We start from the raw sequence: 144,179 nt of genomic DNA, 5'->3' as shown, positions 1-144,179 counted from the left end.
AATGTATGGTGTAACTAGATCTGACTCCTGTCACTCTCACCAGTAATAATGTTACTTATACATTTCCCCTTCTGTATATGTAACGTATGGTGTAACTAGATCTGACTCCTGTCACTCTCACCAGTAATAATGTTACTTATACATTTCCCCTTCTGTATATGTAACATATGGTATAACTAGATCTGATTCATGTCATTCTCACCAATAATAATGTTACTTATACATTTCCCTTCTGTATATGTAACGTATGGTGTAACTAGATCTGACTTCTGTCATTCTCACCAGTAATAATGTTATTTATACATTTCCCCTTCTGTATATGTAACATATGGTGTAACTAGATCTGACTCCTGTCACTCTCACCAGTAATAATGTTAATTATACATTTCCCCTTCTGTATATGTAACGTATGGTGTAACTAGATCTGACTCCTGTTATTCTCACCAGTAATAATGTTACTTATACATTTCCCCTTCTGTATATGTAACGTATGGTGTAACTAGATCTGACTCCTGTCATTCTCACCAGTAGTAATGATACTTATACATTTCCCCTTCTGTATATGGAACGTATGGTGTAACTAGATCTGACTCCTGTCATTCTCACCAGTAATAATGTTACTTATACATTTCCACTTCTGTATATGGAAAGTATGGTGTAACTAGATCTGACTCCTATCATTCTCACCAGTAATGTTACTTATACATTTCCCTTTCTGTATATGTAACGTATGGTGTAACTAGATCTGAATCCTGTCATTCTCACCAGTAATGATGTTACTTATACATTTCCCCTTCTGTATATGTAATGTATGGTGTAACTAGATCTGACTCCTGTCACTCTCACCAGTAATAATGTTACTTATACATTTCCCCTTCTGTATATGTAACGTATGGTGTAACTAGATCTGACTCCTGTCAATCTCACCAGTAATAATGTTACTTAAACATTTCCCCTTCTGTATATGTAACGTATGGTGTAACTAGATCTGACTCCTGTCATTCTCACCAGTAATAATGTTACTTATACATTTCCCCTTCTGTATATGTAACGTATGGTGTAACTAGATCTGACTCCTGTCATTCTCACCAGTAATAATGTTACTTATACATTTCCCCTTCTGTATATGTAACGTATGGTGTAACTAGATCTGACTCCTGTCATTCTCACCAGTAATAATGTTACTTATACATTTCCCCTTCTGTATATGTAACGTATGGTGTAACTAGATCTGACTCCTGTCATTCTCAACAGTAATAATGTTACTTATACATTTCCCCTTCTGTATATGTAATGTATGGTGTAACTAGATCTGACTCCTGTCATTCTCACCAGTAATAATGTTACTTGTACATTTCCCCTTCTGTATATGTAACGTCTGGTGAAACTAGATCTGACTTCTGTCATTCTCACCAGTAATAATGTTACTTATACATTTCCCCTTCTGTATATGTAATGTATGGTGTAACTAGATCTGACTCCTGTCATTCTCACCAGTAATAATGTTACTTATACATTTCCCCTTCTGTATATGTAACATATGGTGTAACTAGATCTGACTCCTGTCATTCTCACCGGTAATAATGTTACTTATACATTTCCCCTTCTGTATATGTAACGTATGGTGTAACTAGATCTGACTCCTGTCATTCTCACCAGTAATAATGTTACTTATACATTTCCCCTTCTGTATATGTAACGTATGGTGTAACTAGGTCTGACTCCTGTCATTCTCACCAGTAATAATGTTACTTATACATTTCCCCTTCTGTATATGTAATGTATGGTGTAACTAGATCTGACTCCTGTCACTCTCACCAGTAATAATGTTACTTATATATTTCCCCTTCTGTATATGTAACATATGGTGTAACTAGATCTGACTCCTGTCACTCTCACCAGTAATAATGTTACTTATACATTTCCACTTCTGTATATGGAACATATGGTGTAACTATATCTGACTCCTGTCATTCTCACCAGTAATGATACTTATATAATTGCCCTTCTGTATATGTAATGTATGGTGTAACTAGATCTGACTCCTGTCATTCTCACCAGTAATAATGTTACTTATACATTTCCCCTTCTGTATATGTAACGTATGGTGTAACTAGATCTGACTCCTGTCATTCTCACCAGTAGTAATGATACTTATACATTTCCCCTTCTGTATATGTAACGTATGGTGTAACTAGATCTGACTCCTGTCATTCTCACCAGTAATAATGTTACTTATACATTTCCACTTCTGTATATGGAACGTATGGTGTAACTAGATCTGACTCCTATCATTCTCACCAGTAATGTTACTTATACATTTCCCTTTCTGTATATGTAACGTATGGTGTAACTAGATCTGACTCCTGTCATTCTCACCAGTAATGATGTTACTTATACATTTCCCCTTCTGTATATGTAATGTATGGTGTAACTAGATCTGACTCCTGTCACTCTCACCAGTAATAATGTTACTTATACATTTCCCCTTCTGTATATGTAACGTATGGTGTAACTAGATCTGACTCCTGTCAATCTCACCAGTAATAATGTTACTTAAACATTTCCCCTTCTGTATATGTAACGTATGGTGTAACTAGATCTGACTCCTGTCATTCTCACCAGTAATAATGTTACTTATACATTTCCCCTTCTGTATATGTAACGTATGGTGTAACTAGATCTGACTCCTGTCATTCTCACCAGTAATAATGTTACTTATACATTTCCCCTTCTGTATATGTAACGTATGGTGTAACTAGATCTGACTCCTGTCATTCTCACCAGTAATAATGTTACTTATACATTTCCCCTTCTGTATATGTAACGTCTGGTGAAACTAGATCTGACTTCTGTCATTCTCACCAGTAATAATGTTACTTATACATTTCCCCTTCTGTATATGTAACGTATGGTGTAACTAGATCTGACTCCTGTCATTCTCACCAGTAATAATGTTACTTATACATTTCCCCTTCTGTATATGTAACGTATGGTGTAACTAGATCTGACTACTGTCACTCTTACCAGTAATAATGTTACTTATACATTTCCTCTTCTGTATATGTAACGTATGGTGTAACTAGATCTGACTCCTGTCATTCTCACCAGTAATAATGTTACTTGTACATTTCTCCTTCTGTATATGTAACGTATGGTGTAACTAGATCTGACTCCTGTCATTCTCACCAGTAATAATGTTACTTGTACATTTCCCCTTCTATATATGTAACGTATGGTGTAACTAGATCTGACTCCTGTCATTCTCACCAGTAATAATGTTACTTATACATTTCCCCTTCTGTATATGTAACGTATGGTGTAACTAGATCTGACTCCTGTCATTCTCACCAGTAATAATGTTACTTATACATTTCCCCTTCTGTATATGTAATGTATGGTGTAACTAGATCCGACTCCTGTCATTCTCACCAGTAATAATGTTACTTATACATTTCCCCTTCTGTATATGTAATGTATGGTGTAACTAGATCTGACTCCTGTCATTCTCACCAGTAATAATGTTACTTATACATTTCCCCTTCTGTATATGTAACATATGGTGTAACTAGATCTGACTCCTGTCATTCTCACCGGTAATAATGTTACTTATACATTTCCCCTTCTGTATATGTAACGTATGGTGTAACTAGATCTGACTCCTGTCATTCTCACCAGTAATAATGTTACTTATACATTTCCCCTTCTGTATATGTAACGTATGGTGTAACTAGGTCTGACTCCTGTCATTCTCACCAGTAATAATGTTACTTATACATTTCCCCTTCTGTATATGTAATGTATGGTGTAACTAGATCTGACTCCTGTCACTCTCACCAGTAATAATGTTACTTATATATTTCCCCTTCTGTATATGTAACATATGGTGTAACTAGATCTGACTCCTGTCACTCTCACCAGTAATAATGTTACTTATACATTTCCACTTCTGTATATGGAACATATGGTGTAACTATATCTGACTCCTGTCATTCTCACCAGTAATGATACTTATATAATTGCCCTTCTGTATATGTAATGTATGGTGTAACTAGATCTGACTCCTGTCATTCTCACCAGTAATAATGTTACTTATACATTTCCCCTTCTGTATATGTAACGTATGGTGTAACTAGATCTGACTCCTGTCATTCTCACCAGTAGTAATGATACTTATACATTTCCCCTTCTGTATATGTAACGTATGGTGTAACTAGATCTGACTCCTGTCATTCTCACCAGTAATAATGTTACTTATACATTTCCACTTCTGTATATGGAACGTATGGTGTAACTAGATCTGACTCCTATCATTCTCACCAGTAATGTTACTTATACATTTCCCTTTCTGTATATGTAACGTATGGTGTAACTAGATCTGACTCCTGTCATTCTCACCAGTAATGATGTTACTTATACATTTCCCCTTCTGTATATGTAATGTATGGTGTAACTAGATCTGACTCCTGTCACTCTCACCAGTAATAATGTTACTTATACATTTCCCCTTCTGTATATGTAACGTATGGTGTAACTAGATCTGACTCCTGTCAATCTCACCAGTAATAATGTTACTTAAACATTTCCCCTTCTGTATATGTAACGTATGGTGTAACTAGATCTGACTCCTGTCATTCTCACCAGTAATAATGTTACTTATACATTTCCCCTTCTGTATATGTAACGTATGGTGTAACTAGATCTGACTCCTGTCATTCTCACCAGTAATAATGTTACTTATATATTCCCCCTTCTGTATATGTAATGTATGGTGTAACTAGATCTGACTACTGTCACTCTTACCAGTAATAATGTTACTTATACATTTCCTCTTCTGTATATGTAACGTATGGTGTAACTAGATCTGACTCCTGTCATTCTCACCAGTAATAATGTTACTTATACATTTCCCCTTCTGTATATGTAATGTATGGTGTAACTAGATCTGACTACTGTCACTCTTACCAGTAATAATGTTACTTATACATTTCCTCTTCTGTATATGTAACGTATGGTGTAACTAGATCTGACTCCTGTCATTCTCACCAGTAATAATGTTACTTGTACATTTCTCCTTCTGTATATGTAACGTATGGTGTAACTAGATCTGACTCCTGTCATTCTCACCAGTAATAATGTTACTTGTACATTTCCCCTTCTGTATATGTAATGTATGGTGTAACTAGATCTGACTCCTGTCATTCTCACCAGTAATAATGTTACTTATACATTTACCCTTCTGTATATGTAACGTATGGTGTAACTAGATCTGACTCCTGTCATTCTCACCGGTAATAATCTTACTTATACATTTCCCCTTCTGTATATGTAACGTATGGTGTAACTGGATCTGACTCCTGTCATTCTCACCGGTAATAATGTTACTTATACATTTCCCCTTCTGTATATGTAACGTATGGTGTAACTAGATCTGACTCCTGTCATTCTCACCGGTATTAATGTTACTTATACATTTCCCCTTCTGTATATGTAACGTATGGTGTAACTAGATCTGACTCCTGTCATTCTCACCAGTAATATTGTTACTTATACATTTCCCCTTCTGTATATGGAACGTATAGGGTGTAACTAGATCTGACTCCTGTTATTCTCACCAGTAATAACGTTACTTATACATTTCCTCTTCTGTATATGTAACGTATGGTGTAACTAGATCTGACTCCTGTCATTCTCACCGGTAATAATGTTACTTATACATTTCCCCTTCTGTATATGTAACGTATGGTGTAACTAGATCTGACTCCTGTCATTCTCACCATTAATAATGTTACTTATACATTTCCTCTTCTGTATATGGAACGTATGGTGTAACTAGATCTGACTCCTGTCATTCTCACCAGTAATAATGTTACTTATACATTTCCCCTTCTGTATATGTAACGTATGGTGTAACTAGATCTGACTCCTGTTATTCTGACCAGTAATAATGTTACTTATACATTTCCCCTTCTGTATATGTAACGTATGGTGTAACTAGATCTGACTCCTGTCACTCTCACCAGTAATAATGTTACTTATACATTTCCTTTTCTGTATATGTAATGTATGGTGTAACTAGATCTGACTTCTGTCATTCTCACCAGTAATAATGTTACTTATACATTTCCCCTTCTGTATATGGAACGTATGGTGTAACTAGATCTGACTCCTGTCATTCTCACCAGTAATAATGTTACTTGTACATTTCCCCTTCTATATATGTAACGTATGGTGTAACTAGATCTGACTCCTGTCATTCTCACCAGTAATAATGTTACTTATACATTTACCCTTCTGTATATGTAACGTATGGTGTAACTAGATCTGACTCCTGTCATTCTCACCGGTAATAATCTTACTTATACATTTCCCCTTCTGTATATGTAACGTATGGTGTAACTGGATCTGACTCCTGTCATTCTCACCGGTAATAATGTTACTTATACATTTCCCCTTCTGTATATGTAACGTATGGTGTAACTAGATCTGACTCCTGTCATTCTCACCGGTATTAATGTTACTTATACATTTCCCCTTCTGTATATGTAACGTATGGTGTAACTAGATCTGACTCCTGTCATTCTCACCAGTAATATTGTTACTTATACATTTCCCCTTCTGTATATGGAACGTATAGGGTGTAACTAGATCTGACTCCTGTTATTCTCACCAGTAATAACGTTACTTATACATTTCCTCTTCTGTATATGTAACGTATGGTGTAACTAGATCTGACTCCTGTCATTCTCACCGGTAATAATGTTACTTATACATTTCCCCTTCTGTATATGTAACGTACGGTGTAACTAGATCTGACTCCTGTCATTCTCACCAGTAATAATGTTACTTATACATTTCCTCTTCTGTATATGGAACGTATGGTGTAACTAGATCTGACTCCTGTCATTCTCACCAGTAATAATGTTACTTATACATTTCCCCTTCTGTATATGTAACGTATGGTGTAACTAGATCTGACTCCTGTTATTCTGACCAGTAATAATGTTACTTATACATTTCCCCTTCTGTATATGTAACGTATGGTGTAACTAGATCTGACTCCTGTCACTCTCACCAGTAATAATGTTACTTATACATTTCCTTTTCTGTATATGTAATGTATGGTGTAACTAGATCTGACTTCTGTCATTCTCACCAGTAATAATGTTACTTATACATTTCCCCTTCTGTATATGGAACGTATGGTGTAACTAGATCTGACTCCTGTCATTCTCACCAGTAATAATGTTACTTATACATTTCCCCTTCTGTATATGTAACGTATGGTGTAACTAGATCTGACTCCTGTTATTCTGACCAGTAATAATGTTACTTATACATTTCCGCTTCTGTATATGTAACGTATGGTGTAACTAGATCTGACTCCTGTCACTCTCACCAGTAATAATGTTACTTATACATTTCTCCTTCTGTATATGTAACGTATGGTGTAACTAGATCTGACTCCTGTCATTCTCACCAGTAATAATGTTACTTATACATTTCCCCTTCTGTATATGTAACGTATGGTGTAACTAGATCTGACTTCTGCCATTCTCACAGGTAATAATGTTACTTATACATTTCCCCTTCTGTATATGTAACGTATGGTGTAACTGGATCTGACTCCTGTCATTCTCACCAGTAATAATGTTACTTATACATTGCCCCTTCTGTATATGTAACGTATGGTGTAACTAGATCTGACTCCTGGCATTCTCACCAGTAATAATGTAATTTATACATTTTCCCTTCTGTATATGTAACGTATGGTGTAACTAGATCTGACTCCTGTCATTCTCACCAGTAATAATGTTACTTATACATTTCCCCTTCTGTATATGGAACGTATGGTGTAACTAGATCTGACTCCTGTCATTCTCACTGGTAATAATGTTACTTATACATTTCCCTTTCTGTATATGGAACGTATGGTGTAACTAGATATGACTCCTGTCATTCTCACCAGTAATAATGTTACTTATACATTTCCCCTTCTGTATATGTAACGTATGGTGTAACTAGATCTGACTCCTGTCATTCTCACCAGTAATAATGTTACTTAAACATTTCCCCTTCTGTATATGTAACATATGGTGTAACTAGATCTGACTCCTGTCATTCTCACCGGTAATAATGTTACTTATACATTTCCCCTTCTGTATATGTAACGTATGGTGTAACTAGATCTGACTCCTGTCATTCTCACCAGTAATAATGTTACTTATACATTTCCCCTTCTGTATATGTAACGTATGGTGTAACTAGGTCTGACTCCTGTCATTCTCACCAGTAATAATGTTACTTATACATTTCCCCTTCTGTATATGTAATGTATGGTGTAACTAGATCTGACTCCTGTCACTCTCACCAGTAATAATGTTACTTATATATTTCCCCTTCTGTATATGTAACATATGGTGTAACTAGATCTGACTCCTGTCACTCTCACCAGTAATAATGTTACTTATACATTTCCACTTCTGTATATGGAACATATGGTGTAACTATATCTGACTCCTGTCATTCTCACCAGTAATGATACTTATATAATTGCCCTTCTGTATATGTAATGTATGGTGTAACTAGATCTGACTCCTGTCATTCTCACCAGTAATAATGTTACTTATACATTTCCCCTTCTGTATATGTAACGTATGGTGTAACTAGATCTGACTTCTGCCATTCTCACAGGTAATAATGTTACTTATACATTTCCCCTTCTGTATATGTAACGTATGGTGTAACTGGATCTGACTCCTGTCATTCTCACCAGTAATAATGTTACTTATACATTTCCCCTTCTGTATATGTAACGTATGGTGTAACTAGATCTGACTCCTGGCATTCTCACCAGTAATAATGTAATTTATACATTTTCCCTTCTGTATATGTAACGTATGGTGTAACTAGATCTGACTCCTGTCATTCTCACCAGTAGTAATGATACTTATACATTTCCCCTTCTGTATATGTAACGTATGGTGTAACTAGATCTGACTCCTGTCATTCTCACCAGTAATAATGTTACTTATACATTTCCACTTCTGTATATGGAACGTATGGTGTAACTAGATCTGACTCCTATCATTCTCACCAGTAATGTTACTTATACATTTCCCCTTCTGTATATGTAACGTATGGTGTAACTAGATCTGACTCCTGTCATTCTCACCAGTAATGATGTTACTTATACATTTCCCCTTCTGTATATGTAATGTATGGTGTAACTAGATCTGACTCCTGTCACTCTCACCAGTAATAATGTTACTTATACATTTCCCCTTCTGTATATGTAACGTATGGTGTAACTAGATCTGACTCCTGTCAATCTCACCAGTAATAATGTTACTTAAACATTTCCCCTTCTGTATATGTAACGTATGGTGTAACTAGATCTGACTCCTGTCATTCTCACCAGTAATAATGTTACTTATACATTTCCCCTTCTGTATATGTAACGTATGGTGTAACTAGATCTGACTCCTGTCATTCTCACCAGTAATAATGTTACTTATACATTTCCCCTTCTGTATATGTAACGTATGGTGTAACTAGATCTGACTCCTGTCATTCTCACCAGTAATAATGTTACTTATACATTTCCCCTTCTGTATATGTAACGTCTGCTGAAACTAGATCTGACTCCTGTCATTCTCACCAGTAATAATGTTACTTATATATTCCCCCTTCTGTATATGTAATGTATGGTGTAACTAGATCTGACTACTGTCACTCTTACCAGTAATAATGTTACTTATACATTTCCTCTTCTGTATATGTAACGTATGGTGTAACTAGATCTGACTCCTGTCATTCTCACCAGTAATAATGTTACTTATACATTTCCCCTTCTGTATATGTAATGTATGGTGTAACTAGATCTGACTACTGTCACTCTTACCAGTAATAATGTTACTTATACATTTCCTCTTCTGTATATGTAACGTATGGTGTAACTAGATCTGACTCCTGTCATTCTCACCAGTAATAATGTTACTTGTACATTTCTCCTTCTGTATATGTAACGTATGGTGTAACTAGATCTGACTCCTGTCATTCTCACCAGTAATAATGTTACTTGTACATTTCCCCTTCTATATATGTAACGTATGGTGTAACTAGATCTGACTCCTGTCATTCTCACCAGTAATAATGTTACTTATACATTTACCCTTCTGTATATGTAACGTATGGTGTAACTAGATCTGACTCCTGTCATTCTCACCGGTAATAATCTTACTTATACATTTCCCCTTCTGTATATGTAACGTATGGTGTAACTGGATCTGACTCCTGTCATTCTCACCGGTAATAATGTTACTTATACATTTCCCCTTCTGTATATGTAACGTATGGTGTAACTAGATCTGACTCCTGTCATTCTCACCGGTATTAATGTTACTTATACATTTCCCCTTCTGTATATGTAACGTATGGTGTAACTAGATCTGACTCCTGTCATTCTCACCAGTAATATTGTTACTTATACATTTCCCCTTCTGTATATGGAACGTATAGGGTGTAACTAGATCTGACTCCTGTTATTCTCACCAGTAATAACGTTACTTATACATTTCCTCTTCTGTATATGTAACGTATGGTGTAACTAGATCTGACTCCTGTCATTCTCACCGGTAATAATGTTACTTATACATTTCCCCTTCTGTATATGTAACGTATGGTGTAACTAGATCTGACTCCTGTCATTCTCACCATTAATAATGTTACTTATACATTTCCTCTTCTGTATATGGAACGTATGGTGTAACTAGATCTGACTCCTGTCATTCTCACCAGTAATAATGTTACTTATACATTTCCCCTTCTGTATATGTAACGTATGGTGTAACTAGATCTGACTCCTGTTATTCTGACCAGTAATAATGTTACTTATACATTTCCCCTTCTGTATATGTAACGTATGGTGTAACTAGATCTGACTCCTGTCACTCTCACCAGTAATAATGTTACTTATACATTTCCTTTTCTGTATATGTAATGTATGGTGTAACTAGATCTGACTTCTGTCATTCTCACCAGTAATAATGTTACTTATACATTTCCCCTTCTGTATATGGAACGTATGGTGTAACTAGATCTGACTCCTGTCATTCTCACCAGTAATAATGTTACTTGTACATTTCCCCTTCTATATATGTAACGTATGGTGTAACTAGATCTGACTCCTGTCATTCTCACCAGTAATAATGTTACTTATACATTTACCCTTCTGTATATGTAACGTATGGTGTAACTAGATCTGACTCCTGTCATTCTCACCGGTAATAATCTTACTTATACATTTCCCCTTCTGTATATGTAACGTATGGTGTAACTGGATCTGACTCCTGTCATTCTCACCGGTAATAATGTTACTTATACATTTCCCCTTCTGTATATGTAACGTATGGTGTAACTAGATCTGACTCCTGTCATTCTCACCGGTATTAATGTTACTTATACATTTCCCCTTCTGTATATGTAACGTATGGTGTAACTAGATCTGACTCCTGTCATTCTCACCAGTAATATTGTTACTTATACATTTCCCCTTCTGTATATGGAACGTATAGGGTGTAACTAGATCTGACTCCTGTTATTCTCACCAGTAATAACGTTACTTATACATTTCCTCTTCTGTATATGTAACGTATGGTGTAACTAGATCTGACTCCTGTCATTCTCACCGGTAATAATGTTACTTATACATTTCCCCTTCTGTATATGTAACGTATGGTGTAACTAGATCTGACTCCTGTCATTCTCACCAGTAATAATGTTACTTATACATTTCCTCTTCTGTATATGGAACGTATGGTGTAACTAGATCTGACTCCTGTCATTCTCACCAGTAATAATGTTACTTATACATTTCCCCTTCTGTATATGTAACGTATGGTGTAACTAGATCTGACTCCTGTTATTCTGACCAGTAATAATGTTACTTATACATTTCCCCTTCTGTATATGTAACGTATGGTGTAACTAGATCTGACTCCTGTCACTCTCACCAGTAATAATGTTACTTATACATTTCCTTTTCTGTATATGTAATGTATGGTGTAACTAGATCTGACTTCTGTCATTCTCACCAGTAATAATGTTACTTATACATTTCCCCTTCTGTATATGGAACGTATGGTGTAACTAGATCTGACTCCTGTCATTCTCACCAGTAATAATGTTACTTATACATTTCCCCTTCTGTATATGTAACGTATGGTGTAACTAGATCTGACTCCTGTTATTCTGACCAGTAATAATGTTACTTATACATTTCCCCTTCTGTATATGTAACGTATGGTGTAACTAGATCTGACTCCTGTCACTCTCACCAGTAATAATGTTACTTATACATTTCCTTTTCTGTATATGTAACGTATGGTGTAACTAGATCTGACTCCTGTCACTCTCACCAGTAATAATGTTACTTATACATTTCCTTTTCTGTATATGTAATGTATGGTGTAACTAGATCTGACTTCTGCCATTCTCACAGGTAATAATGTTACTTATACATTTCCCCTTCTGTATATGTAACGTATGGTGTAACTGGATCTGACTCCTGTCATTCTCACCAGTAATAATGTTACTTATACATTGCCCCTTCTGTATATGTAACGTATGGTGTAACTAGATCTGACTCCTGGCATTCTCACCAGTAATAATGTAATTTATACATTTCCCCTTCTGTATATGTAACGTATGGTGTAACTAGATCTGACTCCTGTCACTCTCACCAGTAATAATGTTACTTATACATTTCCTTTTCTGTATATGTAATGTATGGTGTAACTAGATCTGACTTCTGTCATTCTCACCAGTAATAATGTTACTTATACATTTCCCCTTCTGTATATGGAACGTATGGTGTAACTAGATCTGACTCCTGTCATTCTCACCAGTAATAATGTTACTTATACATTTCCCCTTCTGTATATGTAACGTATGGTGTAACTAGATCTGACTCCTGTTATTCTGACCAGTAATAATGTTACTTATACATTTCCCCTTCTGTATATGTAACGTATGGTGTAACTAGATCTGACTCCTGTCACTCTCACCAGTAATAATGTTACTTATACATTTCTCCTTCTGTATATGTAACGTATGGTGTAACTAGATCTGACTCCTGTCATTCTCACCAGTAATAATGTTACTTATACATTTCCCCTTCTGTATATGTAACGTATGGTGTAACTAGATCTGACTTCTGCCATTCTCACAGGTAATAATGTTACTTATACATTTCCCCTTCTGTATATGTAACGTATGGTGTAACTGGATCTGACTCCTGTCATTCTCACCAGTAATAATGTTACTTATACATTGCCCCTTCTGTATATGTAACGTATGGTGTAACTAGATCTGACTCCTGGCATTCTCACCAGTAATAATGTAATTTATACATTTTCCCTTCTGTATATGTAACGTATGGTGTAACTAGATCTGACTCCTGTCATTCTCACCAGTAATAATGTTACTTATACATTTCCCCTTCTGTATATGGAACGTATGGTGTAACTAGATCTGACTCCTGTCATTCTCACTGGTAATAATGTTACTTATACATTTCCCTTTCTGTATATGGAACGTATGGTGTAACTAGATATGACTCCTGTCATTCTCACCAGTAATAATGTTACTTATACATTTCCCCTTCTGTATATGTAACGTATGGTGTAACTAGATCTGACTCCTGTCATTCTCACCAGTAATAATGTTACTTAAACATTTCCCCTTCTGTATATGTAACATATGGTGTAACTAGATCTGACTCCTGTCATTCTCACCAGTAATAATGTTACTTATACATTGCCCCTTCTGTATATGTAACGTATGGTGTAACTAGATCTGACTCCTGGCATTCTCACCAGTAATAATGTAATTTATACATTTCCCCTTCTGTATATGTAACGTATGGTGTAACTAGATCTGACTCCTGTCACTCTCACCAGTAATAATGTTACTTATACATTTCCTTTTCTGTATATGTAATGTATGGTGTAACTAGATCTGACTTCTGTCATTCTCACCAGTAATAATGTTACTTATACATTTCCCCTTCTGTATATGGAACGTATGGTGTAACTAGATCTGACTCCTGTCATTCTCACCAGTAATAATGTTACTTATACATTTCCCCTTCTGTATATGTAACGTATGGTGTAACTAGATCTGACTCCTGTTATTCTGACCAGTAATAATGTTACTTATACATTTCCCCTTCTGTATATGTAACGTATGGTGTAACTAGATCTGACTCCTGTCACTCTCACCAGTAATAATGTTACTTATACATTTCTCCTTCTGTATATGTAACGTATGGTGTAACTAGATCTGACTCCTGTCATTCTCACCAGTAATAATGTTACTTATACATTTCCCCTTCTGTATATGTAACGTATGGTGTAACTAGATCTGACTTCTGCCATTCTCACAGGTAATAATGTTACTTATACATTTCCCCTTCTGTATATGTAACGTATGGTGTAACTGGATCTGACTCCTGTCATTCTCACCAGTAATAATGTTACTTATACATTGCCCCTTCTGTATATGTAACGTATGGTGTAACTAGATCTGACTCCTGGCATTCTCACCAGTAATAATGTAATTTATACATTTTCCCTTCTGTATATGTAACGTATGGTGTAACTAGATCTGACTCCTGTCATTCTCACCAGTAATAATGTTACTTATACATTTCCCCTTCTGTATATGGAACGTATGGTGTAACTAGATCTGACTCCTGTCATTCTCACTGGTAATAATGTTACTTATACATTTCCCTTTCTGTATATGGAACGTATGGTGTAACTAGATATGACTCCTGTCATTCTCACCAGTAATAATGTTACTTATACATTTCCCCTTCTGTATATGTAACGTATGGTGTAACTAGATCTGACTCCTGTCATTCTCACCAGTAATAATGTTACTTAAACATTTCCCCTTCTGTATATGTAACATATGGTGTAACTAGATCTGACTCCTGTCATTCTCACCGGTAATAATGTTACTTATACATTTCCCCTTCTGTATATGTAACGTATGGTGTAACTAGATCTGACTCCTGTCATTCTCACCAGTAATAATGTTACTTATACATTTCCCCTTCTGTATATGTAACGTATGGTGTAACTAGGTCTGACTCCTGTCATTCTCACCAGTAATAATGTTACTTATACATTTCCCCTTCTGTATATGTAATGTATGGTGTAACTAGATCTGACTCCTGTCACTCTCACCAGTAATAATGTTACTTATATATTTCCCCTTCTGTATATGTAACATATGGTGTAACTAGATCTGACTCCTGTCACTCTCACCAGTAATAATGTTACTTATACATTTCCACTTCTGTATATGGAACATATGGTGTAACTATATCTGACTCCTGTCATTCTCACCAGTAATGATACTTATATAATTGCCCTTCTGTATATGTAATGTATGGTGTAACTAGATCTGACTCCTGTCATTCTCACCAGTAATAATGTTACTTATACATTTCCCCTTCTGTATATGTAACGTATGGTGTAACTAGATCTGACTCCTGTCATTCTCACCAGTAGTAATGATACTTATACATTTCCCCTTCTGTATATGTAACGTATGGTGTAACTAGATCTGACTCCTGTCATTCTCACCAGTAATAATGTTACTTATACATTTCCACTTCTGTATATGGAACGTATGGTGTAACTAGATCTGACTCCTATCATTCTCACCAGTAATGTTACTTATACATTTCCCTTTCTGTATATGTAACGTATGGTGTAACTAGATCTGACTCCTGTCATTCTCACCAGTAATGATGTTACTTATACATTTCCCCTTCTGTATATGTAATGTATGGTGTAACTAGATCTGACTCCTGTCACTCTCACCAGTAATAATGTTACTTATACATTTCCCCTTCTGTATATGTAACGTATGGTGTAACTAGATCTGACTCCTGTCAATCTCACCAGTAATAATGTTACTTAAACATTTCCCCTTCTGTATATGTAACGTATGGTGTAACTAGATCTGACTCCTGTCATTCTCACCAGTAATAATGTTACTTATACATTTCCCCTTCTGTATATGTAACGTATGGTGTAACTAGATCTGACTCCTGTCATTCTCACCAGTAATAATGTTACTTATACATTTCCCCTTCTGTATATGTAACGTATGGTGTAACTAGATCTGACTCCTGTCATTCTCACCAGTAATAATGTTACTTATACATTTCCCCTTCTGTATATGTAACGTCTGCTGAAACTAGATCTGACTCCTGTCATTCTCACCAGTAATAATGTTACTTATATATTCCCCCTTCTGTATATGTAATGTATGGTGTAACTAGATCTGACTACTGTCACTCTTACCAGTAATAATGTTACTTATACATTTCCTCTTCTGTATATGTAACGTATGGTGTAACTAGATCTGACTCCTGTCATTCTCACCAGTAATAATGTTACTTATACATTTCCCCTTCTGTATATGTAATGTATGGTGTAACTAGATCTGACTACTGTCACTCTTACCAGTAATAATGTTACTTATACATTTCCTCTTCTGTATATGTAACGTATGGTGTAACTAGATCTGACTCCTGTCATTCTCACCAGTAATAATGTTACTTGTACATTTCTCCTTCTGTATATGTAACGTATGGTGTAACTAGATCTGACTCCTGTCATTCTCACCAGTAATAATGTTACTTGTACATTTCCCCTTCTATATATGTAACGTATGGTGTAACTAGATCTGACTCCTGTCATTCTCACCAGTAATAATGTTACTTATACATTTACCCTTCTGTATATGTAACGTATGGTGTAACTAGATCTGACTCCTGTCATTCTCACCGGTAATAATCTTACTTATACATTTCCCCTTCTGTATATGTAACGTATGGTGTAACTGGATCTGACTCCTGTCATTCTCACCGGTAATAATGTTACTTATACATTTCCCCTTCTGTATATGTAACGTATGGTGTAACTAGATCTGACTCCTGTCATTCTCACCGGTATTAATGTTACTTATACATTTCCCCTTCTGTATATGTAACGTATGGTGTAACTAGATCTGACTCCTGTCATTCTCACCAGTAATATTGTTACTTATACATTTCCCCTTCTGTATATGGAACGTATAGGGTGTAACTAGATCTGACTCCTGTTATTCTCACCAGTAATAACGTTACTTATACATTTCCTCTTCTGTATATGTAACGTATGGTGTAACTAGATCTGACTCCTGTCATTCTCACCGGTAATAATGTTACTTATACATTTCCCCTTCTGTATATGTAACGTATGGTGTAACTAGATCTGACTCCTGTCATTCTCACCATTAATAATGTTACTTATACATTTCCTCTTCTGTATATGGAACGTATGGTGTAACTAGATCTGACTCCTGTCATTCTCACCAGTAATAATGTTACTTATACATTTCCCCTTCTGTATATGTAACGTATGGTGTAACTAGATCTGACTCCTGTTATTCTGACCAGTAATAATGTTACTTATACATTTCCCCTTCTGTATATGTAACGTATGGTGTAACTAGATCTGACTCCTGTCACTCTCACCAGTAATAATGTTACTTATACATTTCCTTTTCTGTATATGTAATGTATGGTGTAACTAGATCTGACTTCTGTCATTCTCACCAGTAATAATGTTACTTATACATTTCCCCTTCTGTATATGGAACGTATGGTGTAACTAGATCTGACTCCTGTCATTCTCACCAGTAATAATGTTACTTGTACATTTCCCCTTCTATATATGTAACGTATGGTGTAACTAGATCTGACTCCTGTCATTCTCACCAGTAATAATGTTACTTATACATTTACCCTTCTGTATATGTAACGTATGGTGTAACTAGATCTGACTCCTGTCATTCTCACCGGTAATAATCTTACTTATACATTTCCCCTTCTGTATATGTAACGTATGGTGTAACTGGATCTGACTCCTGTCATTCTCACCGGTAATAATGTTACTTATACATTTCCCCTTCTGTATATGTAACGTATGGTGTAACTAGATCTGACTCCTGTCATTCTCACCGGTATTAATGTTACTTATACATTTCCCCTTCTGTATATGTAACGTATGGTGTAACTAGATCTGACTCCTGTCATTCTCACCAGTAATATTGTTACTTATACATTTCCCCTTCTGTATATGGAACGTATAGGGTGTAACTAGATCTGACTCCTGTTATTCTCACCAGTAATAACGTTACTTATACATTTCCTCTTCTGTATATGTAACGTATGGTGTAACTAGATCTGACTCCTGTCATTCTCACCGGTAATAATGTTACTTATACATTTCCCCTTCTGTATATGTAACGTATGGTGTAACTAGATCTGACTCCTGTCATTCTCACCAGTAATAATGTTACTTATACATTTCCTCTTCTGTATATGGAACGTATGGTGTAACTAGATCTGACTCCTGTCATTCTCACCAGTAATAATGTTACTTATACATTTCCCCTTCTGTATATGTAACGTATGGTGTAACTAGATCTGACTCCTGTTATTCTGACCAGTAATAATGTTACTTATACATTTCCCCTTCTGTATATGTAACGTATGGTGTAACTAGATCTGACTCCTGTCACTCTCACCAGTAATAATGTTACTTATACATTTCCTTTTCTGTATATGTAATGTATGGTGTAACTAGATCTGACTTCTGTCATTCTCACCAGTAATAATGTTACTTATACATTTCCCCTTCTGTATATGGAACGTATGGTGTAACTAGATCTGACTCCTGTCATTCTCACCAGTAATAATGTTACTTATACATTTCCCCTTCTGTATATGTAACGTATGGTGTAACTAGATCTGACTCCTGTTATTCTGACCAGTAATAATGTTACTTATACATTTCCCCTTCTGTATATGTAACGTATGGTGTAACTAGATCTGACTCCTGTCACTCTCACCAGTAATAATGTTACTTATACATTTCCTTTTCTGTATATGTAATGTATGGTGTAACTAGATCTGACTTCTGCCATTCTCACAGGTAATAATGTTACTTATACATTTCCCCTTCTGTATATGTAACGTATGGTGTAACTGGATCTGACTCCTGTCATTCTCACCAGTAATAATGTTACTTATACATTGCCCCTTCTGTATATGTAACGTATGGTGTAACTAGATCTGACTCCTGGCATTCTCACCAGTAATAATGTAATTTATACATTTTCCCTTCTGTATATGTAACGTATGGTGTAACTAGATCTGACTCCTGTCATTCTCACCAGTAATAATGTTACTTATACATTTCCCCTTCTGTATATGGAACGTATGGTGTAACTAGATCTGACTCCTGTCATTCTCACTGGTAATAATGTTACTTATACATTTCCCTTTCTGTATATGGAACGTATGGTGTAACTAGATATGACTCCTGTCATTCTCACCAGTAATAATGTTACTTATACATTTCCCCTTCTGTATATGTAACGTATGGTGTAACTAGATCTGACTCCTGTCATTCTCACCAGTAATAATGTTACTTAAACATTTCCCCTTCTGTATATGTAACGTATGGTGTAACTAGATCTGATTCCTGTCATTCTCACCAGTAATAATGTTACTTATACATTTCCCCTTCTGTATATGTAACGTATGGTGTAACTAGATCTGACTCCTGTCATTCTCACCAGTAATGTTACTTATACATTTCCCCTTCTGTATATGTAACATATGGTATAACTAGATCTGATTCATGTCATTCTCACCAATAATAATGTTACTTATACATTTCCCTTCTGTATATGTAACGTATGGTGTAACTAGATCTGACTTCTGTCATTCTCACCAGTAATAATGTTATTTATACATTTCCCCTTCTGTATATGTAACATATGGTGTAACTAGATCTGACTCCTGTCACTCTCACCAGTAATAATGTTAATTATACATTTCCCCTTCTGTATATGTAACGTATGGTGTAACTAGATCTGACTCCTGTTATTCTCACCAGTAATAATGTTACTTATACATTTCCCCTTCTGTATATGTAACGTATGGTGTAACTAGATCTGACTCCTGTCATTCTCACCAGTAGTAATGATACTTATACATTTTCCCTTCTGTATATGGAACGTATGGTGTAACTAGATCTGACTCCTGTCATTCTCACCAGTAATGATGTTACTTATACATTTCCCCTTCTGTATATGTAATGTATGGTGTAACTAGATCTGACTCCTGTCACTCTCACCAGTAATAATGTTACTTATACATTTCCCCTTCTGTATATGTAACGTATGGTGTAACTAGATCTGACTCCTGTCAATCTCACCAGTAATAATGTTACTTAAACATTTCCCCTTCTGTATATGTAACGTATGGTGTAACTAGATCTGACTCCTGTCATTCTCACCAGTAATAATGTTACTTATACATTTCCCCTTCTGTATATGTAACGTATGGTGTAACTAGATCTGACTCCTGTCATTCTCACCAGTAATAATGTTACTTATACATTTCCCCTTCTGTATATGTAACGTATGGTGTAACTAGATCTGACTCCTGTCATTCTCACCAGTAATAATGTTACTTATATATTTCCCCTTCTGTATATGTAACGTCTGGTGAAACTAGATCTGACTTCTGTCATTCTCACCAGTAATAATGTTACTTATACATTTCCCCTTCTGTATATGTAACGTATGGTGTAACTAGATCTGACTCCTGTCATTCTCACCAGTAATAATGTTACTTATACATTTCCCCTTCTGTATATGTAACGTATGGTGTAACTAGATCTGACTACTGTCACTCTTACCAGTAATAATGTTACTTATACATTTCCTCTTCTGTATATGTAACGTATGGTGTAACTAGATCTGACTCCTGTCATTCTCACCAGTAATAATGTTACTTGTACATTTCTCCTTCTGTATATGTAACGTATGGTGTAACTAGATCTGACTCCTGTCATTCTCACCAGTAATAATGTTACTTGTACATTTCCCCTTCTATATATGTAACGTATGGTGTAACTAGATCTGACTCCTGTCATTCTCACCAGTAATAATGTTACTTATACATTTACCCTTCTGTATATGTAACGTATGGTGTAACTAGATCTGACTCCTGTCATTCTCACCGGTAATAATCTTACTTATACATTTCCCCTTCTGTATATGTAACGTATGGTGTAACTGGATCTGACTCCTGTCATTCTCACCGGTAATAATGTTACTTATACATTTCCCCTTCTGTATATGTAACGTATGGTGTAACTAGATCTGACTCCTGTCATTCTCACCGGTATTAATGTTACTTATACATTTCCCCTTCTGTATATGTAACGTATGGTGTAACTAGATCTGACTCCTGTCATTCTCACCAGTAATATTGTTACTTATACATTTCCCCTTCTGTATATGGAACGTATAGGGTGTAACTAGATCTGACTCCTGTTATTCTCACCAGTAATAACGTTACTTATACATTTCCTCTTCTGTATATGTAACGTATGGTGTAACTAGATCTGACTCCTGTCATTCTCACCGGTAATAATGTTACTTATACATTTCCCCTTCTGTATATGTAACGTATGGTGTAACTAGATCTGACTCCTGTCATTCTCACCAGTAATAATGTTACTTATACATTTCCTCTTCTGTATATGGAACGTATGGTGTAACTAGATCTGACTCCTGTCATTCTCACCAGTAATAATGTTACTTATACATTTCCCCTTCTGTATATGTAACGTATGGTGTAACTAGATCCGACTCCTGTTATTCTGACCAGTAATAATGTTACTTATACATTTCCCCTTCTGTATATGTAACGTATGGTGTAACTAGATCTGACTCCTGTCACTCTCACCAGTAATAATGTTACTTATACATTTCCTTTTCTGTATATGTAATGTATGGTGTAACTAGATCTGACTTCTGTCATTCTCACCAGTAATAATGTTACTTATACATTTCCCCTTCTGTATATGGAACGTATGGTGTAACTAGATCTGACTCCTGTCATTCTCACCAGTAATAATGTTACTTGTACATTTCCCCTTCTATATATGTAACGTATGGTGTAACTAGATCTGACTCCTGTCATTCTCACCAGTAATAATGTTACTTATACATTTACCCTTCTGTATATGTAACGTATGGTGTAACTAGATCTGACTCCTGTCATTCTCACCGGTAATAATCTTACTTATACATTTCCCCTTCTGTATATGTAACGTATAGTGTAACTGGATCTGACTCCTGTCATTCTCACCGGTAATAATGTTACTTATACATTTCCCCTTCTGTATATGTAACGTATGGTGTAACTAGATCTGACTCCTGTCATTCTCACCGGTATTAATGTTACTTATACATTTCCCCTTCTGTATATGTAACGTATGGTGTAACTAGATCTGACTCCTGTCATTCTCACCAGTAATATTGTTACTTATACATTTCCCCTTCTGTATATGGAACGTATAGGGTGTAACTAGATCTGACTCCTGTTATTCTCACCAGTAATAACGTTACTTATACATTTCCTCTTCTGTATATGTAACGTATGGTGTAACTAGATCTGACTCCTGTCATTCTCACCGGTAATAATGTTACTTATACATTTCCCCTTCTGTATATGTAACGTATGGTGTAACTAGATCTGACTCCTGTCATTCTCACCAGTAATAATGTTACTTATACATTTCCTCTTCTGTATATGGAACGTATGGTGTAACTAGATCTGACTCCTGTCATTCTCACCAGTAATAATGTTACTTATACATTTCCCCTTCTGTATATGTAACGTATGGTGTAACTAGATCTGACTCCTGTTATTCTGACCAGTAATAATGTTACTTATACATTTCCCCTTCTGTATATGTAACGTATGGTGTAACTAGATCTGACTCCTGTCACTCTCACCAGTAATAATGTTACTTATACATTTCCTTTTCTGTATATGTAATGTATGGTGTAACTAGATCTGACTTCTGTCATTCTCACCAGTAATAATGTTACTTATACATTTCCCCTTCTGTATATGTAATGTATGGTGTAACTAGATCTGACTCCTGTCATTCTCACCAGTAATAATGTTACTTATACATTTCCCCTTCTGTATATGTAACGTATGGTGTAACTAGATCTGACTCCTGTCACTCTCACCAGTAATAATGTTACTTATACATTTCCTTTTCTGTATATGTAACGTATGGTGTAACTAGATCTGACTCCTGTCACTCTCACCAGTAATAATGTTACTTATACATTTCCTTTTCTGTATATGTAATGTATGGTGTAACTAGATCTGACTTCTGCCATTCTCACAGGTAATAATGTTACTTATACATTTCCCCTTCTGTATATGTAACGTATGGTGTAACTGGATCTGACTCCTGTCATTCTCACCAGTAATAATGTTACTTATACATTGCCCCTTCTGTATATGTAACGTATGGTGTAACTAGATCTGACTCCTAGCATTCTCACCAGTAATAATGTAATTTATACATTTTCCCTTCTGTTTATGTAACGTATGGTGTAACTAGATCTGACTCCTGTCATTCTCACCAGTAATAATGTTACTTATACATTTCCCCTTCTGTATATGGAACGTATGGTGTAACTAGATCTGACTCCTGTCATTCTCACTGGTAATAATGTTACTTATACATTTCCCTTTCTGTATATGGAACGTATGGTGTAACTAGATATGACTCCTGTCATTCTCACCAGTAATAATGTTACTTATACATTTCCCCTTCTGTATATGTAACGTATGGTGTAACTAGATCTGACTCCTGTCATTCTCACCAGTAATAATGTTACTTAAACATTTCCCCTTCTGTATATGTAACGTATGGTGTAACTAGATCTGATTCCTGTCATTCTCACCAGTAATAATGTTACTTATACATTTCCCCTTCTGTATATGTAACGTATGGTGTAACTAGATCTGACTCCTGTCATTCTCACCAGTAATGTTACTTATACATTTCCCCTTCTGTATATGTAACATATGGTATAACTAGATCTGATTCATGTCATTCTCACCAATAATAATGTTACTTATACATTTCCCTTCTGTATATGTAACGTATGGTGTAACTAGATCTGACTTCTGTCATTCTCACCAGTAATAATGTTATTTATACATTTCCCCTTCTGTATATGTAACATATGGTGTAACTAGATCTGACTCCTGTCATTCTCACCAGTAATGATGTTACTTATACATTTCCCCTTCTGTATATGTAACGTATGGTGTAACTAGATCTGATTCCTGTCATTCTCACCAGTAATAATGTTACTTATACATTTCCCCTTCTGTATATGTAACGTATGGTGTAACTAGATCTGACTCCTGTCATTCTCACCAGTAATAATGTTAATTATACATTTCCCCTTCTGTATATGTAACGTATGGTGTAACTAGATCTGACTCCTGTTATTCTCACCAGTAATAATGTTACTTATACATTTCCCCTTCTGTATATGTAACGTATGGTGTAACTAGATCTGACTCCTGTCATTCTCACCAGTAGTAATGATACTTATACATTTTCCCTTCTGTATATGGAACGTATGGTGTAACTAGATCTGACTCCTGTCATTCTCACCAGTAATGATGTTACTTATACATTTCCCCTTCTGTATATGTAATGTATGGTGTAACTAGATCTGACTCCTGTCACTCTCACCAGTAATAATGTTACTTATACATTTCCCCTTCTGTATATGTAACGTATGGTGTAACTAGATCTGACTCCTGTCAATCTCACCAGTAATAATGTTACTTAAACATTTCCCCTTCTGTATATGTAACGTATGGTGTAACTAGATCTGACTCCTGTCATTCTCACCAGTAATAATGTTACTTATACATTTCCCCTTCTGTATATGTAACGTATGGTGTAACTAGATCTGACTCCTGTCATTCTCACCAGTAATAATGTTACTTATACATTTCCCCTTCTGTATATGTAACGTCTGGTGAAACTAGATCTGACTTCTGTCATTCTCACCAGTAATAATGTTACTTATACATTTCCCCTTCTGTATATGTAACGTATGGTGTAACTAGATCTGACTCCTGTCATTCTCACCAGTAATAATGTTACTTATACATTTCCCCTTCTGTATATGTAACGTATGGTGTAACTAGATCTGACTACTGTCACTCTTACCAGTAATAATGTTACTTATACATTTCCTCTTCTGTATATGTAACGTATGGTGTAACTAGATCTGACTCCTGTCATTCTCACCAGTAATAATGTTACTTGTACATTTCTCCTTCTGTATATGTAACGTATGGTGTAACTAGATCTGACTCCTGTCATTCTCACCAGTAATAATGTTACTTGTACATTTCCCCTTCTATATATGTAACGTATGGTGTAACTAGATCTGACTCCTGTCATTCTCACCAGTAATAATGTTTCTTATACATTTACCCTTCTGTATATGTAACGTATGGTGTAACTAGATCTGACTCCTGTCATTCTCACCGGTAATAATCTTACTTATACATTTCCCCTTCTGTATATGTAACGTATGGTGTAACTGGATCTGACTCCTGTCATTCTCACCGGTAATAATGTTACTTATACATTTCCCCTTCTGTATATGTAACGTATGGTGTAACTAGATCTGACTCCTGTCATTCTCACCGGTATTAATGTTACTTATACATTTCCCCTTCTGTATATGTAACGTATGGTGTAACTAGATCTGACTCCTGTCATTCCCACCAGTAATATTGTTACTTATACATTTCCCCTTCTGTATATGGAACGTATAGGGTGTAACTAGATCTGACTCCTGTTATTCTCACCAGTAATAACGTTACTTATACATTTCCTCTTCTGTATATGTAACGTATGGTGTAACTAGATCTGACTCCTGTCATTCTCACCGGTAATAATGTTACTTATACATTTCCCCTTCTGTATATGTAACGTATGGTGTAACTAGATCTGACTCCTGTCATTCTCACCAGTAATAATGTTACTTATACATTTCCTCTTCTGTATATGGAACGTATGGTGTAACTAGATCTGACTCCTGTCATTCTCACCAGTAATAATGTTACTTATACATTTCCCCTTCTGTATATGTAACGTATGGTGTAACTAGATCCGACTCCTGTTATTCTGACCAGTAATAATGTTACTTATACATTTCCCCTTCTGTATATGTAACGTATGGTGTAACTAGATCTGACTCCTGTCACTCTCACCAGTAATAATGTTACTTATACATTTCCTTTTCTGTATATGTAATGTATGGTGTAACTAGATCTGACTTCTGTCATTCTCACCAGTAATAATGTTACTTATACATTTCCCCTTCTGTATATGGAACGTATGGTGTAACTAGATTTGACTCCTGTCATTCTCACCAGTAATAATGTTACTTGTACATTTCCCCTTCTATATATGTAACGTATGGTGTAACTAGATCTGACTCCTGTCATTCTCACCAGTAATAATGTTACTTATACATTTACCCTTCTGTATATGTAACGTATGGTGTAACTAGATCTGACTCCTGTCATTCTCACCGGTAATAATCTTACTTATACATTTCCCCTTCTGTATATGTAACGTATGGTGTAACTGGATCTGACTCCTGTCATTCTCACCGGTAATAATGTTACTTATACATTTCCCCTTCTGTATATGTAACGTATGGTGTAACTAGATCTGACTCCTGTCATTCTCACCGGTATTAATGTTACTTATACATTTCCCCTTCTGTAAATGTAACGTATGGTGTAACTAGATCTGACTCCTGTCATTCTCACCAGTAATATTGTTACTTATACATTTCCCCTTCTGTATATGGAACGTATAGGGTGTAACTAGATCTGACTCCTGTTATTCTCACCAGTAATAACGTTACTTATACATTTCCTCTTCTGTATATGTAACGTATGGTGTAACTAGATCTGACTCCTGTCATTCTCACCGGTAATAATGTTACTTATACATTTCCCCTTCTGTATATGTAACGTATGGTGTAACTAGATCTGACTCCTGTCATTCTCACCAGTAATAATGTTACTTATACATTTCCTCTTCTGTATATGGAACGTATGGTGTAACTAGATCTGACTCCTGTCATTCTCACCAGTAATAATGTTACTTATACATTTCCCCTTCTGTATATGTAACGTATGGTGTAACTAGATCTGACTCCTGTTATTCTGACCAGTAATAATGTTACTTATACATTTCCCCTTCTGTATATGTAACGTATGGTGTAACTAGATCTGACTCCTGTCACTCTCACCAGTAATAATGTTACTTATACATTTCCTTTTCTGTATATGTAATGTATGGTGTAACTAGATCTGACTTCTGTCATTCTCACCAGTAATAATGTTACTTATACATTTCCCCTTCTGTATATGGAACGTATGGTGTAACTAGATCTGACTCCTGTCATTCTCACCAGTAATAATGTTACTTATACATTTCCCCTTCTGTATATGTAACGTATGGTGTAACTAGATCTGACTCCTGTTATTCTGACCAGTAATAATGTTACTTATACATTTCCCCTTCTGTATATGTAACGTATGGTGTAACTAGATCTGACTCCTGTCACTCTCACCAGTAATAATGTTACTTATACATTTCCTTTTCTGTATATGTAACGTATGGTGTAACTAGATCTGACTCCTGTCACTCTCACCAGTAATAATGTTACTTATACATTTCCTTTTCTGTATATGTAATGTATGGTGTAACTAGATCTGACTTCTGCCATTCTCACAGGTAATAATGTTACTTATACATTTCCCCTTCTGTATATGTAACGTATGGTGTAACTGGATCTGACTCCTGTCATTCTCACCAGTAATAATGTTACTTATACATTGCCCCTTCTGTATATGTAACGTATGGTGTAACTAGATCTGACTCCTGGCATTCTCACCAGTAATAATGTAATTTATACATTTTCCCTTCTGTATATGTAACGTATGGTGTAACTAGATCTGACTCCTGTCATTCTCACCAGTAATAATGTTACTTATACATTTCCCCTTCTGTATATGGAACGTATGGTGTAACTAGATCTGACTCCTGTCATTCTCACTGGTAATAATGTTACTTATACATTTCCCTTTCTGTATATGGAACGTATGGTGTAACTAGATATGACTCCTGTCATTCTCACCAGTAATAATGTTACTTATACATTTCCCCTTCTGTATATGTAACGTATGGTGTAACTAGATCTGACTCCTGTCATTCTCACCAGTAATAATGTTTCTTAAACATTTCCCCTTCTGTATATGTAACGTATGGTGTAACTAGATCTGATTCCTGTCATTCTCACCAGTAATAATGTTACTTATACATTTCCCCTTCTGTATATGTAACGTATGGTGTAACTAGATCTGACTCCTGTCATTCTCACCAGTAATGTTACTTATACATTTCCCCTTCTGTATATGTAACATATGGTATAACTAGATCTGACTTCTGTCATTCTCACCAGTAATAATGTTATTTATACATTTCCCCTTCTGTATATGTAACATATGGTGTAACTAGATCTGACTCCTGTCACTCTCACCAGTAATAATGTTAATTATACATTTCCCCTTCTGTATATGTAACGTATGGTGTAACTAGATCTGACTCCTGTTATTCTCACCAGTAATAATGTTACTTATACATTTCCCCTTCTGTATATGTAACGTATGGTGTAACTAGATCTGACTCCTGTCATTCTCACCAGTAGTAATGATACTTATACATTTTCCCTTCTGTATATGGAACGTATGGTGTAACTAGATCTGACTCCTGTCATTCTCACCAGTAATAATGTTACTTATACATTTCCACTTCTGTATATGGAACGTATGGTGTAACTAGATCTGACTCCTATCATTCTCACCAGTAATGTTACTTATACATTTCCCTTTCTGTATATGTAACGTATGGTGTAACTAGATCTGACTCCTGTCATTCTCACCAGTAATGATGTTACTTATACATTTCCCCTTCTGTATATGTAATGTATGGTGTAACTAGATCTGACTCCTGTCACTCTCACCAGTAATAATGTTACTTATACATTTCCCCTTCTGTATATGTAACGTATGGTGTAACTAGATCTGACTCCTGTCAATCTCACCAGTAATAATGTTACTTAAACATTTCCCCTTCTGTATATGTAACGTATGGTGTAACTAGATCTGACTCCTGTCATTCTCACCAGTAATAATGTTACTTATACATTTCCCCTTCTGTATATGTAACGTATGGTGTAACTAGATCTGACTCCTGTCATTCTCACCAGTAATAATGTTACTTATACATTTCCCATTCTGTATATGTAACGTATGGTGTAACTAGATCTGACTCCTGTCATTCTCACCAGTAATAATGTTACTTATACATTTCCCCTTCTGTATATGTAACGTATGGTGTAACTAGATCTGACTCCTGTCATTCTCACCAGTAATAATGTTACTTATACATTTCCCCTTCTGTATATGTAACGTATGGTGTAACTAGATCTGACTCCTGTCATTCTCAACAGTAATAATGTTACTTATACATTTCCCCTTCTGTATATGTAATGTATGGTGTAACTAGATCTGATTCCTGTCATTCTCACCAGTAATAATGTTACTTATACATTTCCCCTTCTGTATATGTAATGTATGGTGTAACTAGATCTGATTCCTGTCATTCTCACCAGTAATAATGTTACTTATACATTTCCCCTTCTGTATATGTAACGTATGGTGTAACTAGATCTGACTCCTGTCATTCTCACCAGTAATGTTACTTATACATTTCCCCTTCTGTATATGTAACATATGGTATAACTAGATCTGACTTCTGTCATTCTCACCAGTAATAATGTTATTTATACATTTCCCCTTCTGTATATGTAACATATGGTGTAACTAGATCTGACTCCTGTCACTCTCACCAGTAATAATGTTAATTATACATTTCCCCTTCTGTATATGTAACGTATGGTGTAACTAGATCTGACTCCTGTTATTCTCACCAGTAATAATGTTACTTATACATTTCCCCTTCTGTATATGTAACGTATGGTGTAACTAGATCTGACTTCTGTCATTCTCACCAGTAATAATGTTATTTATACATTTCCCCTTCTGTATATGTAACATATGGTGTAACTAGATCTGACTCCTGTCACTCTCACCAGTAATAATGTTAATTATACATTTCCCCTTCTGTATATGTAACGTATGGTGTAACTAGATCTGACTCCTGTTATTCTCACCAGTAATAATGTTACTTATACATTTCCCCTTCTGTATATGTAACGTATGGTGTAACTAGATCTGACTCCTGTCATTCTCACCAGTAGTAATGATACTTATACATTTTCCCTTCTGTATATGGAACGTATGGTGTAACTAGATCTGACTCCTGTCATTCTCACCAGTAATAATGTTACTTATACATTTCCACTTCTGTATATGGAACGTATGGTGTAACTAGATCTGACTCCTATCATTCTCACCAGTAATGTTACTTATACATTTCCCTTTCTGTATATGTAACGTATGGTGTAACTAGATCTGACTCCTGTCATTCTCACCAGTAATGATGTTACTTATACATTTCCCCTTCTGTATATGTAATGTATGGTGTAACTAGATCTGACTCCTGTCACTCTCACCAGTAATAATGTTACTTATACATTTCCCCTTCTGTATATGTAACGTATGGTGTAACTAGATCTGACTCCTGTCAATCTCACCAGTAATAATGTTACTTAAACATTTCCCCTTCTGTATATGTAACGTATGGTGTAACTAGATCTGACTCCTGTCATTCTCACCAGTAATAATGTTACTTATACATTTCCCCTTCTGTATATGTAACGTATGGTGTAACTAGATCTGACTCCTGTCATTCTCACCAGTAATAATGTTACTTATACATTTCCCCTTCTGTATATGTAACGTATGGTGTAACTAGATCTGACTCCTGTCATTCTCACCAGTAATAATGTTACTTATACATTTCCCCTTCTGTATATGTAACGTATGGTGTAACTAGATCTGACTCCTGTCATTCTCAACAGTAATAATGTTACTTATACATTTCCCCTTCTGTATATGTAATGTATGGTGTAACTAGATCTGACTCCTGTCATTCTCACCAGTAATAATGTTACTTGTACATTTCCCCTTCTGTATATGTAACGTATGGTGTAACTAGATCTGACTCCTGTCATTCTCACCAGTAATAATGTTACTTATACATTTCCCCTTCTGTATATGTAACGTATGGTGTAACTAGATCTGACTCCTGTCATTCTCACCAGTAATAATGTTACTTATACATTTCCCCTTCTGTATATGTAATGTATGGTGTAACTAGATCTGACTACTGTCACTCTTACCAGTAATAATGTTACTTATACATTTCCTCTTCTGTATATGTAACGTATGGTGTAACTAGATCTGACTCCTGTCATTCTCACCAGTAATAATGTTACTTGTACATTTCTCCTTCTGTATATGTAACGTATGGTGTAACTAGATCTGACTCCTGTCATTCTCACCAGTAATAATGTTACTTGTACATTTCCCCTTCTATATATGTAACGTATGGTGTAACTAGATCTGACTCCTGTCATTCTCACCAGTAATAATGTTACTTATACATTTACCCTTCTGTATATGTAACGTATGGTGTAACTAGATCTGACTCCTGTCATTCTTCTACTTAAGTCCAATGGTGTAGGCTGTGCAAAGCCGTTTGGCTGTGCATCTATGATCTAAGCGTGCATCTTATCAAAGCGTGATAAAATTGACAAATAACAGCAGCGTTCAATCAGCGTTATCTTCAGCTGATATCGATTGTGAATTGACGTTTCTTCTCTTCTTGTCACCTACAGGTAATTACAATTGACTACAGCTACCATCATATTCTGCTGCCCTATATCTATACATGCAAAGCTAATTCTGCTGGGTAATTACAATTGACTACAGCTACCATCATATTCTGCTGCCCTATATCTATACATGCAAAGCTAATTCTGCTGGGTAATTACAATTGACTACAGCTACCATCATATTCTGCTGCCCTATATCTATACATGCAAAGCTAATTCTGCTGGGTAATTACAATTGACTACAGCTACCATCATATTCTGCTGCCCTATATCTATACATGCAAAGCTAATTCTGCTGGGTAATTACAATTGAAACATTATTGCATAGTATGTGATTTTGAAGTACTTTGTAAAGTTTTGAATGATATAGACCCAGTTTTATCTTTGTGGAATGCCTGGTTGTTGTTTTTAAGGTAATTTATTGCCTGGCATTTGAGGGGGTGGGGTGTGGTTGCAGATTTCAATTATTGGTTTCACTTGTAATAGTCTTCTACTTAAGTCCAATGGTGTAGGCTGTGCAAAGCCGTTTGGCTGTGCATCTATGATCTAAGCGTGCATCTTATCAAAGCGTGATAAAATTGACAAATAACAGCAGCGTTCAATCAGCGTTATCTTCAGCTGATATCGATTGTGAATTGACGTTTCTTCTCTTCTTGTCACCTACAGGTAATTACAATTGACTACAGCTACCATCATATTCTGCTGCCCTATATCTATACATGCAAAGCTAATTCTGCTGGGTAATTACAATTGACTACAGCTACCATCATATTCTGCTGCCCTATATCTATACATGCAAAGCTAATTCTGCTGGGTAATTACAATTGACTACAGCTACCATCATATTCTGCTGCCCTATATCTATACATGCAAAGCTAATTCTGCTGGGTAATTACAATTGACTACAGCTACCATCATATTCTGCTGCCCTATATCTATACATGCAAAGCTAATTCTGCTGGGTAATTACAATTGAAACATTATTGCATAGTATGTGATTTTGAAGTACTTTGTAAAGTTTTGAATGATATAGACCCAGTTTTATCTTTGTGGAATGCCTGGTTGTTGTTTTTAAGGTAATTTATTGCCTGGCATTTGAGGGGGTGGGGTGTGGTTGCAGATTTCAATTATTGGTTTCACTTGTAATAGTCTTCTACTTAAGTCCAATGGTGTAGGCTGTGCAAAGCCGTTTGGCTGTGCATCTATGATCTAAGCGTGCATCTTATCAAAGCGTGATAAAATTGACAAATAACAGCAGCGTTCAATCAGCGTTATCTTCAGCTGATATCGATTGTGAATTGACGTTTCTTCTCTTCTTGTCACCTACAGGTAATTACAATTGACTACAGCTACCATCATATTCTGCTGCCCTATATCTATACATGCAAAGCTAATTCTGCTGGGTAATTACAATTGACTACAGCTACCATCATATTCTGCTGCCCTATATCTATACATGCAAAGCTAATTCTGCTGGGTAATTACAATTGACTACAGCTACCATCATATTCTGCTGCCCTATATCTATACATGCAAAGCTAATTCTGCTGGGTAATTACAATTGACTACAGCTACCATCATATTCTGCTGCCCTATATCTATACATGCAAAGCTAATTCTGCTGGGTAATTACAATTGAAACATTATTGCATAGTATGTGATTTTGAAGTACTTTGTAAAGTTTTGAATGATATAGACCCAGTTTTATCTTTGTGGAATGCCTGGTTGTTGTTTTTAAGGTAATTTATTGCCTGGCATTTGAGGGGGTGGGGTGTGGTTGCAGATTTCAATTATTGGTTTCACTTGTAATAGTCTTCTACTTAAGTCCAATGGTGTAGGCTGTGCAAAGCCGTTTGGCTGTGCATCTATGATCTAAGCGTGCATCTTATCAAAGCGTGATAAAATTGACAAATAACAGCAGCGTTCAATCAGCGTTATCTTCAGCTGATATCGATTGTGAATTGACGTTTCTTCTCTTCTTGTCACCTACAGGTAATTACAATTGACTACAGCTACCATCATATTCTGCTGCCCTATATCTATACATGCAAAGCTAATTCTGCTGGGTAATTACAATTGACTACAGCTACCATCATATTCTGCTGCCCTATATCTATACATGCAAAGCTAATTCTGCTGGGTAATTACAATTGAAACATTATTGCATAGTATGTGATTTTGAAGTACTTTGTAAAGTTTTGAATGATATAGACCCAGTTTTATCTTTGTGGAATGCCTGGTTGTTGTTTTTAAGGTAATTTATTGCCTGGCATTTGAGGGGGTGGGGTGTGGTTGCAGATTTCAATTATTGGTTTCACTTGTAATAGTCTTCTACTTAAGTCCAATGGTGTAGGCTGTGCAAAGCCGTTTGGCTGTGCATCTATGATCTAAGCGTGCATCTTATCAAAGCGTGATAAAATTGACAAATAACAGCAGCGTTCAATCAGCGTTATCTTCAGCTGATATCGATTGTGAATTGACGTTTCTTCTCTTCTTGTCACCTACAGGTAATTACAATTGACTACAGCTACCATCATATTCTGCTGCCCTATATCTATACATGCAAAGCTAATTCTGCTGGGTAATTACAATTGACTACAGCTACCATCATATTCTGCTGCCCTATATCTATACATGCAAAGCTAATTCTGCTGGGTAATTACAATTGAAACATTATTGCATAGTATGTGATTTTGAAGTACTTTGTAAAGTTTTGAATGATATAGACCCAGTTTTATCTTTGTGGAATGCCTGGTTGTTGTTTTTAAGGTAATTTATTGCCTGGCATTTGAGGGGGTGGGGTGTGGTTGCAGATTTCAATTATTGGTTTCACTTGTAATAGTCTTCTACTTAAGTCCAATGGTGTAGGCTGTGCAAAGCCGTTTGGCTGTGCATCTATGATCTAAGCGTGCATCTTATCAAAGCGTGATAAAATTGACAAATAACAGCAGCGTTCAATCAGCGTTATCTTCAGCTGATATCGATTGTGAATTGACGTTTCTTCTCTTCTTGTCACCTACAGGTAATTACAATTGACTACAGCTACCATCATATTCTGCTGCCCTATATCTATACATGCAAAGCTAATTCTGCTGGGTAATTACAATTGACTACAGCTACCATCATATTCTGCTGCCCTATATCTATACATGCAAAGCTAATTCTGCTGGGTAATTACAATTGAAACATTATTGCATAGTATGTGATTTTGAAGTACTTTGTAAAGTTTTGAATGATATAGACCCAGTTTTATCTTTGTGGAATGCCTGGTTGTTGTTTTTAAGGTAATTTATTGCCTGGCATTTGAGGGGGTGGGGTGTGGTTGCAGATTTCAATTATTGGTTTCACTTGTAATAGTCTTCTACTTAAGTCCAATGGTGTAGGCTGTGCAAAGCCGTTTGGCTGTGCATCTATGATCTAAGCGTGCATCTTATCAAAGCGTGATAAAATTGACAAATAACAGCAGCGTTCAATCAGCGTTCAATCGAAGTGAACAAGAAGGAAAACAGAAGCACATCAATCAAACAAAACAAAAAAACTGAAGAACTAAAAACAAATGTGAGTAACTTACTCCTCAGATCACTCACCACCTGAATGTTGCATCTGATGAAATAGCACGGAACTACCATACTTGGACAATTCAAAAACCATCCATTTCACCTACAAATGCTTGTATCTGTACTATTGTAATTTTGATTTTTAAGCACAGCTGCACCAATGCAATTTTACCTGCAAACAGTTAAAAAATCTAACATAAGTACCATTGCTACTTAAACCTCTCACAATCCTTTCATTTCTTACACTCCAAATACATTTCTGCACCCACTTTATCTACACTTTTGACTCATTTCATACTAAATCTACACCCCGTGAGCCTACACTGCTTTTCTCACCTGCATTTCTGCAATTCTTCTGCTCGGATTCCCTTACAGTCTCCTCTCCTACTTCCACTTTCCCTCAACCTATTTACCTACTTAACACTATGTCAAGGTTTTCTTATACTCCCCACATCACTCAGTGTCTACCTAATAATGTATCTTTATCCTTCCCCCCTAGTCTCCTACACCTCCTCCTCTCTCCACTCCTCTGTCTCCCCTCCATCCCTCTAGTTCCTTCCCCCACCTTTCGTGTTACCCCACTTTCCTTCACCTCTGCCCCTTGGTCCTGCTACCCCACAACTCAGCCCTGCTCCCTCTCTCCCTTCCCTGTCACCTGCCCACACCCCCATCCACATCACACTGACCTCCCTCCCTGCCCACCTCCTGCAGTTTCCCCTGCTAGCTCAGTCACCCGTACCATCACTACTCTCTCATCATCCCTGCCCTCAAAGTTAATTCCACCTCATCGCTACAGCAACCCTGATAATCTCATTCACATCTCTCCCACAAACTCATACCCCCTATCCTGTGCACTCTGGAATGCCAGATCTGTTTGTAACAAACTGGTACCCACTCATGACCTTTTCATTTCCAAATCCCTACACCTACTAGCCATTACTGAAACTTGGATTACGCCCTCTGACACTACTTCTGCTGCTGCTCTCTCTGCTGGGGGCCTCACATTCACACACACACCCCGACCTGGGGGTCGCCATGGGGGTGGTGTCGGGGTCCTTTTACCTTCTAGTTACTCCTACCAACTCATACCACCAGAACCATCCCTTATATTCTCTACATTTGAGGTCCACGCCATACGCCTCTTCCAACCAGTCCATCTTAGAGTAGCTGTCATTTACCGCCCCCCTGGCACTGCTTCCAAATTCATCGACAACTTTGCTTCCTGGCTTCCTCACTTCCTCTCTTCTGACATTCCCACCATTATCCTAGGTGATTTCAACATCCCTATTGACATCCCCACACAATCCCCTGCCTCTAAACTCCTTAACCTCACCTCCTCACTTGGTCTCTCCCAGTGGACCTCCTCACCCTCCCATGTGAATGGGAGCTCACTGGATCTGGTCTTCACCCACCGCTGTGATATCTCTGATTTTTCCAACTCCCCATTTCCCCTCTCTGACCACCACCTGCTCTCCTTTAACCTATCTCTCTCGACTTCCCCATCTCTACCTCCTAAGGCTACCATCACTAAGCGTAACATTGAAGCTATTGACACCACATTCCTTTCCTCCCTGTTTGACTCACTTCTCTCTCCTATTCTCTCTCTCTCATGCCCTGAACAAGCCACTTCCACATACAATGCTTCTCTTACTTCTGCTCTTGACTCTGTTGCTCCACCAACCACTATTCACCCTCGCAAATTAACACCTCAACCCTGGCACACCAAATGCACCAGATATCTGCAAAAATGCTCACGTACTGCTGAGCGACACTGGAGGAAATCACGCTCTAAGGCAGATTTCCTCCATTTCAAACTTATGCTCTCATCCTTCAGTGCTGCCCTTTCTCTTGCTAAACAGTCATACTTCAAGAACCTCATCTCCTCCCAGTCTTCCAACCCCCGGCGCCTCTTTGCCACTCTCAACTCACTCCTCTGCCCACCTCCACCTCGTCTCCCTTCCTCACTCTCTGCTCTTGACTTTGCCACTTACTTCACATCCAAAATTGACTCCATACGTCAGGACATCACATCACACCAAACCATCAGTAACCAGCCTTCTCCCATCCCTTACCAAACCTCCCCATCCCTCACACCAACTCTGTCATCTTTCTCCCATGCATCTGGAGAGGAAGTCATGGCCCTCATTCGTTCCTGTCCCCTCACCACCTCCCCACTTGACCCTATCCCCTCCCGCCTCCTCCGCTGCCTCTCTTCTTCTGCTTGTTCCCATCTTTCCCACCTTCTCAATCTCTCCCTCTCATCAGGCACTGTCCCCTCTGCCTTCAAGCACGCACTCATCTCTCCTATTCTTAAAAAACCTACCCTTGATCCAAACACTCTCTCCAACTACCGACCCATCTCTCTCCTCCCTTTTGCCTCCAAACTCCTTGAGCGTATTGTCTACAACCGCCTTACTTCCTTTCTTTCCTCACACTCACTACTTGACACATTCCAATCTGGCTTCCGTCCTCTCCACTCCACTGAAACTGCCCTTACAAAAGTATGCAATGACCTCCATGCTGCTAAATCTAAGGGACACTACTCTCTACTTATTCTACTTGATCTCTCTGCTGCTTTTGACACTGTGGACCATCCTCTCCTACTGCAAATCCTTCACTCCATTGGTCTGCGTGACACTGCCCTCTCTTGGTTGTCGTCCTACCTTTCTGACCGTTCATTCTCTGTCTCCTCTCATGACTCCACCTCCCCCTCACTTCCACTAACTGTAGGGGTACCCCAAGGTTCTGTCCTTGGTCCTCTTCTCTTCTCTCTCTATACGTCCTCACTAGGTAAGCTCATTAGTTCTTTTGGTTTCCAATATCATCTCTATGCTGATGACACTCAAATCTATCTTTCCTCTCCAGACCTCTCCCCTACTCTCCTCACTCGTATCTCCAACTGTCTCTCTGCTATCTCTTCCTGGATGTCCCAGCGCTTTCTTAAACTTAACATGTCTAAGACCGAGCTGATCATCTTCCCTCCCTCCCGTATAACCTCACCTCCTACAATCTCATTATCTATTGATGGCACTACTATCTCCTCTACCCCCCAAGTGCGCTGTCTTGGAGTAATCCTTGACTTCTCCCTCTCCTTCAAACCACACATTCAGCACCTCTCACAAACCTGCCGTTTTCATCTAAAAAATATTTCCAGGATCAGACCCTTTCTGACCCAGGATGCTACTAAGACTCTTATCCACTCACTGGTCATCTCCAGACTGGACTACTGTAATCTCCTCCTGACTGGCATTCCTGACAAATACCTCTCTCCACTCCAATCTATCCTCAATGCTGCTGCCCGGCTCATTTTCCTCACCAAACGCACTACATCCACCTCTCCTCTCTTACTAGACCTTCACTGGCTCCCCTTCCCTTTCAGAATCCATTTCAAGCTTCTCACACTTGCTTACAAAGCCCTCACACACTCCTCTCCCATCTACATCTCTGATCTTATCTCGCTTTACACTCCCACCCGTCCTCTTCGCTCTGCTAATGCTCGCCGACTCTCCTGCCTACGGATTACTTCCTCCCACTCCTACCTCCAAGATTTTTCACGTGCTGCACCACTTCTCTGGAATTCCCTACCTCTCCCTCTCAGACTCTCCACCTCTCTACAAAACTTCAAACGGGCTCTCAAGACCCACTTCTTCACCAAACCCAGCCAAATCTCATCCTAACCCTCTGTTCTACACTCTCTATGTACCCCAATTGTGTCACCCCTGTCTGTCTACCCCTCCCCTTTAGAATGTAAGCTCTCACGAGCAGGGCCCTCCTCCCTCATGTGCTTACCCTTTTCTTACTTTAATAATCTTCAGATGCACCAAATCCAGCAGCCTTCTGCCACCTGATACTTATTCCAGTGTCATCTGCTGATGTAGCTATGTTTATTTACCCTGTACTTGTCCTATATTGTAGCCAACTGTAAGTTGCTGTTTTCCTAGTTGATAATTTGTTTATGTACTCTGTAATTGGGCGCTGCGGAACCCTTGTGGCGCCATATAAATAAAGGATAATAATAATAAAAATAATAAATTCTCACCGGTAATAATCTTACTTATACATTTCCCCTTCTGTATATGTAACGTATGGTGTAACTGGATCTGACTCCTGTCATTCTCACCGGTAATAATGTTACTTATACATTTCCCCTTCTGTATATGTAACGTATGGTGTAACTAGATCTGACTCCTGTCATTCTCACCGGTATTAATGTTACTTATACATTTCCCCTTCTGTATATGTAACGTATGGTGTAACTAGATCTGACTCCTGTCATTCTCACCAGTAATATTGTTACTTATACATTTCCCCTTCTGTATATGGAACGTATAGGGTGTAACTAGATCTGACTCCTGTTATTCTCACCAGTAATAACGTTACTTATACATTTCCTCTTCTGTATATGTAACGTATGGTGTAACTAGATCTGACTCCTGTCATTCTCACCGGTAATAATGTTACTTATACATTTCCCCTTCTGTATATGTAACGTATGGTGTAACTAGATCTGACTCCTGTCATTCTCACCAGTAATAATGTTACTTATACATTTCCTCTTCTGTATATGGAACGTATGGTGTAACTAGATCTGACTCCTGTCATTCTCACCAGTAATAATGTTACTTATACATTTCCCCTTCTGTATATGTAACGTATGGTGTAACTAGATCTGACTCCTGTTATTCTGACCAGTAATAATGTTACTTATACATTTCCCCTTCTGTATATGTAACGTATGGTGTAACTAGATCTGACTCCTGTCACTCTCACCAGTAATAATGTTACTTATACATTTCCTTTTCTGTATATGTAATGTATGGTGTAACTAGATCTGACTTCTGTCATACTCACCAGTAATAATGTTACTTATACATTTCCCCTTCTGTATATGGAACGTATGGTGTAACTAGATCTGACTCCTGTCATTCTCACCAGTAATAATGTTACTTATACATTTCCCCTTCTGTATATGTAACGTATGGTGTAACTAGATCTGACTCCTGTTATTCTGACCAGTAATAATGTTACTTATACATTTCCCCTTCTGTATATGTAACGTATGGTGTAACTAGATCTGACTCCTGTCACTCTCACCAGTAATAATGTTACTTATACATTTCCTTTTCTGTATATGTAACGTATGGTGTAACTAGATCTGACTCCTGTCACTCTCACCAGTAATAATGTTACTTATACATTTCCTTTTCTGTATATGTAATGTATGGTGTAACTAGATCTGACTTCTGCCATTCTCACAGGTAATAATGTTACTTATACATTTCCCCTTCTGTATATGTAACGTATGGTGTAACTGGATCTGACTCCTGTCATTCTCACCAGTAATAATGTTACTTATACATTGCCCCTTCTGTATATGTAACGTATGGTGTAACTAGATCTGACTCCTGGCATTCTCACCAGTAATAATGTAATTTATACATTTTCCCTTCTGTATATGTAACGTATGGTGTAACTAGATCTGACTCCTGTCATTCTCACCAGTAATAATGTTACTTATACATTTCCCCTTCTGTATATGGAACGTATGGTGTAACTAGATCTGACTCCTGTCATTCTCACTGGTAATAATGTTACTTATACATTTCCCTTTCTGTATATGGAACGTATGGTGTAACTAGATATGACTCCTGTCATTCTCACCAGTAATAATGTTACTTATACATTTCCCCTTCTGTATATGTAACGTATGGTGTAACTAGATCTGACTCCTGTCATTCTCACCAGTAATAATGTTACTTAAACATTTCCCCTTCTGTATATGTAACGTATGGTGTAACTAGATCTGATTCCTGTCATTCTCACCAGTAATAATGTTACTTATACATTTCCCCTTCTGTATATGTAACGTATGGTGTAACTAGATCTGACTCCTGTCATTCTCACCAGTAATGTTACTTATACATTTCCCCTTCTGTATATGTAACGTATGGTGTAACTAGATCTGACTCCTGTCATTCTCACCAGTAATAATGTTACTTATACATTTCCCCTTCTGTATATGTAACGTATGGTGTAACTAGATCTGACTCCTGTCATTCTCACCAGTAATAATGTTACTTATACATTTCCCCTTCTGTATATGTAACGTATGGTGTAACTAGATCTGACTCCTGTCATTCTCACCAGTAATAATGTTACTTATACATTTCCCCTTCTGTATATGGAACGTATGGTGTAACTAGATCTGACTCCTGTCATTCTCACTGGTAATAATGTTACTTATACATTTCCCTTTCTGTATATGGAACGTATGGTGTAACTAGATATGACTCCTGTCATTCTCCTCAGTAATAATGTTACTTATACAGCACTTTCCTACAAATAGCACTCACAGAACTTTATATTCACATTTACACAGAGCACAAGATACACAATAAGTAGAACAGAATAAAGACCTCAGCATGTGGGATGTATTATTTTAGAAATTAAGGAACATTAATGAAACGCGTGAGTCACAATCATCAGTCTGCTTGTGGTCTCCAGAGTGGAGCTCTCTTGGACTATGCGAGGCAGCAAGTTCCATGGTCAGGGCTACAATGCTAAAAGATCATCCTCAAGTGAATTAATGGAGATTCTTGGTGCTGCTGGTTAGGTCCTTTATCTGTAGATGGAAGTAACCAGGGCAGTAAGGAGGCAGAAGTTGCTTCTGGTACCATGGACCCTGCTCATGTAGGGCTGGGAGAGTCAGTAAGATTATGTAATACAGTCCCCATGTTACAGGCAGCCGGTGGAAGGAGCAGAGAAAGGGTGTTATGTGGCGGAACGGGATGGTTAGGTACAAGCTACAAGCGGTGCAATTCTTTTGCTGGGAGACCCAGGTAGAGGGTATGGCAGTAGTCTATGCGTGATGATACAAGTGCATGTATGACTTCAGGTAGATCTTCGAATAGAATCAGGTATTTGATTTTGGATATGGTCCACTGATGAAAGAGCGAGGATTCGAATATGGCTGATACCTGTTGTTTGTGTCAGACACAATCCAAGACAATGCCAAGACTCCGCCCATGACCAGCATTTTGTAACTGAACCCCAAAAGCGTAACTTCAGTTGGTTGGTGAAGTTGTAGTCTTGACCTTTGTTTGTGAGCTTCTACCATAAAGACCTCTGTTACTCAAGGACTGAGTCACAGGGGCAGATGTATTAAGCCTGGAGAAGTGATAAACCAGTGATAAAAGTAATGTGATAACACACCAGCCAATCAGCTCCAAAATTTAAATTTACGGTTAGGAGCTGATTGGCTGGTGCGTTATCACCTTGCATTTATCACTTCTCCAGGCTTAATACATCTGCCCCACAGACAACTACCATCACCCAAACCTGTAGCTCAGCTAGACAGACACTTAGGATTAGTATAGGGTTTCCGAGTACACAGAGAAAAAGACAGGTCATCTGCACAGCAGTGGTAGACAAGAGCATGACGTCTTATTGTTTCACCCAGTGGCAGCAAAAAGCATAGGACATAGAATAAGAACCTTGAGGAACATTGCATGGCAATGGTGATGAGAATAAACAGGATCCTCACCTGTGTGATGTCTATTGTGTGAAACAGAGCTGATTTACTTCTCAAACTCAGAGCATGGATATGACCTCTCACTTGTGTGACTTCTCTGATGTGTAACAAGATTTGATTTCAGTGTAAAACATTTTCCACACTCAGAACATGGAAATGGTTTCTCACCTGTGTGACTTCTCTGATGTGTAATCAGATTTGATTGCTGTGTAAAACATTTCCGACACTCAGAACATGAAAATGGTTTCTCACCTGTGTGACTTCTCTGATGTGTAACAAGTTTTGATTTATGTGCAAAACATTTCCCACACTCAGAACATGGAAATGGTTTCTCACCTGTGTGACTTCTCTGATGTGTAACATGTTCTGATTTCAGTGTAAAACATTTCCCACATTCAGAACATGAAAATGGTTTCTCACTTGTGTGACTTTTCTGATGTATAACAAGATTTGATTTCAGTGTAAAACATTTCCCACACTCAGAACATGGAAATGGTTTCTCACCTGTGTGACTTCTCTGATGTGTAATCAGATTTGATTGCTGTGTAAAACATTTTCCACAATCAGAACATGAAAATGGTTTCTCACCTGTGTGACTTCTCTGATGTGTAACAAGATGTGATTTATGTGCAAAACATTTCCCACATTCAGAACATGAAAATGGCTTCTCACCTGTGTGACTTCTCCGATGTGCAACAAGATCTGATTTATGTGCATAACATTTCGCACACTCAGAACATGAAAATGGTTTTTCACCTGTGTGACTTCTCCGATGTGTAACAAGATCTGATTTATGTGCAAAACATTTTGCACACTCAGAACATGGAAATGGTTTCTCACCTGTGTGACATCTCTGATGTTTAACAAGATGTGATTTCAGTGTAAAACATTTCCCACACTCAGAACATGGAAATGGTTTCTCACCTGAGTGACTTATCCGATGTGTAACAAGATCTGATTTATGTGCAAAACATTTCCCACACTCAGAACATGGAAATGGCCTCTCACCTGTGTGACTTCGCTGATGTATAACAAGAGCTGATTTGTATGTAAAACATTTCCCACACTCAGAACATGAAAATGGTTTCTCACCTGTGTGACATCTCTGATGTGTAACAAGATCTGATTTATGTGCAAAACATTTCCCACACTCAGAACATGGAAATGGCCTCTCACCTGTGTGGCTGCTCTGATGTCTAAGAAGATACGATTTGTATGTAAAACATTTCCCACACTCGGAACATAGAAATGGACTCTCACCTGCCTTACCTGTCTGTGGGTTAAGAGCCTTTGTGTTCTGTGTAAAACATTTGGCATCTATAGAACAGGGAAACGCTGTGTCTACTGTCAGAGCTGTAACAGATGCACCAATATCAGAGTGATCAGGAGAACATTTCCCAGGATCAGGGGGATCAGCTGATAGAGCTGGATGTATAATTGGGGTAATGGGATTAGTTCCTGGAGAATCCTGTCTACTGTCATTATCTTTTATTTCACAATCCGGGGATAACATTAGATGTCCTTCTGAGATGTTCCTGCTTGTGTGTCCATCTGCTGGAAGTAAAATACATTATGCACAAATAAACTTGAATTAAACAAATTAAATATTGTAGTTTATGTTCAAAAATGGCAAATTACTATAAATGAGTAGAGAAGACCCAGGATATTACATGGTACATTATATAATTCTGTAACTGACATTAACTAGTACTATAGTTCTGGCATTGCTTTTATGTTTAATTAAAAATACTAGGAAGCTTGGACTGGAGTATAATAAACACTCAAAGACTGTGGGGAGGAGACTGGTCAAATTTCTGGGCGGGTGACACACAGTGACATGATGTGAGGGGGAGAGCAGGAGTATAATAGTGGCTGATGGCTCCTGATGTATGAGATACACCAGAGAGTGTGGGGAGGAGACTGGTCGGATCTCTGGGCTGGTACCACACAGTGACATGATGCGAGAGGAGAGCAGGAGTATAATAGGGGCTGATGGCTCCTGATGTATGAGATACACCAGAGAGTGGGTGGAGGAGACTGGTCAGATCTCTGGGCTGGTAACACACAGTGACATGATGTGAGGGAGGAGCAGGAGTATAATAGGGGCTGATGGCTCCTGATGTATGAGATACACCATAGAGTGTGGGGAGGAGACTGGTCAGATCTCTGGGCTGGTAACACACAGTGACATGATGAGGGTAGAGCAGGAGTATAATAGGGGCTGATGGCTCCTGATGTATGAGATACACCAGAGAGTGTGGGGAGGAGACTGGTCAGATCTCTGGGCTGGTAACACACAGTGACATGATGTGAGGGGGAGAGCAGGAGTATAATAGGGGCTGATGGCTCCTGATGTATGAGATACACCAGAGAGTGTGGGGAGGAGACTGGTCAGATCTCTGGGCTGGTAACACACAGTGACGTGATGTGAGGGGGAGAGCAGGAGTATAATAGTGGCTGATGGCTCCTGGTGTATGAGATACACCAGAGAGTGTGGGGAGGAGACTGGTCAGATCTCTGGGCTGGTAACACACAGTGACATGATGTGAGGGGGAGACCAGGAGTATAATAGGGGCTTATGGCTCCTGGTGTATGAGATACACCAGAGAGTGTGGGGAGGAGACTGGTCAGATCTCTGGGCTGGTAACACGCAGTGACATGATGTGAGGAGAAGAGCAGGAGTATAATAGGGGCTGATGGTTACTGATGTATGAGATACACCAGAGAGTGTGGGGAGGAGACTGGCCAGATATCTGGGCTGGTAACACACAGTGACATGATGTGAGGGGGAGAGCAGGAGTATAATAGGGGCTGATGGCTCCGGATGTATGAGATACACCAGAGAGTGTGGAGAGGAGACTGGTCAGATATCTGGGCTGGTAACACACAGTGACATGATGTGAGGGGAGAGCAGGAGTATAATAGGGGCTGATGTCTCCAGATGTATGAGATACACTAGAGAGTGTGGGGAGGAGACTGGTCAAATCTCTGGGCGGGTGACACAAAGTGACATGATGAGGGTAGAGCAGGAGTATAGTGGGGGCTGATGGATCCTGATGTATGAGATACACCATAGAGTGTGGGGAGGAGACTGGTCAGATCTCTGGGCTGGTAACACACAGTGACATGATGAGGGTAGAGCAGGAGTATAATGGGGGCTGATGGATCCTGATATATGAGATACACCAGAGAGTGTGGGGAGGAGATTGGTCAGATCTCTGGGCTGGTAACACACAGTGACATGATGAGGGTAGAGCAGGAGTATAATGGGGGCTGATGGATCCTGATGTATGAGATACACCATAGAGTGTGGGGAGGAGACTGGTCAGATCTCTGGGCTGGTAACACAGTGATATGATGTGAGGGGGAGAGGAGTATAATAGGGGCTGATGGGCAGATACATTTTTCTCATTAGTATGTACTGACAGAGGGTGTAGGATAAGAGATTGCTGTAGTGACTGAGAAAGGAGACTATGTGACTCTTTTCTGTAATAAGTGTTTATTACTCACCTGTGCTGATATCTGTAGGGATTTCCTCCTCCTTACACTGCTGATCACCCCTCACATACGTCTCTTCTTCTCCCTCTTTATCTTCTGCCTTCATATCAGTCACATACGTCTCTACTTCTCCCTCAATATCTTCTGTCTTTATATCAGTCACATACGTCTCTTCTTCTCCCTCTATATCTTCTGCCTTTATATCAGTCACATACGTCTCTTCTTCTTTCTCTATATCTTCTGCCTTTATATCAGTCACATACGTCTCTTCTTCTCCCTCTGTATCTTCTGCCTTTATATCAGTCACATACGTCTCTTCTTCTCCCTCTGTATCTTCTGTCTTTATATCAGTCACATACGTCTCTTCTTCTCCCTCTGTATCTTCTGCCTTTATATCAGTCACATACGTCTCTTCTTCTCTCCTTTTATCTTCTGCCTTTAGATCAGTCACATACGTCTCTTCTTCTCCCTCTATATCTTCTGCCTTCATATCAGTCACATATGTCTCTTCTTCTCTCTTTATATCTTCTGCCTTTATATCAGTCACATACATCTCTTCTTCTCCCTCTATATCTTCTGCCTTTATATCAGTCACATACGTCTCTTCTTCTTCCCCTATATCTTCTGCCTTTATATCAGTCACATACGTCTCTTCTTCTTCCTCTATATCTTCTGCCTTTATATCAGTCACATACATTTCTTCTTCTCCCTCTATATCTTCTGCCTTCATATATGACAGATCTTCTACCTATATAACCCCAAAAAACAATATATAATGACACTTACATAGAGTCAAATGAAGCGGAGGTGAAATAGTATAACACACACATAGCTTTTTCACAGATCTTATAGCAGGGATGGGAAACCTTTTGCCCTTCAGCTGTTAATGAACTACACATACCATCATGCCCTGCATCAGTTTTGCAATTTGGTTATGCTAAAACTGTTGCAGAGCATGCTGGGATGTTCTCCATCCCTGTCATACAGAGACAGTCACTTTGGTATATGGATGAGACCCTAAATCCCACCTACCTGATCCTCCTGTGGGGCCCTGTGAGTCTCCTCTGTACAATACTGGGAATACAGAGGACGGGGACATCTCTCTGGGGTATCTCTGTTACTGGGTCCATCTGTAGGAGACACACAGTGACTGAGTACAGTGTATATATGTGATTATCAGATGATGTGTGTATATAGGGGCCCCCCATACCTGCTCTCCCCTGTACAATATATGACAGTCTCCTCTTACCCAGTGATGTGAGGGGCCGGTGATTCTCCATCATCACGTCCTTGTACAGACCACTGTGTTCCTCTATATACTCCCCCCTCCTGCATGGAGACATAGACAGTGACATCCTGACACCTTATAGGAACCAGACACACACAGTGATACAGTCATCACCCAGTCACATCCCCTGGTATTACTGTATAATGTCCCATACCCAGCAGTCACCTCTCCAGTCATCACTCAGACACATCCCCCGGAGTTACTGTATAATGTCCCAATCCCAGCAGTCACCTTTCCAGTCGTCACTCAGACACATCCCCTGATGTTACTGTATAATGGCACATTCCCGGCAGCCACCTCTCCAGTCATCACCCAGACACGTCCCCCGGGGTTACTGTATAATGTCCCATTCCCGGCATCCACCTCTCCAGTCATCACCCAGACACGTCCCCCGGTGTTACTGTATAATGTCCCATTCCCGGCAGCCACCTCTCCAGTCATCACCCAGACACATCCCCTGGTGTTACTGTATAATGTACCATTCCCAGCAGTCACCTCTCCAGTCATCACCCAGACACATTCCCTGGTGTTACTGTATAATGCCCCATTCTCACCAGTCACCTTTCCAGTCATCACCCAGACACATCCCCTGGTGTTACTGTATAATGTCCCATTCCCAGCAGTCACCTCTCCAGTCATCACCCAGACACGTCCCCTGGTGTTACTGTATAATGTCGCATTCCCAGCAGTCACCTCTCCAGTCATCACCCAGACACATTCCTGGTGTTACTGTATAATGTCCCATTCCTGGCAGTCACCTCTCCAGTCACCACCCAGACACGTCCCCTGGTGTTACTGTATAATGTCCCATTCCCAGCAGTCACCTCTCCAGTCATCACACAGACACATCCCCTGGTGTTACTGTATAATACCCCATTCCCAGCAGTCACCTCTCCAGTCATCACCCAGACACGTCCCCTGGTGTTACTGTATAACGCCCCATTCTCAGCAGTCACCTCTCCAGTCATCACCCAGACACATCCCTGATGTTACTGTATAATTTCCCATTCCCAGCAGTCACCTCTCCAGTCATCACCGACACATCCCCTGGTGTTACTGTATAATGTCCCATTCCCAGCAGTCACCTCTCCAGTCATCACCCAGACACGTCCCCTGGTGTTATTGTATAATACCCCATTCCCAGCAGTCACCTCTCCAGTCAGCAGCTGAATGATCTTGTTGGTGATTTCCAGGATCTTCTGGTCATTGTGTCTCTCATGCATCTGCGAGTAAGGAGGAGGCACTGTGATGGGGCTCTGAGTCCTGCTCAGTCCTCCTGACACAAGTGGACAGCTGCTGGATGTCTTACACTCACTGGATGTCTTCACTACTGTGTAATCCTGTGTAATGAGGGAAACATCAAATACCAATGTATATACTCCCAGATCCCCCTCACCTCCCCAGTCATGTCCCAGTATTATTACTATAGATATAAGTGACATCACTGTTACACTCCCAGACCCCGTCACCTCCACAGTCATGTCCTTGTATTATTTCTAAATATATATGTGACATCACTGTGCCGCTCTCAGATCCCCTCAGCTCCCCAGTCATGTCCCTGTGTTATTACTATAGATATAAGTGGTCACTGTTACACTCCCAGACCCCCTCACCTCCCCAGTCATGTCCCAGTATTATTACTATAGATATAAGTGATGGATGTCACTGTGACGCTCCTAGATCCCCTCACCTCCCAGTCATGTCCCTCTATTATTACTATAGATATAAGTGGTCACTGTTACACTCCCAGACCCCCTCACCTCCCCAGTCATGTCCCAGTATTATTACTATAGATATAAGTGATGTCACTGTGACGCTCGCAGATCCCCTTACCTCTCCAGTCATGTCCCGGTATTATTACTATAGATATAAGTGATGTCACTTTGATGCTCCCAGATCCCCTTACCTCTCCAGTCATGTCCCTGTATTATTACTATAGATATGTGACGTTACTATCACACTTCGAGATCCCCTCACTTCCTCAGTCATTTCCCTGTATAATTCAAAAAAAGGGAAAATTACCCAAGGGTAACTGTCTCCAGGCGCTGATTGGGTAGGTTCACCACAGCAGCTAAACCAAAGAGATGGTAAGTATCTGTTTGTCTCTCTCTATCTATCTATCTATTCTGTCTGTTGCAATGTGTAAAAAGGGGACGCTGTCTGCTATAATGTGTAAAAAGGGGGACGCTGTCGGCTGTAATGTGTAAAAAGAGGTACGCTGTCTGATGTAATGTGTAAAAAGAGGGACACTGTCTGCCGTAATGTGTAAAAAGGGCTCTACATGGTGTAGTGGCGCTAATGTGCAGCGTAATTTGAATAATGGAGACTACTGTGCACCGTAGTATGAATTGGTATTATTTTGTGGCCATGCCCCTTCCCCATGAAGCCACGCCTGTATATATTTTCCCCCCGCACCTACTGTGCGTACTGCCCCTATCTTGTATTGGGGGGAGGGGGGCGCCAGTGCTCTTTCTTGTACTCAGTACTAAAAGGCCTAGTTACGGCACTGTGAAGAGGGAGCATACAAAGTAACGGTACAGTACTTTTTATTCCAGTTATGCAACGTATACAAATAGAAGAAAAAAACATATTGGAAATTATGTGGTAAAATCACACACAAAACTAAAAATAACAACACAAATTGCAGTTAATGTTATTTCATTTTTAGAGGGCAACACTACAAAACAACACTAACTAGAGGAGTCACCTTAAAGTGTTCTATACACACACTAACTGCATTCTATATAACAGACACATACTGTAGCTACAGGCCCCACCTAGGCCACTCCCACTAATCACACACAGTAGAAATGTGCAGAGTATGCTACATGCAGTACTGTACACACCAGATGACAGTCAGTGCAGCTCCTGATGTGCCAGTGGCAATTCGAGGGCATTGATTTATCACTTTGTCCAACACTTATTTGCAGTAATCCATTTAATTTATCAAAACAACAAGTATGATATGCCTATGGGAGGGCCACACACAATTGCAGATTAGTAGTGTGCAGCATTAATAGACCTAGAGCAGCAGGAATGGTGCACTGCAGTGCAGAGCCAAATTCCTGCGGTTCCCCTGTGCAGAGGTCCCAGCCAGCAGTATCACACAGAGACTGCTGCATGCTGTGCACAGGGGTGTGCTGCCAGTGCCGATGAGCCTTGTCCTCTGCACCAGTGTACGGCGGCAGGCAGGCTCAGGTTACCCATGAGAGAAGGGTAGATCAGCTGTGTGATAACAGTGCAGATCATACTCACTGTATACAGTATAGAGTATATAGAGCTGAGGCACAGAAAAGGGATGTTACAGGACCTTACCGAGCCAGAGCACTGGAGGATTAGGAGCATGAAGGCAGCGGCAGTGCTGAGTGCTCTGTCGGAAGTGAGCTGTCTGAACTTCCTGGTCAGGTCCTGGATAGGTCAGCTGATCATCATTGAGGCAGATGTAGTAGCCGTCTCCCGTGGTCTGTTTTCTCTGTGAGATTATTGGCCACGGCAGAGCCCCGCCCCCCTGCACTAGGCAGTCCTTACTATCACAGGGAAGGCTGATGCTGCCTCACGCCTCTCTGTGTCTTCCTGGAGCACCGCAACACACGTGAGTCTAGATTATAAAAATTATTTGACGAATACAAAGATTATACTTACAAGTTAGAAATATTTACTTTGTACTGTCCAGATGATTTTTATAATAAAAACTTTGTATCTGTTGTATGACAGAAGAGGCACTGCCTCCCCTGACAGCACGTCCCTGGAACTTGGATGTGCAGAACACCTTTCAAGAACATCTGGACTTCAAGGAGAGAAGCCAATTGTTTCTGAAAGAAAATAGACAAGGCCCAAATCTGGACTCTTATGGAGCCTAGGCGTAGGCCCACATCCACTTCCAATTGCAGAAAAAGCAGGAAATGTCCCAGATGAAATTCCCCCGTAGAATATTGTCTGCTCTCCTCCAGAAACGTTGGTAATGTTTACACGTTAACCCCTTTCTAGCTTGGATCATAGTCGGAATAACCTTGTCAGGAATCCCTCTCCTGGCTAGAATCAGCCGTTCAACTTCCATGCCCTTAAATGTAGCCGTGGTAAGTCTTGATAGACGAACGGGCCCTGTTGTAGAAGATCCTCGCGAAGAGGTAAAGGCCACGGATCTTCGAGGAGCATCTCGAGATGATCCACATACCAGGCCCTTCATGGACAGTCAGGAGCAATGAGGATTGCTTGAACCTTTTCCCTTTTTATTCTGTTTAGAATGGTTGGGATCAGAGGAAGTGGAGGAAACACGTACACTAGATGGTAGACCCACGGAGTTCCCAGAGCGTCTACCGCCACTGCTTGTGGATCTCTCAACCTGGAACAATTCCGCTTGAGTTTATTGTTGAGTCGAGTTATCGGTGAATATCCCCACCGACGTGTCAACCACTGGAACAACTCCAGGCGAAGGCCCCATTCCCCCGGGTCCATATCGTATCTGCTGAGGAAGTCTGTTTCCCAGTTGTCCACTCCCAGGATAAAGACCGCCGACAATACCATTGCATGTTTTTCCGCCCAGAGGAGAATTATTGACACCTCTGACATTGCGGCTCTGCCCTGTTGGTTTATGTACGTCAATGCCGTCACATTGTCCGACTGGACCTGAATAGCCTGATTCTGAAAAAGAAATGCAGCTTGCTGAAGAGCGTTGTATATATCCCTGAGTTCCAGGATGTTTATTGGAAGGATGACTTCCTGACTTGACCACCTTCCCTGAAACTGTACCTCCTGGGTGACTGCGCCCCAACCTTTAAGGCTTGCTTTTGTGGTTAGCAGTATCCAATTCTGAATCCCAAACCTGCGGCTCTCAACAAGGTGAGCAGTCTGTAGCCACCACAGGAGGGAGATCCTGGCTTTTGGGGACAGAAGAATCCCCATGTGCATGTGAAGATGTGATCCGAACCATTTGTCCAACAAATCCAGCTGGAAGGGTCTCACATGAAACCTCCCATACTGAATTGCTTCGTAAGAAGCCACCATTTTCCCCAGAAGGCGTATGCAGAGATGCACTGCGATTCAAGTCAGCTTCAAGACAGTCCGAACCATCGACTGGATTACAATTGCCTTTTCCAAGGGGAGGAATACTTTCTGAGATTCTGTGTCCAGTATCATTCTAGGAACTGAAGCCTCTGCATTGGTTCTAGGTGAGATTTTGGAAAATTCAGAATCCACCCATTAGCCAGAAGTAGTCTGGTCGAGAGGGCAATGCTCTCCAACAGTTGTTCCCTGGACACTGCCTTTGTCAGAAGATCGTCCAGGTACGGAATTATGTTCCCTCCTTGTTTGCGGAGTAGTAACATCATCTATGCAATCACTTTGGTGAACACCCTTGGTGCCGTGGAGAGAACTGATAGTGACAGTCCTGCAGTGCAAATCGAAGATAAAGTCTGGTGAATCGGCCAGATCGGAATGTGAAAGTACGCATCCTTGATATCCAGAGCCACTAGGAATTCCCCCTCCTCCAGACCTGAGATCACCGATCTCAGAGACTCCATCTTGAATTTGAGCACCCATAAGTATGGGTTCAATGACTTGAGATTCAGAATCAGTGTTACTGAACTGTCCGGCTTCGAAACTACAAACAAGCTGGAATAGTAACCCTTGTTTTGTAGATGAGGTAGAAATGGAACAATGACTTGGGTCTGTAACAGTTTTTGAATGGCGTCCTGTAAGGTTATTCTTGCACCTTGTGAATCTGGTAAACCTGATTTGAAGAATCTGTGAAGTGGGAGCTCCTGGAACTCCAGTCTGTAGCCCTGGGATATAAGGTCTAAGACCCAGGGATCCTGGCACTATCTTGTCCTGATGTGGCTGAAGAATTTTAGCCGTGCTCCCACCAGACAGACTTCCAGGCATTGCGGTTCACAGTCATGCGGAAGGTTTTGAGGAAGCAGAGCCTGAACTCTGTTCCTGCGACCCTGAAGTAGCAAGTTTCCGTGGTTTACCTCTAGCACGTCTGGCGGCGGCAAAAGAATCTCTGGCCTTGCCCCTATACTTAGCCGTCCGAAAGGACTGTAGGTTGGGTGTAGGGTGGCCAATCCCGGGATCGGCATCGGCGGGATCCCGGGATTTGAGGCCAAAAATGCTGGGATTTGAATCCCGGGATTGGAGCCTTCAATCCCGGGATTCACTTGCGCATGCGCACTACTAATTCCTGACCGGGCAGCGCCGCTGAGCACTAGCGCTCGGCTCAGCCTCAGCCTCACTTTACATCACTTTATTCCCTGAAGCAGAGTGCCAGGCTGTATGTACCATAAGATATATATATATTTATCATACATACACAGTACAATCCCGGGATCCCGGGAATCCCGGGATTGAGCATTTTTCAATCCCGATCCCCGGGATTGGAAAAACGGCCCGGGATTGGCCTCCCTAGTTGGGTGCTGAAGAGGTCTTCCTAGCTGGGGGAGCTGCAGAAGGAAGGTATATGTACTTACCCACAGTAGCTTTGGAGATCCATTTCATCTCCAAATAAGGACTTGCCTGTGAAAGGTAGGCCTTCCACGCCTTTCCTGGAGTCCACTGGCGTAGCCATAAACCCCTGTGTACCGACACTGCCATAGCTGTAGTGCATGCATTAAGCAGGTCTATCTCTTTTATAGCTTCCACCATAAAGTTTGCAGAGTCCTGTATATGTTGCAGGAGCAAAATAATCTCCCCTTGAGGCAAGGTATCTAACCCATCAATTATGTTACCTGACCATTTAGCAATGGCTTGCGTAATCCACCCACATGCTATAGTGGGTCTCTGGGCCACCACTGCAGCTGTATACAAAGATTTAAGTGTAGTCTCAAATTTGCAATCAGCCGTTTCTTAGGGAGGCTGCACCCAGGACAGGCAATACAATTTTTCACGAGAGCTTGGAGACCGATGCATCTACTATTGGTGGATTTTCCCATTTTTTCCTATCCTCAGGAGGAAAAGGAAAAGATGATAACAACCGTTTAGGGATTTACCCATGGTTCTTCAAACAGGGTATTTGACACAGGAAAAGTGGCTGAGGATTTCTTCTTTATATTAAAATGAGATTCCTCAATCTCATCCGTCACCTTATCAGGGATATTCAGAACTTCTCTGATAGCTTCTATGAGAGCCTCTATTCCCTGCGACAGAGTACCCTCCACCACCTCTGAGTCCACCATACCCTCCTCCATGTCCGATCCCTCATCATCAGAGGCAGACTGCAGGATATGGACCAAACTACGTTTTTGCGGAAAATGGCAGGGGACTGAGACGCTGATTTGAGTACTGAGTCTCTTTTCATAAACTCAGACATGGATTGTCTTAATTGTAACATTTGATTGTCTTAAGTATTGTGTCTCTTTCTCGTTCCGAGCGGGTGATTCAGACCTGATCGTAGATGTGCTAAATTTTAAGCACAACTACGACCAGCTTCTCTGACATGCGAGGGAATGCCCAGCACAGGGCTAGTCCGCCCAGCATGTCAGGCCCGACCCTGTCGTACAAGTACAAAAGCATCGCACATCGGCAATACTTCTGTACTGTAGGAGTAGCTCTCAGCCAGCGCAGTTCCCGCGCACTGGCTGGGAGTTACTCATCGCTGCTCAGGTCACAGCGGTTGCGTGTGACATCACACAGCCGCCATTGCCCGCCCACGGCACGATCCGGGCACGCCTGCGTTGCACGGACCGCACCCCCTAAATGGCGGCTAAATGCCGCTGGCCCGCACAGCGACCGCCTCTGCCTGTCAGTCGCTGGGCAGTTCAGGCCTGATCGCTGCTGTGCTGTGATCAAAATGCACATCACCGATCAGGTCTGAATTAGCCCCCGAGATTTACTTAGTATAAATGGAAGAAATCATTTCCCTAATGGAGTCCAGCCATGCGGGTTCAGCCCCACTAGCCTGGGAAGGGATACTACACTGAGTGCACACTAGTGACCCCCTGGGGAAGAGGAACGCTGTTCCTTACATGAAACACACTCTTTGTCTGACATACTGTATAGTGACAGCATACACACACACACACACACACACACACACACACACACACACACACAAACAGGAAAAGGTTAAATGCACAATTAACCCACAAAGAGCCCTTCCAGGGAGACACAGAGATTATGGAACCAGGACATTATGGAACCTAGATTAAGGACTTCGTACACTAATAATCGCTCTCCCCTGCTATGACCCCCGGGTACTGCTGAAGTAATCTGGAGTCTCTCCAGAGGAGCTGCGCTTCCCTATCAGTCAGCGTCTGTATAGCTGCAGTAGGGAAAATGGTGCCTGTGAGCTGCTGGATCCGCTCATGCTGAAGCCCTGACCCTTCAATGGCACGCAGTCTTCCCGTTCTTCTTTATACTGGCTGTATGTCTTATGTGCATAAAATGGATACCAACTCCTTTTATGTCTTTGTTGCCAGTCTAGGCACTGTGTCCGCTGCTCAGCCATTATGGCTGGCGAATCACTAACTAGGACGCAGGCTTAGTACTCACCACTCTTCATTCTTCTGGCTCTGTTAGGGGTGGCGTCATGCAGCGGGAATGTACGCTCATCGTGGTGGGGCTTGCAAATAGTTCCCTCAGGAGCTAGTGTCCTGTCAGCGGGGAACGGGACCATTAACCCTGAGAGAGGTTGGGCCATTAACCCCCCTAAATCCCACGAAGCAGGCAGGCTGGTGCCAACCAGTCCTGCCTGAAAATAACAAACTCAGAAACTAAATGTAGAAAACTCTTCAGGAGCTTCCAGAGATGTGACCGTCTCCTTCGGGCACATTTTCTAAACTGAGTCTGGTAGGAGGAGCATAGAGGGAGGAGCCAGCGCACACTATCATTTTCTTAAAGTGCCCAAGGCTCCTAGTGAACCCGTCTATACCCCATGGTACTAATGTGGATCCCACTATCCTCTAGGACGTGAGAGAAATCAGTTCCGCTATTACGTCTGTGAAGACCCTCGGGGCTGTCGAGAGGTCAAAGGGCAGTGCCTGGATCCGACACTGAGAGTTCTTTGGGACAAACCGTAGGAGTACCTGATGTGTAGGTCAGATTGGGAAGTGGAGCTATGCGTTCTTAAAATCAAATGACACCAAGAACTAAGACTCTTCCAAGGCCGCGATTACCACCGTTAGTGAATCCTCTTGAATCCGTAGACTATTAGGTATGGATTCAGGGAATTCAGTTGCAGGATGTGACTGACCGAGTTGTCCGTCATTAGGGACCACCAATAAATTTGAGAAGAACAGTTCCTTTGATGTGTTGGAACTGGAACAATGACTTCTGCTTCCAGGAGCCTGTGAATAGCCGCTTGCAGAGTTACCTGTTTTTCTGGGGAAGCTGCCAACCTGAGTGGAAAATTCTGAGAGGAGGAGTATCGAGCTCTAGTTTGTAACCCCCCCCCCCCAGATCAGGTCCCTGACCGAGGCATCTCAGCAGGTGCCTTCCCAGATGTGACTGAAAATTCTGGGACACGCTCCCACCTTGGGATCCCTGAGAATAGGGGAGGGAGTCCTGCTGCAGGTTCTGATGGGTAGTAGTGGCTCCCCGACATCTATGACCTCTGGCACCTCTGCGTTTGAGGCTCCCCTGGCTCTACCTCTAAACCCAGTAAGCTGAAAAGGACCAGTGTATGTGCTCTTGGAGGTGGGACTGCAGAAGGGAGATAAGCAGACTTACCTACCATGACCTGTGATAGCCACTTATTCAATTTTGATCCAAACAGGGCATCTCCTGTGTATGGAAAGCCTGCTCCACCTCTCTTTGACTCTGCATCCGCTGTCCATTGATAGTCACAAAATCCTATGCACCGAAAATGCTTTTGAGGATCACCTGGAGTGAGCAGTCCTACATCCCTGGAAGCCTCAGAGATAGACTGCTGATTTTTATGTATAAGCATTTCTTTAAGGAAGAGAGTTCCTGGGATCAAAAGTACGATCGGCTTTGATAACTGGGTAACCGAAGGATCCACTTCTTATCCGACTTTGAACTGTGGCTATCTAGTTCCAGTGATACCAGAAAGGTCACACAGGGACTCTCTTGTCTACCAAATAGGAAGGCTTCTGCAGCTCACCTTTCTTCTTGGGTAATTGTGAGACTCCCATCACAGTCTCTAGTAGAGATTCAAGCCCTTGTGAGGAAGATTCAATCTGTTTTCTCCTCAGCTTGCACAAATGTGCCTCTCTCTAGAGGTGGCATATCACCACGATTTTAGTACTGCAGGGAGTGACCGTTCTTTTGTTACCCTGTCCATGACTAAAAACCAAAACTCTTTGCCGCATTCTGCTCCCAGATAGGCTCAGGGGTGTGTAATGTGTGCGAATGAAGGATTTCCCTATCTCTCCTGGCAGCTGCCAATTCTGAGGATAGGTCAGCCATAAATCCTGTTAAAGCCGACACCCAAATCGGTATGGTCTCCTGAGTTGTGATGGCTGGCTGTGAAGCAGACTGCTGCCGACACTGCTCAGTCTGATGATATATCTGCATTGGCTGGCTGTGAAGCAGACTGCTGCCGACACTGCTCAATTTGATGATATATCTGCAGTGACTGTGAAGCAGACTGCTGCCGACACTGCTCAGACTGATGATATATCTGCAGTGGCTGGCTGTGAAACCGACTCCTGCCGACACTGCTCAGTCTGATGATATATCTGCAGTGACTGTGAAGCAGACTGCTGCCGACACTGCTCAGTCGGTTGATATATCTGCAGTGGCTGACTGTGAAGCAGATTGCTGCCGACACTGCTCAGTCAGTTGATATATCTGCAGTGGCTGACTGTGAAGCAGATTGCTGACAACACTGCTCAGTCTGGATTCCACAGGGAATAACATTGGGGTGCAGGTAAAAGAGATGACAACAGTTAGTAGCCACAGACACCACATTCTCACGACAGGAGAAAGTACCAGCAGCTAATGCCATACAAACCCAAAGAAGCTAAGTGCGTCAGGGTGGGTGCCTTGTGGAATCCAGTGTACCTCGCAGAAAGAGATTAAACAAAGGTAAGTTCTTACTATAAACCTCCTTTTCTGCAGCGGGGTACACTGAATAACACAGGGAATAACATCGGGGATGTCCTAAAGCAGTTCCTCATGGGAGGGATGCACTGTAGTGAGCACAAGAACCCGGCGTCCAAAGGAAGCATCCTGGGAGGCAGAATATAAAAGGCATAGAACCTAATGAACATGTTCACTGAGGACCACGTAGGCGCTTTGCACAATTGTTCGAGGGACGTTCCACGGCGGGCCGTCCAAGAAGGTCCAACAGACCGAGTAGAATGGGCCTTGATAGTAGAAGGAGCTGGAAGTCCAATCTGTAAATAAGCTTGTGCAATCACCATACTAATCAATCTGGCCAAGGTCTGCTTATTCGCAGGCCAGCCATGTTTGTGAAAACCAAAAAGAACAAAGAGAGAATCAGATCTCCAAAGGTAGCGGTTCTCTTCACATAGATACGGAGAACCCATACCACATCCAAAGACCGCTTTTTGGAGGACAAATCAGGAGAGATAAAGGCCGGAACCACAATATCTTGGTTAAAGTGGAAAGATGACACCACCTTAGGTAGATAACCAGGGCGAGTTCTTAGAACCGCACGGTCACGGTGAAAAATCAGGAAGGGAGACCTACAGGATAAGGCACCCAAGTCTGAAACCCATCTAGCAGAGGCAATAGCCAGCAAAAACAAGACCTTAAGTGTAAGCCATTTAAGGTCCACAGGCTCAAGAGGTTCAAACGGAGACTCTTGTAGGGCATCCAGAACAACCAACAAATCCCAAGGAACCACAGGAGGAACATAGGGAGGTTGAATCCGTAAAACACCCTGAGTGAAGGTATGAACGTCAGGCACAGTCGCAATTTTTTCTCTGAAACCACACCGACAAGGCTGAGACATGAACCTTGAGGAAGGCCAGACAAAGGCCTGATTCCAGGCCCTGTTGCAGAAATGCCAAAAGGTTGGCAGTACTGAACTTGTATGCATCAAAATTCTTAGCCGCGCACAGGGTGAAGAATTCCAGACTCTATAATAAATCCAAGCCGAAGCCGGTTTACAGGCTTTCAACATCATTTGAATGACCGCCTCAGAAAAACCTTTGGCCCTCAGAACTGAAGCTTCAAGAGCCACGCCGTCAAAGCCAGTCGGGCCAAATTCTGGTAGAGACAGGGGCCCTGAATGAGGTGGTCTGGGCGTTGCAGAAGCAGAAGAGGATGCTCTATCGAGAGACCCTGTAGGTCTAAGAACCAATGCCGTCTGGGCCACGCTGGAGCGATCAGAAGTAGTATTCCTTCTTCTTGCTTGAACTTCCTTATCACCCTGGGCAGAAGTGACACCGGAGGGAACACGTACGGCAGCCGAAAGTTCCATGGAATTGCCAGTGAATCCATGAACGCTGCTTGAAGATCCCTTGTTCTTGCACCGAAAACCGGAACCTTGTGATTGTGTCGAGACACCATCAGGTCTACATATGGTAGGCCCCACTTGTACACTAGGAGTTGAAATACTTCTGACTGAAGGGCTCCACTCTCCGGTGTGTACATCCTGACGACTGAGGACGTCCGCTTCCCAGTTGAGGACCCAGGAATGAACACTGCCAATATGGCTGGCAGATGGCGTTCCACCCATTGAAGAATCTTTGACACTTCCATCATTGCCATGTGGCTTCGCATGCTGCCTTGATGATTTATGTACACCACTGTGGTGGCATTGTCCGACCTTACTTGAACAGGCCTGTTCTGTAACAGAGGCAGGGCCAGTATCAAAGCATCTCTAGAATATTTATGTGAAGAAGAGATTCCTCCCTGTTCCACCGACCCTGAAGAGAGTGTTGCTATAACACCGCGCCCCAACCCCGCAGACTGGCATTCATCTTTAGAAGGACCCAGTTGGAGATCCAGAAGGGATGACCCCTGCTCAATTGTTGGTCCTGTAGCCACCAGCTCAGTGGCAGATAAAGTTCCGGAATCAAGGAGATCGTGTTAGATCTGATCCGGTGAGGCACTTGACCAGGATTAGCTTCTGCAGAGGACGAGAGTGAAATTGAGCGTACTCTACCATGTCGAAAGCCAACTCCACGATGCCAAGTACTTGCATCGCCGAGTGTACCAACACTCACGGACAAGAAAGGAAGTATCTTATCTTGTCCTGAAGCTGCAGGACCTTCTCTTGGGACAAGAACAACCGTTGGTTGTGTGTGTCCAACAATGCCCCCAGGTGCACCATGCTCTGAGCAGGCACCAGGGAGGATTTCTTCCAGTTGATGAGCCACCCATGTTCTTGTAGGAATTGGACCGTCAGTTCCAGATGATGGAGGAGAACCTCTGGGGAGTTTTCCAGGATCAACAAGTCGTCCAGATACGGCAGGATCCCGATACCCTGACAGCGGAGCAGAGCCGTCATAACCGCCATGACCATGGTGAAGATTCGCGGAGCCGTGGTCAGTCCAGAAGGTAAGGCCTGGAATTGATAATGTAGGTTGCCAATAGAAAACCGCAGGTATTGCTGATGTGACATGGCAATAGGTATATGTAGGTAAGCATCCTGTATGTCCAGGGATACCATATAGTCCATGGGCTCCAAGGCCAGAACAATAGAGCGAAGAGTTTCCATACGGAACTTGGATACCTACACAAATTTGTTCAAAGACTTGAGGTTGAGAATGGGCTGGGAGGAACCATTCTGTTTCGGAACTAGGAACAATGTTGAATAGTACCCCCTGCCTCTCTGAGCCAGAGGCACAGGCACTATCACTCCTGTGTCCAGGAGGGATTGTACCACCAAATGGAGAGTTTTTGCTTTCACCGGATCCGAAGGTATATTTGTCTAGGAAAACTGGCGAGGGGACGTTTCTTGAAAGAGATGGCGTATCCATGAGTGATGACTTCCCTTACCCAGGAGTCCTAAGTGGTCTGTAACCATACCTGGGCAAACCATAGTAGTCGGCCTCCCACCCTGGGATCCCCCAAGGGGAGGCCCGCCCCGTCATGCAGCAGGCTTATCTGGTTTGGAAGCAGGCTGATGGGAAGCCCAGGAACGTTTAGGTTTGGGCTTAGAGGTTTTGGAAGTGCGTGCCTGTTTCGGGTACGCCTGACCCTTTTCTTTACTTGGAGGTCGAAAGGAAAGAAAGATGGTACTTTTAGCCTTCGGAACCAAAGGATTAGTACGACGCAGACATGCAGTTTTAGCAGACGCTAAGTCAGCAACAATCTTGTTCAGATCTTCCCCAAAAAGGATGTCTCCTTTAAAAGGGATAACCTCCAAGGTATTTTTAGAGTCCAGATCCACAGACCAGGACCACAACCACAGAACCCTGCGTTCCATAATGGACGTACTAGACGCTTTGGCCGCCAGGACACCGACATCAGAGGCCACCTACTGAATATAATGAGAGGCTGTGATAATATATGAAAGACACTGTCTGACAATATCAGAAAATTAGAAGGTAGCTCCACTTTAACTTCTTGAATCCAGGCTTTAATAGCCTTCGCAGCCCAAGAAGCCGCTACAGTAGGTCTATGCACAGCACCCGCTAGAGTGCAAATAGACTTTAAGCAACCCTCCATGCACTTACCCGTCTGTTCATTCAGAGAGGTGACAGAAGTGACAGGCAGAATAGATAACACCACCAGACGCGCCACTTGCGAATCCACCGGCGGCGGTGTTTCCCAATTTTTACTTAACTCTGCAGCTGTCACGATCCGGGTTATTAGCCCCCATTATTTACCTGCTAAGTGCCTTCTGAGACTGGCCCGGCGTTCCAGGCCTGGGTTCCACCTGCGCTGTCTGCGGGCAGCGCGCTGCATATCTGTGTCCCAAGGTTCTCCTCTGTGATCGCAGCAGCTCTGACATGGCAACATTATATTAATCATCCATCTGTTTAAAGTATGGCGTCTCCTGCTCTCTGCGGCCTCCGCCGCCATTACTGCCGATTCTCACACATTAATTACAAACAGACTTTCCCTCCAGTTTCAGACATTGGCGCAGCCATGTTTGTTTTGCATCACATGTTGTTTTCAGCCTATCCACTGCAGTCTGGGCTCTGTGTAATTATCCAGCCAATCCCTGCTCACCAGCTGGTATAAATATCCTGCTCCATGGCTGGATAATCGTCAGTGCTTTGGTTGTCAATCCTGCATACATGCCTGTCCTGTTTGGTGAATTCTCAGCTTGACTTTCCAGGGATTCCAGCTCCTGTGATTCCAGCTTCTCCAAGAGATTGGCACCAATTACCATCCTGCGGTGCAGCCTGACTCCTGCAGTGTTCCAGCTCTGCTTCCTGGCTTTCTACTGCGATCCTGACATCGGCTTCCAGCGTTGGTTCTATTCTGCCTCCAGCTTCCAGCGGTATCCTGGTATCATTATTGCTGCCATTATCTACAGCATCGCTCACTAGCTTCTGTGGTAAAGTGTCACTGGCTTCCAGCTTCCAGCGCGTCACTCACATCTCTCTCAGCTTCCAGCAGTGATTGGTGTTACCATCAGAATCCAGCGGTGCTTCACGTCATCTCCAGCGGTATTCATATATCGCTCTGCATATTATTCCACACAACATCAAACCACAGTATCCATCGATGCTCACCATCGAACTGTTGCTCCAGTGGTGAGTTCAGCACATCTTTCCTTACACCGGGTCCGTCCAGTAGTCTCTGGCAATCCTATCTACATCTCTTCAGCCTCAGTGTATCAGCGCCTGTCCCAGTCTCCTGTCTACCACCTACTGGGCGGTACTTGTCGTTCCTCATTACAGCGGTTAGCTGTGGTCACAGACTTTCCAACTCCGGATTTTGGCAAGGACTTTACCATCTTGTTCTGCATAGCCACAGTCACAAATACCAGTTGCATTCCCAGGAATGTTGAAGATATCTCATTGCCAAGAGTTATACTGTGTGTTCAATAAACTGACTGTTATATTTTACTCCGTTGTTGTGGTCACGCCTTTGGGTTCTAACATCATGTATGTCTAGGAACCAAATCTCACCTCCATGGTTCACTTACACGCCAGCCCCTACATCTGAGGGTCCCCTCAGTCAGCCTCATCCCTCAGTTGTGACAGCAGTGAGGGGATAACGAGTATTTTCTTAGACAGGGAGAATTTCTTTCCTGGAGACTCCCAGGATTCCTGACGTATGTCAACTAAATGGCCAGAATGGGGCAAAATTAATTTAGTGACCATCTGACGTTTGAACTTATCGGGTTTCTTAGACGTATCCGGAGCTTCAGACTCATCATCAAGCTGAAGAATCAGCCTGATAGCCTCCAAGAGGTCAGGAACATCCACCTGTGTAATAGATTCCCCATCAGAAGCATCTGCATCAGTGTCTGAGAGCTCAGTGTATACGCCATCTTCATCGCATGAAGTACCCGAAACGTATGTGGATTGTGAGGAAGTAATGGCCCACTTAGATGACCCTTTGGTCCTAGGAGGGTGAGGGTTAGGTTTATATTTAACCAAAGACTGATTTAATTGTTGTAACTGAGTTGACAGAGTATCTGCCCATGGAGGAATAACTGCAGGGACAATATGTGGCTGCAATAGCACAGGAGGTCCCACAGGGGGCCCAAGTCTCGTTACTAGCGTAATCAGTAATTGGAAAAGCAGACCAAGGTGGGTCTCCGTGTGCCCCCAGTGCTGCAGGATGACTGGGGGGGTATGGAACCCCCAATACCTGAACCCTCAGCTGCAACGTTTTCCTCCTAGCAATCCGTGGCATCAGCTTAAGGACATCCCACCTACCACTAACTTTGTCGTTGGTGCCAACGTGCACCAAGACCGCTGGGTCGTTCCCGGCCCCTCCCAACAATCTTTCTACCCGGTCTGCAATGTGCCGTACCCGAGCACCCAGGAGAGAACAGACTGTACGAGGATCCCGGTCCCGGTAGCAGATTGCCCTATCCTGTTAAACACTATATATGACCCTGACGCACTTAGCCCCCCTCAGGGTACAAAATATAGTGATAGCAATATGTGTGAGATACACAGAATAGGAACCACACAGCAGCTATAGGCACACACAGTCACATGTACAATGCAGGAATTATTATAAACAATAATACAACTGCACTGGACTAGCAATACTAAGTAAAGCTACAAATATTGTATTAAATGACCTTCAGGCTGTGTGTATAAGGTGTATATGAAACATACATGCATTCTGTGGTTAGACTTAGCTCCCATTGCAATGATATCTCATTATGGTATGCAATTATTCCAAAATACGGAAAAATCCCATATCCAAAATACCTCTGGTCCCAAGCAGTTTGGATAAGGGATACGCAACCTGTATAACAATGCACAGTAACCACTGGGTGTATATCACAGGATACTTGTATTAAATATCCCTGAATGTATGCACTGTCTAAAGGACATGTAGAATACTTAAGTGTCCTGTAAATGCACAGCGCTGATGAGACAGGCGGCTTTACAGAGGAGACATCGCCCAGCAGTCCCAGAATCAGCGCAGCTCTGTGTAATGGCGCCCAAATGCTGACAGGGAGTGAGTGAGACAGAGAGATGCAGCTCCAGGGCGGGAACAGTTACTCTAAATGGCGCCTGGGGCTGGGGGAGGGGCTACAGGTCAGAGCCTTATCCCCTTGCTGGACTTCACCACCGGGTACTGCGGGGCCTATACTAAACGGATTTAGTAAATCTGACCTGTGCCTCTTGCCCTGGTGGATTTAGTGGGGTCCCTGCACGGCCACAGTGTCCACACCAGCAGCGCGGACTGTCTCCGGAGACTGCGCTGGATCGTAATTTCGGCGGGTCCCGCCTCGGGGACCCTCTTACCTCCACCCGATGATGCGGCCACGCGATCCAGGAGAGCAACGGCAGTATGTGTACCTGATGGGACCGGAGCACCTCCGCTGTAAGTACCCGGCAACCAGGGCACAGGAGTATACAGCGCCGCTGGGGGAGGTGAGGGAGCCGCAGCACGGAAGGTCAGCATGACATATAGCACCAAGTGCCTGTGCTGCGGCCCTTGAAGTCTTCTTTCTTCTTAGAAAGCTCTTTTCAGGGCTGCCTAGCGCAGCCCCCCCCTGTTACCTGCCTGCACTGCAGGCACCAACTTACACACTGCGCTCCAGTGCCTGGAGGCGGGGTTATAGAGGAGGCAGCGCTATGCATCCTGGGAACAGTCAAAGCTTTAGCCTGTTGGTGCCTCACATCAAGATCCAACTCTACACCCCAATGTTATTCCCTGTGGAATACCAGTGTACCCCGCTGCAGAAAGGGAAGATCTTTAATAGCCTCGCTCATAAAATTTGCAGCATTCTGTATATGTTGGAGCAGAGTAATGACCAGAGAGTATAAACTCAATAACCATATCAGACCACTTGACTACCGCCCTGGAAATCCACCCCTGGAGTGTTGTGCTGCGCCTGCTGCTGTATAAATTGCCTTGAGCATGGTCTCAATGTTATGGTCAGCCGGCTCTTTCAGGTATATAGCCCCTGGATACCGACTGACGGGAGGAGGGGGGGGGGGGGGGATGTTCCATACCTTCCTGCCCTCAGCTGGGAGGCGAAACGTAGTTAAAAACCTCTGAGGAATTTTACATTTCTTAGTGAAACCACTAGAGGGGGCCGAGAAGCTTTCTTGGTATCTGTATCTCTCTTTTAGCTACCGATAAAATCTCGCCGTGTGTACACACCATTAGTCCCATGAAGCAGGTGGTCTGTCTGCCAACCAGAGCTACCTGAAAATAATAAAATACAATAAAAATAAAGGAAACTCTCTGGAGCTCCAGAGAAATGCACCCGGTTCCTTGGGCACATTTTTCTAAACTGAATCTGGTGGGAGGGGCAAAGAGGGGAGGAGCCAGCACACACATACACACTAAAAGTTTTTAAGTGCCAGGCTAGAGTGCACAGGTTCTCAAACTCGGTCCTCAGGACCCCACACAGTGCATGTTTTGCAGGTCTCCTCATAGAATCACAAGTGACATAATTAGCTCCACCTGTGGACCTTTTAAAAGGTGTCAGTGAGTAATTAATACACCTGTGCACCTGCTGGGTTACCTGCAAAACATGCACTGCGTGGGGTCCTGAGGACCGAGTTTGAGAACCACTGCTATAGTGGAACCGATCTATACCCCATGGTACTAAAGTAATAGACCCCAGTATCCACTAGGACGCAAGAGAAAAGCTTTTCAGGGCAGCCCTCCTGTTCGGTGACCTGCTACTGCAGGCACCAACTCGAAACTGAGATGATCCCCTTGTATACTATGACAGCACAGGCCCCTCCACCTGTATATTATGACAGCACAGGTCGCTCCCCTGTATATTATAACAAAACAGGTCGCTCCCCCTGTATACTGTGACAGCACAGGATGCTACCCCTGTATATTATACTGTATATTATGACACACAGGCCACTCCCCCCTGTATATTATAACACTGGTCACTCCCTCTGTATATTATGACAACACAGGCCACTCTACCTGTATATTATGACAACACAGGCCACCCCCCATATATTATGACAGCACAGGATGCTACCCCCTGTATACTATGACAGCCCAGGATGCTACCCCTGTATACTATGACAGCCCAGGATGCTACCCCTGTATACTATGACAGCCCAGGATGCTACCCCTGTATACTATGACAGCCCAGGATGCTACCCCTGTATATTATACTGTATATTATGACACACAGGCCACTCCCCCCTGTATATTATAACACTGGTCACTCCCTCTGTATATTATGACAACACAGGCCACTCTACCTGTATATTATGACAACACAGGCCACCCCCCATATACTATGACAGCACAGGCCACTCCCCCTGCATACTATGACAGCCCAGGATGCTACCCCTGTATACTATGACAGCCCAGGATGCTACCCCTGTATACTATGACAGCCCAGGATGCTACCCCTGTATACTATGACAGCCCAGGATGCTACCCCTGTGTATTATGAAAACACGGGCCGCTCCCCCTGTATACTGTGAAATCACAGGATGTTACCCCTGTATATTATGACAACACACGCCGCTCCTCCTGTATACTATGACAGCACAGGATGCTACCCCTGTATATTATGACAACACAGGACACTCCCCCTGTATACGATGACAGCACAGGATGCTACCCCTGTATATTATGACAACACGGGCCGCTCCTCCTGTATATTATGACAACACAGGCCACTCCCCCTGTATATTATGACAACACAGACTGCTACCCCTGTATATTATGAAAACACAGGCCGCTCCCCCTGTATACTATGACAGCACAGGATGCTACCCCTGTATACTATGACAGCACAGGATGCTACCCCTGTATACTATGACAGCACAGGTCGCTCCCCTTGTATACTATGACAGCACAGACCGCTCCCCCTGTATACAATGACGGCACAGGATGCTACCCCTGTATACTATGACAATACAGGCCGCTCCCCCTGTATACAATGACGGCACAGGATGCTACCCCTGTATATTATGACAATACAGGCCGCTCCCCCTGTATACAATGACAGCACAGGATGCTACCCCTGTATATTATGACAATACAGGTCGCTCCTTCTGTATAGAAAGCCAATACATGCTGCTCTCCCTATATAATAATAGTAACAAGACACCACAGGCCCCTCCGCCTGCATATTATGACAACACAGGTCGCTCCTCCTGTATACTATGACAGTACAGGTCGCTGCCCCTGTATATTATGCTACTACCCCTGTATATAATGACGGCACAGGATGCTACCCCTGTATATTATGACAACACGCCGCTCCTCCTGTATACTATGACAGCACAGGATGCTACCCCTGTATGTTATGACAACACAGGCCGCTCCTCCTGTATACTATGACAGCACAGGATGCTACCCCTGTATGTTATGACAACACAGGCCGCTCCTCCTGTATACTATGACAGCACAGGATGCTACCCCTGTATATTATGACAACACAGACCGCTCCCCCTGTATACTATGACAACACAGGCCACTTCCCCTGTATACTATGACAGCACAGGATGCTAACCCTGTATACTATGACAATACAGGCCACTCCCCCTGTATATTATGACAACTCAGACCACTCCTCGTTGTATACTATGACAACACAGGCCACCCCCCATATATAATGACAACACAGGCTGCTCCTCCTGCATACTATGACAGCACAGCATGCTACCCCTGTATATTATGACAACACAGGCCGCTCCTCCTGTATAGTATGACAGCACAGGATGCTACCCCTGTATATTATGACAGCACAGGCCGCTCCTCCTGTATACTATGACAACATAGGATGCTACCCCTGTATATTATGACAGCACAGGCCGCTCCCCCTGTATACTATGACAGCACAGGATGCTACCCCTGTATATTATGACAATACAGGACGCTCCCCCTGTATATTATAACAACACAGGCCACTCCCCCTGTATATTATGACAGCACAGGCCGCTCCTCCTGTATACTATGACAACATAGGATGCTACCCCTGTATATTATGACAGCACAGGCCGCTCCCCCTGTATAGTATGACAGCACAGGATGCTACCCCTGTATATTATGACAGCACAGGCTGCTACCCCTGTATATTATGACAACACAGGCAGCTCCCCCTGTATATTATGACAGCACAGGCCACTCCCCCTGTATATTATGACAGCACAGGATGCTACCACTATATATTATGACAGCACAGGATGCTACCCCTGTATATTATGACAACACAGGCCGCTCCTCCTGTATACTGTGACAGCACAGGATGCTACCCCTGTATATTATGACAGCACAGGCCGCTCCTCCTGTATATTATGATGGCATAGGATGCTACCCCTGTATATTATGACAACTCAGGCCACCCCCCAATTATTATGACAACACAGGTTGCTCCCCCTGCATACTATGACAGCACAGGAATCTACCACTGTATATTATGACAACACAGGCCGCTCCTCCTGTATACTATGATGGCGCAGGATGCTACCCCTGTATATTATGACAACACAGGACACTCCCCCTGTATACTATGACAGCACAGGATGCTCCCCTTGTATATTATAACACAGGCCGCTCCCCCTGTATACTATGACAGCACAGGATGCTAACCCTATATACTATGACAACACAGGCTGCTCCTCCTGTATACTATGACAGCACAGGATGCTACCCCTGTATATTATGACAACACAGGCCACTCCCCCTGTATATTATGACAACACAGGCCACTCCCCCTGTATACTATGACAGCACAGGATGTTACCCCTGTATATTATGACAGCACAGGATGCTCCCCCTGTATATTATAACACAGGCCGCTCCCCTTGTATACTATGACAGCACAGGATGCTACACCTGTATATTATGACAACACAGGCCGCTCCCCCTGTACACTATGACAGCACAGGATGATAACCCTGTATACTATGACAACACAGGCTGCTCCTCCTGTATACTATGACAGCACAGGATGATAACCCTGTATACTATGACAACACAGGCTGCTCCTCCTGTATACTATGACAGCACAGGATGTTACCCCTGTATATTATGACAACACAGGCTGCTCCACCTGTATATTATGACAGCACAGGATGCTACCCCTGTATATTATAACACAGGCCGCTCCACCTGTATACTATGACAGCACAGGATACTACCCCTGTATACTATGAAAGCACAGGATGCTACCCTTGTATATTACAGCAACACAGGTCGCTCCCCCTGTATACTATGACAGCAGATGATGCTACCACTGTATATTATGTAAACACAGGCCGCTCCTCCTGTATACTATGACAGCACAGGATGCTACCGCTGTATATTATGACAACACAGGCCGCTCCTCCTGCATACTATGACAACACAGGATGCTACCCCTGTATTTTATGACAGCACAGGCCGCTCCCCCTGTATATTATGACAGCACAGGATGCTACCCCTGTATACTATGACAGCACAGGATGCTACCCCTGTATATTATGACAACACAGGATGCTCCCCCTGTATATTATGACAATACAGGACGCTCCCCCTGTATATTATGACAGCACAGGATGCTACCCCTGTATATTATGACAACACAGGCCACTCCTCCTGTATATTATGATGGCACAGGATGTATATTATCCCTGTATATTATGACAATTCAGACCACTCCTCCTGTATACTATGACAACACAGGATGCTACCCCTGTATATTATGACAACACAGGCCGCTCCTCCTGTATACTATGACAGCATAGGATGCTACCCCTGTATATTATGACAACACAGGCCGCTCCTCCTGCATACTATGACAACACAGGATGCTACCCCTGTATTTTATGACAGCACAGGCCGCTCCCCCTGTATATTATGACAGCACAGGATGCTACCCCTGTATATTATGACAACACAGGCCACCCCCCAATTATTATGACAACACACGATGTTCCCCCTGTATATTATGATGGCACAGGATGCTACCCCTGTATATTTTGACAACTCAGACCACTCCTCCTGTATACTATGACAACACAGGATGCTACCCCTGTATATTATGACAACACAGGATGCTACCCCTGTATATTATGACAACACAGGCCACCCCCCAATTATTATGACAACACAGGTTGCTCCCCCTGCATACTATGACAGCACAGGAATCTACCACTGTATATTATGACAACACAGGCCGCTCCCCCAGTATACTATGACAACACAGGCCACCCCCCAATTATTATGACAACACAGGCCGCTCCCCCTGTATACAATGACAGCACAGGAATCTACCACTATATATTATGACAACACCTACCGTTCCTCCTGTATACTATGATGGCGCAGGATGCTACCCATGTATATTATGACAACACAGGCCACTCCTCCTGTATACTATGACAGAACAGGATGCTACCCATGTATATTATGACAACACTGGCCACTCCTCCTGTATACTATGACAGAACAGGATGCTACCCCTGTATACTATGACAACACAGGACGCTCCCCCTGTATACTATGACAACACAGGCCACCCCCCATATATAATGACAACACAGTTCGCTCCCCCTGTATATTATGACAGCACAGGATGCTACCCCTGTATATTATGACAACACGGGCCGCTCCTACTGTATACTATGACAACACAGGATGCTACCCCTGTATATTATGACAAAACAGGCCACGCCCCAATTATTATGACAACACAGGTTGCTCCCCATGCATACTATGACAGCACAGGAATCTACCACTGTATATTATGACAACACAGGCCGCTCCCCCAGTATACTATGACAACACAGGCCACCCCCCAATTATTATGACAACACAGGCCGCTCCCCCTGTATACTATGACAGCACAGGAATCTACCACTGTATATTATGACAACACAGGCCCCTCCCCCGTATATTATGACAACACCCGCCGCTCCTCCTGTATACTATGATGGTGCAGGATGCTACCCATGTATATTATGACAACACAGGCCACTCCTCCTGTATACTATGACAGCACAGGATGCTACCCCTGTATACTATGACAACACAGGACGCTCCCCCTGTATACTATGACAACACAGACCAACCCCCATATATTTGGACAACACAGGCCGCTCCCCCTGTATACTATGACAGCACAGGATGCTACCCCTGTATACTATGACAACACAGGATGCTCCCCCTGTATACTATGACAACACAGGTCGCTCCCCCTGTATACTATGACAACACAGGTCACTCCCCCTGTATACTATGACAGCACAGGAAGCTACCCCTGTATATTATGACAACACACGCCACTCCTCCTGTATATTATGATGGCACAGGATGCTACCCCTGTATATTATGAACCACAGGCCGCTCCTCCTGTATACTATGACAGCACAGGATCATACCCCTGCATATTATGACAACACAGGCCGCTACCCCTGTATACTATGACAACACAGGCCACGCCCCAATTATTATGACATCACAGGCCGCTCCCCCTGTATACTATGAAAGCACAGGATGCTACCCCTGTATACTATGACAACGCAAGCCACTCCCCCGTATATTATGACATCACATGCCGCTCTTCCTGTATACTATGATGGCACAGGATGCTACCCATGTATATTATGACAACACAGGCCAATCCTCCTGTATATTATGACAGCACAGGATGCTCCCCCTGTATACTATGACAACACAGGCCGCTCCCCCTGTATAGTACAATGCCACAGGACAGAACAGTAAAGGTGGGGTCTGCGCCACCTGTATTACGGTAACGGCGGGGTCTGCGCCACCTGTATTACAGTAACGGCGGGGTCTGCGCCTCCTGTATTACGGTAACGGTGGGGTCTGCACCACCTGTATTACGGTAACGGCGGGGTCTGCGCCACCTGTATTACGGTAATGGCGGGGTCTGCACCACCTGTATTACGGTAATGGCGGGGTCTGCGCCACCTGTATTACGGTAACGTCGGGTCTGCGCCACCTGTATTATGGTAACGGCGGGGTCTGCGCCTCCTGTATTATAGTAACGGCGGGGTCTGCGCCTCCTGTATTACGGTAACGTCGGGTCTGCGCCACCTGTATTATGGTAACGGCGGGGTCTGCGCCACCTGTATTACGGTAACGGCGGGGTCTGCGCCACCTGTATTACGGTAATGGCGGGGTCTGCGCCACCTGTATTACGGTAACGGCGGGGTCTGCGCCACCTGTATTACGGTAATAGGACACTAGAGTGTCAGCCACCTGTACAGGGATAATGCAGCACCAGAGGCTGCTCCAGCTGCACTATAACAAGGCACCAGAGGCTGCTCCCCCTGTAGTACAGAACCTGACACCAGAGCTGCTCAGCCTATAGAATAATAATAATAATATCATTACCTGCTGCCAGACACAGCAATGGCTGCTCTCTGCTCCTGCTGCCTTGTGGGAATGACAGAAGGAAGGCGGAGCTCAGACCAGGGGAAAATGGCCGCCGCTCCTGACGTCACTACTCGGCAAGGGACCCTATTACTGCTGCTGGACTTGTCTACAAGAAAATGGCCGCCGGCCTCGTGCACTGAAGACGTGTGTGTCACTATTCATTAGAAAGGGCGGGGTGTAGTAGGGGAGGGGCCAGTCACCAGGAAGCAGCCTGTGCCAATCAGTCCCTACTTCCGGACTGTGCGTTCTACATACAGGAAGTGAGTTTTCATCGACTACTGCAGCCTCCCAGTGTCCGTGGAGATCAGGTAATGGCGTCTTACTATACAGGGGGAGCAGCCTGTGGTGTCCTGTTGTTGTTGTTATTATTATTATTATACAGGGGGGCAGCCTGTAGTGTCCTGTTGTTGTTATTATTATTATTATTATTATACAGGGGGGCAGCCTGTAGTGTCCTGTTGTTATTATTGTTGTTATTATTATTATTATTATTATTATAATACAGGGGGAGTGGACTGTGGTGTCCTGTTATTATTATTATTATTATTATTTAGAGTGTTGTCCTCTTGTTGTTGTTGTTATTATTATTAATATACAGAGGGAGCAGCCTTTGGTGTCCTGTTATTATTATAATACTGGAGGAGCAACCTGTGGAATACAGTTGTTATTATTATTATTATTATTATTATTATTATTATTATTATTATAATACAGAGGGAGCAGCAGCCTGTGGTGTCCTGTAATTATAATAAAGGGGGAGTAGCCGGTGGTGTCCTGTTAATAAAGACATATGGGGGTGAGGGGGTCTGAGATAGTCACTCTAATGTCACATATATATAATATATATATATATATATATATATATATATATAGTAATAATTCAGGAACATGACTGGGGCGGTGAGGGGATCTGAGAATGTCACAGTGACATCACTAATATCTATAGTAATAATACAGGGACATGACTGGGGAGGTGACGGGGACCTGGGAGTCTCACAGTGACAAGAGAAAGAAAGTAGACTTCTTTGTGGGCGCACTCTTGTGAAGAAATAATGAGATATTCTCAAAGAATAAAACTTAACTTTTATTACAAATGATTAAGAAATTATTCAATCTCCTGAGAACAAATAATGTCTCCTTCCGCCCCCACCCTGCTGCCCACCTGCCTGTCTCCTGTCGCCTTTCCCCTGCCTGTCTTCTGCCACCCCCACCCTGCTGCCCACCTGCCTGTCTCCTGTCGCCTTTCCCCTGCCTGTCTCCTGCCACTCCCACCCTGCTGCACACCTGCCTGTCTCCTGTCGCCTTTCCCCTGCCTGTCTCCTGCCACCCCCACCCTGCTGCCCACCTGCCTGTCTCCTGTCGCCTTTCCCCTGCCTGTCTCCTGCCACCCCCACCCTGCTGCCCACCTGCCAGTCTCCTGTCCCTTTCCCCTGCCTGTCTCCTGCCACCCCCACCCTGCTGCCCACCTGCCTGTCTCCTGTCGCCTTTCCCCTGCCTGTCTCCTGCCACCCCCACCCTGCTGCCCACCTGGCAGTCTCCTGTCCCTTTCCCCTGCCTGTCTCCTGCCACCCCCACCCTGCTGCCCACCTGCCTGTCTCCTGTCGCCTTTCCCCTGCCTGTCTCTTGCTGCCCACCTGCCTGTCTCCTGTCGCCTTTCCCCTGCCTGTCTCCTGCCACCCCCACCCTGCTGCCCACCTGCCTGTCTCCTGCCACCCCCACCCTGCTGCCCACCTGCCTGTCTCCTGTCGCCTTTCACCTGCCTGTCGCCTGCCACCCCCACACCTGCTGTCCACCTCCCTGTCTCCTGCCACCTTTCCCCTGCCTGTCTCCTGCCGCCTTTCCCCTGCCTGTCTCCTGACACCTTTGCTACACCATCGGCTGGATGTGTGAATCCTGAGGTCACGGAGACTGTACGCCGCAGCTCCATGAATGAGGCCATGAAATTTCCCTAAGGAGACCCTGTCCCTTCACAACCAATTCTCACCCTTACACCACTTCATGGCTGCAGCCATACTCGTTTGACAACTCAGGACACATAGCGCACATGCTCCGTACAGGTCGTGCACATGAGCGGTGTACCAAACATCATCTCATTGTGACTCCACCCACAATAGCGCTAATATCTAGATCAGGTCCACTATGCAGTGCAGCCTTATGGGGCTGGGTCACAGGAACCTCGGAGACACTGACCCTGACTCTATGGCTGTGGGGAAATAGGAGACTTAATGACCACTCTATTCCATATTTACTATGTTACATGTGCAGTATGTTTTATGTATTATATTTATTCCAGGAACTCCAGCTGTGAGGAACGGAGTCTTTATTACACATCACATGTTCTGTATTCTCTCTGATTCACAAAGGATGGACAAGGACAGGAGTCACAGGACTGAGAGGATAATAAATATCACCCTGGAGATCATCTACCTGCTGACTGGGGATGTGAGTGGATCTGGGAGCGTCTTAGTAACCTTATATCTATAGTAATAATACAGGGACATGACTGGGGAGGTGAGGGGATCTGGGAGCATTACTGTGACCTTATATCTATAGTAATAATACAGGGACATGATTGGAGAGGTGAGGGGATCTGGGAGTGTCACAGTGATGTCACTTATATCTATAGTAATGATACAGTGACATGACTGGGGAGGTGATATGATCTGGGAGCATCACTGTGACCTTATATCTATAGTAATAATACAGGGACATGACTGGGGAGGTGAGGGGATCTGGGAGCGGAGCAGTGATGTCACATATCTATAGTAATAACACGGGCATGACTGGGGAGTGAGAGGATCTGGGATCGTCGCAGTGACATCACTAATATCTATAGTAATAATACAGGGACATGACTGGGCAGTTGAGGGTATCTGGGAGCATCACAGTGACATCACTCATATCTATAGTAATAATACAAGGACATGACTGGGGATGTAAGGGGATCTAGGAGTGGCACAGTGATGTCACTTCTATCTTTAGTAATAATACAGGGACATGACTGGGGAGGTGAAGGGATCTGGGTGCATCACTTTTTGAAGTCACATATATCTATAGCAATAATACAGGGACATGACTGGGGAGGTGAGGGGTTTAGGAGCGTCACAGTGATGTCACTTTTGTCTATAGTAATAATACAGGGACATGACTGGGGGGGTGGGGGGTATCTGGGAGTTAATACAAAACAACTGATTTTGAATACACCTTAGGCGCTAACACCTTATACACAGATACCATATAACACTACTGATGAAATGGGACATTTCAGCAGTAGTGTTATATGGTATCTGTGTATTAGGTGTTAGCGCCTAAGGTGTATTCAAAATCAGTTGTTTTGTATTAGCTCTTTTGGTGATTGGGAATCACTAGAGTACATCTGGGCAGCTCTTCCCCACCAAGCGCTATTTTCTGTTCCACCTATATATCTTTGGTATCTGGGAGTGTCACAGTGACATCACTTATATCTATTGTAATAATTCAAGGACATGACTGGGGAGGTTAGGGGATCTGGAAGTGTCACAGTGACATCACTTATATCTATAGTAATAATTCAGGGACATGACTTCGGAGGTTAGGGGATCTGGGAGTGTATATATTGATATTTGATGTCTCCACCATTACACAGGATTACACAATAGTGAAGAAGACATCCAATGAGTATGAGACACCAAGCAGCCATCCTCGTTTATCAGGAGGACTGAGTAGAACCCAGAGCCCCATCACGGTGCCTCCACCTCACTCACTGACACATGAGAGACACAATGACCAGAAGATCCTGGAACTCACCAACAAGATCATTCAGCTGCTGACTGAAGAGGTGACTACTGGGAATGGGGCATTATACAGTAACACCAGGGGATGTGTCTGGGTGGTGACTGGAGAGGTGACTGCTGGGAATGGGACATTATACAGTAACACCAGGGGATGTGTCTGGGTGATGACTGGAGAGGTGACTGCTGGGAATGGGACATTATACAGTAACACCAGGGGACGTGTCTGGGTGATGACTGGAGAGGTGACTGCTGGGAATGGGGCATTATACAGTAACACCAGGGGATGTGTCTGGGTGATGACTGGAGGGGTGACTGCTGGGAATGGGCCATTATACAGTAACACCAGGGTGTGTGTCTTGGTGATGACTGGAGAGGTGACTGCTGGGAATGGGACATTATACAGTAACACCAGGGGATGTGTCTGGGTGATGACTGGGGAGGTGACTGCTGGAAATGGGACATTATACAGTTACACCAGGGTACGTGTCTGGGTGATGACTGGAGAGGTGACTGCTGGGAATGGGGCATTATACAGTAACACCAGGTGACGTGTCTGGGTGATGACTGGAGAGGTGACTGCTGGGAATAAGACATTATACAGTAACACCAGGGAATGTATCTGGGTGATGACTGGAGAGGTGACTGCTGGGAATGGGCCATTATACAGTAACACCAGGGTGTGTGTCTTGGTGATGACTGGAGAGGTGACTGCTGGGAATGGGACATTATACAGTAACACCAGGGGATGTGTCTGGGTGATGACTGGGGAGGTGACTGCTGGAAATGGGACATTATACAGTTACACCAGGGGACGTGTCTGGGTGATGACTGGAGAGGTGACTGCTGGGAATGGGGCATTATACAGTAACACCAGGTGATGTGTCTGGGTGATGACTGGAGAGGTGACTGCTGGGAATGGGGCATTATACAGTAACAGCAGGGGACGTGTCCGGGTGATGACTGGAGAGGTGACTGCTGGGAAAGGGAGATTATACAGTATCACCAGGGGACGTGTCTGGGTGATGACTGGAGAGGTGACTGCTGGGAATGGGACATTATACAGTAACACCAGGGGATGTGTCTGGGTGATGACTGGAGAGGTGACTGCTGGGAATGGGAGATTATACAGTATCACCAGGGGATGTGTCTGGGTGATGACTGGAGAGGTGACTGCTGGGGATGGGGTATTATACAGTAACACCGGGGGATGTGTCTGGGTGATGACTGGAGAGGTGACTGCTGGGAATGGGACATTACACAGTAACATCAGGGGTCGTGTCTGGGCGATGACTGGAGAGGTGACTGCTGGGAATGGGACATTATACAGTAACACCAGGGGACGTGTCAGGGTGATGACTGGAGAGGTGACTGCTGGGAATGGGGCATTATACAGTAACACCAGGGGATGTGTCTGGGTGATGACTTGAAAGGTGACTGCTGGGAATGGGACATTATACAGTAACACCAGTGGACGTGTCTGCTGGGAATGGGACATTATACAGTAACACCAGTGGACGTGTCTGGGTGATGACTGGAGAGGTGACTGCTGGGGATGGGGTATTATACAGTAACACCGGGGGATGTGTCTGGGTGATGACTGGAGAGGTGACTGCTGGGAATGGGGCATTATACAGTAACACCAGGGGATGTGTCTGGGTGATGGCTGGAGAGGTGACTGCTGGGAATGGGTCATTATACAGTAACACCAGGGGATGTGTCTGGGTGATGACTGGAGAGGAGACTGCTGGGAATGGGCCATTATACAGTAACACCGGGGGATGTGTCTGGGTGATGACTGGAGAGGTGACTGCTGGGAATGGGGCATTATACAGTAACACCAGGGGATGTGTCTGGGTGATGACTGGAGAGGTGACTGCTGGGAATGAGGCATTATACAGTAACACCAGGGGATGTGTCTGGGTGATGACTGGAGAGGTGACTGCTGGGAATGGGGCATTATACAGTAACACCAGGGGATGTGTCTGGGTGATGACTGGAGAGGTGACTGCTGGGAATGGGACATTATACAGTAACACCAGGGGACGTGTCTGGGTGATGACTGGAGAGGTGACTGCTGGGAATGGGGCATTATACAGTAACACCAGGGGGACGTGTCTGGGTGATGACTGGAGAGGTGACTGCTGGGTATGGGGCATTATACAGTAACACCAGGGGATGTGTCTTTGTAATGACTGGAGAGGTGACTGCTGGGAATGAGGCATTATACAGTAACACCAGGGGATGTGTCTGGGTGATGACTGGAGATGTGACTGCTGGGAATGGGACATTATACAGTAACACCAGGGGATGTGTCTGGGTGATGATTGGAGAGGTGACTGCTGGGAATGGGACTTTTTACAGTAACACCAGGTGATGTGTCTGGGTGATGACTAGAGAGGTGACTGCTGGGAATGGGACATTATACAGTAACACCGGGGATGTGTCTGGGTGATGACTGGAGAGGTGACTGCTGGGAATGGGACATTATACAGTAACACCAGGGAATGTGTCTGGGTGATGACTGGAGAGGTGACTGCTGGGAATGGGACATTATACAGTAACACCAGGGAATGTGTCTGGGTGATGACTGGAGAGGTGACTGCTGGTAATGGGACATTATACAGTAACACTGGGGATGTGTCTGGGTGATGACTGTATCACTGTGTGTGTCAGGTTCCTATAAGGTGTCAGGATGTCACTGTCTATGTCTCCATGCAGGAGGGGGAGTATATAGAGGAACACAGGGGTCTGTACAAGGACGTGATGATGGAGAATCACCGGCCCCTCACATCACTGGGTAAGAGGAGACTGTCATGTATTGTACAGGGGAGAGCAGGTATGGGGACCCCCTATATACACACATCATCTGATAATCACATATATACACTGTACTCAGTCACTGTATGTCTCCTACAGATGGGCCCAGTAACAGAGATACCCCAGAGAGATGTCCCCGTCCTCTGTATTCCCAGGATTGTACAGAGGAGAATCACAGGATCCCACAGGAGGATCAGGTAGGTGGGATTTAGGGTCTCACCCATATACCAAAGTGACTGTCACTATATGATCTGTAGAGGAGCTGTGTGTCTTATACACTGATATTATACTGTTTCACCTCAGTTTAATTAGACTGTATGCAAATGTCATTATAGTGTTTGTGTTTTATTTTTTGATTTTTAGGTAGAACGTCTGTCTGATATTAAAACAGATTATATAGAGGGAGAAGAAGAGACGTATGTGACTGATATGAAGGCAGAAGATATAGAGAGAGAAGAAGAGACGTATGTGACTGATATAAAGGCAGAAGATACAGAGGGAGAAGAAGAGACGTATGTGACTGATATAAAGGCAGAAGATATAGAGGAAGAAGAAGAGACGTATGTGACTGATATGAAGGCAGAAGATACAGAGGGAGAAGAAGAGACGTATGTGACTGATATGAAGGCAGAAGATACAGAGGGAGAAGAGACGTATGTGACTGATATAAAGGCAGAAGATACAGAGGGAGAAGAAGAGACGTATGTGAGGGGTGATCAGCAGTGTAAGGAGGAGGAGATCCCTACAGATATCAGCACAGGTGAGTAATAAACACTTATTACAGAAAAGAGTCACAGATTCTCCTTCCTCAGTCACTACAGCAATCTCTTATCCTACACCCTCCTCTGTCAGTACAGACTAATGAGGGAAATGTATCTGCCCTGTGAGGGAGTCAGGAGGCATCAGCCCCTATTATACTTTTGCTCTCCCCCTCACATCATGTCACTGTGTGTTACCAGCCCAGAGATCTGACCAGTCTCCTCCCCACACTCTCTGGTGTATCTCATACATCAGGAGACATCAGCCCCTATTATACTCCTGCTCTCCACCCCTCACATCATGTCACTGTGTGTTACCAGCCCAGAGATCTGACCAGTCTCCTCCCCACACTCTCTGGTGTATCTCATACACCAGGAGACATCAGCCCCTATTATACTCCTGCTCTCCCCCTCACATCATGTCACTGTGTGTTACCAGCCCAGAGATCTGACCAGTCTCCACCCCACACTCTCTGGTGTATCTCATACATCAGGAGACATCAGCACCTATTATACTCCTCCTCTCCCCTTCACATCATGTCACTGTGTGTTACCAGCCCAGAGTTCTGACCAATCTCCTCCCCACACTCTCTGGTGTATCTCATACATCAGGAGCCATCAGCCCTTATTATACTCCTCTCTCCCTCACATCATGTCACTGTGTGTTACCAGCCTAGAGATCTGACCAGTCTCCTCCCCACACTCTCTGGTATATCTCATACATCAGGAGCCATCAGCCCCTATTATACTCCTGCTCTCCCCTCACATCATGTCACTGTGTGCCACCCGCCCAGATATCTGACCAGTCTCCTCCCCACACTCTCTGGTGTATCTCATACATCAGGAGCCATAAGCCCCTATTATACTTTCTCTGACGTCCTAGTGGATGCTGGGAACTCCGTAAGGACCATGGGGAATAGCGGCTCCGCAGGAGACTGGGCACAAAAGTAAAAGCTTTATGACTAGCTGGTGTGCACTGGCTCCTCCCCCTATGACCCTTCTCCAAGCCTCAGTTAGATTTTTGTGCCCGAACGAGAAGGTTTCATGCTAGGTGGCTCTCCTGAGCTGCTTAGAAGTAAAAGTTTAAATAGGTTTTTTATTTTCAGTGAGTACTGCTGGCAACAGGCTCACTGCATCGTGGGACTAAGGGGAGAAGAAGCGAACTCACCTGCGTGCAGAGTGGATTGGGCTTCTTGGCTACTGGACATTAGCTCCAGAGGGACGATCACAGGCCCAGCTTGAATGGGTCCCGGAGCCGCGCCGCCAGCCCCCTTACAGAGCCAGAAGAGCGAAGAGGTCCGGAAAAATCGGCGGCAGAAGACGTTCCTGTCTTCAAATAAGGTAGCGCACAGCACCGCCGCTGTGCGCCATTGCTCTCAGCACACTTCACACTCCGGTCACTGAGGGTGCAGGGCGCTGGGGGGGAGCGCCCTGAGACGCAATAAAACACGATTTACACCTTATATGGCTGAAGAAATGCATCACATATAGCTCCTGGGCTATATGGATGCATTTAACCCCTGCCAGTTTTCCTAAAAAAAGCGGGAGAAAAGGCCGCCGTGAAGGGGGCGGAGCCTATCTCCTCAGCACACAAGCGCCATTTTCCCTCACAGCTCCGCTGGAAGGACGGCTCCCTGACTCTCCCCTGCAGTCCTGCACTACAGAAACAGGGTAAAACAAGAGAGGGGGGGCACTATTTGGCAGTTAATATAAATACAGCAGCTATAAAAGGGAGAAACACTTATATAAGGTTATCCCTGTATATATATATAGCGCTCTGGTGTGTTCTGGCAAACTCTCCCTCTGTCTCCCCAAAGGGCTCATGGGGTCCTGTCCTCTATCAGAGCATTCCCTGTGTGTGTGCTGGGTGTCGGTACGATTGTGTCGACATGTGTGAGGAGGAAAATGATGTGGAAGCGGAGCAATTGCCTGTTTTAGTGATGTCACCCCCTAGGGAGTCGACACCTAACTGGATGGTCGTATTTAAAGAATTACGTGACAATGTCAGCACTTTGCAAAAAACTGTTGACGACATGAGACAGCCGGCAAATCAGTTAGTGCCTGTTCAGGCGTCTCAGACACCGTCAGGGGCGCTAAAACGCCCGTTACCTCAGATGGTCGACACAGACCCAGACACGGATACTGAATCCAGTGTCGACGGTGAGGAGACAAACGTAATATCCAGTAGGGCCACACGTTACATGATCACGGCAATGAAGGAGGCATTGAACATTTCTGACACTACAAGTACCACAAAAAAGGGTATTATGTGGGGTGTGAAAAAACTACCAGTAGTTTTTCCTGAATCAGATGAATTAAATGAGGTGTGTGATTAAGCGTGGGTTTCCCCCGATAAAAAACTGCTGATTTCTAACAAATTATTGGCACTATACCCTTTCCCGCCAGAGGTTAAGGCATGTTGGGAAACACCCCCTAGGGTAGATAAGGCGCTCACACGCTTATCAAAATAAGTGGCGTTACCGTCTCCTGATACGGCCGCCCTCAAGGAACCAGCTGATAGAAGGCTGGAAAATATCCTAAAAGGTATATACACACATACTGGTGTTATACTGCGACCAGCAATCGCCTCAGCCTGGATGTGCAGCGCTGGAGTGGCTTGGTCGGATTCCCTGACTGAAAATATTGATACCCTGGATAGGGACAGTATTTTATTAACTATAGAGCATTTGAAAGATGCATTACTATATATGCGAAAGCACAGAGGGATATTTGCACCCTGGCATCAAGAGTGAGTGCGATGTCCATTTCTGCCAGAAGGGCGTTATGGACACGACAGTGGTCAGGTGATGCAGATTCCAAACGACATATGGAAGTATTGCCGTATAAAGGGGAGGAGTTATTTGGGGTCGGTCTATCAGACCTGGTGGCCACGGCAATGGCTGAAAAGTCCACCTTTTTACCCCAGGTCACCTCTCAGCAGAAAAAGACACCGTCTTTTCAAACTCAGTCCTTTCGTTCCTATAAGAACAAGCGGGCAAAAGGCCACTCATTTCTGTCCCGGGGCAGAGGAAGAGGAAAAAGACTGCACCAGGCAGCCTCTTCCCAGGAGCAGAAGCCCTCCCCCGCTTCTGCCAAGTCTTCAGCATGACGCTGGGGCTTTACAAGCGGACTCAGGCACGGTGGGGGCCCGTCTCAAAAATTTCAACGCGCAGTGGGCTCACTCACTGGATCCTGCAGGTAGTATCACAGGGGTACAAATTGGAATTCGAGACGTCTCCCCCTCGCCGATTCCTGAAGTCTGCTCTACCAATGTCTCCCTCCGACAGGGAGGCAGTATTGGAAGCTATTCACAAGCTGTATTCCCAGAAGGTGATAATCAAGGTACCCCTCCTACAACAGGGAAAGGAGTATTATTGCACGCTGTTTGTGGTACCGAAGCCGGACGGCTCGGTGAGACCAATTTTAAATCTAAAATCCTTGAACACTTACATAAAAAGGTTCAAATTCAAGATGGAATCACTCAGAGCAGTGATAGCGAACCTGGAGGAAGGGGACTATATGGTATCTCTGGACATCAAAGATGCTTATCTCCATGTCCCAATCTTTCCTTCTCACCAAGGGTACCTCAGGTTTGTGGTACAAAACCGTCATTATCAGTTTCAGACGCTGCCGTTTGGATTGTCCACGGCACCCCGGGTCTTTACCAAGGTAATGGCCGAAATGATGATTCTTCTTCGAATAAAAGGCGTCTTAATTATCCCTTACTTGGACGATCTCCTGATAAGGGCAAGGTCCAGGGAACAGTTAGAGTTCGGAGTAGCACTGTCTCAGGTAGTGCTACGTCAGCACGGGTGGATTCTAAATATCCCAAAATCACAGCTGATTCCAACAACACGTCTACTGTTCCTGGGGATGATTCTGGACACAGTCCAGAAAAAGGTGTTTCTCCCGGAGGAGAAGGCCAGGAAGTTATCCGAGCTAGTCAGGAACCTCCTAAAACCAGGCCAAGTGTCAGTGCATCAATGCACGAGAGTCCTGGGAAAAATGGTGGCTTCTTACGAAGCGATTCCATTCGGAAGATTCCATGCAAGAACTTTTCAGTGGGATCTGCTGGACAAATGGTCCGGATCGCATCTTCAGATTCATCAGCGGATAACCCTATCTCCAAGGACAAGGGTGTCTCTCCTGTGGTGGTTACAGAGTGCTCATCTTCTAGAGGGCCGCAGATTCGGCGTTCAGGATTGGGTGCTGGTGACCACGGATGCCAGTCTGAGAGGCTGGGGAGCAGTCACACAGGGAAGAAATTTCCAGGGCTTGTGGTCAAGCATGGAAACGTCTCTTCACATAAATATCCTGGAACTAAGGGCCAATTACAATGCCCTAAGTCAAGCAAGGCCTCTGCTTCAGGGTCAGTCGGTATTGATCCAATCGGACAACATCACGGCAGTCGCCCACGTCAACAGACAGGGCGGCACAAGAAGCAGGAGGGCAATGGCAGAAGCTGCAAGGATTCTCCGCTGGGCGGAAAATCATGTGATAGCACTGTCAGCAGTGTTCATTCCGGGAGTGGACAACTGGGAAGCAGACTTCCTCAGCAGACACGACCACCACCCGGGGGAGTGGGGACTTCACCCAGAAGTCTTCCAAGTGATTGTAAACCGTTGGGAAAAACCAAAGGTGGACATGATGGCGTCCCGTCTCAACAAAAAACTGGACAGATATTGCGCCAGGTCAAGAAACCCTCAGGCAATAGCAGTGGACGCTCTGGTAACACCGTGGGTGTACCAGTCGGTGTATGTGTTCCCTCCTCTGCCTCTCATACCCAAGGTACTGAGAATTATAAGACGGAGAGGAGTAAGAACTATACTCGTGGCTCCGGATTGGCCAAGAAGAACTTGGTACCCGGAACTGCAAGAGATGCTCACGGAGGACCCGTGGCCTCTACCTCTAAGAAAGGACCTGCTCCGGCAGGGACCTTGTCTGTTCCAAGACTTACCGCGGCTGCGTTTGACGGCATGGTGGTTGAACGCTGGATCCTGAAGGAAAAAGGCATTCCAGATGAAGTCATCCCTACCCTGATCAAAGCCAGGAAGGATGTAACCGCAAAACATTATCACCGCATTTGTCGAAAATATGTTGCGTGGTGTGAGGCCAAGAAGGCCCCTACAGAGGAATTTCAACTGGGTTGTTTCCTACATTTCCTGCAAGCAGGACTGTCTATGGGCCTAAAATTAGGATCCATTAAGGTTCAAATTTCGGCCCTGTCGATCTTCTTCCAGAAAGAACTGGCTTCAGTGCCTGAAGTTCAGACGTTTGTCAAGGGAATACTGTATATACAGCCTCCTTTTGTGCCACCAGTGGCACCTTGGGATCTCAATGTAGTTTTAGGGTTCCTAAAATCACATTGGTTTGAACCACTCACCACTGTGGAATTAAGATATCTCACATGGAAGGTGGTCATGCTGTTAGCCCTGGCGTCAGCCAGGCGTGTCTCAGAATTGGCGGCTTTATCATATAAAAGCCCTTACCTAATTTTTCATTCAGACAGGGCAGAATTGAGGACTCGTCCTCAATTTCTCCCTAAGGCGGTTTCAGCGTTTCACATGAACCAACCTATCGTGGTACCTGCGGCTACTAGGGACTTGGAGGACTCCAAGTTGCTGGACGTAGTCAGGGCCCTGAAAATATATGTTTCCAGGACGGCTGGAGTCAGAAAATCTGACTCGCTGTTTATCCTGTATGCACCCAACAAGCTGGGTGCTCCTGCTTCTAAGCAGACTATTGCTCGTTGGATTTGTAGTACAATTCAGCTTGCACATTCTGTGGCAGGCCTGCCACAGCCAAAATCTGTTAAAGCCCATTCCACAAGGAAAGTGGGCTCATCTTGGGCGGCTGCCCGAGGGGTCTCGGCTTTACAACTTTGCCGAGCAGCTACTTGGTCAGGGGCAAACACGTTTGCAAAATTTTACAAATTCGATACCCTGGCTGAGGAGGACCTGGAGTTCTCTCATTCGGTGCTGCAGAGTCATCCGCACTCTCCCGCCCGTTTGGGAGCTTTGGTATAATCCCCATGGTCCTTACGGAAGTCCCAGCATCCACTAGGACGTCAGAGAAAATAAGAATTTACTTAACGATAATTCTATTTCTCGTAGTCCGTAGTGGATGCTGGGCGCCCATCCCAAGTGCGGATTGTCTGCAATACTTGTATATAGTTATTGTTACAAAAAAATCGGGTTGTTTATTGTTGTGAGCCATCTTTGCAGAGGCTCCTCTGTTATCATACTGTTAACTGGGTTCAGATCACAGGTTGTACGGTGTGATTGGTGTGGCTGGTATGAGTCTTACCCGGGATTCAAAATCCTTCCTTATTATGTACGCTCGTCCGGGCACAGTATCCTAACTGAGGCTTGGAGGAGGGTCATAGAGGGAGGAGCCAGTGCACACCAGCTAGTCATAAAGCTTTTACTTTTGTGCCCAGTCTCCTGCGGAGCCGCTATTCCCCATGGTCCTTACGGAAGTCCCAGCATCCACTACGGACTACGAGAAATAGAATTATCGGTAAGTAAATTCTTATTATATATATATATATATATATATATATATATATAAGCGCTGTTTTAACTGGGAATTTGGTTTCCAGTGTCAGGTGGCGCTGGGTGTGTGCTGGCATACTCTCTCTCTCTGTCTCTCCCTGTCTCTCCAAAGGGCCTTATTGGGGAACTGTCTCCATATAAATATATCCCTGAGCAGTGATCGCAAAAACGCGCTATAGCGCGTATTTTACCCCATAATGAGGATCGGGGACTCTCTTTTACAAAATGAGTGCGTCCCTGGGTACCCGCTCCGTTGTAGGCAGACCTGTAGCTCCTTTGATCTCTCCGCGGGTCCCGCTGCCAATCTTGTGGCTTCATTGATGTCTCTGGGTCCAGCGGCCAATCCTGTGGTGCCAGGTCCAGCGGCCAATCACATGTATACACAGAGCTCTCCCTCTCAAACCCCTCCAATAGCCGGGCTTCCGGGAGGGCTAGTAGACGGGGAGGAGGAGCTGTTGGTGCCTTTTACTCCTGTATGCAGCGCCGGCACCCGTACTCAGAAGGCGGCCCGAACTGCAGCGTTAACAGGCTCTCTCTGCAGCCACCCGTCTCCTCCCCGTCCCACCGCTGCTATTCACTTCTCCCCCCTCACCGCCGCGGCCACTCAGGATGCGGGGTCATGCGCCGGTGGATTCAAAGGCTCAGCGCGGCACTTATAACGCTGAGTCCTGAGTGCCCGCGGCGGTGGGGGGTAAAAGCGAATAGCAGGGCTGGGACGGGGAAGAGACGGGTGGCCGCAGAGAGAGCCTGTTAATGCTGTAGAAGAGGTTACTACATCCCGCCCACAGCAGTAAGGATCTGAAGAGAAGAATTTCAAGCAGCACCTGGCATGGAGGATTCATGTTAGTAATAAACATATGGGTAATTGGGATGGCAGCAGCTAACGATTCAAACACTGGGGGTGGGGGCAGTGCCCAGCATACACCAACACAAATGCACACATTGGCCAGCCCCACCCCCATATACCCACACCCTCCATACACCCTCCATAGCCACACAGTGCCCATCATACACACCCCCAATACCCACACATTGCCCATTATACACACACAGTGCCAATCATACACACTCCCCACAACGTGTTCACACTGCCCATTATACACACACCCATCTGACACCCCCTCCACTGACACCCGTGATCACTGTGTCTGGGGACGACAACTGGGGGTCCAAGATGGTGGCTACAATGTGCCTAAGTGGTCACCTGCTGCAATGTGTGTAACGTGTTCTACCTGGTGCAATGTGTGTAACGTGCTCCACCTGCTGCAATGTGTGTAACGTGCTCTACCTGCTGCAATGTGTATAACGTGCTCTACCTGGTGCAATGTGTATAACGTGCTCTACCTGGTGCAATGTGTGTAACGGGCTCTACCTGGTGCAATGTGTATAACGTGCTCTACCTGCTGCAATGTGTATAACGTGCTCTACCTGCTGCAATGTGTATAACGCGCTCTACCTGCTGCAATGTGTATAACGTGCTCTACCTGGAGCAATGTGTATAACGTGCTCTACCTGCTGCAATGTGTATAACGTGCTCTACCTGCTGCAATGTGTATAACGTGCTCTACCTGCTGCAATGTGTGTAACGTGCTCTACCTGCTGCAATGTGTATGTGCTCTACCTGCTGCAATGTGTATAACGTGCTCTACCCGGCGCATTGTGTGTAACGAGCTCTACCCGGCGCAATGTGTATAACGTGCTCTGCCCGGCGCATTGTGTATAACGTGCTCTACCCGGCGCAATGTGTATAACGTGCTCTGCCTGCTGCAATGTGTATAACGTGCTCTACCTGCTGCAATGTGTATAACGTGCTCTACCTGCTGCAATGTTTTATATGTGCTTTACCTGGTGCAGTGTGTCTAAGTGTTCTACCTGGCGCAATGTGTATAACGTTCTCTACCTGCTGCAATGTGTATAACGTGCTCTACCTGCTGCAATGTGTGTAACGTGCTCTACCTGCTGCAATGTGTATAACGTGCTCTACCTGCTGCAGTGTGTATAACGTGCTCTACCTGGTGCAATGTGTATAACGTGCTCTACCTGCTGCAATGTGTATAACGTGCTCTACCTGGTGCAATGTGTATAACGTGCTCTACCTGCTGCAATATGTATAACGTGCTCTACCTGCTGCAATGTGTATAACATGCTCTACCTGCTGCAATGTGTATAACGTGTTCTACCTGCTGCAATGTGTATAATGTGCTCTACCTGGTGCAATGTGTATAACGTGCTCTATCTGCTGCAATGTGTATAACGTGCTCTACCTGGTGCAATGTGTATAACGTGCTCTATCTGCTGCAATGTGTATAACGTGCTCTACCTGCTGCAATGTGTATAACGTGCTCTGCCCGGCGCAATGTATATAATGTGCTCTACCTGCTGCAATGTGTATAACGTGCTCTACCCGGCGCATTGTGTGTAACGAGCTCTGCACGTCGCAATGTGTATAACGTGCTCTACCCGGCGCAATGTGTATAACGTGCTCTACCTGCTGCAATGTGTATAACGTGCTCTACCTGCTGCAATGTGTATAACGTGCTCTACCTGCTGCAATGTGTATAACGTGCTCTACCTGCTGCAATGTGTATAACGCGCTCTACCTGCTGCAATGTGTATAACGTTCTCTACCTGCTGCAATGTGTATAACGTGCTCTACCTGCTGCAATGTGTGTAACGTGCTCTACCTGCTGCAATGTGTATAACGTGCTCTACCTGCTGCAGTGTGTATAACGTGCTCTACCTGGTGCAATGTGTATAACGTGCTCTACCTGCTGCAATGTGTATAACGTGCTCTACCTGGTGCAATGTGTATAACGTGCTCTACCTGCTGCAATATGTATAACGTGCTCTACCTGCTGCAATGTGTATAACATGCTCTACCTGCTGCAATGTGTATAACGTGTTCTACCTGCTGCAATGTGTATAATGTGCTCTACCTGGTGCAATGTGTATAACGTGCTCTATCTGCTGCAATGTGTATAACGTGCTCTACCTGGTGCAATGTGTATAACGTGCTCTATCTGCTGCAATGTGTATAACGTGCTCTACCTGCTGCAATGTGTATAACGTGCTCTGCCCGGCGCAATGTATATAATGTGCTCTACCTGCTGCAATGTGTATAACGTGCTCTACCCGGCGCATTGTGTGTAACGAGCTCTGCACGTCGCAATGTGTATAACGTGCTCTACCCGGCGCAATGTGTATAACGTGCTCTACCTGCTGCAATGTGTATAACGTGCTCTACCTGCTGCAATGTGTATAACGTGCTCTACCTGCTGCAATGTGTATAACGTGCTCTACCTGCTGCAATGTGTATAACGCGCTCTACCTGCTGCAATGTGTATAACGTGCTCTACCTGGAGCAATGTGTATAACGTGCTCTACCTGCTGCAATGTGTATAACGTGCTCTACCTGCTGCAATGTGTATAACGTGCTCTACATGGTGCAATGTGTATAACGTGCTCTACCTGCTGCAATGTGTATAACGTGCTCTACCTGGTGCAATGTGTATAACGTGCTCTACCTGGTGCAATGTGTATAACGCGCTCTACCTGCTGCAATGTGTATAACGTGCTCTACCTGCTGCAATGTGTATAACGTGCTCTACCTGCTGCAATGTGTATAACGTGCTCTACCTGCTGCAATGTGTATAACGTGCTCTACCTGGTGCAATGTGTATAACGTGCTCTACCTGCTGCAATGTGTATAACGTGCTCTACCTGCTGCAATGTGTATAACGTGCTCTACCTGGTGCAATGTGTATAACGTGCTCTACCTGCTGCAATGTGTATAACGTGCTCTACCTGCTGCAATGTGTATAACGTGCTCTACCTGCTGCAATGTGTATAACGTGCTCTACCTGGTGCAATGAGTATAACGCGCTCTACCTGCTGCAATGTGTATAACGCGCTCTACCTGGTGCAATGTGTATAATGTGCTCTACCTGCTGCAATGTGTACAACGTGCTCTACCTGGAGCAATGTCTATAACGCGCTCTACCTGGTGCAATGTGTATAACGCGCTCTACCTGCTGCAATGTGTATAACGTGCTCTACCTGCTGCAATGTGTATAACACGCTCTACCTGCTGCAATGTGTATAACACGCTCTACCTGCTGCAATGTGTATAACACGCTCTAACTGCTGCAATGTGTATAACGTGCTCTGCCCGGCGCATTGTGTGTAACGTGCTCTGCCCGGCGCAATGTGTATAACGTGCTCTACCCGGCGCAATGTGTATAACGTGCTCTGCCCGGCACATTGTGTGTAACGTGCTCTGCCCGGCGCAATGTGTATAACGTGCTCTACCTGGTGCAATGTTTTATATGTGCTTTACCTGGTGCAGTGTGTCTAAGTGTTCTACCTGGCGCAATGTGTATAACGTGCTCTACCTGCTGCAATGTGTATAACGTGCTCTACCTGGCGCATTGTGTATAACGTGCTCTACCTTGTGCAGTGTTTATATTTGCTTTACCTGGTGCAATGTTTATAACATGCACTACCGGGCGCATTGTGTATAACGTGCTCTACCTGGTGCAATGTGTATAAGCGGCACTTCTGTGTGGTGTAATGTGAATTGGCACTATTGTGTAGTCACGCCCCTTCCCCATGAAGCCACGCCCCTTAAATTTTGCAGCGCGCCTTAGGCGCGCACTGCCTACCCTTTCCTATCTCGCAGGTGGAACACCAATTCACTTCATGCCTAGGGCACCAAAATGTCTACTTACAGCTCTGGTGCAGGGTGTCCTGCATGCTACACAGCCCAGCAGCACTGTCCGATTTATTCCGATGGGACCCAGAAAAAGAACGGTAGGACCCCAATTTTTGAAAGTGAGGGGTCCCTGGGACCCACTTTTTTTTGGGATCAGCGCGATCACTGCCTGAGTGTGTGGGGGTGTCGGTACATGTGTGTCGGCATGTCCGAAGCGGAAGGCTCATCTAAGGAGGAGGTGGAGCAGATGATTGTGGTGTCTCCGTCGGCAACGCCGACACCTGATTGGTTGGATATGTTGAATCTTTTTAATGCAAATGTGTCTTTATTACATCAGAGATTGGACAAAGCAGAGTCCAGGGATAGAACAGGGAGTCAATCCATGGCTTTGACTGTGTCACAGGGCCCTTCAGGGTCTCAGAAACGTCCCCTGTCCCAAGTAGCAGACACTGATACTGACACGGATTCTGACCCAAATGTCGACTACGATGATGCGAGGTTACACCCAAGGGTGGCCAAAAGTATTCATTATATGATTATTGCAATAAAGGATGTTTAACATATCACAGATGACCCCTCTGTCCCTGACACGAGGGTATGCATGTATAAGGAAAAGAAACCCGAGGTAACCTTTCCCCCATCTCACGAACTGAATGCGTTATTTGAAAAGGCTTGGGAAACTCCAGACAAGAAACTGCAGATTCCCAAGAGAATTCGTACCCTTTCCCTGCGCAGAACAGGTTACGGTGGGAATCCTCACCCAGGGTGGACAAGGCTTTAACGCGCTTGTCCAAAAAGGTGGCGCTGCCGTCTCCAGACACAGCAGCCCTCAAGGATCCTGCTGATCGCAGGCAGGAAACTACCTTAAAATCAATTTATACACATACGGGTGCCTTGCTCAGACCGGCAATAGCGTCGGCTTGGGTTTGTAGCGCTGTAGCAGTTTGGACGGATACTTTGTCAGCTGACATTGATACCCTGGATAGGGATACCATTTTATTGACCTTAGGTCACATTAAAGACGCAGTCTTGTATATGAGAGACGCTCAGAGAGACGTTGGTCTGCTAGGTTTGAGAGCCAACGCCATGGCGATTTCTGCTAGGCGAGCCTTGTGGACCCGCCAATGGACGAGTGATGCCGACTCAAAGAGTCATATGTAAGTTTTGCCTTACAAAGGGGAGGATTTATTTGGGGATGGTCTCGCGGACCTGGTTTCCACAGCTACCGTGGGTAAATCTACTTTTCGACCTTATGTTTCCCCACAGCAAAAGAAAACACTGCAATATCAGATGCAGTCCTTTCGGTTGCATAAGTCCAGAAGAGGTCGGGGCTCTTCCTTCCTCACCAGAGGTAAGGGTAGAGGGAAAAGAATGCCTGCTACGGCCAGTTCCCAGGAGCAGAAGTCCTCCCAGGCTTCTACTAAATTCACTGCATGACGCTGGGGCTCCACTGAGGGAGTCTGCGTCGGTGGGGGCACGTCTTCGACTCTTCAGCCAAATCTGGGTCCAGTTAGATGGGGATCCTTGGGCAATGGAAATTGTATCCCAAGGCTACAAACTGGAATTCGACGACGTGCCTCTTCGCCGGTTTTTCAAATCGGCCTTACCAGCTTCTTCCCCAGAAAGGGAGATAGTTTTAGCTGCAATTCAAAAACTGTGTCAACAACAAGTGGTTGTCGAGGTTCCCCTAGTTCAGCAGGGAAAGGGGTACTATTCAACCCTATTTGTGGTCCCGAAACCGGATGTTTTGGTCAGACCCATTCTAAATTTAAAATCCCTAAACCTGTACTTGAAAAAGTTCAAATTCAAGATGGAATCGCTACTGGCGGTTATCTCCAGCCTGGAAGGGGGGTTTTTATAGTGTCACTAGACATAAAGGATGCATACCTTCATGTCCCCATATATCCTCCTCATCAGGCGTACCTGAGATTCGCTGTACAGGACTGTCATTACCAGTTTCAGACGTTGCCGTTTGGGCTTTCCACGGCCCCTAGGATTTTCACCAAGGTAATGGAGGAAATGATGGTGCTCCTGCGCCGGCAGGGAGTCACAATTATCCCGTACTTGGACGATCTCCTGATAAAAGCGAGATCAAGAGATCAGTTGCTGAACAGCATGTCGCTCTCCCTGAGAGTGCTGCAGCAACATGGCTGGATTCTAAATCTACCAAAGTCACAGTTAGTTCCAACGACTCGGCTATCTTTCTTAGGCATGATTCTGGACACGGAAAAGAAGAAGGTTTTTCTCCCAATGGATAAAGCCCAGGAACTCCAGAACATGGTCACACACCTGTTAAAACCGAAAAGAGTGTCAGTCCATCAATGCACTCGAGTACTGGGGAAAATGGTGGCGACCTACGAGGCCATCCCCTTCGGCAGGTTTCATGCGAGGACGTTTCAGTGGGACCTTCTGGACAAGTGGTCCAGGTCCCATCTTCAAATTCATCAGAAAATAAGCCTGTCCCCCCAGTTCCAGGGTGTCTCTCCTGTGGTGGCTGCAGAGTGCTCACCTTCTAGAGGGTCGCAGGTTCGGCATTCAAGACTGGGTTCTGGTGACCACGGATGCGAGCCTCCTAAGATGGGGAGCAGTCACACAAGGAAGAAACTTTCAGCGACTATGGTCAAGTCAGGAGGCTTGTCTACACATCAACGTACTGGAATTGAGGGCCACATACAACGGCCTACGTCAAGCAGAGACTCTTCTTCGCGACCTACCGGTTCTGATTCAATCAGACAACGCCACATCCGTGGCCCATGTAAACCGCCAAGGCGGGACAAAGAGCAGAGTGGCAATGGCAGAAGCCACCAGGTTTCTTCGCTGGGTGGAAAATCACATAAGCGCTTTGGCAGCAGTCATCATTCCGGGAGTGGAGAACTGGGAAGCAGACTTCCTCAGCGGACACGATCTCCATCCAAGAGAGTGGGGACTTCATCAAGAAGTTTTTGCAGAGATAACAAGTCATTGGGGACTTCCTCAAATAGACATGATGGCGTCACGCCTTAACAAGAAGCTTCGGAGGTATTGTGCTAGGTCAATGGACCCTCAGGCAGTAGCAGTGGACGCCCTGGTGACACCGTGGGTGTTTCAGTCGGTCTTTGTGTTCCCTCCTCTTCCACTCATCTCAAAGATAATGAGAATCATAAGATGAAAAAGAGTGCAGACAATACTCATTGTTCCAGACTGGCCTCGAAGGGCCTGGTATTGCGATCTTCAGGAAATTCTCACAGAAGATCCATGGCCTCTTCCTCTCAGAGAGGACGTGTTGCAACAGGGGCCCTGCATGTTCCAAGACTTACCGCGGTTACGTTTGATGGCATGGCGGTTGAACACCGAATCCTAGCTGGGACAGGCATTCCGGAAGAAGTCATCCCTACTCTGATAAAGGCTACGAAGGAGGTAACGGCAAAGCATTATCACCGTATCTGGAGGAAGTATATATCTTGGCGTGAAGCCAAGAATGCTCCTACGGAAGATTTCCATCTGGGCCGTTTTCTCCACTTTCTATGGATATGGGCCTAAAATTAGGCTCCATTAAGGTACAGATTTCGTCCCTATCAATTTTCTTTCAGTAGAAATTGTCTTTTCTCCCAGAAGTCGAGACTTTTGTAAAGCGAGTGCTGTACATACAGCCTCCAGTGGCACCATGGGACCTTAACGTGGTGTTACAGTTCCTAAAATCTCACTGGTTTGAACCTCTTCAAATGGTTGAATTAAAATTTCTCACTTGGAAGGTGGTCATGTTATTAGCCTTGGCATCTGCAAGGCGGGTGTCCGAATTGGCGGCTTTGTCTCATAAAAGCCCCTATCTGATTTTCCATGTGGATAGAGCAGAATTAAGGACTCGTCCTCAATTTTTGCCTAAGGTGGTTTAATCGTTTCATATGAACCAACCTATTGTGGTACCTGTGGCTACTGATGACTTGGAGGATTCCAAGTCCCTTGATGTAGTCAGGGCCTTAAAAATTGATATAGCCAGGACGGCTCGGGTTAGGAAAACAGAGGCACTGTTTGTCCTGTATGCAGCCAACAAGGTTGGCGCTCCTGCTTCTAAGCAGACTATTGCTCGCTGGATCTATAACACGATTCAGCAGGCTCAGTCTACGGCTGGATTGCCGTTACCAAATTCGGTAAAGGCCCATTCCACTAGGAAGGTGGGCTCTTCTTGGGGCGGCTGCCCGAGGCGTCTCGGCTTTACAGCTTTGCCGAGCGGCGACTTGGTCGGGTTCAAACACTTTTGCAAAATTCTACAAGTTTGATACCTTGGCTGATGAGGACCTCATGTTTGCTCAATCAGTGCTGCAGAGTCATCCGCACTCTCCCGCCCGGTCTGGAGCTTTGGTATAATTCCCATGGTCCTTACGGAGTCCCCAGCATCCTCTAGGATGTAAGAGAAAATAAGATTTTAAACCTACCGGTAAATCTTTTTCTCCTAGTCCGTAGAGGATGCTGGGCGCCCGCCCCAGTGCGGACATATTTCTGCAAGGCTTGTATATAGTTATTGCTTACATAAGGGTTATGTTACAGTTAAGATCAGTCTTTGGCTGACGCTGTTTTGTTCATACTGTTAACTGGCTGCGTTTATTCCTGTTATACGGTCAGGATGGTGTGGGTTGGTATGAATCTTGCCCTTAGATTAACAAAAATCCTTTCCTCGTACTGTCCGTCTCCTCTGGGCACAGTTCTCTAACTGAGGTCTGGAGGAGGGGCATAGAGGAAGGAGCCAGTGCACACCCATCTAAAGTTCTTTATAGTGCCCATGTCTCCTGCGGAGCCTGTCTATACCCCCATGGTCCTTACGGAGTCCCCAGCATCCTCTATGGACTAGGAGAAAATGATTTGCTGGTAGGTTTAAAATTTTATTTTTACACAAACTGTATATACATGTAAAATCAGTAAATACAATCTATATACACTACATACGGATTGGCCAGCAGTATTAACCACACTCTGAGAACCTTACCAGGTCCAAACCACTTTGGCCTGAGGAGTCCCCTGGACAGGAACCAAGACGCCACAGTTCCAGTATCTCAGGTTTCAGGAAGTGATCTGAGATAACATATAAAGTCCTCGGTTTGCCGTTATAAAACCTCTGCTTTTACCTGATGGGTGACACCGTTGAAGCCTAGCTTTGGGTGATATGAATGAAGGGACTGGCTACAGAACAGTCTGTTTTTCCCCACTTACCCCTGCGGATTTTGGTGCCTGGCTGTCTGACAAAGACAAGGTTAGAATAAAGCCCACTCCATCACATTGACAGGGGATTTGCATCTCGGGGCAATAAAACTGGTCGCTATTAACCCCTTGCAGTCATTTGTGATGTCAGAGCCCCTTCAGCTGTTCATGGCCTCCAGTGAGAGAGGGGGCAGTGTGGGGTGTCAGCCTTGGGACTTCCTGTAGGTCACACAGCAACACTGCCAAAGAGACACAGGATAGCTTACCTGGCTGGGCAGTCACCATAGTGACCAAGTCATTACACCCTATAATACAATAATCAATATCTTCATGTATAAACAGGTCATACACATTCTGTAAGGAACAAATCCGCCTTAGAGTCCTCATTCCCTGATAGGCACACCCATATAACAAGAGGGACGATTTCCCACACCGAATACCTATATTTAATGACAGGCCTGGATGTCACCAACTGTTTTCTGCCCATGCGTGTGCAATGCATCATGGGAGGTAGCTAGATTCAGAGGACCATGCCGTAGATAGGACCCAAAACGGCTGCGTTGTTCCCAGTTTCTAAAACAGTAATGGGAACTGTGTGTGACATCTGGATACCTTTAAGGTTGTATCTGTATTTAAGGGTGAAGAGATACAAATTGTTCCCTAAGGTAGATACTGGCGTTGCGTAGAGACCTCATAGATATACTTATATTAGATATACCTCATAGAGTTGCTTTGTAAATCATGAGGATATTGATTATGGGCATTCTGTATGGATGTTCTGGAGAAGGTATCCAGACTCCCTCTATACAGAGTAGGGATCATTTTTGGAGGGATAGAATACCTGTAATCGGCTTCTTTGGACACCTTGTAATCTCGGGAAGGTCTACGCCATCAGCTGGAGTGGCTAGAGGAATAGTCCAGTCACACCCCCTGAGCAGAGGATCTATCTGGTTATTACACTGAGCAGAAGTCAGGTTAGGTCCGTGGGCCAGAGGAATGGTCTGGTTAGGCCCCTGGTCTAGGGGGAATGATCTGGAAACGCCACTGGGCCAGGGGAAGGGTCTGGTTAGGCCCCTGGGCCAGGGGAAGGGTCTGGCTAGGCCCCTGGGCCAGGGGAAGGGTCTGGTTAGGCCCCTGGGCCAGGGGAAGGGTCTGGCTAGGCCCCTGGGCCAGGGGAAGGGTCTGGCTAGGCCCCTGGGCCAGGGGAAGGGTCTGGTTAGGCCCTGGGCCAGGGGAAGGGTCTGGTTCGGTCCCTGGGCCAGGGGAAGGGTCTGGTTCGGTCCCTGGGCCATGTGAACGGTCTGTTTAGGCCCCTGGGCAGCAGATGCTCAGTCAAATAAAATGCCTAGATAATATCCCATTTATAGGGACAATAGCTTCTGGAGACAAATGAGACGATACTAAATTCTCTGGCAAAAGTGTTGGTGTAATTACTGTCATTCTCCATCACATCAGCAATTTAAAGACTTAAGAAACTGTAGGTCCGTAAAACAATACAGAAGAAACTATAGGTAAGACAAAACAGTAAGAAACTATAGGTCAGTAAGACATTACAGTAGTAAACTAAAGGTCAGTAAGACATTACAGAAGGAACACTCAAACACAGATTTGCACCTGGCGCTGTCACTTACCCAAGGTGAAAGCAGCTATACTCTGAGGGATGATCCTACCCCCTCCACAATAGAATACAACAAGCAAAAAATGAGAAAGCGCTATTTCACTTTGGTATTAAAATATTTTACTGATATAAAGATCACAATACTATAAATGTAAACATATACCGGCCGGTATGACAATTAAAACACATTTAATAACATAAATTCTAAATCATCACACAGTGATATATTCTCACCCTTAATCAATCAGAACCATCACTGCTTACACTGAATATATTTACTTGTATATTGATATTATCCTTTATCACAATATACTTAGACTAATCTACACCACTAATCTAATGATTAAAAAATATATAAGAGATTTCAGATAGATTTCACAATAGATTTAACCAATGATTAGTAGGTTATGCATGCATGCAATCCCTTAAAAAGCTGTAGAATGGAATAGTATATTTCCAGTTCCAACTGCACAATGAGTTAATTTGTATTCAGTATGTCCCTTATGCATACATTTATTAATTAGAGGTAGTATGCAAGCACGATTCCTCCTTTTCAAACAAGAACCTCCAACCACTTTCCTTCTTGTGGGAGGTATGAATCAAATTAGGTCGGCAGTGTTGGATTCAGTCCAGAAATAAATACATTAGGCAAATGTTCTCTACCAAACCACAGCCTTTAACCAGCCACTTCTTGCACAGTTGTTTTGGTTAATTAGGTGAGGCACATATAATCAGGTAAGTTGTTATAATGTGATGCGTTTCCACAAGGACTAGAGTGCATTTAGCAGAAGCACTCACTAGCAACTTTATCCTTGATGTTCGCTACAGGTGCCAGCCTGATTGATAAAAAAACACTCTCCTTCTCCTGTGCACTGGGGTAGGGAGAAAACAGTTCACCAGCCGGTATTGAGGGTTTATGAGCCACACTAATATTTGTAGCAGAAGATGGAGAATGCTCTCCTGACTCACAACTCCTCTGGTATGCCCACAAACGCGTTTCTCCGCCTCAGGGTCCGTTTCAGCGGCTTCATTAGTGTGTAAAATAGCTGTCCGTCACCTCAGATCCTTAAATACCGTTTTTTCCGGTTCGCGCACTGCGCTCGCGGTTCAAGCCTCGTTTCCAAATTTGTTCACTGGGCATGCGCACTGCGCTCGCGATTCAAGCCTCGTTTCCAAATTTGTTCACTGGGCATGTACAGTCAGCGGGCTTATAATCCAAGCCTCCTTTTGAACTCACTCAGTCTGGAAATAATCATATCAAATACAATATCTACCTCTAATGAGTAATCATTTCTCCTCTTAAATTAATATCTATACATATGCACAACTAACTTTAAATTTATATTATTATAACGGTGAGATGACAAAAACTTTTTTCTATCAGTGTTGTAATTCATATAATACATTTACGTACTTGCCATCTAGTGGCCAATATTCATATGACACCCCTCAACCTGTATCATCTCTAATTCATTTATGTATTTTATTTATAGGCTCAGATAGTTTATTGGCCTTTATATTCGAATGACCAATCTATTACATAAGTCACATGATCACATTTCTACCCCATAGAATATATTATAAAACCACCCATTTATTATTATATAATTGTATTTATATTTAGATTAAATTAACCAATCCTCCTAGCCTTATATTATACACTCTATTTTTGGATTTTTGATTTATAGACCCCTAATCTAAACAGTCCTTCAATGCCCCATTTAATCTACATCAACAATCTAGCCCTCAATGAACATTTATCATTTATCAATAATTCCATCAATTCATCATTCAGTATGGCTCCTTTATATTTTATATTTACTATTTTATGTTTTCAACCAACCAACAGCTCTCTCAATATATATATTTATCACCAATTCCCTAAAATCTATTCCACTAAACTCCGTTTAGCTCCACCATGTCATTAAGTCCTCCCGGCACCAATGTATCCATTTTGTAGATCCAATAAGCCTCTCTCCTACATAAAAGATTGAACCGATCACCTCCCCGTGCAGTGTTCTTAACCTGTTCAATAGCTACCATGCTACTGTTGTCAAATTGAGAATTCTGACACATTATTATATGACTTGACAGTGGGTGTTTTGCGCCCTTAGATACATTTCGCCGATGTTCCATGTATCTAATATGCATGGTGCGAGTGGTTCTCCCAATGTATTGTTTACCACATTGGCAAGTGATCAAGTAAACAATATATACAGAGTTGCAGTTTAGAAATTCCTTTATCTGGAATTCTTCACCCGTATTAGAAGATGTGAATGTCACCCTCTTTCTCGATGCATTTTTACAGGACAGGCAATTCAGCTTACCACACTTGTGGAATCCTAGTGGCCTTTCCGGAAGCCACGTGTTTTTTTTTGGTGTATTGGATATTTTAGATCTTTCAAAATGTCTCGCCACCAAAATTGAACGCAGATTATCTGCCTTCCTAAAGATCATTGGGCCCTTTGGATCCAGTTGGGGTTTGAGAACTTCATCTAACAATAGAAGAGACATATTTTTCTTTATGACCCGTTCAATTTGGCGGGCACACCCATTATATTGTGTGGTAAACAACATACTCCTTTTATTGTTATCCTCGTGAATAAAATTTTCCCTTTTATTTTTTCTTTTTGGTACCAATAATGTTTCCCTATCTATTAATTCTACTTCATGAAATTATTTTTCTAATAGATCTCGAGGATACCCCTGTTCCTCAAATGCCAGCATAAGAGTTTTTGCCTGTGTTTGAAAAGTCAGTAATGAAGTACAATTTCTTCTGATACGTACATATTGTCCCCTGGGGATATTTTCCTTCCATTTTCTTTTATGTGAACTGTCAAATTGAAGATAATTATTTTGATCTACAGATTTGATACATGTTTTAGTTGTTAGTTTGCCATTCTGTACTGAGAGTGCTATATCCAAAAAAAACTGATCTCCGTTCTGCTAAAACTGTAAGTGAATTTTAAACCAAATTGGTTATTATTAAGTCCTTCCATATATATTACAAGTGATTCTAAATCCCCACCCCAAACAAAAATTAAATCATCTATAAACCGGCCATAGTAGACCAGATCCCCACCAAGTCCGCCCCCCCACATGTTGGTCTTCAAATACCCCCATGTACAGGTTCGCGAAAGTCGGTGCGAACCTGGCCCCCATGGCCACACCCTGTGTCTGTAAATAAAATTGTGAATCAAACAAAAAATAATTGTGTGTTAATATAAAGTGAATAGACTTCAACAAAAAATCACGAAGAGAATCCGAGACCCCACCTTTTACTAGATATCCTTCTATTGCTTTTATGCCACCTATATGTGGAATATTGGAATACAGTGATTCAACATCACATGTCACCAGATAGTAATGTTCTCTCCAAGTGACTTGGTTGATTAAATTCAAAAAATGTTGTGTATCCTTAATGTGTGATCTCAGATTCTCCACATAACCCTGCAAGTGATGATCTACAAAAAATGATAAATTACTAGTGAGACAACCCACTACTGAAATAATAGGACGCCCTGGTGGATTTACAAGTGTCTTATGAATTTTGGGCAAATAATAAAATGTGGCCGTGATGGGATGTGGACATAACAAAAAAGTGAACGTCTCCTTGGATATGGCACTCCCCGCAAGGGCATCATCAAGCAAATCAATATATTCTCTTTGGAATTCAGTGGTGGGGTTATTTTTTAGCTTACAATAAAACGAGATGTTACTAAGTTGTCTTGAACATTCACACAGATAGTCCTCTGTGTTAGGAATATTTGTGTTTGTTTTGCCTTGCATTACCTCATTCCTGCCTCTAGGGGTCTCACTTGTTGCCTCAGGTCTGAATGGCAGTTGCACACTGCCTCTGCATGGTAATTACCTGATTGTGTGCACCTGGAGCCCAACACCTGGTGCTGCTATTTAACTCCAGCTCACAGGCACCTAGTTGCAGATCATTGTGGTTCCGTCTGGAGTGAGACTGGGCTCTCTCCAGTAACCTTGTCCAGATTCTGCCTTATATGCATCTTGGAGACTTCCCTGCAGTTTGCCAATTCATGTGCCTTGCTTCTGGACTTCTTACCCTGCCGGTTCAGCATCTGCATTCCTGGACTATTATTTGCAGTTTGTTTCCATTCCTGCCTGATCACTTCGTTTTTTGGTATGTTATTTTTTCCCCTGCTTGATTTAAACCCGGATATTTTCATGTTTATTTTGCATCTATGTTCAACCTGAAATATTCCATTTATCGTGTTTTGTTCCATGTAATCAAGGATCCAGTTTATATTTATTTTTACTATCACTTTTTCTACAATAAACTTTACTTAATTTTCACCTGGCTTCAGCTGACATCTTTCCAAGCACGCACACACAGAGAACTCTAGAAATCGTTACAGAATGATCTGCCAAAATAAACGTGTGCAGGAGTTTTGTTTTGATTCAGCTGAATCTCATAAAATGGCTTCACTTCAGAAAGGTTCCCTGCCTCTCAAGTTTTTGCCGTTTTTGAGTTCTGCATTGCTGGTGGATTTCAGAGAGAAACTGGAGGGTATTCAAATCCTATCTTCAGAGATACTGTCTGCTCTGCCTGAAGGTTCAGTAAGATTACCTGCTCCCTTTAAGGAGACGCAGGAAAAAAGGGGAGAAGATCAGTCTGGTGCTCTCAATTCTGGCTGCTGTTTTTCTGGCGTAAGCAAAGGCAAGTTTTGGAGTTTTCCACGACCCAGCCTCTCTGAGGAAGAAAGGAGACATAGAAGGGATAAGAAGCTCTGTTTTTATTGCGGCAGGTCGGGACATTTTATTCAGTTATGTCCTGCTCGCAAACATAAAAAGAGCTTTCCTCATTCTGCCATAGTACCATATTCTGCTCAGTTAAGCCACTGTGGTGCTCAAATTTCGAAAGGAGGGGTGTCCGGCCCTGCGACCCCAGGAGGGGTGTCCGGCCCTGTGATCCCAGGAGGGGTGTCCGGCCAAGCGACCCCAGGAGTGGTGTCCGGCCCTGCGACCCCAGGATTGGTGTCCGGCCCTGCGACCCCAGGATTGGTGTCCGGCCCTGCGACCCCAGGAGGGGTGTCCGGCCCTGCGACCCCAGGAGGGGTGTCCGGCCCTGCGACCCCAGGAGGGGTGTCCGGCCCTGCGACCCCAGGAGGGGTGTCCGGCCCTGCGACCCCAGGAGGGGTGTCCGGCCCTGCGACCCCAGGAGGGGTGTCCGGCCCTGCGACCCCAGGAGGGGTGTCCGGCCCTGCGACCCCAGGAGGGGTGTCGGTCCCTGCTGCCCTTGCCTTCGGGCATGAGGTCCCTGCTGCCCTTGCCTTCGGGCATGAGGTCCCTGCTGCCCTTGCCTTCGGGCATGAGGTCCCTGCTGCCCTTGCCTTCGGGCATGAGGTCCCTGCTGCCCTTGCCTCACGGCATGAGGTCCCTGTTGCCCTTGCCTCACGGCATGAGGTCCCTGTTGCCCTTGCCTCACGGCATGAGGTCCCTGTTGCCCTTGCCTCACGGCATGAGGTCCCTGTTGCCCTTGCCTCACGGCATGAGGTCCCTGTTGCCCTTGCCTCACGGCATGAGGTCCCTGTTGCCCTTGCCTCACGGCATGAGGTCCCTGTTGCCCTTGCCTCACGGCATGAGGTCCCTGTTGCCCTTGCCTCACGGCATGAGGTCCGAGAGGTGTCCGCTTCGCCAGAGGTCCAAGAGGTGTCCGCTTCGCCAGAGGTCCTAGAGGTGTCCGCTTCGCCAGAGGTCCGAGAGGTGTCCGCTTCGCCAGAGGTCCGAGAGGTGTCCGCTTCGCCAGAGGTCCGAGAGGTGTCCCCTTCGCCAGTGGTCCGAGAGGTCCCCGCCTTGCCAGAGGTCCGAGAGGAGCCCGCCTTGCCAGAGGTCCACGCCTTGCCAGAGGTCCGAGAGGTGCCCGCCTTGCCAGAGGTCCGAGAGGTGCCCGCCTTGCCAGAGGTCCACGCCTTGCCAGAGGTCCGAGAGGTGCCCGCCTTGCCAGAGGTCCATGCCTTGCCAGAGGTCCGAGAGGTGTCCACCTTGCCAGAGGTCCGGCCAAGGTCTGTCCGGCCCCAGGAGGGGGCTCTGCCTGCCCAGCCCCAGGAGGGGGCTCTGCCTGCCCAGCCCCAGGAGGGGGTTCTGCCTGCCCAGCCCCAGGAGGGGGTTCTGCCTGCCCAGCCCCAGGAGGGGGTTCCGCCTGTTCAGCCCCAGGAGGGGGTTCCGCCTGTTCAGCCCCAGGAGGGGGGTCCGCCTGTTCAGCCCCAGGAGGGGGGTCCGCCTGTTCAGCCCCAGGAGGGGGGTCCGCCTGTCCAGCCCCAGGAGGGGGTTCCGCCTGTCCAGCCCCAGGAGGGGGTTCCGTCTGTCCAGCCCCAGGAGGGGGTTCCGCCTGTCCAGTACCAGATAGAGGTGCCTGCCATGCCCGAGATCCAAGATTTGCCCGAGGTATCTGCCCAGCCGAGGCCATCTGAGACTTCTCCGTCTAGGGTGCAAGAAGAGTCCGTCTTGTCTGGGAGGCCACAGTTGTCTATCCTCCCTGATGTTAAATCTAATTTGGAAACCCAAGTCGTTGAGGAACTGCCTTATTTTTATGGAAATATCTCTCACTGTTTAGCTCTCTTCAGATATTTTCTGAGTTTTGATGACTTGTCCCCTATTGATATCATTGCTAACTTATGTATGAGATTCAGAGGGAGGGCCTTGAAGTGGGTAAATGGTCTTATTGATAAGGGAGATCCAGTGTTACAAGATTTGCCCGCTTTCCTCAAAGCTGTGACCGAAAGATTCTGTCCACCAACTGTCCTCACTCTCCTAGATGAGTCTATTAAGGTGTGCCCGTCTGAGAACCTGCCTTTGCAGTCTGGGGAGCACCCTCAGTTTTTCAGATGTGGGCAGGTATCTCTAGGTGTTCACACAGATTGCTCGGCAAGTTTAGCATCTACAAATTTACCATCCGCTCTTGATTCCATACAGGAAAATAAGAAGTCAGTTCTACCACTGGGTTGTGGCTCCGACTCTGAGAGTGAGCTTCTGTATGATCCTAGACTTGTTATTGATGGACCTGTATTGCCAAGTAGTGTCTTTGTGACACCTTCTAGTAGGTCTAGGCAACCCAAAAAGAAAAGAGGAAAAAAGAAGAGAAGGTGAACTTTGAGGCGTCTGGAATCCGCCTGTTTAAGGGGGGGATAATGTTACGAATATTTGTGTTTGTTTTGCCTTGCATTACCTCATTCCTGCCTCTAGGGGTCTCACTTGTTGCCTCAGGTCTGAATGGCAGTTGCACACTGCCTCTGCAGGGTAATTACCTGATTGTGTGCACCTGGAGCCCAACACCTGGTGCTGCTATTTAACTCCAGCTCACAGGCACCTAGTTGCAGATCATTGTGGTTCCGTCTGGAGTGAGACTGGGCTCTCTCCAGTAACCTTGTCCAGATTCTGCCTTATATGCATCTTGGAGACTTCCCTGCAGTTTGCCAATTCATGTGCCTTGCTTCTGGACTTCTTACCCTGCCGGTTCAGCATCTGCATTCCTGGACTATTATTTGCAGTTTGTTTCCATTCCTGCCTGATCACTTCGTTTTTTGGTATGTTATTTTTTCCCCTGCTTGATTTAAACCCGGATATTTTCATGTTTATTTTGCATCTATGTTCAACCTGAAATATTCCATTTATCGTGTTTTGTTCCATGTAATCAAGGATCCAGTTTATATTTATTTTTACTATCACTTTTTCTACAATAAACTTTACTTAATTTTCACCTGGCTTCAGCTGACATCTTTCCAAGCACGCACACACAGAGAACTCTAGAAATCGTTACAGAATGATCTGCCAAAATAAACGTGTGCAGGAGTTTTGTTTTGATTCAGCTGAATCTCATAAAATGGCTTCACTTCAGAAAGGTTCCCTGCCTCTCAAGTTTTTGCCGTTTTTGAGTTCTGCATTGCTGGTGGATTTCAGAGAGAAACTGGAGGGTATTCAAATCCTATCTTCAGAGATACTGTCTGCTCTGCCTGAAGGTTCAGTAAGATTACCTGCTCCCTTTAAGGAGACGCAGGAAAAAAGGGGAGAAGATCAGTCTGGTGCTCTCAATTCTGGCTGCTGTTTTTCTGGCGTAAGCAAAGGCAAGTTTTGGAGTTTTCCACGACCCAGCCTCTCTGAGGAAGAAAGGAGACATAGAAGGGATAAGAAGCTCTGTTTTTATTGCGGCAGGTCGGGACATTTTATTCAGTTATGTCCTGCTCGCAAACATAAAAAGAGCTTTCCTCATTCTGCCATAGTACCATATTCTGCTCAGTTAAGCCACTGTGGTGCTCAAATTTCGAAAGGAGGGGTGTCCGGCCCTGCGACCCCAGGAGGGGTGTCCGGCCCTGTGATCCCAGGAGGGGTGTCCGGCCAAGCGACCCCAGGAGTGGTGTCCGGCCCTGCGACCCCAGGATTGGTGTCCGGCCCTGCGACCCCAGGATTGGTGTCCGGCCCTGCGACCCCAGGAGGGGTGTCCGGCCCTGCGACCCCAGGAGGGGTGTCCGGCCCTGCGACCCCAGGAGTGGTGTCCGGCCCTGCGACCCCAGGAGGGGTGTCCGGCCCTGCGACCCCAGGAGGGGTGTCCGGCCCTGCGACCCCAGGAGGGGTGTCCGGCCCTGCGACCCCAGGAGGGGTGTCGGTCCCTGCTGCCCTTGCCTTCGGGCATGAGGTCCCTGCTGCCCTTGCCTTCGGGCATGAGGTCCCTGCTGCCCTTGCCTTCGGGCATGAGGTCCCTGCTGCCCTTGCCTTCGGGCATGAGGTCCCTGCTGCCCTTGCCTCACGGCATGAGGTCCCTGTTGCCCTTGCCTCACGGCATGAGGTCCCTGTTGCCCTTGCCTCACGGCATGAGGTCCCTGTTGCCCTTGCCTCACGGCATGAGGTCCCTGTTGCCCTTGCCTCACGGCATGAGGTCCCTGTTGCCCTTGCCTCACGGCATGAGGTCCCTGTTGCCCTTGCCTCACGGCATGAGGTCCCTGTTGCCCTTGCCTCACGGCATGAGGTCCGAGAGGTGTCCGCTTCGCCAGAGGTCCAAGAGGTGTCCGCTTCGCCAGAGGTCCTAGAGGTGTCCGCTTCGCCAGAGGTCCGAGAGGTGTCCGCTTCGCCAGAGGTCCGAGAGGTGTCCGCTTCGCCAGAGGTCCGAGAGGTGTCCCCTTCGCCAGTGGTCCGAGAGGTCCCCGCCTTGCCAGAGGTCCGAGAGGAGCCCGCCTTGCCAGAGGTCCACGCCTTGCCAGAGGTCCGAGAGGTGCCCGCCTTGCCAGAGGTCCGAGAGGTGCCCGCCTTGCCAGAGGTCCACGCCTTGCCAGAGGTCCGAGAGGTGCCCGCCTTGCCAGAGGTCCATGCCTTGCCAGAGGTCCGAGAGGTGTCCACCTTGCCAGAGGTCCGGCCAAGGTCTGTCCGGCCCCAGGAGGGGGCTCTGCCTGCCCAGCCCCAGGAGGGGGCTCTGCCTGCCCAGCCCCAGGAGGGGGTTCTGCCTGCCCAGCCCCAGGAGGGGGTTCTGCCTGCCCAGCCCCAGGAGGGGGTTCCGCCTGTTCAGCCCCAGGAGGGGGTTCCGCCTGTTCAGCCCCAGGAGGGGGGTCCGCCTGTTCAGCCCCAGGAGGGGGGTCCGCCTGTCCAGCCCCAGGAGGGGGTTCCGCCTGTCCAGCCCCAGGAGGGGGTTCCGTCTGTCCAGCCCCAGGAGGGGGTTCCGCCTGTCCAGTACCAGATAGAGGTGCCTGCCATGCCCGAGATCCAAGATTTGCCCGAGGTATCTGCCCAGCCGAGGCCATCTGAGACTTCTCCGTCTAGGGTGCAAGAAGAGTCCGTCTTGTCTGGGAGGCCACAGTTGTCTATCCTCCCTGATGTTAAATCTAATTTGGAAACCCAAGTCGTTGAGGAACTGCCTTATTTTTATGGAAATATCTCTCACTGTTTAGCTCTCTTCAGATATTTTCTGAGTTTTGATGACTTGTCCCCTATTGATATCATTGCTAACTTATGTATGAGATTCAGAGGGAGGGCCTTGAAGTGGGTAAATGGTCTTATTGATAAGGGAGATCCAGTGTTACAAGATTTGCCCGCTTTCCTCAAAGCTGTGACCGAAAGATTCTGTCCACCAACTGTCCTCACTCTCCTAGATGAGTCTATTAAGGTGTGCCCGTCTGAGAACCTGCCTTTGCAGTCTGGGGAGCACCCTCAGTTTTTCAGATGTGGGCAGGTATCTCTAGGTGTTCACACAGATTGCTCGGCAAGTTTAGCATCTACAAATTTACCATCCGCTCTTGATTCCATACAGGAAAATAAGAAGTCAGTTCTACCACTGGGTTGTGGCTCCGACTCTGAGAGTGAGCTTCTGTATGATCCTAGACTTGTTATTGATGGACCTGTATTGCCAAGTAGTGTCTTTGTGACACCTTCTAGTAGGTCTAGGCAACCCAAAAAGAAAAGAGGAAAAAAGAAGAGAAGGTGAACTTTGAGGCGTCTGGAATCCGCCTGTTTAAGGGGGGGATAATGTTACGAATATTTGTGTTTGTTTTGCCTTGCATTACCTCATTCCTGCCTCTAGGGGTCTCACTTGTTGCCTCAGGTCTGAATGGCAGTTGCACACTGCCTCTGCAGGGTAATTACCTGATTGTGTGCACCTGCAGCCCAACACCTGGGGCTGCTATTTAACTCCAGCTCACAGGCACCTAGTTGCAGATCATTGTGGTTCCGTCTGGAGTGAGACTGGGCTCTCTCCAGTAACCTTGTCCAGATTCTGCCTTATATGCATCTTGGAGACTTCCCTGCAGTTTGCCAATTCATGTGCCTTGCTTCTGGACTTCTTACCCTGCCGGTTCAGCATCTACATTCCTGGACTATTATTTGCAGTTTGTTTCCATTTCTGCCTGATCACTTCGTTTTTTGGTATGTTATTTTTTCCCCTGCTTGATTTAAACCCGGATATTTTCATGTTTATTTTGCATCTATGTTCAACCTGAAATATTCTATTTATCGTGTTTTGTTCCATGTAATCAAGGATCCAGTTTATATTTATTTTTACTATCACTTTTTCTACAATAAACTTTACTTAATTTTCACCTGGCTTCAGCTGACATCTTTCCAAGCACGCACACACAGAGAACTCTAGAAATCGTTACACTCTGTATTTAATATAACAACCCCACCACCCTTATCCACCGATTTTAATAGTTATATTTTTGTTTTTCTGAAGGTCTTTCATGGCCTTTCGTTCCCCAGGGGTCAAATTGTCCCCATATGTCTGCTTTTCTGCCCTTTCACAGATACTTCTAAAACTAGCAAGGGTAGATTTATAAAAACTTTCTACATACGGACCTTTATAGTTCAATGGGTAAAAGTCTGAACTTTTTTTGAAGGTTTTAGTTACATCGTAGATTGGGACAGTAACAGCTGCATCCTGAGTAGGACCTCCTGCCCCCTTCTGTTGTAATGATTCTAATATCTGCACAGCAATATCATCATCCCTATCCAGTACAATGGGGTTTTCATCTACTTTATGTGCTTTAAGGGTTTTAAGTGCAAAATAACGCTTATGACTTAAGGTCCGTACATATCTGTTGAATTAATTCAATGAATTACTAGGAAGGAAAATAAAATGGAAAGGGATGTTGTAGACTACCAGAGTGGAAATGCAACAAGAAAGAATTCTCCTTTAAGGCGCAGTAAAGGAGCAGCAAACGGATAATACCTGATAGATCACCAACCTATACAAACAGTAGAAAAAAAGAAAAGGTACGATCTCACTGTTTGCGCTCCAAATGTCCCTTCACTTGAGTAATCCTCACGTTGACGGTAAATGCATGAAACAAAGAAATAAAACACAATATAGTGTAATACTGTTGGTGATAAAAGTTCTTCTCCCTTGTGCAGTGGAGACAATAAGTGATGGAGAGAAAGTCCCAATATAAATCAGACGTCCACCTTCTTATGGGGTCACCCGAAATGATGTGATGATAACTTGACATGGGGTTCTTACATGTATGCTTACTTGCAAAAGTATGGTAGAAAACACGTAAAGGTTTCTTTAGAGGAGGAGTCACTTGATTTTTCTTTAGGCCATATGATGTGGATGGATGCCACTCATGGGAAATGTTTGTGTGAAATTAAAAGAGGGGAAGCCAAATTAGGTTAAGATAAAACCCCTTTTATTTAAAAAATACAGATAAACAAACAACCAATCGTACCCAGGGTGGAAAAGAGAGATGGATTTCAGCTGACAAAGTTACATCCGGATATAACAACACTGTTTTATATTGATAGACGCCGCAGTGCGCCGAAACGCGTCGACACAGTGTTATTTTGAAGTCTTTCCACCAGTGTACTCATTGAGGGGAACATATGACCTTGTTATATCCGGATGAATTATTTCTTGTTGCATTTCCACTCTGGTAGTCTACAACATCCCTTTCCATTTTATTTTCCTTCCTAGTAATTAATTGAATTAATTAATTGAACAGATATGTACGGACCTTAAGTCGTAAGCGTTATTTTGCACTTAAAACCCTTAAAGCACATAAAGTAGATGAAAACCCCATTGTACTGGATAGGGATGATGATATTGCTGTGCAGATATTAGAATCATTACAACAGAAGGGGGCAGGAGGTCCTACTCAGGATGCAGCTGTTACTGTCCCAATCTACGATGTAACTAAAACCTTCAAAAAAAGTTCAGACTTTTACCCATTGAACTATAAAGGTCCGTATGTAGAAAGTTTTTATAAATCTACCCTTGCTAGTTTTAGAAGTATCTGTGAAAGGGCAGAAAAGCAGACATATGGGGACAATTTGACCCCTGGGGAACGAAAGGCCATGAAAGACCTTCAGAAAAACAAAGATATAACAATTAAATCGGCAGATAAGGGTGGTGGGGTTGTTATATTAAATACAGAGGATTATCTGTGTGAATGTTCAAGACAACTTAGTAACATCTCGTTTTATTGTAAGCTAAAAAATAACCCCACCACTGAATTCCAAAGAGAATATATTGATTTGCTTGATGATGCCCTTGCGGGGAGTGCCATATCCAAGGAGACGTTCACTTTTTTATGTCCACATCCCATCACGGCCACATTTTATTATTTGCCCAAAGTTCATAAGACACTTGTAAATCCATCAGGGCGTCCTATTATTTCGGGAGTGGGTTGTCTCACTAGTAACTTATCATTTTTTGTAGATCATCACTTGCAGGGTTATGTGGAGAATCTGAGATCACACATTAAGGATACACAACATTTTTTGAATTTAATCAACCAAGTCACTTGGAGAGAACATTACTACCTGGTGACATGTGATGTTGAATCACTGTATTCCAATATTCCACATATAGGTGGCATAAAAGCAATAGAAGGATATCTAGTAAAAAGTGGGGTCTCGGATTCTCTTTGTGATTTTTTGTTGAAGTCTATTCACTTTATATTAACACACAATTATTTTTTGTTTGATTCACAATTTTATTTACAGACACAGGGTGTGGCCATGGGGGCCAGGTTCGCACCGAGTTTCGCGAAACTGTACATGGGGGTATTTGAAGACCAACATGTGGGGGGGGGGGGGCGGACTCGGTGGGGATCTGGTCTACTATGGCCGGTTTATAGATGATTTAATTTTTGTTTGGGGTGGGGATTTAGAATCACTTGTGACATATATGGAAGGACTTAATAATAACCAATTTGGTTTAAAATTCACTTACAGTTTTAGCAGCATGGAGATCAGTTTTTTGGATATAGCACTCTCAGTACAGAATGGCAAACTTACAACTAAAACATATATCAAATCTGTAGATCAAAATAATTATCTTCAATTTGACAGTTCACATAAAAGAAAATGGAAGGAAAATATCCCCAGGGGACAATTTGTACGTATCAGAAGAAATTGTACTTCATTACTGACTTATCAAACACAGGCAAAAACTCTTATGCTGGCATTTGAGGAACAGGGGTATCCTCGAGATCTATTAGAAAAATAATTTCATGAAGTAGAATTAATAGATAGGGAAACATTATTGGTACCAAAAAGAAAAAATAAAAGGGAAAATTTTATTCACGAGGATAACAATAAAAGGAGTATGTTGTTTACCACACAATATAATGGGTGTGCCCGCCAAATTGAACGGGTCATAAAGAAAAATATGTCTCTTCTATTGTTAGATGAAGTTCTCAAACCCCAACTGGATCCAAAGGGCCCAATGATCTTTAGGAAGGCAGATAATCTGCGTTCAATTTTGATGCCGAGCCATTTTGAAAGATCTAAAATATCCAATACACCAAAAAAAACGTGGCTTCCGGAAAGGCCACTAGGATTTCACAAGTGTGGTAAGCTGAATTGCCTGTCCTGTAAAAATGCACCGAGAAAGAGGGTGACATTCACATCTTCTAATACAGGTGAAGAATTCCAGATAAAGGAATTTCTAAACTGCAACTCTGTATATATTGTTTACTTGATCACTTGCCAATGTGGTAAACAATACATTGGGAGAACCACTCGCACCATGCATATTAGATACATGGAACATCGGCGAAATGTATCTAAGGGCGCAAAACACCCACTGTCAAGTCATATAATAATGTGTCAGAATTCTCAATTTGACAACAGTAGCATGGTAGCTATTGAACAGGTTAAGAACACTGCACGGGGAGGTGATTGGTTCAATCTTTTATGTAGGAGAGAGGCTTATTGGATCTACAAAATGGATACATTGGTGCCGGGAGGACTTAATGACATGGTGGAGCTAAACGGAGTTTAGTGGAATAGATTTTAGGGAATTGGTGATAAATATATATATTGAGAGAGCTGTTGGTTGGTTGAAAACATAAAATAGTAAATGTAAAATATAAAGGAGCCATACTGAATGATGAATTGATGGAATTATTGATAAATGATAAATGTTCATTGAGGGCTAGATTGTTGATGTAGATTAAATGGGGCATTGAAGGACTGTTTAGATTAGGGGTCTATAAATCAAAAATCCAAAAATAGAGTGTATAATATAAGGCTAGGAGGATTGGTTAATTTAATCTAAATATAAATACAATTATATAATAATAAATGGGTGGTTTTATAATATATTCTATGGGGTAGAAATGTGATCATGTGACTTATGTAATAGATTGGTCATTCTAATATAAAGGCCAATAAACTATCTGAGCCTATAAATAAAATTAATAAATAAATTAGAGATGATACAGGTTGAGGGGTGTCATATGAATATTGGCCACTAGATGGCAAGTACGTAAATGTATTATATGAATTACAACACTGATAGAAAAAAGTTTTTGTCATCTCACCGTTATAATAATATAAATTTAAAGTTAGTTGTGCATATGTATAGATATTAATTAATGAGGAGAAATGATTACTCATTAGAGGTAGATATTGTATTTGATATAATTATTTCCAGACTGAGTGAGTTCAAAAGGAGGCTTGGATTATAAGCCCGCTGACTGTACATGCCCAGTGAAGAAATTTGGAAACGAGGCTTGAATCGCGAGCGCAGTGCGCATGCCCAGTGAACAAATTTGGAAACAAGGTTTGAACCGCGAGCGCAGTGCGCATGCGCGAACCGGAAAAAACGGTATTTAGGGATCTGAGGTGACAGGCAGCTATTTTACACACTGATGAAGCCGCTGAAACGGACCCTGAGGCGGAGAAACGCGTTTGTGGGCATACCAGAGGAGTTGTGAGTCAGGAGAGCATTCTCCATCATCTGCTACAAATATTAGTGTGGCTGGGGCGTGGTCTGGCCAGCAAGCTGAATAGAAGGGTTTTTTAGGAGCTCCAGCTAACCCTCTCATCATTTTGCTTCTAATTAATATTGACCCGATCTCTCACCGGCCCTATAACATTCTGGGGCTGATCCATAGCCCACCTGCTTGGGGGGTAGCGACTACGGAGCCGGGGGACCCTTTTAAGGGTCTCTGCGGGTTGTGGCCTACCCCTCCCTGTGAAGCCGGGGACTAAAGTAGAGATCCCTACCCGGAATCGACACTCGGCCGAGTGTAGCGTCCCTGCCTGGGAGCCCGGAGTTGAAGCCCGCACCTGATTGCATCTGGAGACGGCGAAGCCAGGAGGCGGAACCTGCGGGACGGGAGGACGGTGACCCTTCAGACGGGACCCGGCGACGGAGACGGCGGCCCTGAAGGCCCGCGGACTCAGCGGAGGTGACGGCTGGTGAGTGTACCTTGCCCACTAGTCCCTCACCATCTGACGGCCTTGCAGCGCATACGGCGCCTCTCCCACCCACTAGCAGTCACCCACAGCCGCTCCCTGTGCGGGCCCAACAGCCAGGGCCTCCGCGCTCCGCATCGGTGGACCGGGGACTGGAGCTCAGAAGAGGCCTGGCCGCGAGTTCCGGGACCGGAACGAAGACGCGGCGGGCCCCAAGCGCTCACCCCTGAGTCTCAGCTCCACATATAAAACCCCTCTTCACCCGTGGCGGGCCTGATAGGTGGCACCTTTCCAAACACCACCTGGGGGTGATTACCGCACTATCACACAGAGATATTACTCACAGCGCACTTGATGTGAATACACCCCTCGGATGAACTCCACCATTTATTTCACCGTACCCCACTATATTTGCTGAGTCCCTTAGAGGGTGCTTTATTATTATTCTGCGGTTCTAATTTTACACTTCAATGGTCCAGTGGGCCCAACTCCTATTTTCCAGTGGCAGTGCCTCTTGAGGCTTATATCTTGATCTGGAGCTCCCCCTAGGGGCCTACCCATATACATAGTTATACATGTGCTACTTTAGCTCTCTTGCACTTGCCTGATAGAATTTACAAAAGAGGCGGATCGCCCTCTGGGGGCCGACGATGCAGATGCCTCATATCTGCTTCTACATTACCGAAGAGGAAAGATCCAACGCCCACTGCAGGCCTGATATCTTAACAGCGGTCATCAATTAATGGCGTGTTAATGCCATTCCATTGGGAGTCACCATGCTGTAGGCACTTCAGAACGTACCAAACAATGCTGAAATTATGCTTATGATATCTTTTGCAATCACGTATTCATTTACTCACTTCTAAGCATGGTCAGATCCGGGAAAAAGAAGTGTAACGCTGCACAACCTAAGGAGACCGCGACCCAACCAGGAATGAGATCATTCCTACAACCTACTCCTGCAAGGCTTTCCGGAAACCTCTCCCCCTCCAGCCCATCTTCCTGCCATTCTGCCTCCTCAGCCTCTCTGTTAATGATGGAGCAATCTACTTCACATATTCACAGCGATACCTCTCTTCAAGATATCCTGCAATTTATGAAAACACTCCCCACTAAGCAGGATCTCCAAGACACCATGCGAAGAGAGCTGGCATCAATCAAACAAGATATCTCACAGCTCTCCGATAGGGTGAACACGCTGGAAGAGCATCGTGACTCCACTGATAAATTTCTTGGATCCTTAACGGAGGTTATTAAAACCCAGTCAGATGAGATCAGATCATTGCGGACCCGTGTATTGGATTTGGATAACAGAGGTAGAAGGAACAATGTCCGGGTGAGAGGTATTCCAGAGGAGGTCCCCCAGACAGGCTTAGTAGATGCCTTGACGACAATCTTCAACACAGTTTTAGGCAATGACCCAGCTACCGTCATAACTTTCGACAGAGCACATCGCGCTCTCAAGCCGAGGGGACTATCTTCCGATCGACCCCGAGACGTCATATGTCGCCTTCATTATTATTCCCAGAAGGGAGAAATTATGAATAAAGCACGTCATACAGATGACTTGGAATTCAACGGCGACCCCATTTCCATCTTTCAGGATCTCTCCTGGCATACCCTGCAACAAAGGAAGATCCTTCGCCCCCTTACGGAAGAACTCCGCAAGCGACAGCTGAAATACAGATGGGGTTTCCCTTTCAGCCTACAGGTATCATCCTCTGGCAAGATATTCACTCTTCATACTCCATCTGACCTCCCCACCTTCTGCTCCGGTCTCGGTCTTCCACCCCTGAAGGTCCCAGATTGGGACTTCATTCTCCCGGATCTACACCCACCACTACCTACGGGGAATGGAGCGCCATGGCAAGTGGTCGGTAGCTCTCAAAAGAAATCTTCAAAACCACTTCCCACGCGCCAGGATTCCTCCCCTACCTGAAGAAACTGCTCTCCACTAATCTGCCAATTGATTTCTTTTGTTTTCTTCGGGAAGACTGATCATCCTAACTGTGATGTATCGGGTGAGGCACGTTCTATGCGGCCTTGTGCCACTTTAACCTCGTTTTACTGTGTGCCCTCCCCCCCGGTCTCATCTTCAGTTCTGGAGTTCAGTGATGGGACTCTATTAGAAGTTAGTTAACTGTTTCCATCGATTGATACTATTGATCATTATAAACCTTATTTAGTCAGTAGTGTTCTCTTACGATGTTTATGTTGCAAATAGTGCCTGTAGGGGTGACTCCCTTACCCCAGCCCCGCACACGGCCACTGTGCCTCATGGGGATGCTGGTTAACATACCTACCTGCTTCCCCATTGCGGATGTTTCTATGTTTATGATGTTTGTATTTTCTGTGACTTGCTCTTTTTTCCACTTTTCTTTCCCTTACCGTTTTTTTATTTTCCTTGGTGAACTGTCCGAGTACTATACTTTTTTGTGTTATGAGATGATGTGATGTCTCTCCCAGGTATACTTAAATTTACCTCGATTAATGCAAAAGGGCTTAACACCCCCGAGAAACGGTCCCATTTACTTCGGACGCTACGATCTGACAGAGTAGATGTGGCTCTGATTCAAGAGACACATTTTAAGATCTCTGCTCGCGGGCCTTCCTTGGTAAATCGGAATTTCCCCCTTGCTTTTTATTCCAACAATCCTGAAAGTAAATCCAAGGGGGTCGCTATAATTTTTTCCAAGGCCCTCCAAGTGTCTAATGTCTCTGTCCATAAACTAGTTTCAGGGAGATTACTGGTAGTCCAATGCAATATATTCTCCCAGGCATATACCCTTATAGCTCTCTAGGCTCCAAACCAAGGCCAACCATCCTTTTTCCGGTCCCACCTTCCCCGACTTGAAGCCCTTATGCGGGGTATAGTAGTTCTGGGAGGCGACCTAAACTGGCCCATGGACCCATCCATCGATACCTCCCCACCAGCCCTTAAATTCTCTGAACACAGACATAGGCAGGTTAAGAAGGTCTTCCATGAATTTCAATTGGCTGACTCTTGGCGGGTTACACATCCCACTGACAGAGACTTCTCTTTTTTCTCGCACCCACATCAGGTTTATTCTCGCCTAGACTACTTGTTCTTAAGCCATAAACACCTCCCCCTAATAGTGGACGCCTCCATAGGCTCCATTACATGGTCAGACCATGCCCCAGTTTTCCTGTCCCTATCGGCCCCCTCTCGAACACCTGGCGTCTTAATGAATCCCTTTTGTATGATACTCATTGCAAATCGGAACTAGATAAAGCATTATCTGACTATTTTGACATTAATGATACAGGGGAACTTTCCGAAATCATGATTTGGGAGGCACACAAATGTGTTATACGGGGTAAACTGATCCAACTAGGCTCATTTGTGAAGAACAGCCAGGCCTTAGTCACCACACTACTACATAAAATACATTCCTTGGAATCTCGCCACAAGTCCTCCCTGACCCCATCGGATTTGGTGGAGCTGTCCGCAGCCCGGACACAACTCCGATCAACCCTTAATAATAAAACCCAAGCCTCCTTGCGTAAATGCAATAGCAAATATTATAAGTGGGGGAATAAACCAGGCCGTCTGCTGGCCCAGGCACTAAGATCCCAGAGACTGGCCTCCTTTGTTCCTTCAATGAAAAATAATACAGGTTCCGTATGCTTTAAATCTCCGGAGATAGCAGCATGTTTTAAAAATTATTATAATACTCTATATAACCTAGGTGACCCTTCCCAGTCCCACGACCCTCTTTCAAACATGATGAGATCCAGGAAATATTAAACTGACGCGTTCCCTCAGCTGTCAAACTCCGACCTGGAATCCCTGGAAGCTCCTTTCACTTTGACTGAGGTGGAACATGTCATCTCTACTGCTCCCCTACGTAAAAGTCCGGGCCCAGATGGCTTCACGGCCACCTATTATAAGATATTTAAGGAAGTTCTCGCTCCTAAATAACTGCGGGCCTTTAACTCCATCTCCGCTGAAACTCACTTCACCAAACAATCACTTGAGGCCCACATTACGGTGATCCCTAAACAAGGAAAGGACCCCTCAGTATGCTCCAGTTACAGGCCCATCTCCCTGCTTAACCTAGATCTCAAATTCTTTGCGAAATTAATGGCTCTTAGATTGAACGAATTTCTCCCATCGCTCGTTCATAACGACCAGGTGGGATTCGTCCCCGGTCGTGAAGCTAAAGATAATACGACCAAACTTCTAAATCTCATCCATTTGGCGTCTAGCAGCAAGACGCCTACTGTGTTGCTGTCCACAGATGCCGAAAAGGCTTTCGACAGGGTGAACTGGGATTTCATGAGGGCAGTGCTGGAGCATATTGGGTTAGGCCCACGAGCTCTCCATAGAATATTATCACTCTATACACAACCATCGGCTAAAGTACGGGTCAACGCGACCCTCTCAGACAATTTCCCTATCAGTAATGGAACGAGGCAAGGCTGCCCCCTATCCCCCCTGATTTTCGTTCTTTGTATTGAAGCCCTGGCCAGGGCTATTAGAGCAAACGACAAGATCAGGGGCCTAAGAATAGGTGATATAGACTACAAACTTGCTCTATTTGCAGACGACCTATTGACGACGGTCACAGACCCAGCGCTCTCACTTCCTAACCTGATGAGTGAGTTGGACATCTTCAGCTCATTGTCAGGTTTTAAAATCAACACATCTAAATCCTATGCCCTTCATATCTCAACCCCCCACTCGGTCTTGACTGATCTGAAAGCCACATTCCCCTTTCAATGGAGGGACTCACATATTACATACCTGGGAGTCCAGCTGTCTAGCGACTCCTCACGTCTATTGCCCTTGAACTTCCACCCTATTCTCCAGGCCATGAGAAATGATTATTGCAGATGGCAATACCACAATCTCTCTTGGCTTGGTAGAATCAACGTTGTAAAAATGAACACGTTACCCAAATTGCTCTATCTCCTTCAGACCCTGCCAATTCAGATCCCCGACTCTTGGTTTCGGACTGTGAGATCGTTGATCCAGCAATTTATATGGCGTCGTAAAAGACCTAGGATTGGTAGATCCATCCTGACTCGACCACCTCAGAAAGGTGGGTTCATGCTCCCAGATATTAAAATTTATTACCAAGCAATCCTCTTAAATAGAGTCTTAGATTGGACCAGGAGTCGGGAGATTAAACAATGGGTGGTCTTAGAAGGTTTATGCCTACAACAGTTCCCAGAAATCTTTCCTTGGCTCCCGACCTTGCCCAAACTACTATACCCCCACCCAACTATTTCTCCTACACTTTCTTTTTGGAAGGGGACACGACGTAGATCCTGTATCTCCTCTATTATTGGCCCCCTCACCTCCTTTCTGAGCAATTCGAATTTTCCACCTGGCCTCTCACTGGGGTATTATCAAAACTGGGCATTGGAGGGACTCTTTAGAATAGGTCAGCTAGTTCACCCGTCTGGGGTTAAACAGTTCTCGGAGATACGAGAGAAATGGGAGATTCCACAAACAGATTTTTGGAAGTTCCTGCAGGTCCGACACTTTCTACACACAGATAACATGTACCGTCAGGCATCAAGGGAACTGACCGCGTTTGAAAAAATGTGCGTGACCCCCATGAATCCCCTACATACTATATCCTCCCTGCACAAGCTCCTCAGTTCGTCTGACTCCCCTACCCCTCCCCTTTTTACCCAAAAATGGGAGAGCGATTTGAACATCTCACTTTCCGACAGGGAATGGGACTCTGTCTTTCTTAAAGCCCACAAGAGCTCCATTTGTATACAGGTCAGAGAAACGCAGTATAAGATCCTGATGAGATGGTACAGACACCCCACTCTTCTACACGCCATTTCCTCATCCATCTCACCTACCTGCTGGAGATATCATAGAGATTTAGGTTCTCTACTACACATCTGGTGGACCTGCCCCCTTATTAAAAGTTTCTGGGATGATGTAATATCTATTTCCGGTGATATCCTAAGTATTTCTGTCCCATCTGATCCGGCCTTTTGGCTACTAAACCACTCCACTACCCCAATCTCTACTTATAAGACATCTTTACTACGACATCTTGGCAACGCCGCACGGGCAGTGATCCCCACAATGTGGAAATCTATCAGTCCTCCTACAAGATATACCTGGTTCTCCAGACTAGACTATTATATGAACATGGAAGATGTATTATTGAGCGCTGCAGACAGACGTTCAGAATTTACTGCTATGTGGTGGCCTTGGATAGAATACAAGACATCTGAGTCGTATAAGTCTTACATTTCCTCTGTGAAGTGAGTGAGCGGCAAGAGACACTCCCTGGTTTGGTTTGCTAAAGGCCCCGGACCAGTATGCCCAACCCCCATCTCATTACAAATATCTTACTCTCCCTTTTTCAATATACTCGGTTCAGTCACCTCACTTTTCTGTTGTTTTCTTTTTCTTGTTATTCATCTATGCTTTATCATGTTTTCTTTTAATCCAAAATGTTAATACGGACTATAACTATACTGAATAATCGGCTATTAATCTGTATATGCTTAATTTGCCACTTTAACTTGCTGACGATTGATGTTCAGATATGTTCACAAGCTGTTATAAGTCTGTATTTGTTTCAATAAAAACAGATTATACAAAAAAAAATATTAGTGTGGCTCATAAACCCTCAATACCGGCTGGTGAACTGTTTTCTCCCTACCCCAGTGCACAGGAGAAGGAGAGTGTTTTTTTATCAATCAGGCTGGCACCTGTAGCGGCCATCAAGGATAAAGTTGCTAGTGAGTGCTTCTGCTAAATGCACTCTAGTCCTTGTGGAAACGCATCACATTATAACAACTTACCTGATTATATGTGCCTCACCTAATTAACCAAAACAACTGTGCAAGAAGTGGCTGGTTAAAGGCTGTGGTTTGGTAGAGAACATTTGCCTAATGTATTTATTTCTGGACTGAATCCAACACTGCCGACCTAATTTGATTCATACCTCCCACAAGAAGGAAAGTGGTTGGAGGTTCTTGTTTGAAAAGGAGGAATCGTGCTTGCATACTACCTCTAATTAATAAATGTATGCATAAGGGACATACTGAATACAAATTAACTCATTGTGCAGTTGGAACTGGAAATATACTATTCCATTCTACAGCTTTTTAAGGGATTGCATGCATGCATAACCTACTAATCATTGGTTAATCTATTGTGAAATCTATCTGGAATCTCTTATATATTTTTTAATCATTAGATTAGTGGTGTAGATTAGTCTAAGTATATTGTGATAAAGGATAATATCAATATACAAGTAAATATATTCAGTGTAAGCAGTGATGGTTCTGATTGATTAAGGGTGATTAATGAGAATGATAGAAGATAATACAGAAGGAAACTATAGGTCAGTAAGACAATACAGAAGAAACTATAGGTCAGTAAGACAATACAGAAGAAACTATAGGTCAGTAAGACAATACAGTAGGAAACTATAGGTCAGTAAGACAATACAGTAGGAAACTATAGGTCAGTAAGACAATACAGTAGGAAACTATAGGTCACTAAGACAATACAGAAGAAAACCGTAAGACTATAAAGAAGGCAACTAGGTCAATAAGACCATACCGTAAGAAACTATATAGGACAGTAAGACATTACAGAGATAACTCGATCAGTAAAACATTACAGTAAGAAACCATAGGTCAGTAAGACAATACAGTAGGAAACTATAGGTCAGTAAGACAATACAGTAGGAAACTATAGGTCAGTAAGACAATACAGAAGGAAACTATAGGTCAGTAAGACAATACAGTAGGAAACTATAGGTCAGTAAGACAATACAGTAGGAAACTATAGGTCAGTAAGACAATACAGTAGGAAACTATAGGTCAGTAAGACAATACAGTAGGAAACTATAGGTCAGTAAGACAATACAGAAGAAACTATAGGTCAGTAAGACAATACAGAAGGAAACTATAGGTCAGTAAGACAATACAGTAAGAAACTATAGGTCAGTAAGACAATACAGTAGGAAACTATAGGTCAGTAAGACAATACAGTAGGAAACTATAGGTCAGCAAGACAATACAGAAGAAAACCGTAAGACTATAAAGAAGGCAACTAGGTCAATAAGACCATACCGTAAGAAACTATATAGGTCAGTAAGACATTACAGAGATACCTCGATCAGTAAAACAATACAGTAAGAAACCATAGGTCAGTAAGACAATACAGTACGAAACTATAGGTCAGTAAGACAATACAATAGGAAACTATAGGTCAGTAAGACAATACAGTAGGAAACTATAGGTCAGTAAAACAATACCATAGGAAACATCTAAAAAGCCTTTTTCTCTGACGTCCTAGTGGATGCTGGGAACTCCGTAAGGACCATGGGGAATAGCGGCTCCGCAGGAGACTGGGCACAAAAGTAAAGCTTTAGGACTACCTGGTGTGCACTGGCTCCTCCCCCCATGACCCTCTTCCAAGCCTCAGTTAGATTTTTGTGCCCGGCCGAGAAGGGTGCACACTAGGGGCTCCCCTGGGCTTCTTAGTGAAAGTTTAGTTTTAGGTTTTTTATTTTCAGTGAGATCTGCTGGCAACAGGCTCACTGCATCGAGGGACTAAGGGGAGAAGAAGCGAACTCACCTGCGTGCAGAGTGGATTGGGCTTCTTAGGCTACTGGACACCATTAGCTCCAGAGGGATCGAACACAGGCCCAGCCTCGGAGTCCGGTCCCAGAGCCGTGCCGCCGGCCCCCTTACAGAGCCAGAAGCAAGAAGAGGTCCGGAAAAATCGGCGGCAGAAGACATCAGTCTTCACCAAGGTACCGCACAACACTGCAGCTGTGCGCCATTGCTCCTCAGGCACACTTCACACTCCGGTCACTGAGGGTGCAGGGCGCTAGGGGGGGGCGCCTTGATCAGCAATATTAACACCTTGGCTGGCGAAAATACACCACATATAACCCCCAGGGCTATATGGATGTATTTTAACCCCTGCCAGAATTCACCAAAAAGTGGGAGAAAAGGCCGCCGAGAAGGGGGCGGAGCCTATCTCCTTAGCACACGGGCGCCATTTTCCATCACAGCTCCGCTGGAAGGACGTCTCCCTGACTCTCCCCTGCAGTCCTGCACTACAGAAAAGGGTAAAAAAAAAAAGAGAGGGGGGGCACTAATTTGGCGCAGTTTTGATAATAACAGCAGCTATAAAGGGAAAAGCACGTTATATAGTGGTATTCCTGTCTATATATAGCGCTCTGGTGTGTGCTGGCATACTCTCCCTCTGTCTCCCCAAAGGGCTAGTGGGGTCCTGTCCTCTATCAGAGCATTCCCTGTGTGTGTGCGGTGTGTCGGTACGATTGTGTCGACATGTTTGAGGAGGAAAATGAGATGGAGGCGGAACAATTGCCTATAATAGAGTTGTCACCCCCTAGGGAGTCGACACCTGAGTGGATGAGCTTATGGAAGGAATTGCATGACAATGTCAGCTCTTTACGAAAGACAGTTGACGATATGAGACAGCCGGCTACTCAGCTTGTGCCTGTCCAGGGGTCTGAAACGCCATCAGGGGCTCTAAAACGCCCGTTACCTCAGATGGCAGACACAGACACGGATACTGACTCCAGTGTCGACGATGAAGAGACGAATGTGACTTCCAGTAGAGCCACATGTTACATGATTGAGGCAATGAAAAATGTTTTGCATATTTCTGATAATACAAGTATCACTAAAAAGGGTATTATGTTTGGTGAGAAAAAACTGCCTGTAGTTTTTCCTGTATCCGAGGAATTAAATGAAGTGTGTGATGAGGCGTGGGTTTCCCCCGATAAAAAACTGATAATTCCTAAAAGGTTATTGGCATCATACCCTTTCCCGCCAGAGGATAGGGCACGTTGGGAAACACCCCCTAGGGTGGATAAAGCGCTCACACGCTTGTCTAAACAGGTGGCACTACCCTCTCCTGATACGGCCGCCCTTAAGGAACCTGCCGACAGAAAGCAGGAGAATATCCTAAAATGTATATACACTCACACGGGTGTTATATTGCGACCAGCAATCGCCTCAGCCTGGATGTGCAGTGCTGGGTTGGCTTGGTCGGATTCCCTGACTGACAATATTGATACCCTAGATAGGGACAGTATATTACTGACTATAGAGCATTTGAAAGATGCATTTCTATATATGCGTGATGCACAGAGGGATATTTGCCGACTGGCATCAAGAGTAAGTGCGCTGTCCATTTCTGCCGGAAGAGGGTTATGGACGCAGCAGTGGTCAGGTGATGCGGATTCCAAAAGGCACATAGAAGTATTGCCTTATAAGGGGGAGGAGTTATTTGGGGTAGGTCTATCAGACCTGGTAGCCACGGCAACTGCTGGAAAATCCACATTTTTACCCCAGGTAGCCTCTCAACATAAGAAGACGCCGTATTATCAGGCGCAGTCCTTTCGGCCCCATAAGGGCAAGCGGGCAAAAGGCTCCTCATTTCTGCCGCGTGGCAGAGGGAGAGGAAAAAGGCTGCAGCACACAGCCAGTTCCCAGGAACAGAAGCCCTCTCCCGCCTCCGCAAAGTCCTCAGCATGACGCTGGGGCTTTACAAGCGGACTCAGGCACGGTGGGGGCCCGTCTCAAGAAGTTCAGCGCGCAGTGGGCCCACTCGCAAGTGGACCCCTGGATCCTTCAGAGGGTATCTCAGGGGTACAAATTGGAATTCGAGACGTCTCCCCCTCGCCGTTTCCTAAAGTCTGCTTTACCGACATCTCCCTCAGACCAGGAGGCAGTATTGCAAGCCATTCACAAGCTGTATTCCCAGCAGGTGATAATCAAGGTACCCCTCCTGCAACAGGGAAAGGGGTATTATTCCACACTGTTTGTGGTACCGAAGCCGGACGGCTCGGTGAGACCAATTTTAAATCTAAAATCCTTGAACACTTACATACAGAGGTTCAAATTCAAGATGGAGTCACTCAGAGCAGTGATTGCAAACCTGGAAGAAGGGGATTATATGGTGTCTCTGGACATCAAAGATGCTTACCTACATGTCCCAATTTACCCTTCTCACCAAGGGTACCTCAGGTTTGTGATACAGAATTGTCACTATCAGTTTCAGACGCTGCCGTTTGGCTTGTCCACGGCACCCCGGGTCTTTACCAAGGTAATGGCCGAAATGATGATACTCCTTCGAAGGAAGGGAGTTTTAGTTATTGCTTACTTGGATGATCTCCTGATAAGGGCAAGATCCAGGGAACAGTTGGAAGTCGGGGTAGCACTATCTCAGATAGTGTTGCGGCAGCACGGTTGGATTCTCAATATTCCAAAATCGCAGCTGATCCCGACGACACGCCTTCTATTCCTAGGGATGATCCTGGACACAGTCCAGAAAAAGGTGTTTCTCCTGGAGGAGAAAGCCAGGGAGTTATCCGAGCTAGTCAGAAATCTCCTAAAACCAGGCCAAGTCTCAGTGCATCAATGCACAAGGGTCCTGGGAAAAATGGTGGCTTCCTACGAAGCAATCCCTTTCGGCAGATTCCACGCAAGAACCTTCCAGTGGGATCTGCTAGACAAATGGTCCGGGTCGCATCTTCAGATGCATCAGCGGATAATCTTGTCACCAAAGACAAGGGTGTCTCTCCTGTGGTGGTTGCAGAGTGCTCATCTTCTAGAGGGCCGCAGATTCGGCATTCAGGACTGGGTCCTGGTGACCACGGATGCCAGCCTGAGAGGCTGGGGAGCAGTCACACAGGGAAGAAATTTCCAGGGCTTGTGGTCAAGCCTGGAGACATCACTTCACATAAATATCCTGGAGCTAAGGGCCATCTACAATGCTCTACGCCTAGCAAGACCTCTGCTTCAAGGTCAGCCGGTGCTGATCCAGTCAGACAACATCACGGCAGTCGCCCACGTAAACAGACAAGGCGGCACAAGAAGCAGGAGGGCAATGATAGAAGCTGCAAGGATTCTTCGCTGGGCGGAAAATCATGTGATAGCACTGTCAGCAGTGTTCATTCCGGGAGTGGACAACTGGGAAGTAGACTTCCTCAGCAGGCACGACCTCCACCCGGGAGAGTGAGGACTTCATCCAGAAGTCTTCCACATGATTGTGAACCGTTGGGAAAAACCAAAGGTGGACATGATGGCGTCCCGCCTCAACAAAAAACTAGACAGGTATTGCGCCAGGTCAAGGGACCCTCAGGCAATAGCTGTGGACGCTCTGGTAACACCGTGGGTGTACCAGTCAGTGTATGTGTTCCCTCCTCTGCTTCTCATACCCAAGGTACTGAGAATTATAAGACGGAGAGGAGTAAGAACTATACTCGTGGCTCCGGATTGGCCAAGAAGGACTTGGTACCCGGAACTTCAAGAGATGCTCACAGAGGACCCGTGGCCTCTACCTCTAAGAAGGGACCTGCTCCAGCAAGGACCCTGTCTGTTCCAAGACTTACCGCGGCTGCGTTTGACGGCATGGCGGCTGAACGCCGGATCCTGAAGGAAAAAGGCATTCCGGATGAAGTCATCCCTACCCTGATCAAAGCCCGGAAGGATGTAACCGCACAACATTATCACCGTATTTGGCGTAAATATGTTGCGTGGTGCGAGGCCAGGAAGGCCCCTACAGAGGAATTTCAACTGGGTCGTTTCCTGCATTTCCTGCAAACAGGACTGTCTATGGGCCTAAAATTAGGGTCCATTAAGATTCAAATTTCGGCCCTGTCCATTTTCTTCCAGAAAGAACTGGCTTCAGTTCCTGAAGTTCAGACGTTTGTTAAGGGGGTACTGCATATACAGCCTCCTTTTGTGCCTCCAGTGGCACCTTGGGATCTCCAATGTAGTTTTGGGGTTCCTAAAATCACATTGGTTTGAACCACTCACCACTGTGGACCTAAAATATCTCACATGGAAAGTGGTAATGCTGTTGGCCCTGGCTTCGGCCAGGCGTGTGTCAGAATTGGCGGCTTTATCCTATAAAAGCCCTTACCTAATTTTTCATACGGACAGGGCAGAAATGAGGACTCGTCCTCAATTTCTCCCTAAGGTTGTTTCAGCGTTTCACCTGAACCAGCCTATTGTGGTACGTGCGGCTACTAGGGACTTGGAGGACTCCAAGTTGCTGGATGTAGTCAGGGCCCTGAAAATATATGTTTTCAGGACGGCTGGAGTCAGAAAATCTGACTCGCTGTTTATCCTGTATGCACCCAACAAGCTGGGTGCTCCTGCTTCTAAGCAGACTATTGCTCGTTGGATTTGTAGTACAATTCAGCTTGCACATTCTGTGGCAGGCCTGCCACAGCCTAAATCTGTAAAAGGCCATTCCACAATGAAGGTGGGCTCATCTTGGGCGGCTGCCCGAGGGGTCTCGGCTTTACAACTTTGCCGAGCAGCTACTTGGTCAGGGGCAAACACGTTTGCTAAATTCTACAAATTTGATACCCTGGCTGAGGAGGACCTGGAGTTCTCTCATTCGGTGCCGCAGAGTCATCCGCACTCTCCCGCCCGTTTGGGAGCTTTGGTATAATCCCCATGGTCCTTACGGAGTTCCCAGCATCCACTAGGACGTCAGAGAAAATAAGAATTTACTTACCGATAATTCTATTTCTCGTAGTCCGTAGTGGATGCTGGGCGCCCATCCCAAGTGCGGATTGTCTGCAATACTTGTACATAGTTGCTGTTACAAAAATCGGGTTATTGTTGTTGTGAGCCATCTTTTCAGAGGCTCCGCTGTTATCATGCTGTTAACTGGGTTCAGATCACAGGTTGTATGGTGTGATTGGTGTGGCTGGTATGAGTCTTACCCGGGATTCAAAATCCTTCCTTATTGTGTACGCTCGTCCGGGCACAGTATCCTAACTGAGGCTTGGAGGAGGGTCATGGGGGGAGGAGCCAGTGCACACCAGGTAGTCCTAAAGCTTTACTTTTGTGCCCAGTCTCCTGCGGAGCCGCTATTCCCCATGGTCCTTACGGAGTTCCCAGCAACCACTACGGACTACGAGAAATATAATTATCGGTAAGTAAACTCTTATTTTAAAAGAGTTCCTCCTAACACCGCTCAATGCGCAGACATTTGTGCGCAGAATTAAAATCTTGCAGTAAAACCTATGGAGAATTAGTACTAATAACTTTTTGCTGCTAATTGGTTAGGGAGTTTTTGCGATGAACTGAATCCCCCCCATAAAGTGTTTATACATACAGTATGATGTTACATTGAGATTACCGCTGGAGGAAACTCTGCCACAATATTATTGAATGTAATTTAGCCCGTTCTCGTATGGGTGTAATATATTAATATATTCTTACTGAACAGGATTACCAGCACTGAATCAGTTATCACCCAATATAATATATATGCCGATGTTTAACAACAAATACACTTGTTTTTTTATTACATTATTCACCTTTATACATTTACCTTTGTGTTTAATATATCACTGATTTATCTTACATACTTTACTGTACTTAATAAAGGTTATATATTATTTATTAGTGCGCAAACAGGACAGCACTGTCTCTTCTTTGCTGTTTTATTATTGCAAAGCCCAAGTCACCTATAGTAATCCCACATGAGCGTCATGTCACCTCTAGTAATCCCACGTGGGCGTCCATGTCACCTCTAGTGATCCCACATGAGCGTCCATGTCACCTCTAGTAATCCCACATGAGCGTCCATGTCACCTCTAGTAATCCCACATGAGCGTCTATGTCACCTCTAGTAATCCCACATGAGCGTCCGTGTCACCTCTAGTAATCCCACATGAGCGTCCATGTCACGTCTAGTAATCCCACATGAGCGTCCGTGTCACCTCTAGTAATCCCACATGAGCGTCCATGTCACCTCTAGTAATCCCACATGAGCGTCATGTCACCTCTAGTAATCCCACATGAGCGTCCCTGTCACCTCTAGTAATCCCACATGAGCGTCCCTGTCACCTCTAGTAATCCCACATGAGCGTCCCTGTCACCTCTGGTAGCATCCATGTCACCTCTGGTAATCCCACATGAGCGTCCATGTCACCTCTAGTAATCCCACATGAGCGTCCTTGTCACTTCTAGTAATCCCACGTGAGCGTCCTTGTCACTTCTAGTAATCCCACATGAGCGTCCGTGTTACCTCTAGTCATCCCACGAGCATCCGTTTCACTTCTAGTAATCGCACTCGAGCGACCGTGTCACCTCTAGTCATCCCACGTGAGCGTCTGTGTCACCTCTAGTCATCCCACGTGAGCGTCTGTGTCACCTCTAGTCATCCCACGTGAGCGTCCGTGTCCCATCTAGTCATCCCACGTGAGCGTCCGTGTCACGTCTAGTAATCGCACATGAGCGTCTATGTCACCTCTAGTAATCCCACATGAGTGTTCATTGTTGACGAAGTTCCAGTCTAAGCATCCTTGTTTTGTAATAAACATAAAAGCAATGATTACAGGTAAAAAATGTCAATTATAGAATTATATATTGCATCCTGTAACACCCTGGGTCTTGTCTGCTTTTATATTTCCATAATGTATTTTATTTCCAGCAGATGGACACACAAGCAGGAATATCTCAGAAGGACATCTAATGTTATCCCCGCATTGTGACATAAAAGATAATGGCAGTATACAGGATTCTCCAGGAGATAACCCCATTACCCGAATTATACATCCAGCTCTATCAGCTTATCCCCCTGATCCTGGGAAATGTTCTCCTGATCACTCTAAAATTGGTGCATCTGTTACAGCTCTGACAGTAGATATAGAGTTTCCCTGTTCTATAGATGCAAAATGTATTACACAGAACACAAAGCCTGTTACCCATCAGCCAGCTGAGAGGCCATTTCCATGTTCTGAGTGTGGGAACTGTTTTGCATACAAATCAGCTCTTGTTATACATCAGAGAAGTCACACAGGTGAGAGGCCATATTCCTGTTCTGAGTGTGGGAAATGTTTCGCACACACATCAGCTCTTGTTACACATCAGAGAAGTCACACAGGCGAGAAGCCATATTCCTGTTCTGAGTGTGGGAAATGTTTCTCACAGACATCACATCTTGTTACACATCAGAGAAGTCACACAGGTGAGAAGCCATATTCCTGTTCTGAGTGTGGGAAATGTTTTGCACAGACATCAGCTCTTGTTACACATCAGAGAAGTCACACAGGTGAGAACCCGTACTCCTGTTCTGAGTGTGGGAAATGTTTTGCATACAAATCATATCTTGTTCCACATCAGAGAAGTCACACAGGTGAAAAGCCGTATTCCTGTTCTGAGTGTGGTCAATGTTTTGCACAGAAATCACATCTTGTTAAACATGAGAGAAGACACACAGGTGAGAAGTCATTTTCCTGTTCCGAGTGTGGGAAATGTTTTACACAGAAATCAGATCTTGTTCCACATCAGAGAAGTCACACAGGTGAGAAGCCGTATTCCTGTTCTGAGTGTGGAAAATGTTTTGTACGGAAATCAGTTCTTGTTAGACATGAGAGAAGTCACACAGGTGAGAAGTAATTTTCCTGTTCCGAGTGTGGGAAATGTTTTGCACAGAAATCAGTTCTTGTTACACATCAGAGAAGTCACACAGGTGAGAAGCCGTATTCCTGTTCCGAGTGTGGAAAATGTTTTGTACGGAAATCAGTTCTTGTTAAACATCAGCGATTTCACAGGTGAGAAGCCATTTTCATGCTGAGAGAGAAATAAATCCGCTCTTGTTGAACATATTAGACATTACCCAAATACAGAACCATTTAAATCTTCTGGAGTATAATTATCACTGTCATGCAATGTTCCTCAAGGGTCAATCCTATCTCCTAAGCTTTATAAAATATACATGCTACCACTGGGTTATATAAGCAGACATCATGGCCTGGTCTACCACTGCTATGCAGATGACCTGCTTTTTGCTCCATGTACTGAGAACCGAATACCAATCCTAAATGGTTGTCTAGCTGAGCGCCAGGGGTGGATGATGCCAGTTGGCTGTGATTCAGTCTTTGTGAAACATAATAGAAGCTCACCAGCAAAGGACAAGACTACAGCTTTACCAACCATCTGGATTTATGCTTTGGTGTTCAGAATTGCAAAATACTGAACATGTGCTGAATCTTTGTGATGTCCTGGTTTGTGGCTGACACTGACATTGGGTATCTGCCACATACAAATCCTCATTCTTCCATCTGTGGACCATAGCCAGAATCAAGCACTTGATTCCCTCAGAAGTTCATAGACTACTGCAATGCCATCTACCTGGGTCACCCAGCAAAAGAATTACAGAGCTTGCAGCTAGTACAGAATGCAGCAGCCAAGCTGTTACCTAACCAGCCCGTTCCTGCCTCATAACACCCATTGTCTGCTCCCTTCACTGGCTGCCTGTAAGATGACAAATCTATTTCATAATTGGCTAACTGACCTTCCCAGCCTAACATTACATGGTCCACGGTACTAGAAGCAGCTTCTGCCTCCTTACTGCCCTGCTTGCTGGCTTCTACAGATGAAGGACTGTTACCAGCAGTACCAAGAATCTCCTGTAATTCATTTATGGGTTGAACGTTTAGCTTTGACCATGGAACTCACTGCCTTGCACATTCCAAGAGGCCTCCACTCTAGAGACCTTCACAAGCAGACTGATGACTGTTACTCATGCTTTTCATTAATGTACCTCTATTTACTTCCTAAATAATACATCCCAAATGCTTAGGTCTTTTTTCTGCTGTTTATTTAGTATCTTGTGCTTTGTGTAAATGTGAATGTCTAATACCAGTTTGCACAATCTGTATTGCTGCATGACAGTATGGCGGCCATTGGAACGTGTTTTCACTTCTTCTAGTTTGCCTAACTTGTTGCAGACACTCATCTTGATAAGGAGTGCCGAGTGTTTTCTGATACAAGATCCTATCCATATATACCCTGTACATTACCATGTGCATTAGAGTCACCCGGGTTCCATCTGCGGTGGTTTGTTGTATGTTACATCTATATGGTGCGGATACTCCCCTGTATGATTTCATAATAAAAGCTTTTGATTGCATCTAATTATTGCATTATAGCTTTTATTTTTTTATTCTGTTTTATATTCCCGTCTGAGTAATTACGCCATAATGTCTAATCTCGGAGTGGACCCCAGAAGATGTAAAGAAACCGTGTAAGTGTTCCATCATTCTGTTACGTGTAAGCATACAGGTAAGTGATGGCACGGTGGTCACTGACCGTCACATTCCGGTGGTATAATGGAAGTGGGACTGTCTGGGCTTATTCTAGTCTACTGCAGAAATAAAAAAAAATCAGCCTTTATCCTGCTTAAAAAAATTACAAAGCCCATAAATCAAGCTTGCCCGGACAAGAAAGAAGCCACATTAATGGTGGCACATCATATAGGCTGAGGACCCATGCTTATGGTATATATGGCATAACTCACTCTTCACCCACAAAAACCTTCCCTTCACCATTCACAATGTCCACCATTGCCCCTTCAGAAGGGACACAACTTTCCTTTGCTTTTTCCACCTCCTCCTTCACAGAGCCCAGGACCACCTCCATGACCATTTCATGTTTATCTGGAGGCCAGGCATCTGGGAGGTTTGTGGCCTGAGATAGCCACAGAACCACCAGGTAGTGGGCAAAAAGAATCCACAGCCTCCTGAGGAACTGGAGAGTCCAAGGATCCACCCCGCATGAGGCAGAGAAGGGTCAACCACAAGGACTCGCTCACCAATTTCCTTCCTAAAAGCTGCTCTTTACCCAGTTTGGAACCTGTGGGATCCCACTCCAATTTCCCTTGAGAGTCCTTACCCTCACTAATCCCTTCTTGTCAGATTGTGTTTTGGCTGTGTCCCCGGAGGGGGCGCTAGTGGGTCAGTGGAGGTGGATGGGAGAAAACGAGAAGGCTAGATAACGTTTCTGCGCATGAGCGCAATGATATTTATTTAACAGATGATTAAACAGAACGGCAGCAGAAATAATAATAACAAATGTAAATGTCAATCACACAGCGTAATAGCTGAAAGTCTATGGCAACGGAATGAATGATGACTGGAGAAATAATAACCGGTAAGATGATAAACAGATGAAATGGTGCTTGTAAAGATGACTCTGGTTTGGAAACCAGTGCAGGTTTAAACATGGAACTTTGGCAGTGATGATGTTAATTGGCAAACCTGGTAGCAGAGGCAGGAGTCTGACTATCCACAGTGCAGGTGGTGAAGCACTGACAGCAAGCAAGCTGTATCACAGGTGGAGGAATGGAACACACCTGGAGTCAGTCTCAACTGCAAGGCTGAAGCACACAAGATGATGGGTGTGAAGCCTGTTGATGAATGCAGGTATTGCTGGGACTTGAAGTTCCACGGAGCTGTGTAATAACCAGGAGTACAAGTCTCAGGTAGAGAGCCAGGAGCACGGAGGAAACAGGAACAGATCCTTTCACATGGGTCGCAGGAGTGACACAAAGTCCAGGATGCCTGCAGACTGATCCTGCAGTCTCTTATGTACCCCTTGGTTAACAGGCATTGGTGGGGTGAGGGAAAGTGGGTGCGGCCAAGCACCGGATTGGCCGCTGTATGCTGACTGTTGGAAACTGTCATGGCGGCGCCCATGCCGCGGCCTAGCGGGAACGCGGCGTGCTACACGCCCGCTGTCACAGGAGCGTTCCCAGGCCCGTGATGGCGTCCAATGGCAGGGACACGGACGACAGGTGACCGCAGGGAGCCAGGACGGAGTCCGCATCGGCGGACGGATGTCAGCTTGGTGAGTCGATTCCTGACAGTACCCCCCCCTTTAAGGGTGGACACCGAACACCCACGTGGCTTGGAAGGATGAGTGCTATGGAAGACACGGACCAACCTTGGAGCATGGACATCCGACGAATTTACCCAACTTCTCTCCTCTGGGCCATAACCGGACCAATCGACAAGGTATTGAAGACGACCATACCGGCAACGGGAATCCAGAATCTTGCCAATCTCGAACTCCACGCCCCGCTGAGTTTGAATTTTGGGACCAACTGGAAGAGCTCTTTGGAAACGGTTCAAGACTAAAGGTCTGAGGAGAGAAACATGAAAAGCATTAGGTATTCGCAGAGAAGGTGGTAACTTCAGTTTGTAGGCCACAGGGTTGATGACTCTTTCGACAGGGAAAGGACCAATAAAACATGGTGCAAATTTCATGGACGGGACCCTAAGACGGAGGTTACGGGTTGACAGCCAAACCTTGTCCCCAGGTTTCAGGTTAGGAACCGCACGTCTCTTGCGGTCGGCAAAGTAATTATACCGGCTGGAGGCCTTTTTGAGAGACACGTGAATCTTTCTCCAAATTGACGAGAACTGAGTCAGAGCAGTAGTGGCAGCAGGAACATCCATATGAGGGAGTTCTTGGAAGTCTGGAACACGAGGATGTTGCCCATATACTGCAAAGAATGGTGTTGTCTCAGTAGCAGTATGATAGCGGAAGTTGTGGGCAAACTCGGCCCATGGGAGCAGATCGAACCAGTCGTCCTGAGAAGATGAAACATACAATCTTAAAAACGTCTCTAGTTCTTGATTCACCCTCTCTGTCTGCCCATTCGTCTGAGGGTGGTAAGATGACGAAAACTTCAGCTTGACCTGCATGGCAGAACAGAGAGCCCTCCAAAACCTCGCTACAAACTGTACCCCTCGGTCGGATATTATTTCTGAGGGTAGGCCATGTAAGCGGAAAATCTCCCGTAGGAAGATTTGGGCAAGTTTCGGGGCAGAAGGGAGACCCTGGAGAGGAACAAAATGGGCCATCTTGGTGAATCTGTCCACTACAACCCAGATGGTATTGTATCCTTGAGAAGGAGGAAGGTCGGTGATAAAGTCCATGGACAGGTGTGACCAGGGACGACTAGGAACAGACAATGGTTGTAACTGACCTGCTGGAGACTGACGAGGAGTCTTGTGCTGCACACACTTAGGACAGGATGCCACGAAATCCTTAATGTCAGCCTTCATCTTTGGCCACCAGTATGTCTCAGAAAGAAACTTGAAGGTCTTCAGGACACCAGGATGACCGGTGAACTTGGATTGATGGGCCCAAGATAGCAACTTGGGACGGAGTTCTGGGGAAACAAAAGTCTTACCAGGAGGAGGAGCTGGGGAGACTTGAGATGCAGCGAATACCACTGGACTCAGGATGGAATGTGGAACTGAGTCAGGCGTTTCCTCTTCGGATTCCATAGATCGGGATAAAGCGTCAGCTTTAACATTCTGCGAACCTGGGCGGAAATGAAGCTTAAAGTTAAAACGTGAGAAAAACATAGCCCACCTGGACTGGCGAGGATTAAGACACTGGGCTGCCTTTAAATATAGCAGGTTTTTATGATCCGTGTAGATGTTGAACGGATGTTTGGCCCCTTCTAGGAGGTACCTCCATTCCTCGAGAGCCAGCTTGATCGCCAGTAGTTCTTGATCTCCAACGGAGTAGTTAGCTTCTGCAGGAAGGAATTTGCGAGAATAAAATCCACAAGGGTGGATTTTCCCATCGGTTCCCTTCTGGGAGAGAACAGCTCCAACTCCAACTGTAGAGGCGTCCACTTCCAACTCGAACGGTCTGTCTACATCTGGCTGAGACAGAACTGGAGCAGACATAAAGGCCAGCTTGATCTTCTGGAAGGCTGCTAACGCTTCTTCTGACCAGTTGGAATGGTTTGCCCCTTTCCGAGTCAGGTTGGTAATAGGAGCGATGAGAGTGGAGAATCCCCGAATAAATTTCCTATAGTAGTTGGCAAATCCCAGGAACCGCTGGATAGACTTGAGAGAATTTGGAATGGACCAATTGGCAATGGCTTCCAATTTTGTTGGGTCCATCTGGAGATCCGATCCGGAAATTATATAACCCAGGAAGGGTATAGAGGAAACTTCAAAGGTGCATTTGGATAGTTTACCGTAGAGCCGGTTCTCACGAAGACGTCGGAGGACTTCACGGACTTGTAGACGATGAGATGGAAGGTCTTGAGAGAAGATGAGGATATCATCCAGATAAACAACGAGGTATTTATACAGAACGTCACGGAAGATTTCGTTTACAAAGTGTTGGAACACTGCTGGAGCATTACTCAACCCGAATGGCATTACCAGGTACTCGTAATGGCCATCTCGAGTGTTAAAAGCTGTCTTCCACTCGTCACCACTCCGGATTCTGATGAGATTGTAGGCACCGCGGAGATCTAACTTGGTGAAGATGCGGGCTCCTTTAACTCTGTCAAATAATTCGGTAATGAGTGGTAATGGATAACTATTTTTAATGGTAATGTCATTGAGACCTCGGTAGTCAATGCATGGACGCAGACCTCCATCCTTCTTTTTGACAAAGAAGAAGCCTGCACCAGCGGGTGATGATGAAGGACGGATGAATCCCTTCTGTAGATTCTCCCTGATATAATCGCTCATCGCCTCAGTTTCAGGAACAGACAACGGGTAGGTGCGCCCCCTAGGTGGCTTCTTGCCAGGAAGGAGATCGATGGGACAATCCCATTCCCTATGGGGCGGTAGGACATCTGCGGCCTTCTCACTGAAGACATCAGAGAAATCTTGATAAGCCGCAGGAAGACTTGACTGTGTCTTTACTTCAGTCGACTTTATGGGACAAACTTGGGCTAAACAGGACTGACGGCAATGTGAACCCCATGAGGTAAGTTGTAACGTTGTCCAGTCAAACTGTGGATTATGTAGCTGGAGCCAGGGCATGCCCAAGACGATCTCCTGGGTGGCTTGAGGAATAACTAAGAACTTAATCAGTTCAGAGTGTAGGAATCCAACTCCCAAGACCACTGGTACAGTTTGATGAGAAATATTCCCCTTGGAGATTCGACTACCATCCACGGCGGTAATATAAACTGGACAGGAAAGTTCACATATAGGTAAGCAAAATTTATTTACCGCAGCTTGGGTGATGAAGTTTCCTGCAGCTCCACAGTCCACTAATGCTGATGCGGACTGGAGCCCAACTGAAGTTTCTAACGTCACAGGAAGGATAAGGTCTTGATTAGAAGGAGCTTGTCTAGAAGATCCCAACTTGACTCCTCCTTTACAAGTCAGGATCTGGCGTTTCCCGAACGCACTGTGCAGGAGTTAATCTGGTGGCCTGCAGCCGCACAATACAGACAGAGTCTCTCACGAATTCTTCTTGCCCGCTCTTCAGGAGTTAGGCGGGACCTATTTATTTGCATAGGCTCGTCAGAAGAAGGAGACTGGAACTGTACTGAAGGTATCATCCTTGATCTGCGTGGCTCACTCCGAGCGCGTTCATTATTGCGTTCGCGGATGCGAGAGTCCAACTTGATGCACAAGGAAATTAATTCAGACAATTGTACAGGAAGATCGCGGGTCGCCAGTTCATCTTTGATCCGGTCAGAAAGTCCATGCCAGAAAGCTGCTACCAGGGCCTGATTGTTCCACTGAATTTCTGCGGCCAACGTCTGGAACTGAATGACATATTGTCCCATACTACGGGTACCTTGACGAAGTTGAATCAGGTCAGCAGAAGCTGATGTTGCACGACCAGGCTCGTCAAAGATCCGTCTGAAGGTTGACACGAATTCAGTGTAGTTGTTAATCAGAGGGTCAGCACGTTCCCACAGAGGAGACACCCAGCTCAGAGCAGATCCAGAAAGTAAGGAGATGATGTAGGCAACCTTGGATCTTGGCGTGGGGAAATTATGTGACAACAACTCAAACTGGATTTCACATTGGTTGAGAAACCCACGACATAGCTTTGGACTGCCATCATACTTGCTTGGCACGGGCAGGTGCAGACGTGACACTGGAGCTGATGCAGCCGGCATAGAGGAACTCACAGCACTGGCAGGTGCTGGAGTAACAGGAACGGTAGAAATGTGTACACTAGGCAGGGATTGCTGTAGTGTATCTATCCGGGAGGACATCCCTTGCAGGAACTGAAACATCTGCTGCTGCGCAGCCTCTTGACCATCCAGACGGAAGACCAGATTTTGCAAGGCCTCTGACCCCACACTCCGTCCACCATCCGAGTCCATCGATCCTGGACTTACTGTCAGATTGTGTTTTGGCTGTGTCCCCGGAGGGGGCGCTAGTGGGTCAGTGGAGGTGGATGGGAGAAAACGAGAAGGCTGGATAACGTTTCTGCGCATGAGCGCAATGATATTTATTTAACAGATGATTAAACAGAACGGCAGCAGAAATAATAATAACAAATGTAAATGTCAATCACACAGCGTAATAGCTGAAAGTCTATGGCAACGGAATGAATGATGACTGGAGAAATAATAACCGGTAAGATGATAAACAGATGAAATGGTGCTTGTAAAGATGACTCTGGTTTGGAAACCAGTGCAGGTTTAAACATGGAACTTTGGCAGTGATGATGTTAATTGGCAAACCTGGTAGCAGAGGCAGGAGTCTGACTATCCACAGTGCAGGTGGTGAAGCACTGACAGCAAGCAAGCTGTATCACAGGTGGAGGAATGGAACACACCTGGAGTCAGTCTCAACTGCAAGGCTGAAGCACACAAGATGATGGGTGTGAAGCCTGTTGATGAATGCAGGTATTGCTGGGACTTGAAGTTCCACGGAGCTGTGTAATAACCAGGAGTACAAGTCTCAGGTAGAGAGCCAGGAGCACGGAGGAAACAGGAACAGATCCTTTCACATGGGTCGCAGGAGTGACACAAAGTCCAGGATGCCTGCAGACTGATCCTGCAGTCTCTTATGTACCCCTTGGTTAACAGGCATTGGTGGGGTGAGGGAAAGTGGGTGCGGCCAAGCACCGGATTGGCCGCTGTATGCTGACTGTTGGAAACTGTCATGGCGGCGCCCATGCCGCGGCCTAGCGGGAACGCGGCGTGCTACACGCCCGCTGTCACAGGAGCGTTCCCAGGCCCGTGATGGCGTCCAATGGCAGGGACACGGACGACAGGTGACCGCAGGGAGCCAGGACGGAGTCCGCAGCGGCGGACGGATGTCAGCTTGGTGAGTCGATTCCTGACACTTCTAAACCTACTAGTTCCTTCCCCGTCCACCCACTCCTCCTTTTTAAGCTTTTCACCACCTGCTGTGTGAGTCCCATCCAACTACTCCATTCCTTGACTCATTGGTGTAGCAACCCCCTTCTCCCCACCCCCACCACACTGCTTCACTGCAGTTAAGCTGTGAGACTTGCTGCTAGCAGTACTCACTACTCTACACACACACTCACATCATGATTACACAGCTGTGCCAGAGACACTGTCTCACTGACAACCAGGACGAGACACTCCCAGAAAGGCATGTATGTATGAGTACGGAGAGAGTGGTCGCAGTGGGGCTGCATGACTGACAGCTGAGCCTGTCACGTCAGTGAGGTGACAAAATGCAAGATATAATTACCTAGCTAAATCAGGCGCTAATGCAATGTTACATGTATTAAATGAGCACCAAAGATATTGATTATTAGATAGCAGCTCCTATGCGGCAACTGGATGCCTTAGACGATATAGATTGTTTAAGTTTCAATAGAGACATAAAAGATGGTATATAAATAAAATATTTCTAATATTTATTAGAGTTCAACACAATAAAAACAGTTATGCCAATAATAACCAGATAAAATGTAGCCACAATATTTCTGATTGTATATAAACTGTATACATATTCAGCTGTAATCACTCACATTAGATCGATTGTACTTAAATGCAGCTGAATCAGCTGATATGTGCAGTACTGCGGTCCATTAATTAACATAATAGAGTGAAGGAGTCCTCCAATTTATGTATATACCAGAGGGATCCCACGGTATTAAAGTGGATAATTTGAGTAGTTCAGTATCCTCTCTTATAGGTCAGTGTTCTCATCCAATGTTGGTAATCTCCGCTGGTTCCCATCAATAGCAAAGTGCAGTGTGAGCTACAAGCGGCTGCAGGTATCCCTAACAGATGGACCAGAGGGAGATGCCGCGAGCTCCGATGATCAGTCTGCAGACGGTGTCTCACCACAGGGGCGGGCGGTAGCATTCCGTCCCGTGTGACAGCGGTGAGGATCAATGAAATTGTTTATAGCAGGGTTAAACTAAGTGGATGAATCTCCTTCAATGGACCGACAGTAGCTACAACCCTCAACGCGTTTCTCCACCACAGGCAAACAGCGGTTTTCTCAGGAGATATGAATGCCCAATGAAGAAGTAAATGGGTATTTAAACCGTTTGTATCCAATTGGCTTTTGAGTGGTGATATGCACACCTGAGTGAATGCTCGGTGTTGCTTAATTTGTATAGAGTTGATCCACATGATGTAATTAATACAGGTGCTCTTTTGTTAAAAAGAAAAAAGAACTATACAGATAATATCAAGCTTAAACAATAAAATTAGTACTTATAGTAGATAGTGGTGGGAAAACAAAGAACACACTAATCCCCATATATATGTATATACAGATAGAATTTCTAATGGACATACAGATACCTAATATGTCACTTTATTAGTTTGACATTAAATATGTCTTGCTTTCTAGAGATTATTTTTTATATATAGTTTGAATATTTATTCTCTCTATTCCTTTGAAGGGGTTTCGTGTTTCAAGTTATTCCCACCACTTTCTAAAAACATATATTCAATATAAAAAGGAATCTCTAAGGAATATAACCATTAATTTAATTAGAAAGCTCCAAGAAACAAGTAAAAACCCACCCAAAGCATATCGGACCAAACCACTGTATTCAAAAGAGTAGGAGAGAAAATATTCAAATAGATGTTCCTAAGATATACAGATGATAATAATTAAATAGAAAAATCTTTTCTGAATCATCCGTCGTTGTGACAGAGACCATCTGAGTTAGCCATGTGCATCGTCATATTCAGTGTAAATGTTATCGTTAAGACCTAGAGGGAACAAAGTATCTATCATACAAATCCAGTATGCTTCCCTCTTACAGAGGAGGTTATATCTATCCCCACCTGGGAATGTCTGTTTTATATGTTCAACTCCCCGTCTGGGCAGAACCCCACAATCACCTCCATGGAGTGAGCAAACATGTCTAGGTACACTTTGTTTAGTTGACTTTTTAAGAATTAATCTTCTATGTTCTAAAAACCTAGAGAGCGTATTGTTCTACTGACATATTGGCAACCGCAAATGCAGGAGATTACATAAACCACAAATGTTGTCTGGCAGTTTATATTGCCCACTATATCGACGTATTCTTTAGTTCTATATGATAAGAATTATGATCGTCAGTGAGGTGGATGGGGCATCCCATTCCCAGCCGGAACAGCACACTATTTGTAAGAGCCGGAGCGGTGCAGGGCTACTGGCTGACAGCCTATCATCTCGGTGCAGCCGCAGAAGTCTGTAAATGATGGGAAATAACATCTGGCCCATGGCTACTGTGAGGAAATGAGAGGTCTGTGACAATATAGCTATGCCTCATTTCTCATGTCAGATATGTACTTTTTATCCCCATATCCTTATACATTCATCTGTTTCCTCATTCTCCATAACATGTCCATTACTGCTCACCCAATATTGTGTTTAAATCAACCTTAATATTGTTAATATATCCAATTGTGTTACGTTATCTGTTACCCTTTGGATAATGTATTCATGTTAGACCTGGTTTTCTATTGTTTACTACCACCACAGTGGACACTCAAAGGGTGAGTTATATAAGGTACCATTGTCCCTTTTTGTTTACTCCCTATTGTCCAACAGTGAGCTGACCAGACATGGTTGCTCTCTGGCTGATGTACTCACCTTGATTAGAATATGTATTGTATTCCAATGCTGTAAGATCCTTAGACAAAGAAGTCACACACACTCCATGTAATATGAAGCTTCTGGGGGTATAAGTAGAGCAACCAGAGAGCTGAGAGATTCTATGCTCCTTGACTAAGAAGTGATGTTCTGTCAGGAGTTTATGGTGGGAATTGTCATGTGGAATTGGATTACAGAGGTGTGTTGAGCTGTTTATAGCCCATTCTGTTCAATAAACCACTGTTGGTTTTTCATCTACCACTGTGCCTGAGTGATTTGGAACCCAGTATCTTCACAGCTACTATCGATGGCGGGTAACTACCTGGCTCTCTGCCTTTGATGGTAAAACTAGTTATCATCAGGTATAGACCATCAATGATTCCTGATCATTAATGGTTGATGGCCAATTCTAGACCAGACCCTGAGAGACCACAGCCACCACCAGATCCACAATGTGTACCTGGAAGCTGCCACATCTGGCACTTTGTCACCCGCCATCAGATCTACCTTCTCCTACAGAGCCACCTCTCCACAGCTTTCCACATCTAAGCTGGAACTCTGCAGGTTTTCTTCACCACCAGCTTGGATCTCCTTTGCATCAGCATCCTGGATAGCCTCACACAGGTCCATGGAATCAGCATTATGATAAGTTTTTACTTTCTCTTTCATCCTCTAGGGGACACTGGAGTTCCATTTAGACATTAGGGGTGTGAAGTCTGCGATCCGGAGGTGTGGCACAATCTTAAAAATTTGCATTGTCTGCACAGCCGGCTCCTCCCCCTTCAAGCCCCTCATGCCTCAGTTTTGAAAATTGTGCTAGAGGTGAAGCACATAGGAGCAGATAGCTCCTGACTAGATTACATCTTCACAACAGGCTGCGTCAACCTAAGAAAAGGGGGACAAATCTTATGTTGATCTGAGAGACAAAGATCCCTACTGAAGGGATCCGCATCTCTCATCAGGAGATCCTCTGTTCTTCAAACGTGAGTACTGATTATAAATGGGCCAGTAATATATCTTAAGTCCCTGCATATTGGTTACATAAATGTATTTTTAACAGAAAGCGCCACTTATAATGCGGCTTAAATAGCGCCGCTAACAGAAGTGACAGTGGGGATAGCGGGTCGCGCTGCTAACAGATACGGGTACAGCGCGCCCGAGTCCCGCGTGTGCTACAGCAGAGACAGCGCCGCTGACAGACCCTTTCATAAGTGCCCGCGCGGAAGGGAGACTCGGATCGCATGGCTGGGGCAGATTGCTTGTGCAGCGCGCCCGGGTCCCGAGTGCGCTACGAACGGGGCGCGATGGCACAGCGCGGGGGTGAACTGGCGGCTCGGTTACAGGGAGCCGGAGAAAGAA

At 44.3% G+C, this 144,179-nt stretch overlaps 2 protein-coding genes across 4 annotated transcripts; one reads left to right on the top strand and one right to left on the bottom strand.

Annotated features, from left to right (window-relative positions):
- Positions 1–42,913: 42,913 nt before the first annotated feature.
- Positions 42,914–73,644, bottom strand: LOC134983457 (zinc finger protein 345-like). 3 transcript variants are annotated; one of them, XM_063949133.1, is made up of 6 exons: positions 73,604–73,644; positions 48,961–49,149; positions 47,771–47,850; positions 47,554–47,651; positions 46,534–47,269; positions 42,914–44,577 (listed from the first exon to the last, which is right to left on the bottom strand). In XM_063949133.1, exons 3-6 carry the CDS (start codon positions 47,802–47,804, stop codon positions 43,070–43,072), a joined length of 2,376 nt encoding a protein of 791 aa, XP_063805203.1. In that variant the 5' UTR covers positions 47,805–47,850; positions 48,961–49,149; positions 73,604–73,644; the 3' UTR covers positions 42,914–43,069. The 3 variants fall into 3 exon arrangements, with proteins under 3 accessions (XP_063805203.1, XP_063805204.1, XP_063805205.1); XM_063949134.1 differs by having other exon boundaries at positions 42,914–44,574; XM_063949135.1 differs by lacking the exon at positions 47,771–47,850.
- Positions 73,645–80,634: 6,990 nt separating this feature from the next.
- Positions 80,635–131,837, top strand: LOC134983458 (oocyte zinc finger protein XlCOF6.1-like). The gene is made up of 2 exons (XM_063949136.1): positions 80,635–80,995; positions 130,652–131,837. Exons 1-2 carry the CDS (start codon positions 80,665–80,667, stop codon positions 131,617–131,619), a joined length of 1,299 nt encoding a protein of 432 aa, XP_063805206.1. The 5' UTR covers positions 80,635–80,664; the 3' UTR covers positions 131,620–131,837.
- The last annotated feature ends 12,342 nt before the right edge of the window (positions 131,838–144,179 follow it).

This window comes from Pseudophryne corroboree, assembly GCF_028390025.1.
Source record: "Pseudophryne corroboree isolate aPseCor3 chromosome 3 unlocalized genomic scaffold, aPseCor3.hap2 SUPER_3_unloc_15, whole genome shotgun sequence".
Taxonomy (NCBI): domain Eukaryota; kingdom Metazoa; phylum Chordata; class Amphibia; order Anura; family Myobatrachidae; genus Pseudophryne; species Pseudophryne corroboree.
This window is presented reverse-complemented; position numbering and strand designations above follow the sequence as displayed.

Bases quoted from the DNA above. Each gene is read 5' to 3' on its own strand.
- LOC134983457 (XM_063949133.1), bottom strand. From the start codon at position 47,804: ATGATGGAGAATCACCGGCCCCTCACATCACTGG. The intron at 47,652-47,770 runs GTAAGAGGAGAC...TGTCTCCTACAG, and splicing joins CCGGCCCCTCACATCACTGG to ATGGACCCAGTAACAGAGAT. The intron at 47,270-47,553 runs GTAGGTGGGATT...GGGGTTATATAG, and splicing joins GGGCCCCACAGGAGGATCAG to GTAGAAGATCTGTCATATAT.
- LOC134983458 (XM_063949136.1), top strand. From the start codon at position 80,665: ATGAAGGCAGAAGATATAGAGAGAGAAGAAGAGACGTATGTGACTGAT. The intron at 80,996-130,651 runs GTGAGTAATAAA...TTTTATTTCCAG, and splicing joins CCCTACAGATATCAGCACAG to CAGATGGACACACAAGCAGG.